Here is a 134,369-nt window from a genome sequence, read left to right as displayed (position 1 = left end):
TTGGCGAAGACTTGGCTGAGGGTAGGAACTGGCACGCGGGTCCCCAAAGGGGCTCGGGGGCTCTCTCGGCCCTTGCGGGACCTGACCTCTCAGCCTTGGCCTCCTGGCTAGCTGCAGCCTCGGGCGGGAAGCGGAAGCGCCCCAGAAAGACCCGTTCCTAATTCAATTAATTTCGAAAAGAGGAGTGGGACGCAGACAGAGGTGGAGAGAAGCCCAGAAAGGTTCGAATAACGGAACAACAGGCATATACTCGGCCGTGGAACCCTGAAGCCTTAGTCAACCCTGGGAGACTGTGCCGGGTTCCAACGCTGGAGCAGGCAGGAGAGCTGGAGGCGCCAGAGCCACACCCAGGCGCGCATCTGGGCAGTGTCTCCACCCAACGCAGTGTCCCAGCTCCCTTGGCACAGCCAACATCTCTGGGGTTCCTTGGCTCTCTCCCCCTCTGAGCACCCCAGCTTCCTGTCCCTGCACTAAGGGGCTGAATTTCCCATCCCCTGGCATCTGCCCACAGGAAACAGTTGCCTTCCTGCTTGTGAGCCCAGACTTGGTCAGGGCCTTCTCAAGCTGGCACTCCAGAGCAGGTGAGGAGCTCCTACCCTAGTGCTGTAGGGTGGAGAAAACTTCAGAGAGCAAAATGACCCTCCCCAGGTGTCTGCACCTTTTCTTACTGTTTCTCAAACAGGAAAACTCAGTCCAGAATTTTAAATGAATGTGGAATAGAAAGGCAGAAGCCACTTTAGGATCTGGAAAAGCAGCAGTGTTTTAGGTTTTTTTTCACACCCCAGGTTGTCACGGGCCTGTGTGGCCAGTGCCTGGGCACCCAGTGCTAAAGAAACAAAAGTGACCGTGTCTTGGGCTGTGAACTGAGAAGCCTGTTGTGATGGCTGAGCCCATTTGCCCCGTCCCACATCTCAGCAAAAGAAAAAGCTTTCTCCTTTGAGCACATAGGGGCAGGAAGACTGGGCTGACCCCTGTTGTCACCAGTGAATCGGAGAGTGGAGGTCAAGACCAACGCTGGTCCGGCCCGGCCTCCATTGTCTCTTTCTTCCCACCTTCCTTGAGAATTAAACTGTGGAATCTAGAACTATCCCTCAGTCCCAATGTTCCCTCGAATCAACAGATTTCTCCAAGGAGCAGGTAACTTCAGGTTAAAGATTCTGGGGAAGAGGAGGAAGCAAAATTGCCCAAGAGGGAATGAAATCTCTGACTTCTGTGGGAGATCCTTGCATCCCCCAGCTTGTGGACTTCCCATGAAAGGGAAGAAGAGAAAAGTAAACACAAGCCAATGGAATCCAGGGAAAGTCAGGACTTCCCTGTCTCTGATGCCAGTGGGGCTCAGTTTCCCTGGACTGTACTCAGTGATTTCTTGAGCTGTCCCTTTGGGTGATAAAACCAGAGCTAGGGGTTCACTAGGAGTTCACTGGGTGGGTGGGGGGGTCAGTGTTCAGATCCTGGGTGAAATAGGGTTTAACAGAGAGGAGACAATCAGCAGTGTTTTCCTCTCTTTTTCCCCTGATATACAAATGACCTGGACACAGAGACACTTCTATTTCCTGGTGGCTTCCAAACTCTGAACTTTGAATGGGGTTGAGAAAACCAAGGGGAGGACACCCTCCAGATTGATCTCAGCTCCAGCCTCTGGGTTGGCTGCCCAGGAGCTGAGCCGAGCCGACTAGTTCCTGCTTGGAGATTCCTTTGCTCAGGTTAAGGCGCGAGGAGGGTGTCCTCTTGGCAACTTTTCCCCTTGCCCTCTCCCTCCCACCGCTCTGGCCCCTTTCACTCCCTGCCCCAGCACACACACCTCCTTCTGTTCCTGGAGCTTCACTGTCTGTGCGCACACAAGCGGGAGAGGAAAAGACCTACGAAGGGGAGTTTGGGGCCGCGTGTCGGCGTGCATCTTCTTCTCCTGCTCACCTCGCCATCTCACCAGGGAAGTTGAGTGTTGGGGAGGGGGGCGATGGGAGGACAAATCGCAGCTAGAGAGCAGAGTGTGGGGGAAGGGTCAGTAATTGGGAAAGGGGCAGCTCGTGTGGACGCTGGATTCGCAGGAAGCGGAGGCACTAGGGATCTCCTCCCCAAAATTGACCCCTCCCCAAAAGTGACCACAGACACAGTGGCCCTAGAGTCATCAGCATCCTTGGAAGTGGGCTGGAATACGGCTTCAAAAACAGAATCAAGCTGCTTGGAGGAGCCAGAAGAGTGAAGCACTCTGGAGTCTGTGGTCTGCCCAGGGGAGCAAAGTAGAGGGATCTTTTGCCTCTTGTCCCTAGCCACTTGAATCCTGCCTGGACTGGGACTTCAGAGCAGGCTCTGGAAAACCAGCTTTGGGAGAGAAACCCAATTAACCTTGTTCTTAGAGCAGGATAAGACTCAGGCCTCGGGATGTGTACTGAGTTCCTTTTCTCTCCCATTTCCTGCCAGGCCAAGCCCCATGCCATGAACAGATCTGACTCCTTCAGATTCGGGTCTGAGATGATCACTTTGGTCCTACTCCATGTAAGAAATGAAGGAGGTTGAAGGTGAACCGATTTCTTTCTCTCCCAAAGTAGGGGTGATTTTGAGGTCTATAAGACACCCACCCTTAGACCACTGACAGGGGTGAATCCTCAGAAAGAAAGGCCCAGTTCTAAATCTCACGCTAGAGAAGCAATCCTATGAGAATTCCAGAGAAGGAGGTGAAATTTTGAAAGGATTCCAGTGAAATTCTCCAAAAACTGCGGGAGAATTCTTTCCAGAATTCCAGCAGACTGGGCATTGGGAAGGGGCCTCACGCTGTGCGGCGCTCCCTGGGGCCAGGGAAGCTCGGCCTCACTCTGGGGCAGGACAGAGAGAGGCTGGACCGGAGTCAGCACCCGGGAGTGGACAGCTCCCGGCCCGGTCCCAGCTCCGCCTCCAGCCTTCTCGGGGTGGAGGAAGGAGGACAAGGTCTCTACTGGGTTGGTCTTTTAGGGGAGCCGAGGAGCTCAAGGTCAGAGAGTATAATCCGATGGACCCTTTCGCGCCTACTGAGTCCTTCAAGCGCCTTCCCTTTCCTCCTTTGTCAGGGTGCTTTTATTTGGGGGGTCTTGGGGCCAACCTTTAAAAGCCTCAGTGTGCCTGAATTCAAGCCCCAAACTCAACACTACAACCTCCATTTCAGCTCTAAAACGAGCAGAAGTGTTTTTGAAAAAATAATTTAAACAAGCAGAGTCAGAAACAGTCCCGTTGTGGCACTCCTAAGTGTGTTCAGGCTTTGGGACTTAGACCCCTCTCCAAATAGTCCAGTGAGCACTGGTGTCTGGATTGGAGTGGGGGATGCTGTTCTTTGCGGAGGAAGTCAGTTCAGAGCAGCCTCTGCTCCTGAGGCTCAGAGAAAGAGAACCCTGAGTTTACCTTGCCTGAGAGGAGGAAATGGCTTGGGCCGTCTGCCTGAGGGCTTCCTTCTACCCGGAGCAGCACCAGGCAGGAAGGGGGTTGTCCCCCTGTGGATCAGAAGGCTTCTCGCTGTCTGGTGAGGGGAAGCTAGTGGCTATGTCAAGCTCCACTCTATCTACCTGGTGGGCTCCTAGACTCAGGCCCCCTCACAGAACTCTGGGGGTGTTCCATTAACTTCATCAACACCTCTACAAATTTCAATATTCTTGAGGCTGAAAATGGCTGATTCCCTTGAGTCCACTGAAGTTTTAAATTTAAGACTGGAAAGACTTCTTCCATTAATATTTCATCCTCATAACCTGATACTTTTTCTATTTAAAAGCATCCCTATCTGGCTCAAATGGTTGTCTCTTGATTTCTACACACTCGTTTTGTTTGTTTGTTTTTGCAATAGTGGGCAAAGGATTGTAAAATGACTGACTGCTCTCATCTTAGTTATTTTCAGTGATGAAAAGATATTTTGTTTTCAAAAGAGGTGCGTGTGCATGTTGGGGAACTGAAGGAGTGTAATGAGATTAGCGCAATGCTTTGTGCTGGGGGCGTGTGTGAGTCTGTGTAAGGTCTGTGAGGGGCAGCAAGTGCAGCTGTTTCGGTGCCCAGTGGGTGGGTGTGAGGGGGTTTGTAGTGTGGGAATCCTACGCAGGAATTTCCAGGGTTCCTTTACCTGGCCACCACACAGTCATTGACTCTTGTTTTTTTCATCACGCTGAATCCCAGCTCAATGCCCGGAATGAAACGAGGCCACCGTGAAAAACCGGTCCGGCTTTGCATCTCATTTACATAAATATTTATTAATCGTCATTAAACTGAACAGAAACACGCAATGCACTTCGGGTGTCCGACGGGAGTTTCATCTTCTCTACAGGAGGAAGGTAAAATTCCGTGTGAGTGTGTGGGTGTTTCGCCTGTGGGTTTGCATTTTTGTATCGTGTGTTTGGATATCTGATCTCCTGCCTCCGGTGGGGAGAGGTTCTCCTTTTGCCCCTTTTATTTTGGGAAACCTCCAGAAGGAGTCCTCAGCCCTCTCCCTGCCCACTTGTCAGCCAGAGCCAAGAGGATGCCTAGGACAAAAACTCCCTCTCCAGCCACCGGAAATCGCCGGGCGCCTGAGGCCCAAAGAGGCACGGTCGGGCAGAGGTGGGGCTGCCTTCAGGTCTGGGTCTCCACCCTTGTCCCGGGAAGGGATGGAGTTGCCTGAGCGGGGCTGGGGGGCGGCGAGCTCTCCTCCCTCTGCCCCCCGACGCCAGCTCTGGGCCTGCGTGTGCGTGCGGTGTGGTGTGCGTGTGTGTCTTTCATGCAAACCCTCCCTCCCCAAACCGACCCCCCAACAATTTGCCATTCCATACAAATTTGGAAACAGATTTTTAAAAAACAGCATGACGCACAACGGGGACGGGGCGGGGGAGGGCAGTGGCACTGGGGCCCCAAATCTCGGAGTCTCTGATTGTAAGAACCTGGGGAGGGGAGGGGGCAGCGCCGGCCCCCACTTCACCAAAGTGCACAGATCCGCGCTTGGGCGGCGCGGCCCGCGGGCCCGGAGGGGCATCCCGGGGCCGGGCCGGGCCGCTAGGCTCAGTCAGAACCTCCTTGCATAGATATTTGTGTCTTTTTATTATTGGTAGTAGTATTTTTTGCCTTTTATTGCTTCTAAAAGTTCTTACTGCGTTTTTTTCTAATCCGGACTCTGCGTTCGGCCTCCGTCGCCTCAGATTTTTTTTTTTTTTTTGTATGTATGTTTAAAAAAGGAAAAAGGGGGGAATGAACTCTAGTTACAAATTATCTTGGCCTCTCTCTTTCCTCTCAATCCACGTTCCCTCCCGCCAAAATTAAAACCACAAAACGCTGAGACTAGGGGTTGGGGATGAGGGCTTCCAGGTCCAGGCTTGGAGCCCAGACTTACGCCCTTTTCAAGAAAGAGGGGGCGCCCGGCTCCTCAGCAGCTCGGTGACTGTTTCAATAATAATAATAATAGGAGGAAAACAGTATACCACAACTCAGCTGCCCCCCTTACCAAAGCCTTTGGGCCTGCAGGGGGAAAGGGGCAGAGGAGACAGTGCAGGAATTGGGAATGGGGGAGGGGTCTCCAGAGAGTGCCCGAAGAGGGTCCCTGTAGAAGTACTCCCTGGGAAAGAGGAGGAGAGAACCCCTTGGGGAGAGAGAAGCCGAGTCCCCTGGGGGAAGCGAGGCCCCTAGGACGGGCACCCACAGATAAGAGGACCGCGCTGCCCAGGAGAGCGGCAGAACCGACTACCCGCTCCCCGCACCCCGCGCTGGGGTAGGTGGGGATGCCCCTGCGCTGGGTGGGTGGAGAGGTTGGGGGCAGGGATGCGGGCAAAGGCAAAAAAAAAAAAAAGGAAGGGGCAGGCGCGAGGTCTCAGTTATGGAAAAACGCATTGAGCTCCTCGTACATGGGGCCCCGGTCGTGGTGAAGGTGCATATCGTATGATAAGAGATTCTCCGAGTGGACGCCCCCGCGCACAGCCGACGAACCAAAGACCAGCCCGTGGCCCGTGGGCCGCGAGCCGGGCAGCGCCGAGTAGTGCATAGAGTAATGGTAGCTCTTCTCGTGGTCGGGCGACGAGTCCTGCTTGAGCGAGAAGTTGCCATTGAGGCAGAGCGGGGGGCTGAGCGGGCCCTCGTACTCGGAGCTGTTGTAGTCCGGGCTCGCGCCGCCGCCGCCCGCCGCCGCGTACAGCGTCTCATAGGCGGCGCAGTAGCCGTGGGTCCGCAGGGCGTGCGCCGCGCCGCTGCCCAGGCCGCCCGCTGCCTGGCACTGTGCGCCCGCCAGGCGCGAGCACGGGTACGGGTAGGGGTGCATGGCGAACGGACCGCCCGAGCCGTGGAAGCGGCCCGTGCCGTCGGCGCCCTGCTCGGTGAGGAAGTTGCGCGAGTTGAGCTGCAGGCAGCCGGCCACCAGGTTGGTGGTGGGCTGCGACAGGCCCTTGCACAGCGTCTGCACGTAGGACACCAGATCGGGCCGCTTGCCCGAGCGCAGGATCTCTGAGAGCGCCCAGATGTAGTTCTTGGCGAGGCGCAGCGTCTCGATCTTGGACAACTTCTGGGTCTTGGAGTAGCAGGGCACCACCTTCCGCAGGTTGTCCAGCGCGGCGTTCAGGTCGTGCATGCGGTTGCGCTCCCGCGCGTTCGCCTTCTGCCGCCGCAGCTTGGAGCGCTCCAGGCGCGCCTTGGTCATCTTGCGCTTCTTGGGCCCGCGCTTCTTGGGCCGCTCGCCCTCAGCCTCGTCCAGCCCTTCCTCTTCCTCCTCTTCCTCCTCCTCCTCGCCCCCCAGCTCGCCTTCCTCCTTGACCTCGGCCAGCGCGGCCTCCGGCACCTCGTCGGAACGGAGAGGGACGGGCTTGGCGGCCCGGGCGGGCCCCGGAGCCCCGGGCCCCGGCTGAGGCGGAGGTGGAGGTGGTGCGTCGCCCTTGTCGCTCCTCGGCTCGTCGTCGTCGCCGTCGCCCCAGCTGGCGAACTTGGGCACGTCCGAGAGGAGACCGGGCTCGCTGAACAGGCGGGTCAGCATGGTGCCTGAGGACGCCCGGCGGGCGGGAAGGGGAGACAGAGAACACAGAGTTAGGGGCGCGCTGGGTTCATGCCGCGCCCCCTCCACCCGCCTCCACCCCCGGGTCCAGTGCGGGTTCCTGCCCGGGGGGCCCTGGATGCCCACTTCCTCCGCCTGCCCCACCCCGAGCCTGCCCAGCCCTTCCCCGGCCCCGCGCCCGGGATCTCGGCCCAGGCCCTTTCCCCAGAGCTGGGCCCCAGCTCCACCCCTCGCCTGAACGAGGGGCCGCTCCCCGCGCCGGGTCATCTCCGGGTGTGGTTGGGGACGGAGCTGAGGCTTTAGGGAGCAGATCTCTTCACCGGGGGAGGCGGCACGATCGCCCGGAAAGCCTGTTCTCTCCCGGCATTGGAGGAAGGCTGGGCGGCCGCCGGTGGGGACAGCTGCCCCGCTCGGCGGCTCCGGCGGCCCGGGCCCCTCCGCCCTGCTCCCTCACCCTCCCGTGGCTCTCACCCCCACGCTCCCTAATCCAATTTGCAACTTGGCCGCGCGCCGCCCTCGGCTCGGCCCCCACCCCCGCAGCCCCAATTCCAGAGGCGGGAGGATCGTTTCCTCTAGCCCGGCGTCCCCAGCTCCCGGAGCCGGCTCGGGGCGGCGAGGACTGAGAAACCCGGGCGCGGGGAGGAGACGGAGAGAAGCGAGCCCCGTCCTTCTCCCCTGCGGTCGGGGACCCCCTTCCCCCCTTTAAACTGCCTCCCTCCCACACGTCTCTTCAGATCTCGTTGTATTTCGGGATTGATAGGAAAAAAAAAATCCAAATTTGTTTGTTTGCTTCTCTCTCTCTCTCTTTTTCTGGTGGTAGGGAAAGGTCGAAGGTTCCTCCGGGACAACCATGGGGGGTTCCCATCTCAGGCTCTTCACGCCCCCCATGACCCTGCTTCCCCCTCCTCCCCAAGCCCAGGGCGGGCAGAGACGCCTCCCTCCGCAGCCCCCTGAGCTGCAGCCCCTTATGCGAGAGGAAACCCGGGGCTCCTCCGATGCCCACCCCATGAAGGGGCATCATCCCAGGAAGGGGGGATTTGGGGACCGTCCTGTCGGCCGAAGAAACTGCCCACCCCCCCAACCAGCGGGTCAGATCTAGCTCCCTTTCGGACAACTTACCTCGGAGAGGAGTCAAGGGGAGAGGGGAGGGGAGGGGGGGGAGGGGGGCAAGAGAGAGAGGGGGGAGAAGAGGAATCTTCTCGCTTATTTCATTGTTCCCCCATCTTCAGGGAGCGGGGGCAGCGGCTCCTCAAGGCGGCAGGCGCCGGCGTCTTCAGAGCGCCATGCGAACCGCGGAGCGAGTGTGGCATCTCTACCAGGCGGGGTACCAGCCTCTATGCCAGGCCATATGGGCTTGGCACGTCACGGGCAGCAGCTATCACATGAGAGACGGTGATTGGCATGCGTCTGCATTGGGGGAGAGCCGGCTCCCCCGGGACCCGCCGCCATCTGTCACTCTCTACTCCAAAAAAAAAAAAAAAATTAAATAAATAAAGGAAATAAATAAATATCTCTGCCGCCCTCCCGTCCCCGCCCAACGCAGGGAAAGCAGGGATTGAGAGGGAGGTAGGAGGAGTTGCCCCCCTTGGGTATAGAGTCCCCCACATGGGAACAATGGGGTGGCAAGGTTGGAAATTGGGGGGTTTTGATGTTCCCAATTCTATGCTCCCTCCAGGGCCCTGCTCTGTCCATTTCTTTCCTTGCGGGCCCCCAAAGGTGGGTCAGGAACCAGAACCTAGGGTCTGGAGAGGGGACCTCTATGCTTGCCCCCACACCCCCCCAGGAGGATCCCCTTGACCACAAAGGGACAGCTGAGGCCTCTTCCCTGGGTGGGCGTGGGGGGCGTCCCTGGCCTAAGCCCCATAGGTAGATGTTGGCACTGTGCCATCCCTCATCCCTGTCTGCCCCTCCCCCACCCACCCTCATGCACACACAACATATGTGGCTGAACGAAATTCAAACCAAGGGAAAGACAGAGAAAAGGAAAGACTTGCCTGGATGTCTGTGCCTCTGCATGGGCGTGTGTGTGTCTGTGGGGACATGTGTGTGTATCTGTGGAGTCAGCCGATGGGAAAGATTTTCTTGGGTGTTTGGGAGCACATGTAGGTTGGGATCTGGATGGAAAGCAGCCCCTGGGATAAGACTATGTACCCACTGTCTGGGGGTGGGGGAGAGGGTTGGGTCTGGATTCCTAACCCAGAAACCTCTCCCTCCTCGCCCCCCAATTCCCAGCCCCACCTACCCTCCCCCTTCGAGACAAGTAGCCTGTCCCACCAGTCTCTCTCTCTCCCGGCCTCTGACTTGGTTGTTTGAGGGAGGAGGGGGCTGGGCTGAGAATCGCCTCAAGTTCCTGGAGGAGATGCAAGCATTCCCCTCCCCCTTCAAAAAATCCTGAAAGTAGAGAAGCCAACTCCAGCAGTCCCCCAGTGACCAGGGGGAGGTAGGTCAGACAGGTGCCTTGGTGAGGAAAGTAGGAAATTCCTGTTTTATCTTACAGCTCACCCTTCAACCCTCTCCCTGGGCCAGACACAGATGCATGGATTGAGGGAGGAAGCTTTACACACACACATACACACATACACACACACACCTGTTCCTCACTCTGTGTACAAAAAATGGATACACACCCCTACTCAGATAGAGTCATGTGTGTAAGCAGGCAGTCACAATCAGGTGTTGAGAGACCCTGTCTACACCTTTATTCAGGCTTTCCTAGTGTGTTTCAGACCCACTTTTCCTATCCCTCCCCATCCTCCAGCTTCCATTTGCTAAGACAACTTCAATTATACTTGACCACACTCACTTTGATGGCAACCACGTGCCAAGCAGGGGTCTTCTTCTCAGTCTGCACAGGAACACTTTTCTCCTTCTAGGACTTCAAGAAGGGGTCTTGAGCTGGGAAGACACTGATTTGGTGTCTGGTAGAATGAATTAGGTTCTAAACAGAGGCGTACAAGGTGGCTAAGGAGGCCTTGGGAGAAGGGGGCTGCCGCTGTGTGAGGCTCAGAGGCACTTGACCAGGTACCAGAAGGCACCTCAAAGCATCCTTCTGTGAAAGTGAAAGTGTTAGTCACTCAGTTGAGTCTGACTCTTTGGATTCCTGGACTGTAGCCTGCCGGGCTCCTCTGTCCATGGGATTTCCCAGGCAAGAATACTGGAGTGGGTTGCAATTCCCTCCTCCAGGCAATCTTCCTGACCCAGGGACTGAACTCAGATCTCCTGCATTGCAGGCGGATTCTTTACTGTCTGAGCCACCAGGGAATCCAAGTGTCCTTATACTGAGGCCCATAATGGGGGACTGGCTTGCCCAGGACCAGGCAGTGGAGCACAGATCTTGATATAGAACCCAGGGACTTGACTCCCAACCCAGTGCTCCTTCCATAGTCCCATAGTCTGCCTCAGGGGGCCCCAAGGATGAGAAGCCAATGTTAAGTCTTCCTCCGTTCATACATCCTGGTCCTGGGAAGGCACATGATCTGGGGGCACTCTGGACATGGCAGAGGGGGCCAAAGGATAGACCTCAGGTGGGGCATAGATTCGGCAGTGCTGGCCAGGCCCCTGTCCACTTCTGGGCACAGCCTCAAAGGCTTTCCTGTCTCTTCACTGAGGCTGGGGGTCTTCAATCCAGACACATGGCCCTTCTTGAGTCCCCTAGTCATATGGTATTTTGATTCCATGCATATGCTTTGGGCTCTGATTCCTGGCCAACCCTACTTACCATCCTTAAAGAATGCTGAATGCCTTGAACAAGTTACATAACAGCTCTCAGTCTTGATTTCCCCATCTGTAAAATGGGGACAATTATGCTATGCTTCATAGGGCTGTTGTTAGCACGAAATAGGATAATGGGTGTATTGAGTTGAGCATGGGGCTAGCAATAGAGTGCACCTTCAGTAAATGCCAGCTCTCCTTTTCCTTAAAGCACTTTGTAAACTGTAATATGCTTTACACTAATAATTTCTTGTACATACCCCCTGATACATACATATTCAGAATGCTTTGTCTACATGGGAACTGAGTTTTTGTTGAATTAATGGGTGAATGAATGGATGAGTGCATGAATTAGTGTTTCCTTGGGGTTGAAAGATACCCCCTGCCCTCTCCTTTGGACACTGAGGCCTGGGTTAAGCCTCACAGGCCCCTACCAGCTCTGCTTTCTACTGCAGTGGAGCCCTTTGGAGGGCTTCCATCCCTCCCCATCTCCTTTCAGGAATGGCCTCAGCCCCCTTCAGGGCCCCCCACCCCAGGAGAATGAGGCCTGAGGGGTTGGGGGACGTGCCTGGGGGTATGGGAAACTTCATGCCGCTCAGTCTGTTTGCTGCCCCTGTCTTTTCTTCCTTCAGAAAAATGGAACAAGTTTTTCTCACTCGACACATTTCAACTTTTTTTTTAGAAGATACAATAAAAAACAGGGGAAAATTGGAACAGAGGGAGGTGTGGGATGGGCCCGCCTTAGACATGAGCTTGAAAGAGGTATAAAACACACGTGTCCACATACACAGGAACAAGCATGAACAGACAGGGACGCCCGTGCTCCTCTCCGTGCACCCAGAGACGCAGAGATGCGGTGATAGAGAGACAGAAAGAGCCAGAAATGGAAGGAAGGAGATGGAAGAAGAAGGACACCCAGAGATGCCATCTGTTCCTCCCCCTGGCATTGGGGGAAGGGAGTTGGTGAGGGGCCTGGTCCCCTCTGGGTCTCTGAGAGGGAAAGCGGAAGGGTAGGCATCTCAGGCAGGCCTGGAAGATTCCCATTTCTGCTACCCACCCCCATCCAGGGAGCCTGGAGCTGAGGGTCTGAGGTTCCCATGGAGACATAGCCCCATCCCAGGGGAGGCCACTGTCTGGGCACCTAAAATGGCTGCCTCAGAGGGGTGGCGGCCATTTTGTGCAGGCGTAGGTCCTGGGTTGGGGGTGGGGGTGGGGCCTTGGGGGTGTAGAGGGGAGAGAGCCGGAGGGGATAGGTCATTCCTGAGCAGTCTAGGGATTCTTGCTCAGAGGACTGGAGAATGTTTTATAAAGCTGCTCTCATTACGCCCCCTGCTACACCAAAAAAAAAAAAACCCACATATAAATCTGTAAACCTCCATTCCATTCAGACAGCCAGAAGGACACCTAGCCAGACACTTGCCACCAACATCACCATGCCCCAAATAAGACTGGTGGGGGCAAGTGTGCTGGGGAAGGGGACTTGATTTCCCACCGAAGGGCCAAACCGTGGGGAGCAAGTAGGTTAGCGTTCAGGTGCCCATTCCCCTCGGCCATTTCACTCCATCTCACTCCATCTCCGGGGGCCTCCCAGGCGGAGGTGGTCTGGCAGGTGAAGAGTGAGGGCCGGAGCCTCACGAGGAGGGGCAGTCTGCTGTTCTCCCCCTGGCTCTGATTTGAGGTGAAGGGCAGGAATGCGGGGATCCTCGGAGGGCCCGTGCTCCTGGCACTGAGTGTGCTGTGGGGAAGGCGGCAGGGGAGGGGGCAGGCTGGCACTGCCCACGCGGTGACTCTCCCCTAGGTCCTGAGGCCCGCAGAGTCTGCCGCCCCCTCCCAGCCCCCTGTCCACCTCCAGTCTGACAGGACGTGGGGGAGGGGAACCTGCCGCTTCTTCCTGGCTCTGGGGTGGGCACCTGCCCCCTCCCCCCGCCCGCCGCAGTGTTCTGGGGAGCGGCGGGCACGCCAGATGGCGTGGCTGAGAATGCGGCGACGTTGCCGGGAGGTGAGGGCTGGCACGGGTGATATGCGGCTGCGTGCCTTGTGGTGCCACCGGAGAGGGGGCGGGGGAGGACCAGTGAGGTGGAGCCCCCATCCTCAGTGCTGACCTCCTGTGCTGACCTCCAGCTCACCACTAGGATTTTCTCTGACTTCCTTTGCCTGCACCCTGGGCTCCCGCACTGGGCCCAGGCCCCACCCAAAGATAGGTGGGCACCTGCCTACAGCCCCAGCCCTGATCTGAAAGTCCTGAGTCGGACCCCTGCTGCACACCTCCCTAATCTGGGACAGAGGGCCATGAGGAGACCCACTAGCCCTCCTGCAAAGCCAGCCCCCGCAGGATTGTTCCCTTGCTCCAAAAGTACAGTGACTTGTGCCCCATAACTTTTGCCTTCTGGCTTTTGGGCCCTGTTTTGTTTTGAAAAGAGCTCCTTCCCTAATGGGCTCTAGTCTCTGAGTCTCTTTTTTCTTTAAATTCATTCTCATTCCTCACCAAGAGCGGTCCTGCTTGGACACCTCCTCCTGGGTGTCTTCCTGGATCTCCTCCTGGCAACTTCAGTACTTACCACCCACTGTTAGGACAAACCATTCACCCATGTCTCCCTGACTTGACTGTGGTGGCTACTTACCTTATATCTCAGTAGTCTGGGGCTTCACACAGGTTGTATAGAGTTGGTGTTCAATAAATGCTCCTTGTATTACTGCCTAACTGACTTAGAGGGTTTGGGGGTACTGAAGCCTTTCTCCAGAGAATCTCCTAAAGCAGTAAGTTCTAAGGTCGCAGGTCAAGCCTGGAGCCCACAGACTCCTCCTCCTGCCTTCTGCACAAATTTCAGTCTGGGGAGGAGGACTTGGGATGGGGGGGTTGGGTCACAGGTTTTCCTTTGAGTGGCTCTCAGAGAGGGGGCTCTGTGTATGGAGGCTGAGTCTGGGGGTGCTGGGCCCCCATTCCCTGGGCATGAAGCTCAGACTCAGGCCACATGAGGTCCCTCACTGCCTCCCCCTCCTGGGGGATTCCTGCCCAGCAGCAGCCCCCCTTCTTGGGCCTCATATCTCTCAGCAGGCTCAGAGGCCCTCTCCTACCCCTTGTCCTACCCCACACCTTCCTCGCATGGGGTAACGGCAACTTGCCACAGGAACGGGAGCTGAGGTCCCAGGACACCACTGAGCTGTCCCACTCCCACTGCCGTTTCGTCTTTGCTGATGCTGCTCCCCAAAGCCACCCCTACTACCTCAACCCTCTTTTGTGGGTCTGGCTCAGCCTCTCCTCCCTGGAAAGTTCTGACTTCCCACAGGCCCTTGCTCCTCTGGCTTCCTCAGGACTGGGGGTGTTCATCCTGCCCATTCTATGGAAAAGTCAAATCTGAAGGTGGTATTCCCCTCATTGGGCACCTTCAGTGGCTCCCATCACCCCTAGGATCAGGCCTTGTTCCTTAGGGACAACTGGATCTGGTTGCTGTGCAGTTCTCTCTGTACATTTGTCCCTGCCTTGAACTCTGCTCCTCAGCCACTCTAAGCTCCTCCAGCTTTCACCAGCCTCTTACCTGTGAGCTTGTTCAGGCTGTCCCCTCTGCCTGGAGCACCCTCCACTTTCTTCACCTTTTAAGCCTAAGCATCACCTCCTCCAGGAAGCCTCTCTGGGTTAGATGACCTCCTCTGACTCCACTAATGCCTTTTGCACACCTCTAGGGAGGCATGGGCTTCCCTGGTGGCTCAGCGGTTAAGAATATGCCTGCCAATGCAGGAGACACAGGTTCGATCCCTGGGTCCGGAAGATCCACTGGAGAAGGAAATGGAAACCCACTCCAGTATTCTTGCCTGGAGAATCCCATGGACAGAGGAGCCTGGTGGGCTACAGTCCTTGGGATGGTAAAGAGTCAGACACAACTCAGCAACTAAATGATGATGACAGGGAGGTGCAGGCCATGACCTTTGCCTCACAGGTCTCTCTCACCTGGTAGGCAGTAACTAGTAAAGGGCCTAACACCCATGAAATCCTCAGTAAGTGTTTGTGGCAACAAAGTCCTGTCCCCTCGTTGCCCAGAAACTGAATGCTGGAGCCAGGGCAGGACACCGGCCCATAGGAAGCTCCTCTCCCTTTCCCCTCAGTCTCCCCCCAACCTCAGCACTGACATAGAACTTCAGCCTTCCCCTCTGTAAAATGGGTGTGATCATTACAATAAGATGCCTGCTGAGCATCAAATGAACAAACAGGTGTGGAAGTGCTGCCTCAGCAACTGCCCCATCCAGGTATGGCTGGTTTGGCCTCAAGCCCCTGATAAACTGTATTTAAGAAAAAAAACACAAAACTTTGTTCCTGAAGTTCTGTTCATCAGCACATCTTTGTTCTGCTTTCCTTGTCACTTTTCCATGTGAGCAGTTGTGATGTCCTGCCCCTGCCCCTGCCCCTCCACGGGTCCGGCCTGCAGAGGAAGGCAGTCAGACGAAGAGGGAGCTCAAGGTAGTCAAAAGAGCACCAGACTTAGCAGGGTCTCAGCCTTGATCAAATCATGTAACCCTCTGCTTCCTCATCTGTAAAATGGGAATCGTGCCACGTGCCCACCTGCTGCCTCTCTCTGCACTGATGGGGGGTGGTTAAGTCCTGACTGACAGCAGATGGAGGGCACCCAATGGGGCAGTGCAGGGCAGTGGGAAGAGCACAGGACAGTGTGCGTCCCAGGCTCTCTTTCCTCCAGGCGGGCTCTGCTATGAACTTGCCCATGACTTGGGCATGTCCTGATTTCCTCCCCTGGACATCAGAACCACCCGGGAGCTGGGTTGGGGACTCCTGGGAGCCGGGCACTGGAAAGTTCTCAGATGCCTGAGCCAAGCGTTGGTGCATGGTGGCACCTGAGGCTGGCAGTGGGCACAGATGACCCACAGCTGCAGTGGTGCTGGTGCTCCCAGAAGGGCAGCCTCAAAAAGCCATGCACGGAGGGTGCACATAGACAGCAGGGCCAGCAGGGCAGGAGGTCATAATTTAACCTCCTGGTTTAGTCCCTGGGAAACTGGAGCCCAGGACAGTGTGAATGCGACTTAGCTGTTACTTCCTTAGTTCAGTACCCTGAAGGGTTAGGGGGCATGGGGAAAGAAGGGAACAGTTGAGGGGTAGGAGCCTCGTGGCCCAATGCCCCACCTTACAGATAAAAAAAACACCACATCCCAGAGAGGGGACGCAACCTGCCTGGTGTCACAGAAGTGGGGACAGAGCTGGGACTAGAAATGAGGACCTGATTACCTCTTGCGGGTCCTCCTGTCCCTCGGGCTTCAGAGCTCTCTGTAATAATGAAATATTTCATAATCCATAATAATGAGATGACAGCGGTAGAGTTATCGGTGCTGGGCCCTGGCTTTACTCACACACAATCTTATTTCATTCTCACCATGACCTCAGATGTGGGATGACAGTTAACTCCACTTGAAGATAAGACGCTGAAGCACAGAGAGGTTAAGGCTGCTGTGCCAAAGTTACATAGCTAGTAAGTGGCAGAGCCCAGATTGGAACCAAGCTCTGTCTGACTGAGTCCGGCCGCTTACTCACTTTTACATACGGTGTTCCTTTCTCTGAAACCCAGATTATCTCTACACTGTGGGACCAGTGGGCTCTCCAGGTGGCACTAGTGGTAAAGAACCTGCCTGCCACTGCAGGAGACATGAGACAAGACCCCCTGGAGGAGGCCACGGAAACCCACTCCAGTATCCTTGCCTGGAGAATCCCATGGACAGAGGAGCCTGGAGGGGTACAGTTCATAGGGTCGCCGCAAAGTCAGGCACGACTGAAGTGACTTAGCACATGGAACCAGTAGACTCTACAGTAGAGAGGGAAAGGAGGGTGCCCTTGGAAGATACAGTGCCAAGGGTGTGCCTCTTATCCAGGCCCCCACATAATGGGAGCCAGTATCCCTGCCTGGGTCTCTGCAGTTCTATTCATGGGTAGGTGGTGGTGGTGGTTGGGGGTGGGGGGGGGCTCCCTCTGAACAGTGAAAGGTGCAGTCACATCAAACATGGGGTTTATCCATCCAGTATCCCTGTGCCTTCAGCTCCTTTAGGAGGTGCCCTCCTCACCTTTGCAGGTTTGGTGAGATGCTTCCTTCACCAGGAAGCCCTCCCTGATGCCCCCTGGGGAAATGTCAGTTCTTTCCTCTGGCCTTAGCTCCAACCTGAGCACTTGGGATGGACAGACCAGCTGGAACCCCAAGTTTACAGCTTGATCACTAGCCACCTGCCAGGTCATTCTGTTTTTCCCTCTGTAAAATGGGAATAAGGAGCCCTGCCGCACAGAATCTTTGTGAGGACTGGAAGCGAAGCGGTGTCTTATGAGGAAGCTCCTGGTACTCCTCCTTGTCCTTCTCACTCCAGCTTTCTCCCGGATCTCTCCTCATCACCCGCTCCGCGTGCCCAGCAGAGGACCTGGAGCGCCCCGGCCGCCGGTTCCCGGCTCGCAGCCTGCCCTACCGCCGCCGGGCTCCCTCGGCACGCGCCCCGAGCCCTGTGGGGCCGCGTCACCTCCTGGGAGGCCCCGGCACGCGCCCTCTCGCCTCGAGCCCGGCTCCGGCCGCCAGTCGTCTCCGGGAAAGGGGTCAGACGGGCAGCTGGGAGGTGGGGTGGGCGGAGGCGGCAGCGGGCGGCTGCGGGAAGAGGACGCTGCCCCTTTAAGGTGCCACCGCCGCGTGGCAGGGAAACAGCTTGTGCCAGCCCCATTCCGCCCGGCTCCGCTCGCAACAAGAAACACAATGCATAACAATCAGGCGCGCGCTTGGAGCCGTGCCACGCGGCGGGGGCGGGGCGGGGCCGCGGGCGGGGCGGGGGGCGCCCAGGTCGCGACCCTCGACCGGCGTCCGGTGGCCGCGGGCGGGCCGGGACCCCGCGCTGCCCCGCGCGGCCGCTCCGCGCCCCGAGAGGTGGCCCAGCGCCCCAGCGTCCCCCCCGCCTCGCCCCGCTCGCCTCCCTCTCCCTCCCCGCCTTCGCGCTCCCTACAAAGTTCATTCCCACTAACTCTTTTCCAGGCCACTTCCCCCTCACATCTGACAATCCGGGGCCCCTCATTCTCCCAGTAATCACTCCACTGCACTAATTGCACATGCAAATATGCAAATGCGTATTAATTAATTACTATACTAATTAGTTCTGTGGTATTTGCGAGTAATAAATCATTGGATGGGAGCGAGGAAGCTGGAGACCTGGCCCATTTTCATTCTGCATAAAATTTTAATGGTCTCTCTGGCTGATCCGGGACGGCAGCGCGCGGAGAGGCTCTTAAAGGGCCAGTGGCGGCGAGAAGCGGCACGGGGCACGGAGCGCGGGGCGACCCCGGCCCTGGGCAGTTCCGCAGGTGCAGCCCTGCGCCCTGCGGAGGCGGTCCCCGGCACCGGGGTGGCTTTTCTCCTCCCCTCCCGGCTAAGGGTACTCCTGGGTGCTTTCTAAGGAGAGAATCCGGGCGAGAAGGAGGAGGAGGAGGAGGCTGAGCTTGGCTGCTTTAAGAAAGGAAAGAGGGCAAGGAGCTGTGAGAGGCCAATGCCAAGGCCTTTGGGGCCCCAGGAAAACAGAAATGAAGACTCCATCTCCAGGATGGCCGAATAAACTAAGGCACCGGGCAGGCCAAGCCAAGCTCTCACCCCAGCGGATCCCCAGGGGGAGAAAGCCTCTAGGTTGTCTTGGGTGCCCTAATCTTGTTTCGTCCTCTGATGGGGGCCACCAAGGCTGGGGGTACCTCCAACTTTTCCTTTCCACACGATCAAGCTGCTGCCCCACCCCCATGGGCACCAGCTGGCACCCTGGCAGAGCAGTCCTAGGCTTGAGTGGGCCCCTGGGACCCTTCTTTTTTTCTGGGAGGTAGTCAGGACCTCAGCACAGGGAGGGGGCTGGCGGCTTCATAGGACCATTGACTCAGGGAGGCAGACGGTTGTGCCTCCTGATTGAGCCCAAGCCAGGGTCTAGGGGGAGGTCAGAGGTGGGAACATTGAGGAAGTGGAGGCTTTGGGCCTGTCCTGAGCCGGGATCCCCAATACCAGAGTCTCTAGTCCAGTTCTACTCACCCTCCAACCTTCTGCATCGGCAAGCCCCTGGTGGGGCAAGGCTAAAAGAATCAGTGCTCTAGTGGGGCCCGTAACAGTGACAGCAGCTCACCATACTGTTAATCTGGGGGCACATTTACTCAGCTGGAGACCTGTTCTGAGAATTCGAGGTGGCCCACAACGCCCCAGTGACGTAGTTTCTACCACACGCCCTTTCATGGATGGAGAAACACAAACGCAGGCACGAGACAGTTAAGCAATCTGCCCAAGGTCACTCAGCTGCGAGGAGTGGAGTGGGGCTTGACAGTCCAGTTCTGACACCCAGGTTCTTTTTGCCACCCTTTGCCACCTCTCTCTCCACCATCATGTCCTCAGCACCTGCAGAGAACCAGGCCCCGTGGTAAGGGTAAGAACTTCATGGGTGGTGTCTCATGCAACCTAAGAGGGAGGGACTGGGATTCTCCCCAGGCTAGAGCTGGGGAACCCAAGGCTCAGAGAGGGTGACTAAGTTGCTCTGGGTGTACAGGGGGGATGTAGTCAGCCAGGCTCACACCGGCCACTAACCGCAGAGGCCAGCAGGTCTCTGGGGGTGGGGCAGGAAAGGGCCTGACAGGTTCTAGAACAAGAGAAGAAATGTAAGGGATTTCAGCTAGACAGACTGTGGGGACAACTTGTTTTTTTTTTTAATATAAATTTATTTTAATTAGAGGCTAATTACTTTACAATATTGTATTGGTTTTGCCATACATCAATATGAATCCGCCACGGGTGTACACGTGTTCCCCATCCTGAACCCCTCTCCCACCTCCCTCCCCATCCCAACCCTCTGGATCATCCCAGTGCACCAGCCCCGAGCATCCTGTATCATGCATCGAAACCGGACTGGCGATTCGTTTCTTTGACAACTTGCTTTTTGAGAGGTGGGGGCTCCAGGAGTAGGGTGGGGTGGAAGCTCTTGCTTCTTTCCCAAGAAGCAGACTGGGGAAAGACCATGGCTACCTGAGTCAGGAGGAGGTGGGGATAGAGGAATGTGAGGGAACAGAAGGGCCCAGAATGAGAGAGCGCAGTCAGAACCATAGAACTCAGAAATTCTGCTTAGTTTTCTTAATTTTGTCCCCAGACTGCCTATCTGCCCCGACCCCTGGAAATCCCCTGAGCACCCCACCCCCAAGATTTGCTATTTGTGGGCAGCTGGGAGATCCAGTCTCTGCTCTCATCTCAGCAGAAGGATGAGAAAGTTAAGCACCTACTATGTGCCAGGAACTTTGTATGCCTCTAATTTTCACAACTGTTGTGTAATTATTATCCCTGTTTTATAAATGGAGACACCGAGGAAGGAAGGAGAAGCTCTTTGCCCAAAGTCACACAGCTAGTAGGTGGGAGACAGGGATTTGAACTCCCAATCTGATGTGCTTTACTACACAATTCCCCATTTCCATCTGAGCTCCTTGTATCTACAGGGGCATGGCTGGATTGACCCTTTTGCCTGGCAGAGTCAGTAGCAGAATACAGTAGCAGCAGACATTTCACCTGGAACTTGCAGATAAAAATAACATGTCTCCTGTCTGCCATTCACAAGATCCCCCACCCCACCCCGTGTGGATTTTCATGGTGCCTTTTATATGCTAGTGGAAATTGGGCAAAGTGTAAATTCTAAAGGCCCAGATCCCTCCCCTCATTATCCTGGGACTGAGTGTGTGTGGGCATCTCCCCAGAACAGGGAGCTCTCCCAGCATTCCTTGCCCCCCACCATTTCCCCCCTTGAGAGAACAGCAGGGTCAGTGAGTCTGTTAGCATCTGTCAGGGAGACCACCCTGATTTGGGAACTGGGATTCCAGTGCACTCAGGGATGAGTCCAGGGTCCCTTCACCTCCCAGGTGCTCAGGGAACTTCTCTAGGGAATAGGGACCTGCATCTTCCCAAGAACTAAGAAACTTTGGACACCTACCCTCTGGAACAGGCAGTCGTGGGCTGGGGGTTAGAGGGTGTTGGAATGGCCTTTGGGCTGCAGAAAAATCTTCCTCCCCTCTCCCCTCCACTGAAGCCCAGAGAAGCTGGGGTTTCATCGGGGTTTTCCCCAAACATGCCCAGTTCCTGGGAGATTGGGGGCAAGTTAGGGAGTTGGGGGAAGGAGGCAGGAGGGGCAGGCTGGCGGCTCTGAGCTTCTCCATGCAGCCCTCGGGGCCGGGTGCCTGGGCAGGAGGGGGGGCAGAGCAGCTGCTGGCGATTTATTAAGCAGTCACGGAAAAATTGGTTTATAAATTAACAGCTGTTTTAACTTTAGGGCCTCTTCTTCAGGGAATGGAAGCAGCCGACTGGACCGGGATTGGAGTGTGTGTGAGGCTGGTGGAGGGGGTGGGAGGCGGCAGGCTCCGGCAGCTGGCGTTCTTTGGGGGCAGCCTCAGCTGGCACCTCGGGGGGCACCAGGCAGTGGCCAGAGCAGGGGGTCTCCAGGTGCCCGGGCCGAGGCTGCCCCCGCTGTGGGCTGTAGGCTTGCTCATTCTTCTCGTCAGCATCCCACCTGGGGGCGCCAGAGGGCATAGATACCGCTGTACTCATATCTGCCACCAGAGGGCAGCCTCCACACATTGATTTTTGCTTCCCACCCAGATCTGTCATATCTGGGCTGAGAGAGAGAGAAACTGGGACCAATGCTGAGCAAGAGAGAAGCCCAATTCAGTGCATGCAAGAATTCTACTCGCCCATCCTGAATGTATTAAAGACAGCAGTTAAGAGTGGGAATTCTGGAGTCAGATGATCTGCCTTTGAACCCAGGCTGTGGGCAGAAGTTCTGAGCCTCATTTCCCTCATCTGTAAAATGGAGTGAATCTACTGAGGATTGAATGAGCTAATGCATATAAAAGGTCTAGCCCAGTGGCCACTACAGAGTAATGCTCTCTATATGCCATGTGTTGCCAATTAATCTATTGATTCATTCCTCAAGCCATTGCCTCTAAAGCATTTAGTGCTACTGTATTCTGGGCATTATAGCAGGAAGGTGATGATGCAAAGACAGATAGTGGGTAGGACATGTCTCAAAATAGTGTGCTAACAATTAAGATACACCCAGTGAGGGGGGAGGGGAGATTGACTTGGATAGGGCAAAAGAGAACATTTGAGGGTGATGAAAATATTCTATATCTGTGTTGGTAGTGGTCATGTGTTGAATAACATTTTCAAAAACTCATAGAAATGTATATTTTAATTTATATTTACTGACACATTTTATAGTATATAAACTGTAATTCAATAGAGTTTTTTAAAAAAGCACTCAATGTGAATTTATTGAATGGGCCAAGGGTTGGATGATGGATGAATAAATGAATGTGTGTCAGTGAATGCTCAGATGATTGCCACCTGTCTTGGTGTTACCAGTGTCCATACTGCGAGTGCCCTTGCTCTCTCCTCTCGGTGTCCAGGGGTTTTCTCAGAGGCGGGTCTTGGAGTCCCCAACATCCTCTTCCCCCTCCCCATTGCCCCCCTCCTCACCACCAGCAGTGGCAGGGAAAGATGCCCCAGTGTGCCCTGCTAACGCTCCCTGGCTTCTCTAAGATTGCTTCTCAGGACTTCGGGGGACCTCCTTTCCAGCTGCACATGTCAACCCAGCCAGCTAAACTCAACTCCGTGGTGCCAAGGTTAGGAGTGTGATGCCCAGCCACCGATCCGCAATGCCAGCAGCTCGGCAGCCCAAACCCTGGTCAACTCTGCCACCTGCTGGCCATTTCCGGAACTGCATCCATAGCGCTCTTGAGAAAGTGTTAGTCGCTCAGTCGTGTCCGACTCTTTGCGACCTCACGGACTGTACCCGGCCAGGCTCCTCTGTCCATGGGGATTCTCCAGGTAAGAATACTGGAGTGGGTAGCCATTCCCTTCTGCAGGGGATCTTCCCGACCCAGGGATTGAACCCGGGTCTCCTGCGTTGCAGGCAGACTCTCTACCATCTGAGCCACCAGAGAAACCCTTTAGACAAGCTGGAACCTTTACTGACCAGGAGCCCTGTATTGGGCTGGGGACTTTATTAATTTTATCTTTTTGAATCGTCACAGGTACCATGTGAGGTGGGTTTGGGGGCAGGAGGAAACAGGCACAGTGAGGCTAAGTCATTTATTGTCTAAAATCACACAGTACCCAGGTCTGTCCAATTCCGCAGTTTATGTTCTGTCCACGAGACTGTATCTTGCCTGGGAGAAGAGAGGGAATATTCACGATTGGCCACTCTCCCTACCTCCCCCAAAGAGAGCAAAGGCTTCAAGCTTCCAGAGAAGGTGAACATAGTGCCTCCTGTATGCCGGGCGCTGTGGCAGGCAGCAGGCAATGATGTGAGAGAAATGGTGTGCTCAAAATGTGTGATCAAACCTGCTCTGTACATTAACAGACACCCTATGACAAACTTTTTGGTTAGTCCAAGCAGAAAGACCCGTTGCTTAATTGGAGTTAAGTCAAGCAAGGTCTTGAATTTGTTCCTTGGACCCAACCGCCAGTGCTTCTAACTCAAGAATAATAACCAAGGAGTGGCACATTATTTTTACATCTCATTTGCATATGATTAATTCTAAGAGAGAATGGAGGTCACCCTGGCCCCTAGCTTCTCAGCTGCTCTGGGATATGCCTGACCCTGGCCACCTCTCCCAGCCCCAGGTGGACTCCCCCATCCTCGCCACACCCTCCCCACTCCTTGCCCCTGCCCACACTTCCCCCAGCCTCCAGAAGTCCCTGTCCCTTCCTCCTCTGTCACCCACGCAGCCCCAGCCACCTGGCCGCCCACCTGAAAAACTTTTCCCCAAGTTCTTGAGAAGTCGCGTAGGATCCAGGAGAGAAAAATCAAAGTAATAAAACCTCATTTAATTCCTAACGGAGGGCAGAGCTGTGAGCTGCAATTATCTTAATGCGGAGCTATTTTTACTCTCTCTCCATCTCTGTCTCCTGCCTCTCTCTGTCGTGAGGCTTCCTCTCTCTCCCTTTGTCTCTCCATCTCTCACATGTGTTTTCTCGCTCTTTCTTTTCCACATTTCCTACCTCCCCCTCCTCTCTCTCTGTCACCTCCTGTCTCTGCCATCCTTCCTTCTCCTTCCTGTCTGTTCCTTGTGCCTGTACCCCTATGAGCCAAGTTCCCCCATCCCACTTGACCCCAGGGTTTAGCAGCCAGAGCTGCAGGTGCCTGGGTAAAGGTTGAAAGAAACAGCAAAGACCCTCCTCTCTATGCCCAAAGACCCCCCTCTTCCAGGGTTACCCAGGAGAGGAGAGTCTCCCTTCTAGCTGCCCCAGTCCGGGTCTAGGGAACTTTTCCTGATTCAGGGCCACCCAGAACTCCAATCCTTTCGGCAGAACCTCTGTGAACAGGCCCTCCGTGGCCAAAGGAGCTTCATCAACTGTGGTCCCAAAGGCCCTCTCAGCTCCAGTAGGTCCTGAGGTTCCCCTGGGAGCGATGACTCTCTCTCCTTGTCCCCTCATTATCTGTCCAGCTGTCTTCTGTCCCCTTCACCCCACGCAGGACCTTCCTACCTGCCTAGCACTGGAAGCCACAGACCTCTCAGCCTCCTCTTGGCCCAGTGGCCACACAGCTTACTGCCTGGGCTGTGCCTTTCCTGTGCCCCTTCTGACCCTTGTGACCTCCTCATTTGCCTCCCAGGGCACTGCCAAATTGGTGTTTGCCACCTCCCACCACAACCCATCTGACAGAGGGGTCTGGGCCAAACCAGGGACTGCCAGAGAGGCCCACACCCCAGGCCCAGGGACCTGGCATCTGGCTGTTTCCCCACAAGCATAAAAGTCAACAAACACAGCGGGGACTTGAGCCAGGCCTGAGGGTGGGGGAGCAGTGCCGTCCAGCGGCCAGGCCTTCCAGCACCCATGGGCAAAGTTCTGTGCTCCTGTGCCCTCTCCTCATGCCCAGAGTAGGCGCTGACTCTGGGGTGCTGCACTGTGCCCCTGACCCCACTTTCACAAGACTCCACTGGCCTTTTGCTTCCTTCTCGCTCTGCCGAGGGCCCAGCATGCTTGGCCTGGGAGGGGAAAAGTTGCTGGCTGGGGGAGGGGGGCTCCTGATTGTTCCAGGCCTGAGCGTGACCAGGAGAGGAGAGAGCCAAGGCAAACAGAGCCCCAGGAAGACACACACACGTACAAGTCTACACACACACACCTGCTCAGAGTGGCATTCAGACCCTCGCCCCCAGGCCCAAAGAGGGAAACACCAGTTCCTGCAAAGGCACCCAGCACCGCATGATAAATAAACAGGGACCCGGCAAACCACAGGGCCATCTCCTCCCCTTTCCCCCCTTCAGAGACACATGCAAACACCTCTGCAGAGAGAGAGAGGCTCACACCTCCGAAGTGAGCACACACACACCTCTCCCCCTTGCTCTATTCCTGCACCAAACTCACACGTGATGACACGTGTACACCCCAACTCCCCCAACTCTATCCCCCTGAGCTGGCTCTGTCTCCCCCACATCATATCTGGGGAGAACAGGCAGGAGACACGTGGATCCAGGGTACCTCACAGCATGGACACATTCCCCCACCCCCACGAGAGCCCTCTCAGGATCACAACCTTACCCCCCTCTACTCTTCAGGCTGGACCTGTGCAGAGGGTACTCCCACCCCGCTGCGAGCTGGCACAGCCTGCCCATCACCTTGACAGCCTCTGACATCCTCCCCCACCCTGCCCCCTCCCCCGTGCACACACGGTCTTCCCACACCCTGCCACTCACACCTGCATCCTTGACACTCTGACACACTTACTCACATAGACTCTCTCACCACACGGACCGCCCCCCCCCCACCCCGCCCCACACACTCCCCAGCTTTAGGCACCACAGGGTCCCTGGCACTCACTTTCACACACTCCCTGCCATGATGACTGACATGTGTCCTCCCACGCACACCCCGCTCCTTCACGCTCACTCGCTTTCTAGGACACCCCCATTCACAGCGTGACACGCTGGTGCTATTCTCTCCACGACCTCACAGCCTCCCCGTGAAACTCCAAGCACCTAGGCCAGGAAGGGGTTAAAGTCAGAGTCCCAGGTCCCCGCGGCCCCTCTCCCCTCGGCCTCCCCCCTTTATCCTCCCTGCTGGACTCCATCAATAATGCAGCTTCAAGTTCTGGGGAGTCGGCAGGGGGCTCCCAGGCCGCTCCCGCGGCCCTGGCTCACACTCCCCGCCCTCCTCCCGGCCCGGGAGAACACGCTCCTCGGCGCTCATTGGCCACTGTCTCCTGAGCCCTCCCACCAAGCGCCCGGGCGCCAGTCCCAGGCCGAGGGGACGGGCTGCGGACCCCAAGGCTGGGGCCGGAGGGCGAGACCCGGAGAGACGGAGCGAAACAGAGACAGAGGGAGACTCGCGGAGAGGGAGCAAGGGAGATAGAGGAAGGTTGGAGAGACACAGAGAGAGCGAGGGAAGGAGGGACAGAGACCAGCCCCGCGAGCCCGAGGTGCGGGCGCCAGGGGACCGCGGCACCCAGGAGCCCCAGAGCCGCGAGCCGGCGGCCGCCCCCCACCCCCGCGCGCCCTCCCCTCGCCGGCGCGGTATTTTTATCTGTGCGTGAACAGCCCTCCAGCTCCTCTCTGCCACACTCAACCCGCTGCCGCCGCGGCGCCCGGAGCAGCGCGGGGGAGCGGAGCCGGGATCGCAGCCCGAGACCCCACGACGCGCGCCCCGCCCGCCATGGACCCCAAAGACCGCAAGAAGATCCAGTTCTCCGTGCCCGCGCCCCCCAGCCAGCTCGACCCCCGCCAGGTGGAGATGGTAAGGGGGCTGCGCCCCACCCCTGGCAGCGCCCCCCTACCCTAACCCCCACTCCCCGACTCCTCTGCGCTCCGGAATCGGAGCCGGCCTGGGAGACGCGGGCGCCCGGCCCGCCTCGGACGCAGCGGGGGCGCGGGGCAGCGCGTGAAGTTCGCCGGAGACTCCTGTAACTTTTTCCCGGGGCCTCTCACCTGATCCCTGGGCGGGAGAATCCCGGGCGGCCCCAGAGTGGGAGGACTGTCCTCTGGACCCTGCAGTGTCCTCCTTCTCTGGGGTCCCCCGGGGACCGCTGGTGTGACAACATGGTCCCCTGACCCGTTACACTGAGCGGGCCTGCGCCCGCCTGCCGCACGCTCTGGCCATCTCTCTAGTCTCACCCTGCATACCTGGGCTGGGGTCACCCGAGCTTTGTCCTAACCGCTAGATAAAGCCACAACATGGGCGGGTGGAGAGGGAAATGATTACCAGTCATCCCAGAAGCCAGAAGTCCTCACACAGACATCTGAGTCCTCTGGACAGCCTTCCTGGGCACTGGGTACCGGAGGCCTCCAAAGGTGGGGATGAGATGTGGGGCGTGATGGCGAAAGAGACATGAGTTTTGTGCAGGCGCCTCCCCCCTCCACTTAGCCATTCACTTGTTGCTGTTGTTGAGAAGCAGCTGGTACCCAACAGAGCAGTGAGAGGGGGGCCAAGGCATTTTGCAGAGAGACGGCATTGTGGGGGGGGGGGTGCCTGGGGGACCGGTTTGATCCCCAGCCCAAGCAGCTTTTGATCTGGAGGGCAGTGTTGGGAGATTGGCAGGGGGAGGTGGCAGTTTCAGCATAATTCACCTGGTTCTCTTTGTGCATTTCCCTGGAGCTCAAAGAGGACCTAATTAACTGACAGTTGATCTGATTGCCAAGCTAGGGGGAAGGGTGGGGGAGTTACTGGGAGTACTCAGTGCCCCCCCCCCCCCACTGTTCAGCTTGGCTCATGTTCCAAGGAGGGCGACTTTGGAGGTTTTATGAGGACTGGGTGAAGAGTTCCACAGCCTGAGTGATACTGCCGAAGGGGCCCAGACCCAGGTCCCAGGCGGTCCAGGGCTCAGGTGCACATCTGAGCCTCAGGTTGAGGCTGGAGGTGCCTGCTGTTCAGGCTCAGCCTCCCTCTGCAGCTGAGTCTGGTTTCTTTGGAGCCCTTGAGCTGACCTTAGGTGGGCAGGGCCACGTGAATGCCACCTTCCACACTCAGCGTCGGGTCCTGAGGTCTGATGTCTTCATAAAGGGGAGAGGGAGGGCCATGGCAGGGGAAGATATGAAGGGAGGTGGTGGTTCTGGAGTAGCCATGGAGAGAGATGGGCATTGGCTGGCAGCCAGTGGTGGGCTTTTCTTGCCCTTCTCTGCCTTGGCATGCTGTGTGGCTTTGAGCTCTTTGCTGAAAGTCTCTGAGCCTTGGGTTTTCACCTCGGTAAAATGAGGGGGTTCGGTGAGCTCTGGAGTCCCTTTCAGCTCTGACAGTCTTTGATTCAAAGGTTCCCTGGGGACTCCAAAGCACAGTTTGTTCCCTGCTGCCTGGGTGGGGGGTGGGGAGTGGGCTGCAAGGGTCTGTCCTGCCCTGCCTTCTCCCCGTCTCTGTCTCCTCAGATCCGGCGCAGGAGACCAACCCCTGCCATGCTGTTCCGGCTCTCAGAGCACTCCTCACCAGGTGGGCCCCTTCCCTGCCCCCTAGTCCTGGCCCCACCCTAACTGTGATGCCTTCTGGGGGCCCCTGCCAAAGTCCCTTGAGTAGGAGACTGAATGGAGAATGGGGGGTTAAGGTCCAGGAGCCCAACTCCACTGGGCTCATTTATTGACCAGGCGCCTCCCAACACCGGGAAGGAAAGGGCCCAGAGACTGACTGAATTTGGGGGGAAAGTACCAATAATTCGGATTCTTTCTCTCTTCTTTTTCCTGGCTCGGTCACCGGTGGCCTCCCCAGAGGAGGAGGCCTCACCCCACCAGGTGAGTTTCCAGGGGCAGCTGGAAGGAGGGATGCCAGGCCCTTGGTGATGGGATGGAGGGGATTACTTCCCAGCTAGCTCAGGGTGCCACCCAGGAGGACATTAGCATATCAATTGGCACCTTGGTGAGAATGCCTGGTGCCAGGATACAGATCCTCCTCTACCCTCGTCTTTGCTCAGACTCAGGCTGGGCCTCCAGAATCCAGGGTCCCCGCCCTGAGCCAGGCCGTGGCTGTGGTGCCCCTCCCAAAGCCAGCAGCTGGCCTCAGCCTGGTGGGAACAGCTCTGGACCTGAGGCCGAGGCGGGACTAGCCAACGCAGCTGCCCTGGGCGGCTGGCAGGGTGGGGGAAGGGAGTGGAGGGAAGGTTACAGGAAGGGGCTCTGTGAGCCCATTTAACCTGGCACTTCCCCGGCAGAGAGCCTCAGGAGAGGGGCACCACCTCAAGTCGAAGAGATCCAATCCTTGTGCCTACACACCCCCCTCGCTGAAAGGTACTCCCCAACCCATGGTCTGCCTGTCCCCTTGGCCCCTGGAAAGGGGCTGACACTGGGTGTGCGGGGCGGGGTGGGGGGAATGTGGCGCTTTCGTTGATGGGGAGGGATTGTCTTGTGCGCCCATCCCAACCCCCACTTAGAGACCAATTCTTTCTTAATGTGGCCTTGGAAAAACAAGGCTCCCCGAGGCTGAAAAGGGTGGTGTGGGTCTGAAAATCAGGTTTCGGGGTTGAAAGAAAAGAGGTACGTAACAGATAGGCCTCGACATAGAGACTCAGCCCTCTGCCGCCTCTGCAAGCATGCGCTGAACCACCTCCACCGCCTCCCCCCTCCCAGGGCACCTTCTTTGGGTCGCACCCCTTGCTCTCCCCTCCCGTTCCCAGGCCTTTTGCACAGGTCTGCACACCAATGCTGCTTCTGTTCCTGCTTTTCCTTTCAATCCCCAAAGGCAGGTCATTCCTATAGCACTCTCTTATGGAGCGCCTCGTGTATGCCAGGCCCCCCGGTAGGGGTGGAATAAGGGTAAGATCTAGCCTCAGCTCTCCTGGGGGCCTTCACCTCAAAGCATCTGGCAGAGCCACAGAGGAGAGGGGATTTGAAGGATGGATAGGAATTCAATAGGCGAGCCAGGCAGAGGGGTATTCCAGGGAGAGGGAGGAGCAGGTGTGAGATCACAGGGGGTCTTCAGGGCTGCCTGGAGACTTGGCTTCCAGCGGGGGAGCTGAGGCAGAGACACCTGGTGGAACAGGTGGGCCAGGTGGGCATGTGGGGAGGGTCCCTTCCTCACTAAGCCTTAGGATACCTTCCCACCCCCAGCTCAGCTCCAGCTCTTCTGGCCTGGCCAGCCCCCTCCTCCCATGGAGGGAGAGATGGAGGCCTGAAGGATGTGCTGAGAGCTCCGTCCTTGGGTTTAGTGAGCTCCCAACCACCGGCCGAGGTCAACAGGTGCAGCTGTCAGCCCGCCTGCCTCAGTTGGGAGCAGAGGGACTGAGGAGACGAGAGGAGAGGGGATGCGGAGACGCCAAGCGGGCGCTGGGTGTAGCTTTTGGAAGGCCTTCCGACCTGTAGGGATGTGGGGGAGGCCAGCCCCTGAAGCAGGCGTGAGGGAGGAGGTGCCATCTTCTGAGGAGAGAACATGAGAAGTCTCTCTCCTCCACACCCTGGGCTGAGTAGGGGGCAAGTGGACATGAGAGGGAAGAACCACCCTTGGACTCTTGGTTGTGAGCAAGGGGCGGGGTGGGGGGGTGTGAAGAGAACAGACCAGGGTGCTTCCCAAGCAGACTGCCTTGGCCAGAAATGTGCACCCCCACGCCCCCGGCCCTTTTGGGCTGCGACCTGGGAGAGTCTGAGTAGGGAGAGGCAGGGCCCCGGGAGGGGGCCAGGAGAGGGGCTGTGCTGGGGACCTTGGAGCTTCCAAAAGGGAGACTTGAGTTGGGGGGAGTTCAGGGTCCCAGAGCTGGAGACAGAGCGAGGAGGCAGTCGGGAGGGAGGGGGGGAAGACCCCAGAGAGCCCTGAGAGGCACGAGGCAGGCGAGGCACGAGGGAGGCTCTCACGGGGCCCTGCACAGGGCTGCACGCACCTATTGTTGTCGCTGCGGCTCACGAACTGAAGAACTGCTCTCTCCTCCCCCGGCTGCTTGAGCTGCCACCTCCTCTCCTCCTTCCTCCTTTCCCCAACCCTCAGAGGACCCTTCTGAACTTCTAGGGCACTGTATGTTGTGGGTTTCGCCCCTTTCTGGGCAAAGGAAAGCCCCTGGCAGGGTTGGGGGATTGGTTGGGGGAGAAGCCTAGAGTCCGCAAGGAAGGGCAGACACCAAGTCTTGGCTTGAAGAGGGCTCTCCAAGGCCGAGCTCTTGCACTTGGCTCAAGGTGAAGCTTTGCTGAGTCCCCAAGGACAAGGCAGGGCAATTTATTGTGCTTTTATTGCCTGGGTAGTTTGCCCAGAGTTAGCAGGAAGCACCGGGTGGAGCTTGGGGCCAGACGGGGCAGCAGGCAGGCACAATACACCCTCTGTGCCTGTCCCCGAGTTGGCAGGAGAGCCAGGCCCTGCTCCCTGTACAGGAGGTTTCCAGCCTGGATCTACCCCCTCGGGCTTTTTGAGGGGAGGGGCTGCCTGCGGATTAGGAAGCAGCTGTAGCAACCCCAGCCCCTAGCCCTTCAGCATCTGGTCTCTGGGCCTCGAGTAACCCGAACGCTCCAAAATCCCACCAGCTCCCGGCCCCCTGCTGCCTCTGCCCTGGCCATGCCTCCCAGGGTCCCCTTCGCCCCTCCCTTTCTCCCAGAGTCCTCCAGCCCTGGCCCTTTTCTCTGAACCCCCTCGTCCTTTCCATCTTTTGGAAACTTCTCTCCAGCTGCCCACACTGTTCCCTTCCTAGGTCCTATCCCAGCAGGCCTTGGTGGTGTTGGGGGGGTGGGTGGTGGTTGCCGCTTTCTAGGTCACTGCACAGGGAGCTGAAGCTTGGGGATGTGGGTCAAGATTGTGGGGGCCGTGTCTGAGCAGGCTGCATCCCCAGGCAAGGACGTCACTGGCTGCAGACTGTTGTGTCCTCAGTCTCAGAGCTGTTCCTGCCTCTTAGAGCCTGGGGCAGGGGTGTGTGGAGTAGCATCTGTGATGGAGCAGTGCCAGGGAGTGGGGACCAAGCCCAGTATGGGGTGGCAGGCAGGATCCGGGTGAGCGGTGAGCAGGCTGGGCACTCCCCTAGAAACTGAAAGGGACAAATGCCCCGGGGCCCGGCCCACCAGTCCAGTACCTTCTCCAGGGGCTGTAGCTGGTAGACAAGCTCCCCCAGCCAAGGAATGTTAAGCTGTTGCTGTGCCCGCCTGGTCTTGTCCAGCTTGGCACCCTATGGCGTGGGGAGATGCCTGGGGCTGGCCTCTGGGGCCCAGCATCTTTGGACAGCTTAAGAGCCAAACAGGATCAAGAGTCTACCCCCTGCTGCTTCTGCCCTGGTTTGGCCCCCAGCAGGCTGACCAGCAGCCTGTATTGTTTGAACTAGACCCCTGCAGGGGTGAGCTCTGCCCCAGGCCCCCAGGAAGGAGGCTGAGGGTTGGGCCACGTTCCTCTCCTGTGCCTTGGGCTGCTTCTCAGGCCTGGCTGACCCGTGCCTTCCTGGTCCCCCTGTGCTAGCCGTCCAGCGCATTGCTGAGTCTCACCTGCAGTCCATCAGCAACCTGGGTGAGAACCAGGCCTCGGAGGAGGAGGATGAGCTGGGGGAGCTGCGGGAACTGGGCTACCCAAGAGAGGAAGAGGAGGAGGAAGAGGAGGAGGATGAAGAGGAGGAGGAGGACAGCCAGGCGGAAGTCCTGAAGGGCAGCAGGGGATCTGGTAAGCGGAAGGGGCTGTGAAGCCTGAGTTTCACCAATCATGGGCTTGGGTGGGGTCCTCCTTGAGTGTACTGGGACACCCCCTCCCACTTTACAATTTCTCCCACATGTAAAGGGCCTTCTCACTCTCTCACCCCACAGGATGCCTCACACTCAGCCTTACCTGACACCTGGGCTGTTCCCATCCTTGACTCCGTTGCTCTCCCTATCAGGTTTTCCCTAATAATTCCTCTCTTCCCTAAAAATTAAGGCAAGGCTACATGAGGTTTGAGGCTAGACCCAAGAAAGGACTTCCCATCCATGGCCGTTGGGAGGTGTAAAGAGATCAGGGATAGAGGACTAAGAGTGTCCAGGGCCCCCATTGCCTGCATTTCTGGATACAGGATGTGGTCTCTACTGGGAGACACAGGACTGGTTGATACCTTCTCTCCAGGAACCTGTGGTTCTCTCCCTCTTTTCTAATTTCCTAGGCTGGAGGTGAGAGGGTGCCCTCTAGTGTCTGGATGGAGAATCTAGGATTCAAGAACCAACCCACTTGTCTGCACCTCCAACCCCAACTGCCTGGGAAGAGAGAGGCCAGTGAGGGGCCTAAGACCGACACAGAAGGCCTCAGAGCTAGAGACCCCAGATCCCAAAATCTACACAGCCGGGTCCCAAGACCCAAAGAATTCCTAGGCAGGAAGATCTCAGCCCCTCCCAGGGCTATTTTTTCCTGGCCACTTCTCACCCTCTGAATGCACATTCAAATGTTTTGGTCCCATTATTTATGGGGATGAAAAATAACCAACCATCCCTCCTTACAGTGTCCACTCTTTGCACCCCGCCTCAAAATAGCGTAGGCCTCTGCTCTGTATTGGCAGTGGGGGCATCAGATGTGGGAGCAAAAGCTTCAGCTGGAAGAGCTGAATTGATTCCCACTGACACCACCGGAACAGGTGAAGAGGAGGTGAGAGGAGACTGTTCTCTCAGGAGAGCGGCAAGGCAGTGGGTCAAACGGCAAGACGACCAAGGAACAAATATCAGTTGCCACCCAGCCTGGAGTGGCTCCTAGGTGCTGGTACTGGGTGTTAACTATTATCTTATTTAAGGCAGTCTACAGAACTTCCCTCCTACCAGCCCCTTCAGAGAGGTAACAATGACTTATCTAAGACATGTGGTTAGTCGCTGGAGGCACTGTCTTAGTCCAGTGCTCACTCCACTCCACTGTGACACCCTCAGAAAGCTTGGTCTCAGCCAGCAGCTGGACTTGGCTCATGTTCTAGGACAGCCAGCTGGATACTCAGAGCTCGTGTTTTTATCCCTTCTTTCCTGTCCCCAGCTGGGCAGAAGACAACTTATGGCCGAGGTCTGGAGGGTCCCTGGGAGCGCCCGCCTCCTCTGGATGGGCCCCAGAGAGACGGAAGCTCTGAGGACCAAGTGGAAGACCCAGCATTGAATGGTGAGACTTGGGAGTGGGGGGCTGAGGAGGCAGGGCTGGGATCTTGGTGGGCATAGCCAGGCCCTAAGTCCCTCTGCTTGCTTTGCAGAACCCGGGGAGGAGCCACAGCGCCCTGCCCACCCTGAGCCTGGCACATAGGCACCCAGCCCTGCATCTCCTGGAAGGAAGTGGGAGGAGGCATTGATGTTCTCCAGAAACCCATTCTGTTCACACCCTATTTTGTACCCTGCTTCTCACTTGCTAGGGCTGCGGCTTCTGACTTTTAGAAGACTAAGGCTGGTCTGTGTTTGCTTGTCTGCCCAACTTCGGCTGATGCCCAGAGTCCCTGGGCACTTGCTGCCTGATGCCTACCCCTGCCAGTCATTCCCCCATACACCCAGCAGGAGGTGGGATGGGAGAGCTTGCATTGGGAAATCCAGTAAATGGGGGACAAAGATTCATCCTTCACAATTCTACTCCCTAGACCCTCTCCCCTGGGCGTAGGAAACCCACAGGGCAGGACCCTAAGATCTGGGGAAAAGGGATACTGAGAACTTGTAAGTGCCCATAGATCTTTCTCCATCCCCTGGGCAATTCCAAGTCATCACCCCTTCACTGCCTTCTACCAGGGCCCAGAATTCAGGCATCTTTTCCACGGCCTCAGCTTTTGGTAAATCTTCCCCTTATCACCTGCTCCCCAGCCTGGGTGCCTGGAAGATGGACTGGCAGAGACTGCTTTGCTGCATTTTATGTGTGCTTTGATGCCAGGAATGCCACCTAGTATAATAAGTCCTTAGGGGGGCACATGGTGGGGGAGCCAAGCTCTCCTTGTCCTCCAGCTGCTCTGTCCCCTTCCCCTCTTCCCTGACTCCCGGCCTGAACCTGTAATAAATCTTTGTAAATAACTGTGCTGAGACTTCTCTTTCAGGGGAAAGGAGAGGGAGGAGGTAACAGGTTTCCCTATGTGGTGGTCATCCAAGAGTCAGGTCCTCGACCCCAGTGTCCAGTCCTCTAACTTGGAGCCTTGACTGCAGACAAGCTCCAAACCCTTTTGGGGAAGACCTTAGGAGTTCTAGATCCCGGTAAGGATGGCTGAAAGTGGGTGGGGGAGAGGAGTCCTTCAAGAGTAATTGAAATCCTACAAAGGACCCGTCCCCACCCCTCTCCCCACAGGCCTCCCCTGGGGAAGACCCTTTTTTCTCCATAGTGCCAGGCTTTCGTGGCCCAACAAGGATGATGTCTCTGGGCTTCTTTCCAATCCCCCCTACCATTAGGAAGCTCTTTTCAAGCCTAACTTCGGCTTCAGTCCCCACTTCCGGACTTCGGGGGGTGGGGCCCGAGGGCTTGGGGGCGGGGCTGAGGGGAAGGGGCGGGGCTGCAGTCCTACGCACGTCCCGGATCGCTCTCGGGGGCGGACTCAGTGGCGGAAGTGGCGTCGGGAGATCTCTTTCCGCTCGGAGGCGCTGCTGGGGCGGTGGAGTCAGATTGCGGTTGCGGGTAGGAAGAGCTGGGGTCGTGGCTGACATGGAGCAGGTGGGTCCGCAAGAGGTCACTGGGACCAGGTGGTGGTACAAGGGCTACGTCTTGCCAGCGGATCCCGTCTCCCTAGCGGGTGTCCGTTCGTGGTTCCGTCCTACCCTTCCCACACCCCCTGCTCCCCACGTTCCGCCCCCTTCCTCAGCTCCGCCCCCTTCCTCAGCTCCACCCCGCGCGAGGTTAAGGGGTCTCCTGCTCTGACAGTCCGCGGCCCCACCCACTCGAAAGAGTCCGGGAAGGGCGTCCCGGATCGCCCTCCATAGCTTTTCTTTTCACTGTGAGGGGGTGGTGTCTGGGTATTAAGAGCAAGAACTGGATATGGGAGGTGTCAGGGTTAAGAAGGCAATGGCACCCCACTCCAGTACTCTTGCCTGGAAAATCCCATGGATGGAGGAGCCTGGTAGGCTGCAGTCCATGGGGTCGCTAAGAGTCGGACACGACTGAGCGACTTCACTTTCACTTTTCACTTTCATGCATTGGAGAAAGAAATGGCAACCCACTCCAGTGTTCTTGCCTGGAGAATCCCAGGGATGGGGGAGCCTGGTGGGCTGCCGTCTATGGGGTCGTACAGAGTCGGACACGACTGAAGTGACTTAGCAGTAGCAGTAGCAGGGTTAAAAATGAGCAGGAAAATATCTGCAAGTTCCTGTAGGTCTCCGTCTCACTGTCATCCGGGCTCCCTCAAGTTCCTTGGGAAATGGCAGTGAATGACTTCTTAATGGACATCAGAAGGGCTCTTTGATATCTTTCTTGAGTTCTTAAAGGTGCATAACACCAGTGACACTAACTCGTAATTGATATAGTGGATATGTGCCCCTTCCCCCCGTTTTGGCTTCCTCCGCGTCAGCATCCCCTTATTTTCTTCCTACTCCTCTGACTGCAGAAGTACTGTTTCACAATCTCTTCTTGCCCAGCCCCTTATTCTGTACACTTAATCTGGATGGTCTCATCTACTCTCATGGTTTCAGCTTTGTGTCCGTTTGTGTTCAGTGGCTCAGTCGTGTGTAACTGTGACCTCTTGGACTGTAGTTCTCCAGGCTCCTCTGTCAATGGGGTTATCCCAGGAAGAATACTGGAGTGGGTTGCCATTTCCTCCTCCAAGGACTGAACCTGAGTGTCCTGCGGCTCCTGTATTGGCAGGTGGATTCTTCTTTACCACTGAGCCACCTGGGAAGCCTGGCTTCAACTTTAGGATACCAGAAAGGCACCCAGATCTCCAGCTTCAGCCAAGCCCCTCCCTGGAGCCTCAGGCTTGGCCATCCAGCTACCAGTTGGATGGCTCTACTTCAGCTGCCACTCAGTCTGTCTGAACTCAAATTTATCTTGTCCCCTGCAGATTCATTTGTTCTCAACTACCCCATCCTAGCCAGAAACCTGAGAATTATCTTATACTTCTCTTTTTTCTCAGTTCTCATATCTAAGAGGTGACCTAGTCCAGTAACTTCCTAACATGCTTCGCACATGGTCCCATGCCTCTGACTCTGTTGTCAGCACCTTGTCGATATGTTTCTCATCAGGATGATTGCGGTGACTGAACTTCCAGTTCACGGCCGCCTGCAACCCAGTGTCCCAACTGTAACTCTTTTGGTCCTTGAAAAAGATGTCTCATAATGTCACTTCCTTGCTTACAACCCTTGAATGGTTTCCCAGTGCCTATGGGAAAGGCTGAATCTTTAGCACAGATTACACGGCTCTCTCTCCTACCCTATGTGTACCCTGAGGTCCAATAATATGACATTGCAGGATGTGCTTGCCCACACCTTGCCATTTTGTGTCTCCATGGCTTTGCATGCACCAGCCCCACTGCCTAGAAAGTCCCTTTTCCTCTTATCTGCTGCCTACCTTCTACTTGACCTTTAGTGCTCTGCTCAGGCAGCATCACCTCTGGATCACCGCCCCTGCCCAAGGCTAAATATTGTCCCATCTGAGTCCCTGCAGCACCCTCTCCATAATAGCCTGATGATGAAGGATACAGACTCATGAACTGGACTTCCTGGGTCCCAGGACTATCTTATGATATTGATGAAGGCAGAGCTTCAGTTTCGTTTGGCAAATGGAGATAGTTCTGTGCCTATTTGGTACAGTTATCGTGGATTAAATGAAATAGTGTATGTTTAGGGCTTAAAACGGTGAGCACAGGCATGCTCAGTAAATCAGTGTTAACTATTATTACTGTTTACATAAGAAGGATAAAGAACAGTGATTCTGATTTTTAATTTTATCAACTTTTTGAGAATAGTTGATGTGGCTTCTCATTCTGTCTCAGAGCTGCAAAGCCTGACTCTTTGTCAGTAAATAAAATGCTGGGGTAGAGAGCATTAGGGGCAGGATCTGGGTGAGGATTCAAAATAGTAGAAGACCTAGATCCCATGTCATTCTGCTCAGAAAATGAGTCTGGAAATGGATAAATGTTAGAGGCCAGGCTGGTGGCTCAGAGGTTAAAGTGTCTGCCTCCAATGCGGGAGACCCGAGTTTGATCCCTGGGTTGGGAAGATCCCCTGGAGAAGGAAATGGCAACCTGCTCCAGTACTCTTGCCTGGAGAATCCCATGGACGGAGGAGCCTGGTAGGCTACAGTCCACAGGGTTGCAAAGAGTCAGACACGACTGAACGACTTCACTTTCACTTTCAAGCATGAGTTCTAGAGAAATGTACACAGAACTCTGGGAACCCAAGGAAGAAAAAGGCCAAGAGTAACTTCCCAAAGAAGCTGACAGTTAGGGGCCCTCGGTGAGAGAATGAGTACCAGCAGGAGGCAGAGACCAGGGTGGGCTCAGAGAAAGGAAAGCTATATCCTCCAGTTGGAGAGCTCCTTCAGGGGAGGGGGCTGAGGTGGGCATGAGGGCAGATTCCTTTCTTCACCTGGCCGCGAAGAAGTATCCCCTCGGGTTAGGAGCCTGCAGAGACCATGCCCTGGGGAGGTCTGGAGGCTTGGTACCCATGTTTGGGGGCAGGGCCCTAGGGGTAAGGTCAGCACGCATGCCTGTGGGCTGGGCCTGTGTTTTAAACCAGATTCTGGGCTTCTGTTCAAGCCCGGAGTGCCCATCTTCCTTGCCTCCGGCTGATAGATGCAGAGGCCTGGGTCAGATGGCTCCTCCTCCCTGTGGCTTTCCTGACCTCCCCCACTCTAGCCTGGGTCAGATGCTCCTTTCTCTGGGAGCCCACAGTCCTTTGTTCACCCCTCCCTGAAAGTGCTGATCGTAGCGTGGCACTGTGCCTTTATCTGTCAGCCTCCCTTCGCAGACGTGGACCCCCTGAGTGAATATCCCCAGGGACCAACACAGTGGCTGGCACGCTGTAGGCTCTCAGTTTACCTGCTGTGGGAAACCGAGCTCTCCGACACTCGGACTTGTTTGGGGGAAAGGGTGTGGGTGAGACCAAAAATTGTGTACATTTGACAGCTCACACTTGTTGCATTCAACGACAGAGGTTGTTGGCCCCGTTTTAACAGACAGAGAAGCTGAGATTTGGGAGGTGAGGTCAGGTTCACTCAGCAGGAACTGTCTTCTGACTCCAGGTCTACAACCATGTCCCAGAAACTGCCCTGGGCTCCCAGTCCCCAAAGGGACAGCTGCCCCATCAGTGGGACGAGGGACAAGGGAGGTATACCATCCTGCCTGTTGTATGTTCCTCTGAGCTTTTTCTGCCTGGGAAGGGGCTGGTCAGGGCCAGTGCTGGGAGGAGTCTGTTCTGAACCACCCCCGCCCCTGCAGGGCCCTTCTGTCACCTAGGCTCATAGGACTGAGATTGCCCTGGAAGATGGACCAGCCCTTTCCAAACTGACCTTGAGAACTCAACCTCATTAGTCCTGTTTTATCCAACAGCACCGATGGGGCCTCACTCACCAGCCCTTGAGTAGGCTGGGGTCATAGAGTCACAGAGCTGGGGACATCTCTGACATTTAATAGGGCCTGGCGTGTGGAGGGAGCTGAAGGGCTGAGTCAATCTCAGTTTGATAGGATTTTCCAGTAAGTGAAAGTGAAAGAAAGAAAATGAAAGTGAAGTCGGTCAGTCGTGTCTGACTCTTTGTGACCCCATGGACTGTAGCCCACCAGGCTCCTCTGTCCATGGGATTTTCCAGGCAAGAGTCCTGGAGTAGGTAGCCTTTCCCTTCTCCAGGGGATCTTCCCAACCCAGGGATCAAACCTAGGTCTCCCGCATTGCAGGTGGATTCTTTACTAACTGAGTCACAAGGAAAGCCTGTAAACTGTACTTCAGAACCTCCTGGGGCTAGGGCAGTGTGGGAGCGTTCCGTGATGAATACAGTTTCTGTTTTGGCTTGACTGGGCCCTGTTCACTTCCTCAGAAGGAAAAGGGAAAGAGCCTGGCTTGGCCTCTGAGATCTTACTTGTCACTGCTGCTGTGTCCTGGGTTCTTTAGGGGCATAGTTCCCTGCTTCTCCAGGGAACTTCCCAAGCCATCTGGGTGGGGCACAGTAGAGACTAGGAAGCCAGCTGTGCTGAGGCTGATGGCATAGGTCACCGATCCCTGAACTACAGGAGAGCCTAATATGTAACATCCTGGGTCAGCTCCCTGAGATCAGGGCCCATCCTACCATCCAGAAGTACTGATGGACCCTCAGTTTGGGCAGAGTGCCGTGCTGCATGTGCCTGGCCCAGGGCCCTGCCTCTAACACTGTTCCCGTGGCCGCTGATAGTAGTCATGCTGCTGCTGCTGCGAAGTCGCTTCAGTCGTGTCCAACTCTGTGCGACCCCACAGACGGCAGCCCAGCAGGCTCCCCCGTCCCTGGGATTCTCCAGGCAAGAACACTGGAGTGGGCTGCCATTTCCTTCTCCAATGCAGGAAAGTGCAAAGTGAGAGTGAAGTCGCTCAGTCGTGTCCGAGTCTTAGTGACCCCATGGACTGCAGCCCACCAGGCTCCTCTGTCCATGGGATTTTCCAGGCAAGAGTACTGGAGTGGGGTGCCATTAATTAAGCACAGGCACATTGCAGCTGTTGTTTCTAATTCTTTCAATAGCTCTGTGATGTGGGCACTCTACCATCCCTGTTTTACAGATGAGAAGACTGAGTTTCAGAGAGACTCAAAGGCCCACGGAGTAATAAAGAATGGCCTTTGGCTTTTGACTCCAGGTTTCCTGACCAACCCCCAAATCTACGCGCTTTCCCTTTTTCCAGGGTGATCCATAGGCCAGTGAACCTACTTGACATGTGCATGACCTGAGCCTCAAGGGCTCGAGGAGAGATGAGTTTGAGGCTCGAGGAGAGATGAGTTTGAGGCTAAAGTCTAGGGGTGTGGGGATTGAAGTGCTGAGCCAGGGTCCCGAGATCTGGGCTTGGGGAAGCCTGAGCTGAGAGTGAGGTTTGTCCAGGAGGCAACTTTTGAACTGGTCTCTAAAGACTTAAGAGTTCCTCCCAAGGGAACTGGAGGTATGAAGGGAGACCCAACTGGCCATGGTGTATCCTGGGAACAGCCAGTGGCTCGAGAGTATTGGGGGAGGCGTGTCAATCCCATCACAAGAGCGGAGTGGTGGGGACCCTCGCTATCCTAGGGATTTAAACCTGCACCCAGGCCTTTCCCTGTGAGTCTGGGTTCAGAGAAGAGGAGGGGAGCAGTCACCCTGCTTAAGGCTGCGTGGGAAACCAGTCCTCCCCCTTGCCTGCTGGTGGAGGAAGGGCCCAGGCTCTGGGTAACACGAGACTCCAATGAGGGTGGAGTCCAGTTTAGCAGAGGCTGGTTTGGTGGGGCTGCTCCTCCAGGATTGGGTGTGAGTGTGTGCAGGAGCACCTGTACATGTGATGCTGCGGTCGTTCAGCACACTTCTTCAATATTTGCTGTGAGACTGGTGCCGGAACCAGATATGCAGCCGTGAGCAGGCAGGGTGTCCCTGATCCGGTGGGAGAAGACAGGCAGGAAGCAGATCAGTAAACATATAATGTCTGCGGTGAAGAAGGAAGCAGGGTGAGGGGATGCAGGCTGGGGCTGAATAGAGGGTTCAGGGAAGGCCTCTCCAGAGAGAGGGAACATTGCAGAGACCAAGGGGAGGAAATCCGGACACGACAGCAGGAGCAGGGGTCCTGGGGTAGGAGCATGCTGGATGTGTCCACAGGGCAGTGTGGCTGGAGCAGAAGGCACCAGGGGAGGAGGAGGCTTGTAGGCCAGGATGGGGACTTTGGCCTTTACTGTGGGGGAGCTGAGGCTGTTGGAAGTTTGGGATGTCGAGGAGGTGCAGCCTGACGTTTACTGTGGTCCCTCTGTCTGCCGTATTGAAACAGACTTGGGACCAGGGCAAGGAGGCAGTCAGGAAGCTGTAGTAAATGTGAGATCGTGGCTCAGGCAGGGTGCTGTTAGTGGTGAGCAGTGGCGGATACTGGCTGGACTTGGAAGGATTTGTTCATGGTTCGGATGTGGAGGGGAAGGTGCTGAGCTCTCTACAGGCTCTGGCTATTAAACTCTTTGGGGTCTTTTGACACCTCGCTCCCCACAGGGCCTGAAGGTGGCCACATTTAGGTTTAGCCCAGCACTAGGGGAAGCCCACGTGCCCCTGGGATCAACTCCGTCCTGTCCAGGCTGTGGGCAGGCCTCTCCAAGCTTCAGTCTTGTCACCTCTACAGCTTCTGGCAACAGATGCCAGGAGTGAAGGAGAGGATGTCTGCAGGGGGCCGGCGGGGCCACTGCCAGCCCGGATTGCTTTCTTCTGGCCCGTCTGGATCATGCACAGGCCTGTTTGGTCTGCTGTCCTCCTTCCCTGAGCCAGCTTCCTCCCAGGCTGGCCAGTGGCAGAACACAACCTGAGGCCAGCCTCTTCTGCACACAGAGCCTCTGTCTGCTGCCCGTCTGTGGATTCTCCATTAACCTGGGCATCAGCAGTCTCAATCCAGAGCAACCCCAGCCCTGGCCTGAAGCCATCCCACAGAGGCTGTCAGAACTCGAGACTGTTTCCACCTAAGATGATACAGGGGTCATGTTAGCTAACCCTTCCACAGCAGTCACTCTTTTTTGGGGACTGTTCTGGGTCCTTATGTGTAAAAAGTTGCCTAAACCTTGTAATACCTCTAAGAAGCAGATACTACCATTACCCCGTTTTATACACAAGAAAATCGAGGCACAGAGAGGTTCAGTGACTAGTAAGGTGGGAATCCGGGCTTCCCCTGTGGCTCAGTGGTAAAGAACCCACCTGCAATGCAGGAGTCACAGGAGACCTAGGTTCAATTCCTCGGTGGGGACGATCCCCTGGAGGAGGATGTGACAACCTACTCCGGTATTCTTGCCTGGAGAATCCCATGGACAGGGGAGCGTGGCATGCTGCAGTCCGCAGGGTCACAAAGAGTTGGACATGACTGAAGCTACAGCACGCTCGTGCATACAAGGTGGGAATCCAGGGTGGGGCACGTGTTTTGAGCCCACGTCTACTGCCCCCTTGGCCTGGGGAGAGGGTTTGGAGATGCCGTACTGCTCTGAGGTGAGAATCGTTTTTGGACATAGATGGGGTGTTTGTCTGCTCGGGGTCACAGAGCCTAGCTGGTGGAGGGAGCTCTATCTGGAACTTGTGTAGGTTGGCCTGACATTCCGTGGGAAGCTGGGCAGAGGAGAAGGGGAGAGGCCCACAGAGGTGGCAGCGGCGGCCATGGCTCCTGTCTGTGCAGCCCTTACTCTGTGACATCAGGGGCTGTTCTCCGTGCTCTCCATGCACAGCTGTCTCCTCTGATCCACCAGGCGCCCCAGGGTCAATACAGGTATCCCCCAGTCCCCGTTTCCAGGTGCAGCCTCGGAGTCTTGCCAAGTGAGTGACAGACATAGGCGCATTGCAGACTTGCTTTGGTCAGGAAATGTCAGCCAGAGACTGGCAGAGAGATGGTTGGAGCCTCCAGCCCAGGGTGTGACTGAGGCCTGGGAAGAGCCCTGTCTGTGCCCCAGCCACCTAAGAACTGGAAATGGAGCCCTGGGGGAGGTTGGGGGGTCAGGCACCAGTGGGAAGAGGTAGCATCAGAGGTCAGTCCGGGCTTCCCCCCAGAGCCTGTGCAGGGAGCCAGGACACCCCCCGCCCACCTCCCCAGGAGCACACGCTTGCCTGGAGCCTCTGTAACTTGGCCCATAGCTCACACAAAGGAGGAAGCCTGGGCTGAAGCCTTGGACAGCTTACTCTGGGTCATCTGGCACGTGAACTGTGGAGCTCAGATTTGAACTCAGGCCTTTGGGGGCAGTTTATTACACATCACTGTTGTGTGTAAGCCCCCACCCCCCCACACCGCACACCTCTCACCTGAATGGCCTTGCCCACCCGCTTGCTCCATCTCCACCCTCACCGGCCAAACACCAGCCATCCTTCCCCTAACACTTCTCTAAATGCCTGTGGGGCAGCAATCATTGGTAGCAATCACAGATGGGAGATGCTGCCTTTTATTGTGGGAAAGCATGCACAGCATAACATTTGCCATTTTAGCCACTTTTAAGTGGACAGTTCTGTGGCACTAAGTATATTATCATTCCCCTTATTTAATGCAACTGAAGAAGCTGATTCTCAGAATGTTCTGTTTGCCCCAGTCGCAAGACTGGTGAGGGTGGACCGAGAGTCAAACCCCGGCCTCAGAGGTACCAGCTGCCTGCTGTCGTCTGCTGAGTGGGGACCCACCCAAAAGCTTCTGCTGCCCCCGGGCTAGCGTTTCCTGGGGCCAGTCAGAGAAGGCCTGGAAGTGGGCGTGAGGGGCCCCCAGAGCTTTCCCTGTGCCCAGAGACCTGCCTGGCCTCCTCCTCCCAACCCCTCTTACCCTTCTGACCCAGGATGAGAAAAACCACCAGTTCCCCCCACCACCACCACCACCCCACTCTCTCCAAGCAGCTGAGCTTCCACAAGCACGTCAGGTGTCACGTCTGCAGTCAGCCCAGGCCGACTTCTTCACGCCACACGTGCTGCTCCCCTCCTGACACCTCTGAAGGTGCTGGGGAGGGGCTGGTGACGGCAGGCGGTGGGCTTGGCAGGGGGACGCTGCTCCCAGGGGGCTGGGTGGCAGCCCTGCTGCCCCCAGCCTCCTGATGCTTGTTCCTGCCTCCCCTGTCGGGAGGGTGGAGGCCAGTCCGCCCTGCCGGCAGCTGCCTCCATCCTCCCGGGCCAGTGTTCTGGGGACTGTTGAGAGCAGTTCTAGGCCAAGGTGGTTTTCATATCTGGAGCTAGCAAGTGGTCTCACGGAACTCAAAACTTTTCAACGTCATCTGAGTTGAGTTTTTCAAACCACACCCATGGAGGTTCCTCAGGGTGACCCTGGATGGAGTTTGAGGGAAGGCTGACTTGTGGGGCTCTCTGTGGCCACATCCTATGGCAGGACCTATACAGTCCTGTTTTTATCCATTGTATTTATCTGCTGTCTGCACTACGAAGCTTGCGGCATCTTAGTTCCCCAGCCAGGGGCTGAACGTGCACCCTTGGCCGTGAAGGTCTTAACCCCTGAACCATCAGGGGATTCCCAGTTTTTATCTGTTTTCTTTTTTTTTTAATTAATTAATTTTTTAATTTAAGGATAATCGCTTTACAGAATTGTGTTGGTTTCTGCCAAACATTGACATTTATGTTTTTTTTTTAATTAAAAAATCATTTTATTTTAAATTGGAGGATAATTACAATATTTTGGTGGTTCCTACTATACATCAGTATGGACCAGATGTATAAACGCGTCCCTTGCCTCTTAAACCTCCCTTCCACCTCCCTCCCCACCCCACCCCTCTGGGATGTCAGGAGCACCAGCCCTCGCTGCATCGCACAGCAAGCTCCCACTGGCTGGCTGTTTTGTATGTGGTCGTGTGTACTACTGCTCTCTTTTAGCACTGCTCTCTCAAGTCATCCCAGCCTCTTCCTCCCCTGCTGTGATTATGAGTCTGTTCTTTATGTTTGCATCTCCTTTGCTGCCCTGCAAATATATCTGTTTTATATATTGAGATCCTAGGTAAGGTTTTTTGGTTGATGTTAAGTTTCTCTTAAAAGGGTTTTTTTTTTTTAACGGACCTTTTTCCTGGAGGTTCAAGAGGGAAGGGACATATGTATACCTATGGCTGATTCATGTTGATGTTTGACAGAAAACAGCATAATTCTGTAAAGCAATTATCCTTCAATTAAAAAATAAATACATTAAAAAAAAAAAAAATGGACCGTTCTCCCAGATAGGGAAATGGAGGCTTGCTAAGAAGGACTTGCCCAAAGTTTTTCAGGTCAGATGGCTGCCCCTGAACTCATTCACCTCTTCCAGCTCTTGCTTATTTGGATGCTGAGTTTCTTTCACGGAGGAGGGTGACGCAGAACCCTGCTCTCTCTGACTGTTGGCCAGAAGCCCTCACCCCTGCTGCAGAGCCCCGTGTGCTTGGCTCCCTCACCTGCCGCACCCCCCGCATTGGCAGCTCTCTCGGGCTCCCCCAGCACCTCTGCTCTCGGCCCCCCTCTGTGTCTCTCACTTCCACATGGTCGTCTGGGTGTGTGAGTGTCAGTGCTGTTGTACGCCAAGTGTGTCTCACACCCAAGCTGCTGCCACCCAGGTCCTGTCCCCAGAAGGGGAGGGAGAAGGCCAGGGGGCAAGACTAGACAGACCCGGGAGCAGACAGGGAGTGGGGAAGCCACAGCACCCTGCAGTGAGACAGGGAAGGGGGAGAAGGTGAAGGCAGGTAGGAAAGGAGAGAGAGACACATAAGAGAAAACCAGAGAGAGAGTAATCTGATGGGGGTGGAGAGACACTCGCAGATGGGAGAGAAGTGGAGAGGAAGACCCAGAGAGGGGGCGGAATAAAGACAGACGTGGGAGGGGGTACAGAGACACTTCCAAAGAATGGTGAAGAGGTAGCTTGTGAGAGAGACAGGAGAGAGGAGAGATGGAGACAGGTCTGGCAGAAGACGAGCGGGCTATTAGAGACAAGGAAATGTCACCCGCCCTGGGGCTGCGGCTGTGTCATAGTGAGGGATGCTGAGCGTAGAGTCTGACACCAGATCTGGCTGATAGATGTTGGGGGGTCCCATTGCCAGCAGCCTCTTCTGGCCCCCTCTTCTGGCCGCCACCTTCCAGAGCTGGTCCAGCTTTCCTCCAGATGAGCTTAGCATGGACACCCTGAAAGAGTAGTAAAGGGTGGTGCTTCTGCTGAGAACAGTCAGTCCTGACTGTTGGGTTGGCACAGAGGTAGAGGGATGGGTGAGCCGGCTTGCTCAGAAACCGTGCTGGCCACAGAATGGGGGCTTGTTTTCGACTTAGTAGCTGAAGCATGGAAGAGACCAGACAGCAAATGTGTAGAGGGGATGGACGGCTATGGTGAGGGGACCAGTTAGATCTTGGCCTTCCCAGAATCAAGCACAAAGACCCAGGGCTCCCCTTCCAGTGGCGCCCAGACCTGCCCTCTGGTTCTGCATGTGAGAAGACTCAGGGAGACTCTTCATGGGCTCCCAGAGACTCAGGCCCCACCATGCTGCTTCAGCTCCCCTCTGCTCAAGCCTAAACCTTGCCTTCCCCCGCCTGGGGGACAGGGCCTCTGAGGGTCCCTGCCAGCAGATTGGTAGAGCAAGGACCATAGGCCTGGGGGCTGCTCAGCAGGGAGGGAGCGCCCCACTGCCCACTTTGTCTCTCGGGTTTATGAGGATTTCATCCTCATGGTCACATGGGCAGATAAGGCATGGATGGTCACATCCATTCACTTCCTGGAGCCTCGGCTGTCTTGTGTGAGGAATAGGAGGAACCATTCTGCCCTGTGTGGACATGGAACACAGTGAGATTACCGGAGAAGGTGAAGCCCGGTAAATTCACTGGGACTGGGGAAGGAGGGTGCGAGGCTGTGAGGAGAGGGCCTTGGAGCTGCCAGTTGAAGGACTGGGGAGATCTGGGTGTAAGGCCCCCAAGGCAGGACCAGGCTGCCATTTAAAGGGACCTAGAAGGCCAGGGTGGCCATCACAGTGAGATGATGGGGCCCCATCTTGCGAGGACCACCATGAGGAGGGTCTATTATCCTCAGACCAGAGGGGAGCCCTTGGAGGGTTGTGAACAGGGAATGGCAGGATCTGATTCATGTTCTGAAAAGCTTTTTCTGGCTGTCTAGAGGTGGTTGCTGTGGGTGGGGGTAGAGAAAACCTGGAGACGCGCCCACCCATTAGGAGCAGGAGAGAGCTGGTTGGGCCTGAGGCGGGGGTGGCGGAGAGAAGGGACCAAGATTTCAACCCACCATCCCTCCGGGGCTGGCCTGCGCAGAGACACTGCTCTAGGAAGTCCCTCCCAGTTGCCATGGATCAGGGGGTGGGAGGGTAGGGCTGGCTGCTGGGAGGGAATGTGGCTTTGTGCTTGGAAAACAAAGAACAGAGCTTGGGGCTGACTTCTTCTGGGGGTGGGACCGACCCAGAGGCTGCTGACAGGCCCAGAGGCTGAACTACAGGGCAGGGCTTGGCAGGAACAGGCTGTGGCCCCAGGGAGGACCCAGGAGGCCCCCAAGGGTGACCATGGGGCTGCAGGATTTTGCCTGGGGTGGGGGGGGTGAAGAAGCAGGACAGAGGGAGAAGGATGCTCAGACCCCTCCAGCCTGGAAGTCAGGCCGCAGAGGAAAATGAGGCAGAGAGGGCCCTGGGCCACAGAGTTAGGCGGAGGGTGGGGGGCAGATGTGTTTGGAAACAAATCGGGGTCCTAGGGCTGCGTTTGAAAGGACGAAGGAGGTTTCCGAGTGTTCCTGGACCCTGACACCAGGACCTGACCAGCCACCCTGCCTCCCTGCAGCCCTGCTGCTGAGGCCCAGCCCAACCTGGCTGGAGGTGGGGGCCCGCCAGGATGAGCAAGCTGTCCGGGGACCTGCTGGCCCGCGACCTGGAGCGCAGCCTGCCGGCCGTGGCCTCCCTGGGCTCGTCGCTATCCCACAGCCAGAGCCTCTCCTCTCACCTCCTCCCACCGCCGCTGTCGGAGAAGCGCCGGGCCATCTCCGACGTCCGCCGCACCTTCTGTCTGTTCGTCACCTTCGACCTGCTCTTCATCTCCCTGCTCTGGATCATTGAGCTGAACGTGAGTGGGGCGAGGCTCGGGGCACAGGTCAGGTTGGGGGAGGGGTATTGCCCGGGCCTCAGAGGGTTGCATCTGGGGGTGTGTTGATTTCCAGGTAAAATGAAGAATGAGACTAGAAGAATAGCTGTTCTCATCTTCCAGAGAGAGAAACACAGAGACGTTAAGCTGCTTATCCAAGGTCTTTCAGCAAGTGTGTGAAGAAGGCAGGGTCTGAACCCAGAACTCACACCTTTGCACCACACTGGCCCCTAGTGGACACTCTTGAGAAAGGAGGCGGGATCCCAGAGGGCTCTGGTGGAGCTATCAGAGCCTTTGTCTTTCTGCTCTACTTTGCTCTCTGGCTTAGTTCATTCATTCATTCAGCAAACATTTCTGAGTCCCGGCTGTGTCCCAGGCGCTGTGCCGAAAGCAGAGGGAACAGTGGGTGGCAATCTGTAAAGACTCCCAGTGACGCCCAGCTTTCCTTCCCCACCTTGGGCATTCTTCCAGTGTCCCCAGTTTTGGCCTCTTGGTTTTGGTGAGATTCCACCTAATGGTTTAGAGACAGAGCTGCCTGTCAGGGTGGAGTCTGCCCACCCCCCACCCCTGCCATGCAGTGCTTGGCCAGCTGGCGGTGGAACCTAATCTCCGGGTGCTAACAGGGCAGAGCAGGACCTGATGCAGAGGCAGGAGCATGGAACCAGGGCGTCCTGGGCTTGGTCCCCTGTCCCAGCTTCTGCTCTATAGCAACTGTGTGAGCTCAGCGAGGGACTCAGCCTCTCTGAGCCTCCCCTTGTCCTCCTTGTGCAAAGTGGGTCAGAGTTCTGGATGGCAGGTGTCCTTCCTCCAGGTCTCAGGCCCAGTCAGTTCAGTCACTCAGTCGTGTTCAACTCTTTGTGACCCCATGGACTGCAGCATGCCAGGCTTCCCTGTCTATCACCAACTCCCGGAGCTTACTCAAACTCATGTCCATAGAGTCCGTGATGCCATCCAATCACCTTATCCTCTGTCGTCCCCTTCTCCTCCTGCCTTCAGTCTTTCCCAGCATCAGGGTCTTTTCCAATCAGTCAGTTCTTCACATCAGATGGCCAAAGTATTGGACTTTCAGCTTCAGCATCAGTCCTTCCAATGACTATTCCGGACTGATTTCCTTTAGGATGGACTGGTTGGATCTCCTTGCAGTCCAAGGGACTCTCAAGAGTCTTCTCCAACACCACAGTTCAAAAGCATCAATTCTTTGGCGCTTAGCTTTCTTTATAGTCCAACTCTCACATCCATACATGACCACTGGAAAAACCATAGCCTTGACTAGATGGACCTTTGTCGACAAAGTAATGTCTCTGCTTCTTAATATGCTGTCTAGGTTGGTCATAGCTTTTCTTCCAAGAAGCAAGCGTCTTTTAATTTCATGGCTGCAGTCACCATCTGCAGTGACTTTGAAGCTCAAAAAAATAAAGTCTCCAACTGTTCCCATTGTTTCCCCATCTATTTGCCATGAAGTGATGGGACCGGATGCCATGATCTTAGTTTTCTGAATGTTGACTTTTAAGCCAACTTTTTCACTCTCCTCTTTCAGTTTCATCAAGAGGCTCTTTGGTTCTTTGCTTTCTGCCATAAGGATGGTATCATCTGCATATCTGAGGTTATTGATATTTCTCCCAGCAATCTTGATTCCAGCTTGTGCTTCATCCAGCCCAGCATTTCTCATGATGTACTCTGCATGTAAGTTAAATAAGCAGGGTGACAATATATAGCCTCGACGTACTCCTTTCCCTATTTGGAACCAGTCTGTTGTTCCATGTCCAATTCTAACTGTTGCTTCTTGACCTGCATACAGATTTCTCAAGAGGTAGGTAAGGTGGTCTGGTATTCCCATCTCTTTAAGAATTTTCCACAGTTTGTTGTGATCTACACAGTCAAAGGCTTTGGCATAGTCAATAAAGCAGATGTTTTTCTGGAGCTCTCTTGCTTTTTCGATGGATGCCAACAGATGTTGGCAATTTAATCTCTGGTTCCTCTGCCTTTTCTAAATCCAGGTTGAGCATCTGAAATTTCACAGTGGAAGCCTGGCTTGGAGAATTTTCAGCATTACTTTGCTAGCATGTGAGATGAGTGCAATTGTGTGGTGGTTTGAGCATTCTTTGGCATTGCCTTTCTTTGGGATTGGAATAAAAACTGACCTTTTCCAGTCCTGTGGCCACTGCTGAGTTTTCCAAATTTGCTGGCATATTGAGTGCAGCACTTTCACAGCATCATCTTTCAGGATTTGAAATAGCTCAACTGGAATCCCATCACCTCCACTAGCTTTGTTCATAGTGATGCTACGTAAGGCCCTTAGGCCTTTGCATGCCAGGATGCCTGTCTCTAGGTGAGTGATCACACCATTGTGATTATCTGGGTCGTGAAGATCTTTTTTATGTAGTTCTGTGTATTCTTGCCACCTCTTCTTAATATCTTCTGCTTCTGTTAGGTCCATACTGTTTCTGTCTTTTACTGTGCCCATCTTTGCATGAAGTATTTCCTTGGTATCTCTAGTTTTCTGGAAGAGATCTCTAGTTTTCTTGAAGAGATCTCTAGTCTTTCCCACTCTTGTTTTCCTCTATTTCTTTGCATTGATCCCTGAGGAGGGCTTTCTTATCTCTCCTTGCTATTCTCTGGAACTCTGCATTCAAATGGGTGTATCTTTCTTTTTCTCCTTTGCCTTTTGTGTCTTTTCTTTTCACAGCTATTTGTAAGACCTCCTCAGACAACCATTTTGCCTTTTTGCATTTCTTTTTCTTGGGGATGGTCTTGATCACTGCCTCCTGTCACAAACCTGTCACAAACCCTCTCAAGCTCAGGGGTCAGGAAAACAATGACTGTTGTTACAAAGGAGGAGCTTAGAGAAGGAGCTGGTTTAGGGGTGAAGTTTGATTCTGGGTATGTTGAGCTGGAAGGCAAGGCAAGGCTTTGAGGGTGATGCTCCTCTGTGCACAGAGGTGAGCTGGCACCTTCAGCGAGAAGGAGCCACAGCCATGGGGGACCTTACAGACCATCTTACTGATGAGACGGCTGAAGCTCAGCAAGGTTTATGGTCATTTGAAGAGTTTCTGAGGTCTTAAACTTTATTCCTTTGGACAATCCCCTTGGGCTTCCCTGGTGGCTCAGGCGGTAAAGGATCTGTCTGCAGTGGAGGAGACCCAGATTTGATCCCTGGGTTGGGAAGATCCCCTGAAGAACAGAATGGCAACACACTCCAGTATTCTTGTTTGGAGAATCCCATGGACACAGGAGCCTAGCAGGATACAGTCCATGGGGTCGCAAAGAATCAGACACGACTGAGCAACTAACACTTTCACTTTCCAGCGTGAAAGCAGGCACTAAAATTCACCCACATCCTTCATTAAATGTATGTATAATATTTTCTTGACAGAAAAGAGCTGAAAAAATGTTTGGCAATTTTACTTTGGAACCTATATGGCTATACTGGCTGTAATAGCTCAACAGTTGTCATGCAGACTTGAAAATGCTCGTGGAGTGAGAAAATCTAATCTCCAAATTATTTTCAGATTTGACAAAAAGTTTCAGAACGCTGAATTTAACAGTTCAGAGAATTAACATCATGTTTCTCTTGGTGGACAATTAAAATTTTATTAATTTTTCAATTTTGCCATTTTCATACTTTGAAACGTATGCATTTTTAGTTTTTTTAAAATATTTATTTACTTAGTTTGACTTATTATTTACTTACTTGGGGAAGAAAATGGCAACCCACTCCAGTATTCTTGCCTGGAGAATTCCATGGACAGAGGAGCCTGGTGGGCTGCGGTCCATGGGGTCACAGAGTCGGACACGACTGAGCACACAGCGCCTATTTGACTGGGTCTTAGTTGTGGCACATGGGATCTAGTTTCTTGACCAGGGATTGAACCTAGGCCCCCTGCATTAGGAGCACAGAGTCTTAGCCACTGGTCCTTAAGGATCACCTTACTGATGAGAGAGCTGAGGATCAGCGAGGTTCAGGGTCATTTAAAGAGTTTCTGAGGTCTTAAACCTTCTTTGGATGATCCCCTTGGGCTTCCCTGGTAGCTTCACCAGGTGGACCACCAGGGAAGTCCCTATTTTTAGTTTTCTAACAGACTGCATGTTGCCCAGTGTATGCAAGGACCCTGACCAGGCTGTAAGACCGGCGCCAAGATCTTGCAGCCAGAGCTGGCAAAACAAGGGCAGGAACTCTACTGTCCTGAGTCCTGATGCAGTGGGCTGGCCGGTGGGTATGCAGGCAAGGGAGAGTTATCTGTAAAGAGGAAAACCATGGAAGAGAGAGCTCTGTGGACAGAGCTGGAGCTCTGCTGGCACCCCACCTGCAGCTCTGACTCTGGAGCCCAAGAGGGCGTAGTCTGAGGAGTAAGAGGAGGATCAGGCTGGGGTGGGTTGTGATGTCAGCAAGGCGTTTGACTCCATGGGGTGCAGAGTGGTCTTGAGGCTGAGGCATTTGATGGGGATGCACCAGGGCTCGAGACTCAGTGAGGGGCTGTCCAGATGGCTGGCTTTTGCCCTGAGCATCAGAATCGCTCAGGAGCTTTACAGCCATTCCAGATGCTCGGCTCACCTCGAGATTCAGACCCAGCGTCTCAACATCTGTATCTTTAACACCTCACTCCCCTCCACAACCCCAATTCAGATCATCTTCCAGAAATCAGAAGCCCTAATCTAGGTAATCGTGAAGGGTCTTCCCCTTCAGGGCTCCCAAACTCCATCCCCCAGAGTCCCCTTGTGCCCCTCTTCTCTGGAGGCTGGCACCCCACCTGCAGAGGCACAAGCCTGCCACCCCATTCCACCTGAGGCATCAGGCTGCAGTCTAGCTTTCAGTGGGCATCCGGACTCCTTACTCCCCAGCCAGGCTCTCAGGGATCCCATTGAAAATGTGGGTGGCTAGGGCAAGGGCAGAGGCAAGGACCAGTCTGCTTACTCTGCATGCCATCCTCTCTAGCAGCTTGATGGATTTTGCCCATTAAGTACAAACTTAATCAATCGATTTGCCACCTGGGGCTCCGTCTGACACCACTGCCCACCCTTGGTCCCCGTCACCCCAGATGGATGCTTGGCTGGAAGATGGAGCACCGCAGTGGTGGGAGGGAGAGGAAATCATGGGAGAGGCTGGCTCCCAGCTCGCTGTCTGCCAGCATAGTGCCTGCATAGGGCCCATCACCTCCCAAGGCCCTCCAGGCTTGCCCCTTCCTAGGCAGTGTGCTCACGAGTGTCAGGAGGCTCAGCTCTGCCTGTCTGGACTGCCTGGATCCTTAGAGGAACAGTCTCAGCGCTGGGGTCTCAGGCCCCTGGCTGAGCTCGCCTGGTGCCTCGGGGCTTCTCAGGTGGTAGCTGAGCATTTACAGCCTCTCCTCCAGGTTCCACCTGCCCCCTCTGGGAGGACGAAGGGCAGCCCTGGGGACTTGGTCCTACCCACCTCTCTCTCTTCCAGACCAACACAGGCATCCAGAAGAACCTGGAGCAGGAGATCATCAACTACAGATTTAAAACTTCCTTCTTTGACATCTTTGTGAGTGGCCTTGGAGATCCTGCGGGCAGAGAGGGAGCAGGGACAGGGTTCTTTGGCTGGATTTTCTTCTTCCTGCAGCATGCATCCTAATCTGATCAGGGAGCCCTCTGTATTCAAGCCTGTTCCCAAATGAGGCCCTGCTTTCAGAGAGCCCCAAGTGGGAGGGGAAGACAAGACCCCCGTCCAAGGAGGTCACATGTAATCCCCAAAGAAGCACTGACCTGGCCTCGGCCATTCCCTGCTGGGGCGTGCACACTGCGTGGGGAGCCTGGGGGAGCAGCCTGGAGGGGCGGCCAGCCTTCGGCCGGGGTGGGGCCCATGGCTGCCTGTGACAGCTCCTCCACTCCCCTGCCAGGTCCTGGCCTTCTTCCGCTTCTCCGGACTGCTTCTGGGCTATGCCGTGCTGCGGCTCCGGCACTGGTGGGTGATTGCGGTAAGATGCCACTTTCCTGGCAGCTCTCGGGCCCTGGCTGGGCTGGCTCATGGGATGGGATGGAGGAGGACTTACTCCCCAGGCTCCGTCTTCGCTCTGTCTGTCTCTCTCTCCCTCCCCTGGACAGGTCACCACGCTGGTGTCCAGTGCATTCCTCATCGTCAAGGTCATCCTCTCTGAGGTCAGTGGCTCGGGGTCTGGCTGGTCTGGTGGGCATCTGGCCTGCGGGATGGGCTCATCCCAAGAAGGGACTGCTTCTCTGACTTTGGGTTTCTGTCCCTGTTGTCAGGGTTGGGTGAGGAGGATTCCTGTCCTTGGCTTTTTCTAAGGGGTCAGCTTCACTGGCTTTGCCCACTTGCCCTGCTGAAATCCTAAGAACAGAAAGTTCCTCCTCCAGGCTGACCTTAGTGTATCATGCTGTAGAATTCATTAAGCCCTCCATCTCAGAGGCATGTGCCACAGGGGGGGCCCAAGCAGCTGGTACCAGGAGTGGGGTGTAGGCCAGAGTCAGCAGCCCCGGGGTGGGGCTCTGGGTCTGGGGTGGCCCCCGGCTGTGGAGCTCAGCCCCCTCCCCTCCGCAGCTGCTCAGCAAAGGGGCCTTCGGCTACTTGCTCCCCATCGTCTCCTTTGTCCTCGCCTGGCTGGAGACCTGGTTCCTTGACTTCAAAGTCCTACCTCAGGAGGCTGAGGAGGAGCGATGTGAGTGCTGGGGGGGTGAGGGGATGCAGCGAGGGTCACCCCCACCCAAGAGAGGAGAGTTTCTGGCATGAGGGCCAGTTCTGAGCTCTCTTGCCAACTCTGCCTCCAAGAGCCTTAAAGAGAGCCTGGGCCGGGGGACCCTAGGCTGCCAAGGCATGATTGTCCTTGGTCTGGGACGATGGCTGCCCACGTCTGCCCCCCAGGGTACCTTGCCGCCCAGGCTGCTGTCGCCCGAGGACCCCTGCTCTTCTCCGGCGCTCTATCTGAGGGCCAGTTCTATTCACCCCCAGAATCCTTTGCAGGTGAGGGTTGGTGGGTGGGGGAACTACCTCCAGGGAGGGGCTTTATGAGGAGCAGGATAGCTGGGTCTGTCCTTTCTCGTCCTCTGTCAGCTCCTTGGAGAAAGCGAGCAGCCCTCTCCCACACACAATCTTATCCCCCCACACACCATTGCACTTGTACCCCAATCCCTCACCCCCACCCCTTCTCCCCACCTCTTCCCGTTGTCCTCCGTGCTTGTTTTTCTGCAGGGTCTGACAATGAATCCGATGACGAAATTGTTGGGAAGAAAAGCTTCTCTGCCCAGGTATTTGGCTGCCTACCCCTACCTGGGGTGGGCACCCCAGAGAGGAGCCAGCACTGGGCTCGGCCAGCTGGGCAGGGGCTTCCCAGAGGAGGGCAGACCTTAGGCAGCCTGAAGGCCTGTCAGTGTCCATCTGAGTGTCTGGCTCACTGTCAGTCAGGCCCAGTGGTCTCCTTCCTGCCTGGGCCCTGGGGTAACAACCGCAGCACCTGGTCCCCGGGAGCTCAGCGGGCGCAGGAGACCAGCCCAAACCCTGCATCTGGACATCCAGCTGAATCAGGCCTTTGAAAGAGATGTGTGGAGTGTCTAGAGAAAGACCCAGAGGGGTGCAGCTGCCAGGCTGACCACTTCCTGCCTCCCCTCCCTGGCCAGGAACGGGAGTACGTCCTTCAGGGGAAGGAGGCCATGGCGGTGGTGGACCAGATCTTGGCCCAAGAGGAGAACTGGAAGTTTGAGAAGAATAACGTAAGAAAGTTTTCTCCCACGGGACCCTGAGAGTTGGCTTGTAGGGAGTTTTCCCTCCCTTTTCTGAGGCCTGAGAAAGAAGCCCAAAGATTGCAAGGGTTGGAACCCTATTTCTGCCCAGGGGAGGGGGCTGGGCCCTGGGGTCAGCCCCTTGGCCTGGATTGGACGTTTCTAGCGCCCCTCCCCTGCTCACCGCCCCCCCCCCCCCCACGACCCCGCCCCTGCCGCTCTGCCGCCTCAGCTCCAGCTTTGAAGGGGAAGCCAGGCTTCTGTGCTGTGTCCGGTGTTTTGTTTCATGACCAAAACAATATTATCTAGAAAGATGGCAGAGAGCTTGGAAAACAGGGGGAAAACATCCCCGTCCCTTTCTCTGGCCAGTTCCCCTGGCAGCCTCGGCGGCCTGGAGAGACAGGCCTTCGTGGTTGCAGCTGCTGCTGTGCTCCTGCCTTTTAACTTGATATCAAAAGCCTTTCTCTCCTCATGGCAGGACGTTTGTCAGAACCATTGTTTTTTAATGGTTGCTCAGATATCCCCCAGATTCCTAAAGTTTTCTCCTCTGAGCTGTTAAAATCTTGCCCTGCCCGTCACCCATTCCTGCCCTCAACCCGGCCCTCTTCTACCCTCCACTCACCTCCCTGGTGCCCTTCTGTCCCTGCCATAGGAATATGGGGACACTGTGTACACCATCGAGATTCCCTTTCACGGCAAGACCTTCATTCTGAAGGTGGGTGATGGAAAGAGTGCTCTGGAGCTTCTTGCTCTGCCTGGGACTCCATCCAGGAAGGGCCTGGTGGTGTGGGGACCCTCCGGCAGGTTTCTCCCACCCAACAGGAAAGGGCTGGTGTGCCCAAGTACATCTGGCACCATCCAGCCCTCTGCCCACCCCGCCCCAGACCTTCCTGCCCTGCCCCGCGGAGCTGGTGTACCAGGAGGTAATCCTACAGCCTGAGAGGATGGTGCTATGGAACAAGACGGTGACCGCCTGCCAGGTGAGCTGAGCCAGCGGTCCAAGCCTGGCACCCCTCAGGGCAGAGCCATCAGGCAGGTGAGGGCGTGATCCAGTGTGAACAGTGAACCCCCTGGGGACCCGGGTCGCATCACTGAACTACTCTGGGCCTCAGCTTCCCCATCTGTAAAATGGGGATGGTGGTAATAGTTTCCTCCAAGAGAGGGTCTGGAAGATGGAAGAACAAAATGCTCAGAGTGCTGGGTCCAGCGCCCATGAATGGAAGTGGCTCCTAATTACGGGGCCTGAGCAGAGAGCCGGCTGACCTGGGGGCTTTCCTGAGATGCTGGGCCCATCCTCGGGGCTTTCCTGGGGTGGCTGCACCTTATGTCTGCCCTGACGCCCGCAGATCCTACAGCGAGTAGAGGACAACACCCTCATCTCCTATGATGTGTCTTCAGGGGCCGCAGGTGGCGTGGTCTCCCCCAGGTGAGCCCCCCTACCCGCCCCCTCAGGCAGGCCTCCTGCCCTTGGGCCTTCTACACACCCCCCTCATCTAATCATCCCCCTCCAGGGATTTTGTGAATGTCCGACGCATCGAGCGGCGCCGAGACCGATACCTGTCCGCGGGCATCGCCACCACGCACTGCGCCAAGCCCCCGACGCACAAATACGTCAGGTGAGCTGAACCTTGCCTGGAGTCATGCGCACTGGCTCCTCCCCTCGTGGCCGTGAGAACAGGGCAGGACTGGTGTGTACAGCTGGGCACTTTCTCCTGCTGAGGTCGCCTTCCTGTCCCCGGTCCCACTGTCCCTACTCCTGCTTATCTGGGACCACCACCAGGCTCAGGGGAGCTCCAGGGTAGACCGAGGGTGGCGATGAATAGGGACCAGTCGGGAAGGGGGCTGGGAGCCATGAGGTGGCTGGTCTAGGGGACCGGCACAGCAGGAGGCTCTGTGTTCTGAAGCATCACCTTCCTGCCTTTCATCCCCTTCTCCCTGTCCCTTGGCCTTGCATTACCCTCATGGTGCTTGGAGGTACCCAAAGGAAGAAGCTTGAGTCCTCTGCTGTCTGTTCCACGGCCTCCTCCAGCCCCCTTGCTCTCTAGTCCTAGCGCTGTGGGTGGCCTCCTCCCAGATACTCGACACTTCCCCTTCTGTCTCGGGGTTCCGCAGAGAGCGCTGTTCTTTGCGTGTCAGCCCGGGGCTCTGGTCTCACCACCACCACAGTGTTTGCTGGGTGATGGGCAAGCTCGTTTCCCCTCCTGACGCCAGCTCCCTTATCTATGGAGGCAGGGGAGCTGATGGGATGGGAATCCTACCGCTCAGGCCTGTGGCCTCCCAAGAAGGCGCCCCCTCGTGGAGCCCCGCGGCTCTGCACTGCTCCCAGAGCTGGGCCCCGTGAGAAGTGCTCACCCCCGCACTACCGGAGTCCCTGGACAGACTAGATGAGAGCTGGAAGGTGGTACACGCCCTGCCCCTGGAGCTGTGCAAACATCGACCGGCTGTTGAAGGAGGATTTGAGCACCCCATGGCAGGTGGGGTGGGGGGCTGTATCCTGTGGCCTCTGGGACACCCGTTCTGGCCCTGCTCAGACCAGCAGCTCCCTTCCCCCTTCCACCCCAGTCCAAGGTGGGTCAGGGCAGAGCGGAAATCAGGGGTTTCGCCTGGCTCCAAGGTCCCCTACCAGTGCATCTCTCCTCAGGGGAGAGAATGGTCCTGGGGGCTTCATCGTGCTCAAGTTGGCCAGTAATCCCCGAGTCTGCACCTTCATCTGGATCCTTAATACAGATCTCAAGGTGGGCATGCTGGGGCTCCGAGGCAGGCTCTGCGGAGTGGAGGGGACTGTGCTGTGTGACCTTGGGCGTCCCTACTCCCGGCTTCCCTGCTCTCTGCCTCCTTTCTTCCTCTGAAACTGGGGGCAGGGTCCAGACGGTCTTCTCGCCCTGAGGCCCTGTGCCTCCCCTCTTTACCTCTGACTCCTGAGGCCTGAGGAAGGGTGGCTGGCTGCCAGCCCACCCCCTCCCGGGTCTATTTGTGTGACTCATGCCAAGACCGGGGTACGGCATGTTCTTCCTGCCAGGGGTGGGGGAGAGGGCGGCCTTGGCTACATGCCAGAGTTGCACCTGCATTTGGGCACCAGTTGTTGAGGGGGAGTCCCTGCTGAGGGCCGGCCTTCCTGGAACTTCTCCTCGCCTCCCCCAGGGCCGCCTGCCCCGGTACCTCATCCACCAGAGCCTCGCAGCCACCATGTTCGAATTTGCCTTCCACCTGCGGCAGCGCATTGGAGAGCTGGGTGCCCGGGCATAAGGGTGCCTCCTCACCACCCTGCGGGCCAGGGTCCTGTTGCCACGGCCTCCAGAGCCAGAGAGGGGCACCGCTTGGGCTTCCCACTGCCCACTGAGGACCTGGCCTCAGCAGTGGGGAGGGGGGAGCTTCCTCCACAGCAGCTCTGTGACCTGAGCTCCCGCCCTACACCGAGCTTCACTGCGCCTGGGGGCGGCCATGGCCGGCTGAGGGCTCAAGCGCTGGGACTCTGCTGCTGCGCCGAATGGGTCTTTCCTGCCAACGGTTCCACGGCCTCCCTGCCTCTGGGAGGAGGAGACCCGCTGTCCCCTACCTGGCCTGGGGCGGGGTCTTTAACCGGAGCCACGGACTCAGCGGGAGAGGACCCTGGCCAGGACCAAAGTTAGGGCAGCTCATCACCAGTGTGAAGGTGTGGGAGCTCCTCTCTCATCATGGTTTTTTAGGATTATTTAAAGGGTCTGGGACCTTTCTCCACTTGCACTTCCACTTGTAGGGGTGTGGATGGCAGGTGGGGATGGTGGGCACTGGCAGGGAGCCTGCCCCTCCCAGGCTGTCTCCAGGTTGCTGCCCTCCACCCCCACCCCCCAGTGCCTCCTTGGGGACCTTTGTAATTTGAGCCAATTAAAAACAGGAACTCAAAAAAAAAAAAGCCCCTGCAGCCTGGCCTCTTGAGAGTGAAAAAAAAAGGGCAGCACGCAGGGCCTAGGGGAAGGAACCCTGCTTCAGCCTACACATGACCCACCCTCCCAGAGCCAGAATAGAGCCAGCTGGGGACCCAGTTCTCGAACCGCCCCCCCGCCCCGTTCAGCTGGTCAGATAAGTGGTCAGAGAAAGATTCCCTGCCTCCCGGCCAGGTCTCCTGCTAAGGAAGGTTAGATTAAGGTCTCCAGCCCAGGATGGGGAGGCGGGAGGTAGGGGAGACCTGGAAAGACCCCGAGTAGGCCTCAGCTGATCCTGGGGTCTGCACGTTTGTCGGGGAGGAGCCTGGAGGCGAGGCCTGGGCTTCTGGGTCACTGAGGCACCTCTGGGCTCTGCTCACCTCCTCTCTCTGCCCATCACACTTGGGACCACTGGGAAATGGCCCTCCTTCCCTCCCTGCAGGCTTCCTGAGGGGCTGACTTGCTTAGACTCAGGGGTGGGGGTGTTGCCTCTTGGGCCCGGCTAGGCATGTGACCCCCGGCAGGTCTGCCTGCCTGAGCCTCCATTTCCTACTTTGCTAAAGCTGTGTAAGATGAAAGGCGCCAAGGATTGGGTGTAGTGCTCAGTAATCAAGAGGGGGCCCACGGGCCTGCCTGCTAGGGTCTCATCACAGCCTCTGTCCCTGGATTTCCTGGTGCCCTTGCTTTGTCCACTCAGTGACACCCCTGCTGCTCCTCCCCCGTGCCTTCCCCGTGTGCCAGCCTCCTGTTGCACGCGCTGCTGCTCTGGGGGCGGGGCTGTCCCTACAAGCCCTTCGACTGGCTTGCTCCCTGGGGACAGAGCCAGGCCCCGCCCGATGGCACCTTGGAGCTGGCAGCCCCCAGAGCTCTTCTGGTAAGGCCACTGTGAACAGAAAGTGAGGAAAATGAGGCCCAGAGGGGGTGGACGCTGCCCCCTACTCAGACAGCCTCATTATGGCTGATTTGGGGGCTGGAGCCAGAACTGGCTGCCACCCACTGGAACTGCTGGAGTCCCGTCTCACCCCAGCTGAGTGAGGGGGTAGAGTCGGGGGGCCGCCTCCCCCCTCTTTCGTGTCCAGGATCCCAGGGGTGGAATTAATTTCCAGTGCCCCTGCTGGGGAGGTGGTTGGGAGCCAGGCCTTTGGGGGCAGACACCTGAGGAATGGCACTGTCCTTTTGGTGGAGGGGCATGGTCGGAGGTGTGACGTGCCCTTGAGCCCAGGCAGAGGAGAGCAGCGGGAACAGGACCTGACGGCCTGGTACAGCGCCCAGAGGAGGCCTTGGTTCCTACTGTTTCCCGCTCTGTTTACAGACAAGCCGCTGTCCTCCCTGGGCGAGGGGAAGGGGTGGGGCAGATGGCAAGTGCCAAGGTGGCACGAGGCTGGGCATGTGCCTGGTCACGGGTAGTATCTGAAGAGTGTCAGACACCTGGAGGTGTCACTCTGGGGACCCCTGCCCCCACTGGAGCATCTTGATCTCTTCAGAAGCTGACCTCTGACCTGGGGGCAGCCAGAATCTGGGTACCACCCCCCCGAGCCCTGCCCTGGGCTCAGAGTCCCCCATCAGTGAGTCTTGGCTCTGCTTATAGCATCTGACGCCAGAGGGGCTGAAAATAGCCCCTGAAAGAGGGGGAGGAGGGGGCTATTTAAAGGGCCTGGAAGGAAGAGAGCCCAGAGGGAGTGAGCAGTCATCATGGCCACTTCAGAGCTGAGCTGCCTGGTGTCAGAGGAGAACTGTGAGCGGCGAGAGGCCTTCTGGGCTGAGTGGAAGGATCTGACGCTGTCCACAAGGCCTGAGGAGGGGTGAGTGCTGGCCAGTCAGGGGTCCCCCATCCTCTCAGAGCACCTTTCCTGAGACTCATGAGACCAGAGCACAAAGCCTGGGAGAGGTTTTGGGGGTGGGGGCCAGGAGAGTGCCTGCTGGGGAAAGTGGAGTTGCCCCTCCAGCAGCCCCAGGGAGCTCTGCTGCCCCGCTGGTGAGTGGCGGGCAGCAGCTCTCGGGTTCAGCGTCCCTTCGCTTCTCCTTCCCAGTTGCTCCCTTCATGAGGAGGATACCCAGCGGCATGAGACCTATCACCGGCAGGGGCAGTGCCAGGCGCTGGTGCAGCGTTCCCCCTGGCTGGTGATGCGGATGGGCATCCTCGGCCGTGGGCTGCAGGAGTACCAGCTGCCCTACCAGCGGGTGCTGCCTCTGCCCATCTTCACCCCCGCCAAGGTGGGCACCAAGGAGGAGCGCGAGGAGACCCCCATCCAGCTGCAGGAGCTGCTGGCACTGGAAACAGCCCTGGGAGGCCAGTGCGTGGACCGCCAGGATGTGGCCGAGATCACCAAGCAGCTGCCTCCCGTGGTGCCTGTCAGCAAGCCCGGCACCCTTCGTCGCTCCCTGTCTCGCTCCATGTCTCAGGAAGCACAGAGAGGCTGAGAGGGACCGTGACTCGGGCTCCACTGTGCCTGCCCTGGGCTGGGCCCTTCCTGGCTAGGACCATGGAGGGGAGCTGCTGGTCACGGATGCTTCGTAGTTTGCCCAGAGTTGGGGGCTAGGGGAGGAGGGAGCCAGAGGCCAGGATGCCTGGATCTCCTGAGTTCCCAGAGGGAGGGGAGCGGACAATGGGCACAAAAGGTGAAGAGCTGGGGGCCAGCACAGCCAAGTACCCCCAGTCCCAGGAGGAAGGGCAGAAGAAGCTGATGAGGGCAAGAGGCCCCTGAGAGGAGTGACCCCAGTCCAGATTTCAGCTTCAGAGAAGGGTGAAGAAAAACTGTAAGAGGATCTGGAGTGCTCTGGGAAGGAGACTGGAGGGAGGGGGACGTGAAGAGGGCAGAGGCAGGGTGGAGCCCCCAGCACCCTCTGTTAGTGCTGCAATAAACGCTCAATCACGTGCCAGAGTTTCGTCTCTTTCCTTGTGGTTGAGGGGCCCGCCCGTTGGTGTCCCCACCAATGCTCACTTCTGGGAACAGGCCCTGCATTTCAGCTAAATATGGCAGAATTGGTGGGTCACCCCACGCTTGAGGGGAGGGGCTGTAGGGACAGAGCTGTAAACAGGGTGGCTATCTGCCTAGTCCCCCTGACTGCCGTGAGCCCTGGCCTCTGCCTCTAGTCCTCTGGCACTGTGCAGTGCCCATGAGGCCAGTTGGCATCCAGGGTTTGTTGAAATGATCTCATGGAGAATAAGGAGGGGGCTGGCACCAGGACTGTCAGCTGTGCCAGGGTGTGGATGGGGTCAGTGACCCCAGGGCTGACCTCTCTCTTGATTCTGAATCCAGACAGAATCAATCCTTGGTTGGGGTCAGGTGTTCCACCCTCCCTGGCCTGGGAGCCCAAGGTGGGTTGTTGGGGGTAGGCTGTGTGTAGGGGGTCAGGTTCCTGTCTGTGACCTCTGCAGCTGTTGCAGTAACTCATGCCCCAACCTGGCTGCCTGGCCTAACTAGAAGACACTTTCTCTTGGACAAGGTGTGGGGGGCGGGTGGCATGGAGGAGGCCTGGGCTCCATCTTGGCAGGGACTGGTAGCCTACCCAGGGTGGAGAGGCACTAGACTTGGTCAGAGGTGGGTCCCACTCCAGGAAGACCATGGAGATGGCCTCCGCAGAATCTACTTCCTATTTGGGGGGATAGGAGGGGAGAACCTGGCATCTTGACAGTCTGGTACCTGGAGTGCCAAGCAGGCCGTGGAGGGCCAAGCAGGCCTGGCCTGGTTCTGCTCCCCCAGATTGGCTTGGAGTGTGGGCTGTGAGATGAGAGGGGTCAGACTCCAGACCAGTCGACACACCTAATCCCTTGGTGTCCGAGGCTGGGCTCGTGTCCCCTGGGAGCCCTGGCAGCCTGGAGAATGCACCCTGCGCCCTTCCGTCCTCACCTGGGCCCCTCGCCCTAGACGTGACGGGAACATCCTGAGCCTTCCGCGAGATACGCGGCTGGAAGCCCGCAGGGCCTGCAGGGGAGGCCGGGCTGTTCCCTCCGCGGCACGCATTAGCCCCACTCGCCTCGCCTATCGTCACTGCCATCTGACGGGCGGGGTTGGAGTTCTGCTGTGCAGCTCCAGGGCTACCGAGACCGTGGGGGAGGCCAGAACGGACTGTCCTTTCTGGAGTCAGGGCGGGGAGCGGGGCGGGGGGGTGGGGCTGTGGGATGGGAATGCTAGAGAACGCTGGGACTGAAGAGAGGCCTGGAGGAGGGGAGCTGGGGGGGGCTTACTAAGAAATGGGGTGGATGTTGGACAGGGTGTCCTGGAGATAGGGAGCCTGGCGGGGGACCGGGCCCTTGGTGGAGAGCGCTGGGAGCTGGGAACTGTGGAGAGGGCTAACTTGAACTCTGGCAAAAGAGAAGGGAAGGGATGCCAGGCAAAAGGGGTGAATGCGGGACTGGAGAGGGGCGACGTGGAGGTGCTGGGACTGGTGGCTGCGGGGGTCTATGGAGTCTGGGGGTAGGAAGCTGAGGGGCAGGGCGCAGGAGCTGGTCTTGGAGGGCAGATGAGGCAGAGTGGAGGGCAGCCGGGAGCAATGGTGGAGCAGGGGCGGGGACGGATGCTCCCCCCCATACCACCCCCGTGTGTCTGCTGTTGGGACATTAAAGGAGATGGATGGCATAGGGAAGACGCAGCGCGTGGCCCCAGGCAGCTCATCGCTCAGCCGCCGCCCCCGCACCGGAGGGGCCAGGGCTGGCGGGCGGGGGTCGCGCCGCAGATAAAGGCGAGCGGGCGCAAGGGTGGCGGCGGCAGCAGCATGAGCGGGACAGACCGGAGTCAGGCGGCGGGCGCGGTGCCCGACTCAGACCCGGGCCTGGCGGCGGTCTCCTCGGCCTACCAGCGCTTTGAGCCCCGCGCCTACCTCCGCAACAACTACGCGCCCCCGAGGGGGGACCTGAGCTGCCCCGACGGCGTCGGGCCTTGGAAGCTGCGCTGCTTGGCTCAGACCTTCGCCACCGGTGAGCGCGGGGGGAAACGTGACAAAAACTCATCAGGGAACGAGAGGGGCAGCACTCGAGAGCCCAAGGTCAAATTAAGAGGTGAAATAGAAGAGGAAGAGGAGCAGGAACCCTCACGTGAGAGGAGAGAGATGAGGAGAGGGGTTCCGAGTGGAGAACACTCAGAACTGAGAGGAGAGGTGGGGAAGGCAGAACGCTGGGAACAGGCAGAGGAGAGGGGCTGCCAGGCATCTGAGTTTCCCCAACTTAATCCTCACTGGTAGGCATAGTTAATGGTTGTGGAACCTGAGTCTCAGAAAGGTTAAGTTCATTTCCCAAGGTAAGTCAGCCGATGCTGGAGCCAGGACTCAGCTCCTGGTCCGTCTAACTCCAGAGCTAATGGTTTTTCCAGATAGAGACTCACTCAACACCAGGAGAAGGAACAGAGAGAAGCAGGGAAGAATCAGGAAAGGGAGGCAGTGACTGAGGCTGGGGGCTGCAGGCCTAGCACCAGGGCCCACTTCCTCTGCCCATCCAGGTGAGGTGTCTGGCCGCACCCTCATTGACATCGGTTCAGGACCCACTATATACCAGCTGCTCAGCGCCTGTGCCCACTTTGAGGACATCACCATGACAGATTTCCTGGAGGTGAACCGCCAGGAGCTGAGGCTCTGGCTGCGAGAAGAGCCTGGGGCTTTTGACTGGAGCGTGTACAGCCAGCATGTCTGCCTCATCGAGGGCAAGGGGTAAGGGCTGGGGGGTTGAGGGTTGGGTAGGGGGTTTCCCGGAAGTGGCTGGTGGGATCCAACAGAGAACTGAGTGTGGGGGGCCAGAACCCTGGTCCTGACCCTGCCTTCTGCCCCCAAACAGGGAATCCTGGCAGGAGAAGGAGTGCCAGCTGAGAGCCAGGGTGAAGAGGATCCTGCCCATCGATGTGCACCGGCCCCAGCCCCTGGGTGCTGGAGGCCTGGCACCCCTGCCTGCCGACGCCCTGGTCTCTGCCTTCTGCCTGGAGGCTGTGAGTCCAGACCTGGCCAGCTTCCAGCGGGCCCTGGACCACATCACCACACTGCTGAGGCCTGGGGGGCACCTCCTCCTCATCGGAGCCCTGGAGGAGTCATGGTACCTGGCTGGGGAGGCCAGGCTGGCGGTGGTGCCCGTGCGCGAGGAGGAGGTGAGGGAGGCCCTGGTGCGGAGCGGCTATGAGGTGCGGGATCTGCGCACCTACACCATGCCTGCCCACCTTCAGACAGGTGTAGACGATGTCAAGGGCATCTTCTTCACCTGGGCCCAGAAGAAGGTGGGGGTGTGAGGCCCCCGTGCACGCAGGGCCAATGGCCCTCACCCGCCTAGACTCCCTGTTGTCTGAGGTGGCCTCTAATAAAGAAATAAGTCCGTCAGTTGGTGTAAGTGCCGTCTGTGGCTCTCCAGGGAAGGGTTCTGACTTGTGTTGTGGGGGTATGGGAGGCATCGGCCCTGGCCTTTTCCCCCCAGAAGCTTCCAGAAAGGTCAGTTTCTGTACACTCATTCTTCCCAAACTAAGGAAGGCCAGGGTCACAGGGAGGTCCTTCAGCATCTGCTGTGTGCCCCGCACCTGCTAGGTCCCTTCCATCCCCACGCTCAGCAGTACCCTACTTGCAGGGGAAGCTCAGAAAGGTTAAGAACCAATAAATAGAAGTGGAGCTTAGTGGAACCCAGAAGGGGAAGGAGATGTAAGTGGAACTTGTGGCCAGTGGAGCTACCATCCAGTCACAAAGACCCAGAGATGGCAGGGGAGAAAAACAGGCACCAACTCCCTCCAGCCCCCACGATAAGTGGGACAGGAGCTCCATCCATATCTGCTGTTGCCCTGAATCTAGTTCCTGCCATCCCCACTCCCACGTTCCTAGCTAGAGACCCCTCTGCCCCTCTGCTGCCTCCAGCCAGCTCTGTCTTCTTCCCTCCAGTCCATCCTACTCACACAAATGAGATCGAAAACAGTAGGTGAGGCTGAGAATTGGTTTATTAAGAATGTCCCTTGCCACCCTCCTCACCTTAAAATAGTTCTTAGTATCAAAAGAAGTTAACACGGGCCACCCAAGTCCCTGAGGTTGGAGTCCTAGCTCAGCGCCCTTACCCCTAGGGAGGGGAAGAGGAGCAGACTCCCTGCTCCAATCAGAGACAGCCGTGGGATGGAAAGTTTCTGGAGCTCCACGTGTTCTATCCGTGTGGAGCAGGAATGTGCTATGGCTGCTGGCAACTGGCAGGGGTCACCTTTACCACAGCGTAGGCACAGCACTGCCCCTGCCTCCTTCTGGGAAGACCAGAGACTAGACCCAGCCAAGGTCTTCTCCCCTCTTCCCCCAGATTGCTCCTTATCCCCCCGCCCTGGGTCAGGAAGTGGCAAAGGGGCTTAGCAGGCAGAGCACTGGGGTAGGGGATGGCAAACCATGTCTAGGCAAGGAGGATCCCCATTTTCCTTCCTCCCTCTGCCTCCCAAGGGGCTGATTCTGGGGGTGATCTTGAGTTGTGTGGGAGCTCTATGAGGTTTGTAGAGAGGGGAGTGCAAAAGAAAGGAACACGTAAACACACATGCAACCTGGACACTCTTACCCCTGCCAGATCTTGAGGACATCCTGGCTCTCTGCCTGGCCTGGGCTGTGTACAGAGCTGGTGTTCAGTCAGTGGTTGTCCACATGATTTGATCCCCTCCCAACTCATACTCCCTTGCACTCACGTTCAGTCTCTGCACATTCCCCTAACCCACACTAACCTGCCTGTCCCCCAACAACACACTTCAAAACCACTCACACACATCAGCACTGCAACAAGGCCAATGCTCACCACCCCACCCGGCATCCCACACACCCCAGATCTGCACCCACCACCCCATCAACCTACACACTTGGTCTCCCTCACACACTCATGTGTGGGCTCCCAATCAGAACAGCAGCTCAGGGGCCAGAGGGATTCCTGTCCTACGCTCTCTGGGGTCCTGGCTCCAAAGAGGGAGTGAGGTGAGGCCTCCCGGGGGTCTGACTGGAGTAAGTCTTAGTGAGACTGCTCCCCAATCCCAACAGCTTACTTCCTCTAGATCCCATGAGAAGATCTGCTGGGAAACGGGCAGCCCAAGAGCAAGCATCTAGTGCCACCTAGCGGTGCCCCGAGGAGGGCACAGGGGTAACAGAAGGGACCTCACTGTATCCCCAAAGGCTGTGCTACCTGGTCTCCCAGCTAGACAGAGGGTTCTGGGAACCACCCCGGCAGTGAGGGGATGTGAGGAGGAGGCTGACAGGAAGGGAGAGACAGCCTCCTCTCAGTGGAGCTAAGAACACAGTTCCAGTCCATTTCAGCTCCAGGGACCAAAGAGGTTGCCCATTTTCTAGCCCCTGATGTTACGAGGCCAGGTCTGCCAAGACCTGTGGGGGTCATGTGGGGGTGAGCAAGGGTGGGCAGGTTACATGATTCTGGGCCCACACCCTTCATGTCCAAGTTCAAGATGCTGAAAGGAAAACAAATCATCTCAAGGACTTCGGGGGAGAAGGGGAGCCAGCAGGGACAGACAGGATTCTCAAGAGGGCAGATCTGCTTCCAGTGCCTTCAGTCCAGCTTGACCTTGGCCTCTGACTCCTTCAGCAGGTAGAGACTGTCATCTTCCAGAAAGCTGTGGGCGGAGAGGGGAGCCCACTGAGGCAAGGCACAGCTCTGAGAGCGTCCCCTGGGGGCGGGGGCGGGTGGTGCAGGCAAGCTGGCCAGGTGGGTGGGTGGCAGGTGCACAGAGGCTTCTGAGAAGCCGGCACAGAGGTGAGTGCTGGGCAGGGAGAGGCACCCACCTGAAGAAGAGGACGTGAACGGGGATGGTGCTGATGTGCCAGATGGCATGCGCATCCAGGACCCAGAAGAGAGGCGGGAAGTCCAGCAGCTCGAGCAGGGACAGCCCCTGCAGCAGCAGGACCACCGCCACGCACTTGTGCACATGCGGCAGCCGCTGGTTCCACAGGCACCAGGCCAGCCACCATGCCGCGTTCAGCAGGCCTGGGCGCGGGCGGGGGTGGGAAGAGGCTCACTCCCTGGACTCCTTCTCTCCTCCCCAAGTCTCCCCTCTGTGACCCCAGAGCCACCCTCAGGAGCCTCCCCCCAACCGCCCCTCTCTCCTACCCCCAAATTCTTTCACCCTAAGGGTCTCTCTAGAACCTCCTTCTCTGGGGACAGCACGAACGCCCACCTCCACCCCGAGCCGGCAGTTCCGCAGACGGCCCCGTCCTCCCAGAGCCCGTCCCGCCTCACCGATCGCCACGTTGGCGGCCATGTTGTAGCCGTAGTCGAAGTGGATGAGACTCAGGTAGGAGACATGCGCCGTCAGCAAGAGCAGCAGGAGGGCCCGGAAGGCACTGGCCATGGCCGGGTGCTGCAGCCCCACGGTCCTGCCCCGCCACCCAGAGCTGCTCAGACTGAGAGTGACCGGTCCCCACGGCAGCATGCCCTGAAGTACCCCCCTCACCCCAGCAGCCATGCAGGGGAGCCAGGCCAGCAGGGCAGGCTTACAGTCCCAGAGGGGCAGCCTGTGACCGTGTGCTACAGAGCTCCTTGGAAAGAGCCAGGGCCCCCCATCCCATCACGGAGTCCCCTCCAGATCCGTCTGGATGCTATGTGCATGCGTGATGAAAGCCCTGGAACAGCAACCCCAGGCAGGGAGATTGGTGACCACTTTCCGCCCCCAGGACGCGATTTTGCCCCCATAGCAGCCAAGACGGGCTCACCTGACACAGCACAGATAGATTGAGTGCAGGATGACAGTGGAGGCACAGAAGTAGTCCATTTTCTGAGGGCAAGGAGAGCTGGATGAGGGACCAGTGTGAGGGGACTAGGCCGTGGACAAGGCTTCACAGAAGGTAGGGCCCGGAGAAGACCCAACAGGGATGGGGGTGGCGAGAGCCAGAGTCTAATGTGGGAGTCCCAGGCCTATGGCCAGTGGGGATGTCTCATGTTCCTTTCCTCTATCGCTGTTCTATGTCTGAGTTCAATAGACTGACCCTTGTATTCACATTATACAATTTAACAAAAAAATGTACTCAGCAGCAAGGGTTTAGAGGTGTGCCGGCCAAGACTCCAGAATGGAAGAGCATGCGCAGACTTCAGAGTGCAGTCTGGGTTCAACAGCTGAGGGCTCGAGTCTGGATTGCCCCCCTTCACTGGCTGAGGGATCCTAGGCAAGTGATCTCACCTGTCAAATGCTCAGCTGCCGCACCAGTTAAGAAGAGCCAGTAATCACACCTGCCTCACAAGGGTCAAGTGAGGCTCAAGTGCACTAACAGGCTGAAAAGGCTCTGCACAAAGCAAGTGTCCTGTGAACCCAGTCAGCAGGAGAAGTAAGAGCCAGGGCTGCCCCACCGCTGTCCCTGTCCTCCGGGACTGTCCCCAGCAGAAGATGGAGTGGGAGGGCGCTCACCTCTGTGAGGTCGGTGTCCCTGGTGTGGAAGACTGTGGACCAGAACCAAGCATTGAGGGAGACCTGAGGAGAGAGGCGGCTGGTGAGCCTGGCGCCCAGAGGCGGGGAAGCCCCCGCAGAGGGTCCACCTCCATCTCACTTTGGGGAAGGGGAGCTGAGAAACATGCTTCCCTGGGTCCTGAACAAACCCATGCCCCTCCACCCAACCCAGTCTGGGTCCCTCACACTCAAGCTTCCCACCCCTGAACCCCCCCAAGGCTGCGACGCTGCAGCCTCCACAGGTTCCCGCCTGGCCTGGGAACCAGTTCCGGCAGTCAAGTTCCCTGGTTACTCAATGGCTAAGACAACAGCCCCCGGGGAACCTCACCTCCTCCCCCAACTAGCAGGTGATGACAGCCCCACCCGGGCCAGGGGAGCCAGTGACCTCAGCCTCTGGGGGCGGGAATGAAGTGGGTGGGGTGGAGGGGCTTGAGCCAGCTTGGGGTGTGTCTGGAGCAAGCAAGCAAGGGAGGGAGATCAAGCAGATCCCACTGGGGCCAAGTCTCTGAGGAGGAAGCCCAGCCTTCCCCTGGCTGGGCCGGCCCAACCCGCCAGGCCAGTGGCTGCTGCTTGGATCTGGGAGGAGCAAAGGAGCAGAGCTGGAGGGGCTGTGGTGGGCAAGGGCCCAAGGGACTGCTGGAGGCTTTTCTCCTGGAAATTAACTGCAAGGAGAGAGTACAAATCATCTTGCAAATAAGCCCTCACTCTCATGGGAGTCGGTGGTGGCATTTTTTTTCAGGGACTGCTGAAACCCAACTTACTGAAAGAAGGGTGGGCTGGGTGGGAGGGCCGGGAAACCAGTCAAGGAAGAAGCGGCCAAGGTCTGGCCTGGAAGGCCCTGGGGGTGGGGAGGGGTGCACTAGGGTGGTACAAGCCTGCCAGAGATGGGTGAAGGCCAGGAGCTGCTCACTTGGTCCAGTGTACCAGGAAAACTGACCAGGCAGGGGCAGAGGGAGCAGGGTAAAAAACCACTCTCCCCCTGGTATGCAGCAGGAAGGTCAGGTGGTAGGATGAGTTCCCTAACACAGGCTCGAGGGGGCTTGTGAGGAATTGGGGAGAGCAATGGGGTGGAGGCCTAAGCTCTGCTGCAAAGCTGCTCAAGCCTGGAAGTCTTTGGAGGCTCAGGGAGCCTGGTGAGGCCGTCTGGCCTGGGTTCAGGGCTGACTCTTGCTGCTTCTGCTCCTCATGACCTGGGCACAGGCCCTGCCCTTCTGGGCCCAAGCTCCCCCCTGGGACAAATCAGGGGGTGCCCAAAGTGATCCTTTGTCCCCTTGCCAGCCCTGATGTCAGGTGGTTAATCCAGGTCTTTGGAGGACAGCCATCCTGTCCCATCCCTGGAGACTGGACCCCTTCCCCAGAGACGGTAATGGGCGCTGGTCTGTAGGCTGGAAAATGGAACAGGACGAAGACCTTCCTCAGACTCTGCTTCTGTGAAGTCTGTGATGCTCGGGTCAGAGTAGGGAGAGAAGCAGGCTCAGTGCTGGAGACGGGACCCAGGTAATCACGTGGGCCAGGTCTCCTGGGCAGGCCAGGCACAGGGACATCCTTGGGGAGGGAAGTGGCCCTGAAAGCCAATGTGACGGGGAGGCAGAGGGGAAGGCAGCAGGCAATGGCAGCCAGCCAGGTCTCCTTGTCACCCATGGCAGGAATGGGGAGGTAACAGGCAGACGAAGTGGCAGCTGGAGGCTTGTGGGGGAATGCACAGGGCTAGGGCTTCGCTCTATGGGACAGGGACTGGGGTTGTTTGGTCCCCCGTCCAACTGCCTCCCCGGGGTGCCTTCCACTTACAGAGACCCACCTGAAGCCTGGACTCTGCACCCTGAAAAGTCCCCTTTCCCCTGGGGAGTGTCTCATTATGGGGGGCTCCTCTTCTGACCCCCTCCTCAGACTTGGGAGATAGTGTCATTAAGAGTGCAGGCCCTAGGGCCAGACTGCCAGGGTTCAAATCCTGCCTCTGCATTTCCTGTGTGTCCTTGGGCAAGTTAGTTAGCCTTGTTGGGCCTCAGTTTTCTCATCTGTAAAATGGGAATAATCATAGTATTGATAAGGATTTAACCAACAAAACAAGTACAGTGTACAGCACAGTGCTCAGGACAGGGTTCAACATTAGCACTTACTTCTCCCTACCTTGCTGACCAGCGTAGGATCCTCACACCCCTTTACAGAACCAGGGCCAAAGAGCCCAAGTCCGTCTCCCACTCTCCTTGGAGGCCAGGGAAGTCTAGTCTGAGAAAGGGTGGTCTCTCCAAATCTGCCTTGGCCCAGCCACAGTTCCAGGCTGGGGGGAGGATGTCTGGAGCCTCCATCATGAGATGGACTCTGGGTTCAAGTTCTGTCTCAACCCCTAAACAGCTGTGTGATCTTGAGCAAATAATGGCTTCTCTGAGCCTTAGTTGCCTCACATACAAAACAGGGTTCAGAACAGCACCCACTGCACAAGAGGGTCCTCAGGACGATGTCTGCAAGATACCAGGCACAACGAAACCACTCAGTAAGTGGTGGCTATTCCTGGGCCTGCACACAGTAGGTAGCCCAGAAATATCTGTTTCCTTCTTCATGTCCAGGAACTGACCCCCACCACTGCCGTTCCTCAAAGGTCACAATGTTCCAGGGAAAACCACGGAGCCCCAGGGTCTCTTGGTCCCAGAACACAGATGCCACAGCTGTAGGAAGAGCCCCCTCTGAGCCCCTTCCTTCCTGCTCCTGAGCGACCCAACCAGGATGCACCAAAAAGAGGTTACTTCTCTTCACTCAGAGTTTGTCATTAAGGCTCAAGTTTAGGAACAGAAGGATGTGAAGGACAGGAGGACCCAAGTGTATGGCTGCTCCCAGGCTCCTCGGCCAAGCCTGAGTAGAATGGGGGAGCCGGGGGTGGGGGGTGGTAACTGGCCAATCAGACAGGCCAGGAGGGCCACGGGCGCCAAGAACTTTGCATGAACACTGAAGGAAGGGGAAGGCCAGGGGCAGGGTGCCAAGGAGGGTGGAACTGGAGGGGGACACGGTGGTCTGAGTGGAGGAGAGCAGGAGGCTGTTTCAGTCTGTTGGAAAATAAGAAAATTGAGACAAAAATATCACAGCCGTGAAACTGGTTGGATGCCAAGTGAGCCAGATCTGTCAAGAATTCGACCCCAGTGCTAAGCCCCAGTGCTCGGGGCTGTCATTGACACCGCCGCGGTGGGGACAAGTGGGTCTTTAAATAGCTCGCTGTCTCAGAAGTGGGGGAGGCAGAATGTTAAATATGATGCCTGCTGCCATCCTGCCCCCCTCTCCCAGAGGCCTCAGGCAGGGCAAGCCAGCCCCAGTTCACTCCTGAGAGAGAAGTGGGCAAGAAGTGGATGGAGACGGGAGGAGGGGGACTTTTTCCACCATCAAAAAGGATTCCTTGATTTCCTGCCATTGCCTGTTCCACTGGCGCTTGTCTGACCGTAGGGACGTCCTTCCGGAAGTCTAGCCACCATTCTGCTGTATCTTCTCCCAGTTTCCTCAGCACAGGTCGGGTACAGTTAGTCCCCACCACTATAAACCATCCTGAAGAGACAGTCTGGCCTTTCCTGGCACCCCATCCTCACTCTACCCAAAGGACCTTTCCTTGTTGGATGAAGGGACAGAGAACCAGTTTAGCCTCATAGCTTTGGCAGAGAGCAGGGGCCTCCGGTTCCATGAAGCCAAAGGTCTGTGGTGGGCTCCTCCAAAGCCTGGCCGCTGCCCAGCCCAAGTTCAGGTCTAAATGTCAAGGCAGGGGTTGACTTCTTATGCCAAAGCTTCGTCAGCACTGCTAAGTGCTGGAGAAAAAGCTGCAGAGGCCCCTTCCCCTCCCCAAGACCTCACCTGGAGCAGGTGGGGGGGCCTCCCCACCCCAACTCACTAAAAATCAGGAGCCCCAGTCGCTCCAGAAAACCCAGCCTACAACAAAATCCACAGTCACAACCTCCACACAGCTTGGGATTTTTCCGTCTTGCAAATACACAAGATCGAGTGTAAAAGCCACACTGGATCATCAGAGAGTGTGGGCACTGAGGCTCTGTCCCTCGAGGGCCTCCTGGTGGCACGAAGAGGGGGCCCCATGTCCTCAGGGTGTCCTAAGACACAGGCCGCAGGTATCTGTCCTCTCCCAACCTGGCATCACTGGCTGTGTCCCTAAGGGCCCTGTCATGGTGGACGGCAGGACACACCTGGGAGGTATGATCCTCGCCAAGACAGAAGCTGAGTGGCAGATGCCAGTGAGACGAAAGACCCCAGAATCAGGCGGGATCAAAGTGAAAGCTGTGAAGCGACCACCAGCCTCTGGCACGTGTTATGAAGATGAAGGCAGGAACTCTCTGAGGTGCCCTCAGACCAGCGTGTCTACCCAAGGAGGCTCTGAGTTCGGTTCAGATAGTTCAGGCAGGACTGTCCTGTGATAACAGGGGCAGGGACGAGGGGCAGTAAGGGCAGGCATCAGTGTCCCTGGAAGAATGCCAAGGGAAAGGGGACAAGAGAACTCTCCTCAGTTTCCCCACCTTTCCTGCTTGCATTCAGTTCAGTTCAGCCGCTCAGTCGTGTCTGACTCTTTGCGACCCCATGAAGTGTGGCATGCCAGGCCTCCCTGTCCATCACCAACTTCTGGAGTCCACTCAAACCCACGTCCATTGAGTCGGTGATGCCATCCAACCATCTCATCCTCTGTCGTCCCCTTCTCCTCCTGCCCTCAATCTTTCCCAGCATCAGGGTCTTTTCAAATGAGTCAGCTCTTTGCATCAGGTATTGGAGTTTCAGCTTCAACATCATTCCTTCCAATGAACACCCCAGGCTGATCTCCTTTAGGATGGACTGGTTGGATCTCCTTGAAGTCCAAGGGACTCTCAAGAGTCTTCTCCAACACCACAGTTCAAAAGTGTCAATTCTTCGGTGCTCAGCTTTCTTTATAGTCCAACTCTCACATCCATACATGACCACTAGAAAAACCATAGCCTTGACTAGACGGACCTTTGTTGACAAAGTAAGGTCTCTGCTTTTGAATATACTATCTAGGTTGGTCATAACTTTCCTTCCAAGGAGTCAGCGTCTAGCCAGGACCAAATTCACTTCTCTGCATGAGGGCAAAAACAGGGAGTGGTGGCTCTGTCCCACCAGTGACAGGCTGGAATGATGCCAGGCCCCAGTCTACACAATTCTGGCCCCTCAGTCCGGCACTCAGAGCCCTCTCTGCTCCCTCTTAACTCCCTCGTCTGCCCTTCAGCCAGTCACAGCAGTCAGGCTGACCTTCCCAAGGATGCTGGCCCAGGCCCCACACTGACCAGCTTCTGCACCTTCGCTCCTGCTGGGCCCCCAGCTCAGGAGGTGGGAATCCAACGTCCTCTCCCCTCTGGGCACATGTCTAAGCCTGACGAGGCCTACGGATCCCGTAGAAGGAGATGCAGGCTCCCCTCCTTCCCGTGCTTCCCTGAGAGACTCCTCCACCCAGACGATGTGGTCTCCACCTCATAGCTCGCCAGGCTCGCTCCCTGAGCCCTCTTTGCCTCAGCCTCTATCCTGCCTCCCAGACTGGCCAGATCTGCACCTCGCACTCAGCTTAGCTCCTTGGGATGGGGGCTTCAGCCACCACAAGCATGAACCCGTCTCTACCCACAGCAGATACCCACAAACAGGCAGCAGCACACGTGGAGACAGCCCAGAGGGGGCTAGGTGCTCAGGCCCTGGAGTCAGACAGCCCTGGGGGCCACGCTGTCTCCACTAGTCACCACCTTGTGAGCTGATAACTTTGGGTATGTTTCCCCGCTCTGAGCCTTCCACAGGGCTTGCAGGGATATCATGAGGATTAAACAAGAAAATGTATGTATAGAACTTAGGACCATGCCCATCCTGTGATCTGAGTTCTATAACTGATAAAGATTATGAATATTATTGAATGGAAAGTATTAGGGAGGAGCACCATTTCCCAGAGGTTCCACAGCCTCCTTCTGGCCCTCCTTCCAGTCCCCATCTCTGAAGTCCAAGGTTTGGCCTAGACTTCCGGCTCTTGACACGATCAGCTTCCCCAAGGTCCGCAGAGACCTTCAGTCTCATCCTATTTGACTGAAGTAGAATTCAGGAGAATGGCCGACTCCTTCTTATCCTTGTCCCAGGGCTCCCCCGACCACACGATGGCCCTGTGGTTTTCCATCTGCCCCTCTGGCCACTCCTTCTGTCTGCATTGCTGGCTCCTCCTCCCCTATTCAGCCGTTAAGTTTTGGGGTTTCCCGGGCCTCTATCCCAGATCCCTTCTCTTCTCACCAAGCTCCCCGCTGGTGATGACATCCACACTCACAGTTTCTATCACTGTCTTCTAAGCAGAAGCACAGGGCTTGTCCTTGATTTCTCACTTCTCATCTTAGGTCGCCTCACAGCCAAGATGGGGTAAGAGTGTAAACTCTGGAGCCAGATGCCAGGCCAAACCCTGGCTCCTGGGGCAGGTAACTTAAACTTTCCAGTCCTTGGTTTCCTTGATGTAAACTGAGGACAATACTACTACCTACCTCATAAGCTTTTTACGGGATTAACAAGGTTAATATTTATAAAATGCTTAGAATGATACCTGGCACAGAGTAAGAGCTGTGCATGGGTTTGTTAAAGAAACGCATTAAAAATTTTTAATGTTACCTCCAAAACACAGCTCAAACACACTTCTCTTTAATGCCCCTCCTTCCCCAGACCTGTGCCACCTCTCCAGCCTAGCTACTGTGCCCTACACGAAAATTACCAAATAGGCTCTGCATCCACTCCTGCCTCCTCCAACCTGGCCTCTACACAGAGGCCAGAACGGCAAATGTATTCACGAAGCCCCTTCTCTGAAACCCTCATTGCTTCCTGAGGTTTTGGGAGTCAAGATCTAAAGTGTTACTATGAGGTTTTGGGAGTCAAGATCTAAAGTGTTACTATGAGGTTTTGAGAGTCAAGATCTAAAGTGTTACTATGCCTGCAGGCTCTCCACCTCTATCCATCTCCAGGCTCCACCTGCTGCCCACCCGCTCACCTGCTGCACACCCCCTCCCAGCTTCCTGCCTGGTTGGCTTCCTGGCGTTCATGTCCTCATATAACCTACACTCTGTCCTGCCAGTGCACATTCACCCATCATTCTGGTTTGACCTCAATACCCCTTCCTCACGGAAGCCTTCTTGGATTGCCCCGTGCGGGTCTAGACCCCACCACACCCCACAGCACTGATCTAGCCTTCACTGCACTGGTTCATAGCTGACCTTTTACATTCAGTTGTGTACTTATGTGACTGGCACCAGAGGGTGGGGACCCATGTGTTTTTATATGCTTTTGGATCTCTCGCACATAGTAGGCACTCAACACCTGAACAAATGGCTGCTTTGATGGAAGCAAGGTGAGTGAGTGGGGGCTGTTTCCCTAAGGTTTACCGTGGTAGTTCTGATCCAGAGACATCCATTGCAACCTCTCATGCCCTCCCCAAGGTGCTTGTGGTTTGTATCTGTACCACAGTCCCTGTTGCTCACACAGCTCCAGGCCCCAGATGCTGGCTCTTCTGACCAGCCACTCTGTGAAGCTCAGAGACCTCTCTGGATACTCAGATGGAACACACTTCAGCTTCTCTAGGGATGGTCTAAGCTCTAGACAGAGTACTGTCGCTGCCACTGCCTCTAGGGCTTGGCTGGGGTTGACAGGGCTTTGAAGCCTCCACAGGGGTCCTGGGAAAGACCTGTGGTCCCAGCATGCTCCTACCACCCGTCTCCCTTCTGTGTCTGTAAACTGTTCTACTGGTGTTTGAGCAGCTTCCTGCTTCGGGACGAGATCAAGGTCTCTTTCCTCTCTCCCTCCCTCTCAGATAGCCGGACCCAGGATCTTCTAGAAGGCAAAGGCCTGATTCAGCACCTTCCCTGCTCTCCCCAGGCTGGACCACCCCACAGCTGCAGGTTTAACCCTGGAAAATTGAGGGGAAGCTAGGTGGGTGAGAATGGAGATCTAAGGCTTCCTCGTTCTCAGATGAGGGTGTAGAACAGGAATCCTACCAGGTTACCTACCCAAGCGAAGGCCACGCAGGTGGGGTACATAGGGGAGGAGGCTGGTACAGAGGTGCGGTAGCGACAGAGCATCACCAGGCTGGCTAGGCCATTGAGGAAAGAGGCCACAGCAGAAGCTGGCTCTTGGAAGCACAGGAACCGGGAGAAGGGCCACTGAAAAAGGAGCACATGGAGGGGGCCTGAGGGGCAGGCGATGCCCAGCTGGCCCCACCTACCTCTGCTTGACCTGCTGCATCCCCAGGTCCCCAGCCAGCTCCTCAGCTCTGGACCTTGGCCAAAGCCTCAGATGCAGTCCCTCTTCAGGTCAACAAGCTCCCCTGCGCTCCCTGGCTGAGAGTCATCCCTCTATCCTGGCCAGCATTCACAGCACTGGGAAGACAAGGCAGGCCAGTGCTGATGGCTCAGTATGGTTGGTGGAAGCAGCACAGACCTGTCATCTAGAAGACACAAGAACTAATCCATCTTCTACCACTGACCACAGCCCTCTGAGCCTCACCTTACTCTGTGACAAGCTGGGGAGAATAATTCTTACCAGCCGCAACAGCCTAGAATAAGATCTTATTGGATCAAAGGGTATCAGCAAGCTGAGCCTCTGTGCCTCACTGGGCAATCTGAGGGGGTATTTTTATTTTAAATCCAGACTCCTACTGAAGAAGCAACAGAGAGCATACCAAGGGGACACTCTGGGAATTTGTCCTTGTAGCAAGGTGGGCATCTCAACCACTCTAAGCAGCCCAGCACCACTCCCTGAGGAGACCCCAAAACCTCCCAGATCTTGTTACCTCAAATCCAGAGGCAAGACACATTGTTCCCATCTGATGATACGAAAAGCAGCATGTTTTGAGGACAGGAAACACACACTCATCACCCCACACTTTGGCTTGCTTCAACAGCGCGATCCAACTAGAGGCATCTTACTCCCACCATATACTTAACCTGACCCTCCAGCTCACCTTGCCGTGGAACTGAGGCACTTTTTGACCTTCCTGGAGGTAGAGGCCAACGGTGACCCACATACACTCATACTTACAGTCGTCCCGACAGGTCCAACCTGAAACAGATAAATATGGCCTGGTGGATTCCCCAGCACAGGGAGGCACAGAGATAGCCCCAAAGGGGCTCCAACCCAAACACAAGCCAAGAGGGCCTGCAGGTTGGAGAAAACCAGAAGAAATCTGAAAATCCTAACTTTCTGCTTGGATGGATGAGTGATGGTGCAACATACACACGAGGGAAAGGTGCGTGCGTGTGTGTGTGTGTGTGTGTGTTAGAGTGTACAGTGAGCAAATAGAGATGTCTCTTCTCCTTTCACCCAAGACGGAGATTTCCGCATCTGATGGACCCATCTGTGGACATCTGGGTTCACGTTTGCTCTTCCTGAATACAGGATTTTCTCTCACTCCCCAGGAAGAAATCCTTGTCATCTTAACCCCCGTCTATGAAAATGAAGCTCAGGTTCTTCACTCTGACTTTGGAGGCCCCACCCTGCCTTTTAAACTTTATTTCCCATGACTCCTTTTCAGGCACCCTGCTCCCTGAGTAAACCAAGCTGCAGGATGTGTCCATATCTACCCAGGGCCTCCACTCTCTGTTCTTTCTGTGTGGTAAACAAAAGACAGTAAAGAGAACAAACTGGTAGTCAAAACAGGCCAGAACTGAAAACTCTACTAGTTACTGGCTGTGTGACTTTGAACAGGACACCTAACCTCTCTGAGTCTCCTCATTTGTAAAAATCAGGTTAAGAGAATCAACCTCTAAGGGTTGTTGTGAAAAATAACTATTTTGACACCTGTCACACTGTAAGTGCCCACTATGGCCACAGGCCTAAATTTAATGCATCTATCGGGAAGACCTTCCTTTCAGGAATGTCCAAGCTAATCAGTGCCCCTAGCTCTTCAAAGTCAGAAACGATTCCTTCCTCCCCTACATGCTACTTAATCTAAGAATCCTTGGGGGCTCGAAATACCATCTCATTGCATTATGAGCCCCCAGTGGCAGGACCCTGGGGGCTGATTTCAGTGTCATTCCAGTACTTTGTACCCAGGCGGTAGTAAATGCCCATTTGACTGAATAAATAAAAAGTAAACGAAGCTCCTGGCTGACAGGCTATCATCACTCTGGGGCTCCACTCACTCACACCCATAATGGACCCGAGGGAGGAACTAAGGTACATCTTTACAGAGTGGTATTAGGGGGCGGGGCGAAGATCATTGGGCGGGGCCTACCGCGGGGTGTGGCTTACCTGCTAAACTCATGTAGATTGGCTGGCGGGAGCGGAAGTGCTTCAGTGCACCCCCCGAGCAGTTCCTCTCTTCGCACCGGAGCACGCAGTCGCGGTACACTGGCTCGCGGTCGCCCTGGGAGCCGCTTGCTAGCGCGGCTGCTCCTGCCAGCAATACCAGCCGCGCAGTCCGCCCGGCCATCCTTCCACCCTGGCTCTCCGCCTGCGGAGGAACTTAGGAGCTTTCACTTCCGGAGTAAGCGGAAGTGCCTTGTGTTCTTTCATCTGCTCTCCGCTGACGTCCGCCCCAGTTTAAATACAAGTTCCCGGGTTTTTGCCGGCGCCTGCCCCGCCCCTCGCCTAAATGTTATCTGCTTATAACAAGGCGACAGGGTTAGGGTAAGGGAGACACCGGGTAGGTTAAGAAGCAAAATAAAGTGGTATTTTATCAACATCTGTCTTCTTTCTTCTCCAGGGCCTCTTTGTTTGAGCTAGGGCTATTTTTCTGTTCCCAGTTTAATCGGATTTCCTCACCCTAATGTACCTGGAAGTGTCCATTTATCTTCCAACTCCACTGGCACCACCACTCTAGTTAAAGAAATCATCATCTGTCATCCAGGCATCCAAAGTATCCTCTTAACACATCCCCCTACTTCTACTTACACCCCTCCAGCCCATGCTCCATTTCCAAATATTGAAATTTGACCATATCATTCTCCTTAAAATTCCTTACTGGCTCCTACTTGCCTCAAGATAAAATCATAATTCCACAAGCCCTGCATAATCTGACTCCTGCCTACTGATCTCCCTCACTTCTCTGCTCCGGACTTCCCTCAAGAGGCCATGGCCCTTGGCTTTCCCTCGTCCCCTCGTCCATATCATTCTTACTCCTGCTGATTCTTTTAGTCTCAACTGAAACACTGCTTCTAGGAGTAATAACACGTGGAGGGAATATAACATATGGTGGTCTCTGTTCCCAGGCAAGATTGTGGAGGGACTTTGCTGTCTTGTTTACTACTCTACTGCCAGCACTAGTACAGAATTTGCCTCAGGGTAAGCCTAACAGGAACTCACATCTATCATCAACAAACTGCTAAAAAAAGAAAAATGACATTTGAATGGAAAGAAGCCATACTAAGACTTGAAGTTGACTTTCAGTAGAAATAAAATTCAGAAGACAATAGAGCCACATATTTAAAACACAGAAGGAAAATTAACTGTTAAAACCTAGGATTTGATATATAAAAATATATATGGCTCCAAAATGAAGACTATTTATGTTTTCTGACAGAAACAAAGAGAATTTGTCACTGCAGACCTTCAGTGAAAGGGATACTAAAAGATATTTTTCAAATAGAAGGAACACGTCCCCAATGGGAAGCATACAAAGGAAGGACGTGATAGAGTCAAGGTAGATATATGCATAATCTAGATGACTATGGACCACACAAAGTGATAATGAGAAAACTTTTGGGGTCATTTCTTTTGAATTTTATTAAAACTGGTTTATGGCTTCCCAGGTGGCTCAGTGGTAAAGAATTGGCCTGCCAATGCAGGAGACAGGGGTTTGATCCCTGGATCGGGACGACCCCCTGGAGAAGGGAATGCAACCCACTCCAGCATTCGTGCCTGGAAAATTCCATAGACAGAGAAGCCTGGTGGATTACAGTCCATGTGGTTGCAAAGAGTTGGACATGACTGAGTACACACACACACACACACACACACACACACACACACACAAAGGCACTTGCTAAGACCGAAGATGGAGTTTTTTGATGTTTTTGTTTGTTTAAGTGAATGAACAATGTAATTTATCATAAGAATTTGGGTGCCAAAGCTGGGCTATCAAATCACCAGCATGATTCAAACTACGCTGAAATAAGAGAGATATCCTATTTCAAGAAAAATTAAGAGGAGGATCTTTGGGAATAGAAAGTGAAAGTGTTAGTTGCTCAGTCCTGTCTGACTCTTTCCAACCCCATGGATTGTATAGCCCACTAGTCTCCTCTGTTCATGGAACTGTCCATGCAAGAACACTGTAGTGGGTAGCCATTCCCTTCTCCAGGGGATCTTTCCAACCCAGGGATTGAAGCATAATTAGTGTGTGTGTGTGTGTGTGTGTGTGTGTGTGTGTGTGATGATTGTCTTTTCCTCCACTCCACTCTCTGGATTCTATCTATTCTTTTTTTTTAATTAATTAATTTATTTGACTGAACCAGGTCTTAGTTTTGGCATGTGGGATCTAGTGCCCTGACCAGGGATTGAACCCATGGCCCCTGCACCGGGAGCTCGGAGTCTTAGCCACGGACCACCAGGGAAGTCCCTGGATTCTACTCTTTCACTCTGTCAGCAAACATTTCCTGAGCCCCTAGCCCCAGCACCAAGGTAAGGCCCAGCTCCAGGAAGCACCATTCATATTTTATGTTCTGTGAATGGTGCTCAGGGGTGCCCCATTCACATTATATTTTCTGCAAATGGTACCTTTTTCAGTTCAATATGACATGAATAGTGTCCCCTGGAGTTGGGCACCCAGTTTGATACTGATTGGGAAACTGAAATGAACAAAACAACCACTCAGCCCTCCAGGAGCTGACTGAAAATAATCGAGTACTAATACTATTTTGCATCTGATGGGTCAGTTCTTTCTTTTTTCTCGCTCTCTTTAAAAGTTAAAAATAGCTGAAGTATGTGTGATAGACTAGTTCTTTTATAATGCAATATGTTATTTTGTTCTTACTAGAATGCTTGGATGAATATTTTTACTAAGATTCCTACTTAAAAATGAGGAAATTTAGGATTAAAGAAGATGAAATACTGACAGAGTACGGATTCTCCTTTTGAGAAACAGCACTCTTAAAACTTTCAAGGTTCCAATTTAGGAAGCCTCATCCTATATTATATCAAACATCCTAAAATGTGGCAGCATGCACATTAAATAAAATTTATAAATAACTATATGTAAATTGAATTGAGTTTAAGTAAATAGTTGACATAATGCTATATTTTGTACATCTTTAATAAAATATTAATTGTTTTTATGCAGTTTTCTTATCATATTTTGGAGCTAGCATTGAAAATTTTTTCATGCCTCAAACATTTTTTAGGTCCTTGAAAATTCATGGCTATCCAATGGAGAAAACAATCCTAGATTAAAGGTGGAGAGGTCTGTCATGTTGTCCCGATGGGAGATGAGGTGTTGTTTCTTTGGGACATCTCTTGAGAACTTTTCCTGCCAGAAGAAACAATTACCAGGCTTCTCCATTTCCCCACTTTTCAGCCCAGAGATCCTCCTTTCCTTGCTCAAGAGCTCCCTCATCTTAATCTGTTTCCTAACTTGGATTTGGTTTTTTATGTGAGTCACAGCCTGCAAAGTCATTGATTCATTCCTTCAACTCAGCCTTATTGAGCCCTATTGGGTGTTAGCAATTGCACTAGGAAAAAAATAGATGAATCAGAAATCCTTCCAAGTCTAGGGAGGAGAAAGACAAAAGCACACAGTACAGTGTGCTGAGGGCTCATAGGCAAACTGGCCATATTCTTAGAATAAAAAATTGAAGGATAGTCTACAGTGAGGATTCCTCCTAATTTATCAAATAGGTATTGCAGTTTACCATGTGCAAGTCTCTGGGGACAGAGCAATGACCAAGGTGCCATCTTTCTCATGGTCAGAGGAGGAAGACAGGCAATAAATGAATACTAAACAAAAGACTGCTAATACCAAGAGCACATTGGTATGATCGCTATGTAGGACTGTTTCAGTTCAGTTCAGTTCAGTTCAGTCACTCAGTCGTGTCCGACTCTTTGCGACCCCATGAATTGCAGCACGCCAGGCCTCCCTGTCCATCACCATCTCCTGGAGTTCACTCAAACTCACGTCCATTGAGTCGGTGATGCCATCCAACCATCTCACCTTCTGTTGTCCCCTTTTCCTCCTGCCCCCAATCCCTCCCAGCATAAGAGTCTTTTCCAATGAGTCAACTCTTCGGATGAGGTGGCCAAAGTACTGGAGTTTCAGCTTTAGCATCATTCCTTCCAAAGTACACCCAGGGCTGATCTCCTTCAGAATGGACTGGTTGGCTCTCCTTGTAGGACTGTTTAGCACTGTGTAAAATATACATACCTTTTAATCCAATAATTTCCATAGACTCTCTAACCAGCAATTTCTCTCATAGGTATATCTACATCTACACAGTCTCTAGGTATACCTGCACAAGTGCAAAATGGGGTAAAGTACAAAGCTAGTCAAGGCAGCATTATTCATTATTTTCAATAGCAGAAAAAAAAAGAGAAAAAACGAAATGTCCAGCTATAGGGAATGAATTACATAAATGGAGGGAGATCCAGATAATTATCATAGAATACAAAATAGAAATTAATAAGAACGGGGCAGATTTATAATATCTTGACGTGGACAAACCGTCATGATATTTTTGGTAAGTATAAAAAAGCAAGATACAGAACAATATGTGTGTGTCTACACATTACCTCGTGTGAGGAAAAACAAGAGTATATATATTATGTTTGTTATTTTTAGAGACTATACTTAGAAAGTGGAAATAGTTGTTGCCTCTGGGGAGAGGTGGAACTGTGTATCTGGGTGACAAGGAAGTGAGAGATGTTTTTTATTCTTGTACTTTGAAAACTTTGTGCCATTTGTATGTCATCAGTTAGAAAACAGGTATAACGTAAAAACTCAGTTTCACATAGTCACAAGCACTGAGTAATATAATTGGAAAACAACCTGAATGAGGGAAGGAGGCAAAGGAGGGAGGAGGAGAAGGCCACTTTGGATTAGGTGGTCAGAGACCTTTCTGAGAAAGTGACATTTGAGCTGAAACCTGCTTGACCAGAAGAAACCAGCCATGCTAACACCTGGGGGCAGATTGTTCTAGGCTGAGGGAACAGCCAGTGCAAAGGCCCTAAGGCAGAAACAAGCTTGGCATCTTTGAAAAACAGAAAAGAAAGCTGCATGACTGGAAGGCTCTGAGACCGAAGTGAAGGCCAGAGACTAGGTTCTGGCAGGTCTCAGGTCAAGGTGAAGAGTTTAGGCAACAGGAAGCCATTAGGAGGTGTTTCAGCACTGGAGCTAATGAAATGATCTGATTTATGTCGAAAACATTTACTTTGGTATTGTGTGGGAGAAAGGAAGGATTGAAAGCGGGCAAGATCCAAGATCAAAGACCTATGCTTTTGCCTATGGAACTGATGGAAGCTTAGACCAGCTGGTGCTGGCATTGGGAAAAAGATTAGATGAACTGGAAGAGGAATTGATGGATTTAAAAAAATGATTGTATGGGAAGTGCAAGGAAAGAGAGGCATGGGTTCAGTCAATGAAATCATCTGGAACTGGAGTTATCCCCTCCATATCAAGACTTCATGATTGCCATAGCTTTATGCTTCTGAAAGCTTCCTAGTTTCTTCTTCCCCAAACCGAAAGCCAGAGGCAAGAATGTCCTCATTCACACCCAAGTCGTCTGTATCTACAGCAGCAAGTGGAATGAGCATGGGGTCCTCAAGGCTTGAACAGAGCAGCAAGACCCAGTGCTTGTGAAACAAGGAATCTGGAATCTGCCAAAAAGATGACTCAATGGTGCTTTCAAGGGACAAGTGTAGGGGTTGAAAGGGTCACTACTCCCACACCAAACCCTAAAACACTGTGACCAGGAAACATTCAGTGCAACTCTCATATTTCAGATGGCAAAGTGAAGCCTTATTCAAGGCCACACAGCCCAGTTACCACGTGAGGACAGCCGACAGCCCCTCAGATGCACTTAAGGCACATACTAAGCAGTCAGCACAAACACACCGACAGCACAGGACATGGGATCACAAACCGTGACAGCTGTGCGTGCCCAGGCCAAGATGGAAGCCATGGTTGCTCCATGCACCTGCATCAAAGCCAGATGAGAGCCCAGGCAGCCTAGAGAGGGAGGGAGGCCAACTCCCCAGGCCTTAGCCTGCATTCCTGAGAGGGGCTGAGGGGCTGAGGGGCTGAGGGAGGCGATCAGCACACCCAGGGTCTCACGTGTCTGGTGTGTCCCTTTAGGCTCCGCTCCTTTGCTAACCTGGGGACTGGGGTTAACAGACTGGCCTCCCAGAGGTTAGGTTGCAAGTTAAGAATACGTTTTCTGACCAGAAACTTCCAAATTACTCTCCTGTGGCCCCAGAGAGGCCTTGTGCCTACTTTTGGGGGACTCCTTCCGACCAACCAATTCATACAGACACTTCCCGAGCAAACCTTGCCCCAGACTAGAGGCCTTGTGGGGCAGGCCCCAGTTTGTGACCTGGACCTCGGACTGTGGCCTGCGTCTCCTCCCTTTTTCTGTTTATTTTCAGTCCTCTGACCCCTGGCTGGCTGTTGAGGTAGCCAGAGAGGAGGAGCCTCTGGTGCCAACACACGCACACACACACGCACACACACGCGCACACACACACACAAGGCCTCCTGTGCCCCCAGTGTCAGCGGCTGGTCAATGATTGACTGGTATTTCACAGGCTGCTGGTTCCAGCCCCCAGCCTGTTGACCCTTCGAGGTCACCTCCCTGAGCCAGAGCCCCTTCCTGCCTCTTCAGTGCTGGTGGTCATCTCCACTGCACGTGGACCTAGTATCTGCAGCCAAAGACCCGCTCAGGCAGATCTGACGCGCTGCCCTCTGTCCTTCAGTCACCCTCTTCCTCTGCAATTCTCACTCCCCAGGCCCCTCACCAGACCCTTCTGGCAAACTCTCAGGTTCCTCCAGCAACCCCAGCAGTCCCCAGCCCCCCTGCTCCCCCTGAGGCCCCCCCTCTGTCTTTGTCCCTCAGACATCCCCTTTCCTTGGCTGTCCTGCCAGGCCCTGCTGGAGGGGCAGTTGAGGGGAGAAGCGAATCAGCAGCGCCCACCCCTGCCCCCCTTCCTCTCCTCTTGTCAAACACCAGACAAGGTTTTCTCCCCTTCCTTCCTGGCTCTGAATGGGCTCTTTCTCCTTGGGAAACTCAGCCTCTCTGGAGCCTCCTCCGGGGCGTGAAGTTCTGACCCCCGCTCCTCCCCCCGTCCCCACTCTGGCTCCCCCCACCCCCCCCACCCCCGGTGGCTCCACCCTCCCCCAGCAGCCCTCCAGGACCCGGCATTGTCTCCAGCCCAAGTTTCCCCCTGAGATCTGAGATGCAGAGAGGGTGGGCTTGTGCAGAGAGGCCAGAGCAGGAGCAGGGAGTGGGGAGGCGAATTTTTGTGGAGGAAGGGACCAGTTGTTCCCCGGATTTCTTGGAGGATCCTCCTTTGACTCCTTTGTGGGGACCCGCAGGGAGAGTGGGTTCAAGCACCCTTGATTCCAGGCTCTGGACCTGAATGGATAAAGCCAAAGTCTCAGGGCTCCTCTTCTGCAAAATGGGGAAGGACATCCCCGCTCCTGGTGCCCGAGGACTCAGAGAGACGAGGAGTGTGGCTCTGAGACAGAGGGTGGCACACAATGGGGATCGCTTGAAGGTGGCACCACAGCAATTTTGCTGGCAGGACGAACCCTCCCCCGTGGCAGGGTGCACGGGGCCCGGGGGTCAGGGGGCGTCTTCAACCCTGACTCTAACACCCTGATGCTCTTGAAGCCACAAGCTTGGGTGCCTGGCGCAGATGCAAGCCCTCCTGCGTGTGGCCAGCAAATGACTCTTGGAGCCAGAGCAGCACCTCCTCTCTCTGAAGGGCTGAGAGGCTGCAGGTCTGAGAAGCTCCTTGACTAGGGCCTGGGCTGGGTGACGGGTGAGAATGAGGGGCTGGTTGTGCTGGCTGTTCCACTTTTCCCTTGTTAGCCCTGACAATGTCTTGGGCAAATTTGTTAACGTTTTTGAGCCACCGTTTCCTCACCCCTAGAGAAAATAGGGATATTATTGATGCCCATTCTGAAGGGTCACCGTGTCCCCCCACACAGAAGTATTTCTTGAACATATATGACTGTATTCCAAAGAATAAATCCATTGTACCTCATCACCCAGGACACACATGACTTACCCCACTTACCTGTAGTGAACCTTTTCGATTGCATTCTATTTCTCAACAACAAAAAAGTTTTGTCCTGATTACTGAAATTAGTTTCACAACCAACCCAGTGTTTACTGATCTGCAGTTTGAACATTACTGGTTAGGGCCGGAGGTGGACTTACCATGGTCTTAAAGAGGAGTAAGGGGATTTTCCTGGTGGTCCAGTGGGCTAAAAGTCCTCAAGTCCACTGCAGGGAGCATGGGTTCCATCCCTGTTTGCTACAGGGAACGGCCAAAAAATAAATAAAATAAAGTGGGGTAAGTTTCAGGCTCCTCATTTGCATGTATGTGTCTGATTTTGTACTCATAACTTTGTTTTCCTTTTCTTAAAGAGCTGCTGCTGCTGCTAAGTCGCTTCAGTCGTGTCCGACTCTGTGTGACCCCACAGACGGCAGCCCACTAGGCCCTTCTGTCCCTGGGATTCTCCAGGCAAGAGAGTTCCTCAAATTTTATAACTTCAGGCCCCACAGAACCTAGATGTGCCCAATATAACTAAAGCTGAGACCACTTATTGGGCAGTTTTGTTGTTGTTCAGTCACTAAGTCGTGTCTGACTCTTTGCCACCCCATGAACTGCAGCATGCCAGGTTTGCCTGTTCTTCATGATCTCCTGGAGTTTGCTCAAACTCATGTCCATTGAGTCCGTGATGCCATCCAACCACCTCATCTTCTGTCACCCTCTTCTCCTCCTGCCCTCAGTCTTTCCCTATATCACAGTCTTTCCCAATGAGTTGACTCTTTGCATCAAGTGGCCAAAGTATTGGAACTTCAGCATCAGTCCTTCCAGTGAATATTTAGGGTTGATTTCCTTTTACTACGTGCTAGATACTGTGCTGAAACTTCAGGAGTATTATCTCTTTTAACCCCTAGTAAAGGCAATGGCACTCATCTCACATGCTAGTAAAGTAATGTTAAAAATTCTCCAAGCCAGGCTTCAGCAATACGTGAACCGTAAACTTCCGGACGTTCAAGCTGGTTTTAGAAAAGGCAGAGGAACCAGAGATCAAATTGCCAACATCCGCTGGATCATGGAAAAAGCAAGAGTTCCAGAAAAACATCTATTTCTGCTTTATTGACTATGCCAAAGCCTTTGACTGTGTGGATCACAATAAACTGTGGAAAATTCTGAAGGACATGGGAATACCACACCACCTGATCTGCCTCTTGAGAAATCTGTATGCAGGTCAGGAAGCAACAGTTAGAACTGGACATGGAACAACAAACAGACTGGTTCCAAATAGGAAAAGGAGTACGTCAAGGCTGTATATTGTCACCCTGCTTATTTAACTTATATGCAGAGTACATCATGAGAAACGCTGGACTGGAAGAAACACAAACTGGAATCAAGATTGCCGGGAGAAATATCAATAACCTCAGATATGCAGATGACACCACCCTTATGGCAGAAAGTGAAGAGGAACTCAAAAGCCTCTTGATGAAAGTGAAAGTGGAGAGTGAAAAAGTTGGCTTAAAGCGCAACATTCAGAAAACGAAGATCATGGCATCCGGTCCCATCACTTCATGGGAAATAGATGGGAAAACAGTGGAAACAGTGTCAGACTTTATTTTTTGGGGCTCCAAAATCACTACAGATGGTGACCGCAGCCATGAAATTAAAAGACGCTTACTCCTTGGAAGGAAAATTATGACCAACCTAGATAGCATATTCAAAAGCAGAGACATTACTTTGCCAACAAAGGTCCGTCTAGTCAAGGCTATGGTTTTCCCTGTGGTCATGTATGGCTGTGAGAGTTGGACTGTGAAGAAGGCTGAGCGCTGAAGAATTCATGCTTTTGAACTGTGGTGTTGGAGAAGACTCTTGAGAGTCCCTTGGACTGCAAGGAGATCCAACCAGTCCATTCTGAAGGAGATCAGCCCTGGGATTTCTTTGGAGGGAATGATGCTAAAGCTGAAACTCCAGTACTTTGGCCACCTCATGGGAAGAGCTGACTCATTGGAAAAGACTCTGATGCTGGGAGGGATTGGCGGCAGGAGGAGAAGGGGACGACAGAGGATAAGATGGCTGGATGGCATCACTGACTCGATGGACGTGAGTCTGAGTGAACTCCAGGAGTTGGTGATGGACAGGGAGGCCTGGTGTGCTGCAATTCATGGGGTCGCAAAGAGTCGGACACGACTGAGTGACTGAACTGAACTGAACTGAACTGAAAGGCAATGGCAACCCACTCCAGTACTCTTGCCTGGAAAATTCCACGGACAGAGGAGCCTGGTAGGCTGCAGTCTATGGAGTCACTAAGAGTCAGGCACGACTAAGCGACTTCACTTTCACTTTTCACTTTCATGCATTAGAGAAGGAAATGGCAACCCACTCCAGTATTCTTGCCTGGAGAATCCCAGGGACAGAGGAGCCTAGTCGGCTGCCGTCTATGGAGTTGCACAGAGTTGGACATGACTGAAGTGACTTAGCAGCAGCAGCAGCAGCAGCAGTCTGTCAGATACTATTTTACAAGTGAGCCAGCTGAGACACAGAGAGGTTCAGTCACTTGCCCAAGGTCACACAGCTAACACATGGTGGAGTTGAGATTTGAACTGAGGTCATCCTGATCCCAGACTGCCCTGTTCTCTGGACCTTACCATGAAAGTGCTGGCCTAGAACCATGCTAGGAATAAGGAAGCAGTTTAAGAGATGCTAATGTCCTTCTTTCTCCACCCCCAGTAGGTGCCTCTGATCCCCTCTGAGCAGCACAGTCCTGTTCTAGGCTGGAATGCTGGAATTCCAGCATTCCAACTAGAGTTGCCAGTTTTAGCAAATAAAAATAAGAATGCCCAGTTAAATTTGAATTTCAGATAAACAACAAGTCATTTGTTAGGGCAGGTATATCTCATGCAATATTTTGTTGGCATTCCCAACAAAAACCTATCTTTCCTTCCATCCCCACCCCCACTCCACCCCCCACCAGATCTTAGCAACTGAGTCAGGGGCTCCAGGTGGAATGCCGGGTGGGGAGGTCGAATGGAGGAGCAGGCTAATAAAAGACAAAGGACAGAGAAGGAATCTTAGATAAATTGGGTGCTGAGTGCCCCATAAAGTAACAAGGATGCTCTTTGAAGGATTGAGATGTAGGTTTCTCCAATTTGACTCTTTCTCCAAACTTGTGGTGCTGCTGTTGCTAATTGCTTCAGTGGTGTCCGCCTCTGTGTGACCCCATAGACAGCAGCCCACCAGGCTCCCCCATTGCCCTCTCCGTCTCCAAACTTGTAGACTCCCTTAAAACCATGCTTTTCAAACTGGAAAAGATACCTAAAAGATTCCAGAAAGGTATGCCAGTGAGTCCTGGATGCCACAGATTAAAGGCAAAACATCCCCCTCCTTGACTAACATTTTCACTTGAGGATGTGCTGGGAAAACGATTATTTGGTATTAAAACAAATAGGCATCTGATGGAGTAGGATGCAAACGGCCAGGAATGTTTTAAGTTAAACCTACGATTTAAAAGAAAGTTCAGGATGGCAAGCTAAAATGTTTGCCCCAGACCCTAGGGGAAGGGAGGCGCGATCACCCTCCTCTCCTTTGGGGGGGGTTCTTCCTGGGGGGTTGGGGGGGGTTGCTCCATGGAAACGGGCGAAAATTGCTGCCGGCGTCCGGGAGCTGGGAGCGACGCACCCAGGCCTGCGCGGAGAGAGGGAGAAAGTGAAGCTGGGAGTTGCCACTCCCAGGGACTTGCTGGAATGCGGTTGGAGGGGGTGGGGGTTGGGGGGGGCGAGCTGAGAGCGCGCTTGCTCCCAATCACAGGAGGAGGAGGAGGAGGAGGAGGAGGAGGAGGAGGAGGAGGGCTGCCTTGAGGAAGTACAAGAATGAAGTTGTGGAGCTGAGATTCCCCTCCGTCGTGCCCACGGAGCCGAGACGAGCCCCTGAGGCCGCCGACCGCTCTAGCGCCCGGTGCCCTTTCCGGCGCTAGCACCCGGCCCCCTCCCCTCGCCCGCCCGGCGCCCTCCCCGCCCGGTCCAGCCGGAGCCATGGGGCCGGAGCGGCAGTGAGCACCATGGAGCTGGCGGCCTGGTGCCGCTGGGGGCTCCTCCTCGCCCTCCTGCCCCCCGGAGCCGCGGGCACCCAAGGTGGGTCTGGGATGGGGAGGGCAGGGAGCGGCGACCAGACCCTGCCGCCTGGGACCCCTGCCGATGTCCCCAGGCAGGCGCGGGCAGCGGGGGGCATCGAAGCTCCCTGATCCCAGGTTTCAGATAGTCGGGGCGCTCGGAGCCGCAGGCCCTCGGCTCGGAGGGGCCAGAGAAAGTGGGGTAAGAGGGCGATTACGCCGGAGCGGCTCTAGATGGGACCGGCGCTTTGCAGGCTCCGCGAACTTGTCATAAAAGTTCTCTGAAGTTATTCAGAAAGTTTCCCTCAAAGGGTGAATTGCATGGTGTGTGTGTTTTCCCCTTTCTTGAGCCCCTCAAGCTCCTCTCTCAAAGCCTTTCCAGTTGGCAACCTCCGCCTCCAGACTGGACTGGGCTGGATTCCTGGGGGTCCCTTCTGCCCGGCCCCCTCCCCGCCCCCTTTCGGCCAAGTGGGTTGAGTTACTCCGGCTTCGGTCAGGATCGGGGTGCGGAATGGGGAGGTGGGGAAAGCAACCTGTCCAGTCGGAGCCGGGGAGCCAAGGGTGGCCAGTACGACTGCAGCGTTGCCTCACCGGAGCCGGGGGTGGGGGAAGGGGGAGAAGTTTGTTTTGAACAAGTTTCCTTAGGGCCGACTTAGGGACTGTGTGCTTTGTCACTTGGAAAGCGTGGGCCACGGCGGGGGTGGCCGTGTGTTTTCTGGTCTGGGGCATTAAAGCGGGAGGGTTCTGAGGGACGGACTCCTGGGCAGTGGGAGGGAGAGGGGGTAGCTAAGGAACAGGGAGAGTCGCAGGTGTGCTGGGCGCCAGGCTCCTCTGCTTTTCCTTTATGCTGTGTGTGGGGAAGAGGGGGGGGACTATGTGTCTTCCCCATCTGTCCATCTAGATGCATAATGATTAAAGCTAACACGTATGGGAAATGCACCCTCTGTTAGGTGCTGTGCATGTTTGCCTGGGTTCCCTCCTTTTAGCCTCAGAACAACCCTATAAGAGAAGTCCTACCAGTGTTCCCATTTTCCAGGCAAAGACCTGGGCTTCAAGAGGTGAAGTGGCAGCGTGTAATTGGTGGGTCCTGGATTGGATTCCAGCTTCCCCACCAGCTCAGCGGTAAAGAATCTACCTGCCAATGCAGGAGATGCAGGTTCGATCCCTGGGACAGGAAGATTGGCAACCCACTCCAGTATTCTTGCCTGGAAAATCCATGGACAGAGGAGCCTGGTGGGCTACAGTCCATAGGGTCACAAAAGAGTCAGACATGACTTAGTGACTAAACAACAACCACAGATGGGATCCAGGCAGTTCGACCCCCAGCCACACCTTGGAAAGCACTGTATTCATCTACCGTGAGCACCGGGGGACGCTGGGCCCTGCATCGCCGGGGTTGTGGGGAAGCCAGAATGAGAATGTTCTAGTCGTGGTGGCTGGTCTCTACGGATCAGGGAGTTTGGGGAAGGGGCGGGTGTTGGCCTGTTTGTGCGTGCCCGAGGGCCCCTCTGTCAGGGCTTTGCTGTGTTGTCTGAGGGGCTGCTGTGTCAGGGTGTTCTTGAGTTGTGTGGTCTCTGTGTTTGTGTGTCTGGGCTTTGTGTGGCCTCACGGCGGTCACCCTGCTGAACTCTGCCCTCTCAAGGAACTCCCTCTGGAGCTGCTGTAAACAGCGGGAGGTGGCCCCACGCCGCCTTCTCTCTGAGCAAGGAGCCTCTGCATCCCTTCCCTGTTTGCCAGGCGGGCCTTTGGCTGAGAAGAGTGAGGCAAGTCTGGGCTGCCAGGCTGAGCCGCTGCCCTCCTCACCTGGGCCTGGGAGTTGAGCAGGTGAAGCGCAGCTAGGTTGCTGCAGTATTGGGTACTGGGGGCTCCTCGAGGCTTCCTAACACCTCGGCCCACAGTGCTGGGTGCTGTGAGAGGCATACTGGGCAGGGGAATGGCTAAAATGGCAGAGACCCACCCAGCTGCCTCTAGCACTCCCAGTATATGCCAGGGCTGAGGGGGAAAGGGAGATGGGGGGAAAGCCCAGGGGGTTGGGATTTTCTTTTCTTACAGTCAAGGTTTTGTAAAGTGCAGTAAACACATCTTGGACAGACCATAGTTTAATTCCTGAAGGATTCTCCCCCACAGTCTCCTTCCTTGTTTTTGCTATGCTTAGAGAAAGTAACCTCATTCTACTATTCAATAAAAAATAATAATTGAAAGCTAGGCTCAAATGCCAAAAGAGAAAATACATTGTATTACAAAGTCAAATACAAAGGGCTTTTCATTTTCTCTTGGTTTGAAATTACCCAGACTCCTGCTTTATGGACTTAACTTTAGAAAAGTGCGGCACGCTTTCTATTTGCTAAGTTCTCATCCATTACAGTTTCATTGCTTCTCTGCAACAATCCTGTGAAGCAGGAGCACAGATGAGAAACTTCTCTGAAGTTCAGAGAAACAAAGTGACTTAGCCAAGGCTTCTCAGCAACCCAGTAATGTCCAGGGCATTTTTGGACTCCGATGAGGAGTCATCAAGAGTTGATCAGAGGGACTTCTCTGGTATTTCAGTGGTTAAGAATCTGCCTTCCAATACTGGGAACACACCTCAGATCTCTGGTTGGGAAACTAAGATTCCCACATGTCTCAGGGCAACTAGGGAGCCCAAGAGCCCCTGCACTCTGGAGCCCGAGCACGCCACAACTGGATAGAAGCCCGCACACCACAAGGAAAGATTCCGCATGCTGCAACTAAGACCAGACAGAGCAAAAAAAAAAAAAACAACAAAAAAAAACACACCACAAGGAAAGATCCCGCATGCTGCAACTAAGGCCAGACAGAGCCAAAAAAAAAAAAAAAAAATTGTTGATCAAAGTGTTACGCAAAGCCTCAGGGGCAGTCAGGTGGCCAGACTAGGGCAGAGGTGCTGTTTGTTATTGTGGTGAAAATAAGGGTGAGCTGCGCCCCCAGCCCCAGTTTCCCTCTTGACTTTGGGGTTCTTCCCTTCCATGTCCAGGCCCTGTCTGCCCTCCTCTTGTGCCCTCTAGGCTTGGCAGGGGATGGAAGGCCGGAGTCGGGCAGAGGCCCAGTGGAACCAACAGGGCTGCAGGCGAGGGCGGGACCAGTGTGGGGCTGGCGCTGGGGCTGGTGTAGGGCCAGGCTGGGTGTTCCTGCCCCTGGTGCTAGCATGATCGGCAAAGAGATCCCCCCGTCTGTACTGTGGGAAGCCCCTCCATGTTGACACCTCCATCTTTCAGTAGGCCACCTTTTCTCCCCACCCCTGGGATGAGAGGCGAGGTAGGGAGAGGGGTGTGTGCTCTCTTAAGGAGTGGGAGAATTATAGCCAATGGTTGTGTTGCCCCAGCTCTGTTGACAAAGGCTTGTCATGTTTGCACACTGTTTCTTGATTCATTATCTCATTTAATTTTCATGTAATTTCTCTGCAGAGAGTAAGAGTTGTTATTGTTTATCATCCGCACCTTACAGCCAGTCAGGTCAGCAAATATTCACTGAGCGCCTGCTATGTCACGGGTACTGCTAGGCATACAGGTGGATCTGATTTGACCTCTGCCCTGGAAATCCAGGGACTTGATCAGGGTTACACTGGGAGCAGCCCCTCCAGGGTTCTGGCCTAACGAGCTGAGCCCAGGCCCCGGTCTGACCCACCAGGTGTGTGTGCTAGGTGAACCTTGGTGTCACTGGAATGGGCTCTGGCCCCGTGGGTCTGAGGCAGGTGACCTTCGGGGACGCAGGCAGTGTTCATGGAAAAAAAGAAGTGTTGGCTTTTGTGCGGGTGAGCAAGAGAGGCAGGTGAGGCTGAAGGCTGGTGAAAAGGAGAGAACCCACTTGAGAGCCCCCTAGAGCTGGGACCTGACCACTGACATTCAGTTAGAGAAACTTGGGGACTGTGACCAGCCTCTGGGCAGAGGGCTGGGCACAGTGACCTCAGCTGGTCCCTGTTGGTTTGGAGACTCTTTTTTTAAAAAAAACTGATTAATTAATTTTTGGCTGTGCCGGGTCTTGGTTGTCGCGTGTAGGCTTTCTCTAGTTGCGGCGAGCAGTGGGTTACTCTCTAGTTGCAGAGCTCAGGCTTCTCATTGCAGTCGCGTCTCATTGTGGAGCACGGGCTCTAGAGTACATGGACTTCAGTAGTTGTGGCTCACAGGCTCTAGCCTGCGGACTCAGTAGTTGTGGCACAGGGGCTTAGTTGCCCCGTGGCATGTGGGATCGTCCTGGAGCAGGGATTGAACCTGTGTCCCCAGCATTGACAGGTGGATTCTTAACCACCAGACCACCAGGAAAGCACTGGTTTGGAGACTCTTGCTTGGAGTTCATTCATTCTGCCATTCCACAAACACTTATCCAGGGCTCATTGTGTCCTTGGCTCTGGTCTGGTCCTGCCTCACGCTGTCTTTGCTCCAGAGATCTGGCTCCTGAAGGGCAGGTGCTCTGGAGACAAAGCTTTCCTGTGTGGGACAGGACCTCCTACTCTGGAGGAAATCACTGAGGGAGAGTGGATATGGGGACCACGGTGAGGACTGAGGAGAGGGATATGAGTGAGAAGATGGGGGTGTAGAAGTGCTTCTTGGTTTCATATCAGGTTGGGGGTTAGTCCCCAGGCCTCCAGGGAGTAGGTCTCAGAGTCCCAACTTTACCACCTGTTGCAAACAATTAGTCTTTATTTTTTGACCACATGTGGGATCTTCATTCCCCAACCAGGGATCGAACCTGCACCCACTGTATTGGAAGCTCAGTCTTATCACTAGACCTCCAGGGAAGTTCCCACAAGCACTTAGTCTTAATCAGATTCTAAACGGCCACAAACAAACCCGTGGGGCGGGGCTCCCTCTCTTTCTGGTCCTCCCGCCCAGCTCAGCCACTCAGGCCTGGAGCCTGTTGTAATCAGTGGCATCAACAGAGCTGGTGTGTATTTACCTTTGCACAGGGTGTGGGGTGGGGCGTGTGTGCAGTTAGGCCTAGTGGAAGGAATGTGGGATCTAAAGTCGGGCAGACTCCAATTCAAATTGTGCCTCTATTGCTCACAGCTTTATGATCGTGGAAGCATAACTCCTGGCAGCCTCAGTTTCCTTCTTTGCAAAATCGGGGCTGTAGATCCCAGCCTCTGGGGGCTGAGGCTCCACCCAGAGTGCCTGCTCCGCACACGGTAGACGCTCAGTGGCCCCTGTTGCCCCCAGGGTTCCTGTTGTTGTTTTCCCATTGCCCGGCTACCGCAGCTGGTGTGTCCCTTCCAGGCGGCAGAGGCCGCAGTGGGTGGAGACGGCCCCTGCCCCAGCTCGCCGGTCCCTGTCCCTGGCCTGGGCTAGGGCCTTGGGGTCCAGACCTGGAGACAGCTGTGCCTACAAAGCAGCTGAAGCTGCCGAGGCCGGGGGAGGTCCTGGCAGCGGGCGTTATTTTGGGCCTGGCCTGCCACCCCCGGATCCTGTTTCTCTTGGGAGTCTGGGGGGAGGGACCCTTGAGTTCTATTTCTGGGCCCTCCCCTTCCTCCCTCTTTGCTTTCTTCCCTCCCTGGCCAGAGGGGTGGGAAGAGAGACCACTCTGGGTGTTCCTGCTGCCCGCTTGTGGCTGTTGACCCAGGCTGGACCCCTGGGGCTTGTTCCCCCAGCCTTTCCTCCGATTTCTGGGGGCAGAGGGTGTCTCTTATTACCTCTCAGGATTTGACCTTAGGCTCCAAGTTGTGGGGAAAGCAGAAGCCCTGGTGTCAGACCCCATAGTCAGCCATTGTGCTGTCTCCCTGAATCTGCACGTAGTCCATGGGAGGTGGAGTGGAGACCAACAGGAATTCCAGACAGCTCAGGCACCTGTGGATCTGTGGATCTGGGGGTGCCCTCCACCCACCTCCCCCGGCACACCCTCCTGGGCAAGACGCGCCAGGTGATTCATCTTCTCACCAGAGCAGAAAAACGAGTTCCACTGGGCCCTTTAATCTCCCCCCTGCTGGTAGGCATGGTGCCAGCTTCTGCCAGAGCGCCCCCTTACCAGGGGTAGTTCACCCTTTCTAGTGTCCCTGGACTTAGTGGGTACTTCTGGCCTCAGGGACACTGGACTGGGGTCCAGGTGGGCTGGGTAGCAGTTCATCTTGATGCCACTTGGCTGGTGGTTGACAGTGGGCAGGTACACAGGGCTGACGTAGTGCCCTTGTGGCAGGAGTTTCGTGGCACAGATTCTGCCAGCTGGTTCTGGAGTCTTGCCCTGAAGAGGTGGCAAGGGTGAGGTACCAGCAGAGGAGGCTTTGGAGCAGGCAGCACTCTGGCTCAGTGTCTGCAGCTTGGGTCCAGACACCCAGAGTTGGGATCTGACGCTCCTTTTCTCTGCTGGGGAAATCCCAGAAGTCCCTGCAGTGACCAGGCCACTGGTGGTCCCCAGGCCCCAGCTATGACTCGAGCTGACCCTCCTTCCCCACTTTCTGGGTGGCATTGCGGGGGTGGGTATGCCTTGCCAGGAGGTTGGCATGTGGGTGGCACTGTTTGCTCAGGAAAGGGGAAGGGGGTATCCAGAGGATTCATGATTCATCATCGCCTCTCTTGGGGGATTTTTACCCATTGGCTCTGAGTCGTGCCTTTGGGACAAAAGAAGGCTTTCTTTGCCAGCCAACACCCTGGATTGAATGGGCAAGCTCCCTAAGGCTGGCCCAGTGGGACCCCCTCTGGATGCTCAGGACGGGCCAAGTTGGTGGGAGGGAACCTCTTCCCTGATTTCCCCCCCTTTTCCCAGATTTGCACACTTTGTTTTGCTGTTGCACGTGGCCGGTTGGAGAAGCTCACTGCGCAGGCCCTTTGACCATCTTCTCTGTTCCGCAGTGTGCACCGGCACAGACATGAAGCTGCGGCTGCCGGCCAGTCCCGAGACCCACCTGGACATGCTGCGCCACCTCTACCAAGGCTGTCAGGTGGTGCAGGGTAACCTGGAGCTCACCTATCTGCCTGCTGATGCCAGCCTCTCCTTCCTGCAGGTGAGGCCCATGGGCAAGACCCAGCCAGGCCCTGCTTCCTGCTGGGCTGAGCCCTCTGCCTGCAGATGGGTGGTAGAAGGTTCCCGCCTTACATTTTCTCTTTCGTTGTGGCTCCTGAACCAGGAAGTCACTTCTGATGTCTCACCCCATCCATCCTACACTAAGACCAGTTGACTCTCTGTCTACAGTGTGGCTGACTGTGGACATCTCTGGGTGGGATGCATCTATTCCTGGGCTATATTTTTTGCTCTCTCACCAGAATGATCACCTTCTGGTGATCATTCTGTCCAACTGTCCCAGCCACTGTCCCCTTCCTACCTGGTGTAATGAAAGGCTTGGCAAGTTCTGAGTCCAGTTTTGCCACTGAAAAGCCCTGTGAATGTGGTCTAGGCCCTGGTTTCACTGGATCTCAGTTTCCCTATCTGTATATTGGGAGCCGTGAGTGCTTCTCTGGTGGCTCAGATGGTAAAGAATCCACCCGCAATACAGGAAACCCAGATACAATCTCTGGGTCAGAAAAATCCCCTCGAGAAGGAATTGGCTACCCACTCCAGTATTCCTGCCTGGAGAATCCTAAGGACAGAGGAGCCTGGTGGGCTACAGTCCATGGGGTCGCAAAGTACTGGACACGACTGAGTGACTAACACTACATTGGTAGCCATAGGCATACTTGGACTCCTCCTGGGGAGCCCATTTAGATATCATGTGGGAAATATATGTGAAAAGGTCAGGAACAGGAGAGCTAGTGGAAGCCAGCCTCTGGGTTGTGTCCCAGAGCGGGGCCAGGTGTGCGACGCTTAGTCCGTTGAATCCCAGACATCATCTCATCCAGGCATTTCCTTTATAGATGGAGGAGCTGAGGTGTAGAGAGGGTGGGGTGCCTGCTCACAATTGACAGAGTGCTGCCCCCACCCCCTCATTTTCTTTCTTAATCATACTAGAATTTGGTCCTAGAACCTGGTTTGGGGAGGTGGTAGGCAGACTGCTTGGCAGCTGGGCCCTTGCCCAAGATCCCCAAGCACAGGGGACCTTGAGGAGGTCTTGGGGGTTGGGTAGTAGTGGTCCAGGGCCCGACCTGCCTCAGCCCTCTCCTCCTCTGTCCCTTCCCAGGAAATCCAGGAGGTGCAGGGCTATGTGCTCATCGCTCACAATCAAGTGAGTCAGGTCCCACTGCAGAGACTGCGAATCGTGCGAGGCACCCAGCTTTTTGAGGAACACTACGCCCTGGCCGTGCTGGACAATGGAGACTTTCTGGAAAGTGCTGCCCCTGCTGCAGGCACAGCCCCAGGAGGGCTGCAGGAGCTGCAGCTGCGAAGCCTCACAGGTGGCCATCTTTATCATGGAAACTCTCTGCTGGTTGTTGAGAGCTGGCCAGGGGTCCCTACTAGCCAAGGGGTGACTGTGTGAGTCAGAACTGGGGTCCCTTCCGGATGGATGCAGGTGGAGCTAGGAAAGGCGCCCTTGTGAAGATTCAGAAAGATTTCCCCTCTTCCCAGGAAGTCACAGCTTGCACCAGCCCGCATAGTTTGATGATTAGGATGCAGGCTGGATTTTTGCCCGCTTCTTGGCTGAGTGCACATGTACAGTGAACAGCCCGTGTAACTGTACGTGGCAGCCCTGAAGCAGACAGAGTTTCAGACTCTGAGTGCCCCGTGCTTTGCATGCATAATCCCATCAGTCCTGCCATAATCCTGCAAGGGAAACATCAATGTTCTCGTTTTACAAATGAGAAAACAGGTTTATGGAGGATAAGTCGCACAGCTAGTTAGTGGTGGTGAGGCTGGGTTTCACACTCTTTTAATTGCTAAGCCATGTGCACACAGCAGAGGTGGAGGAGAGGAGGCGGTGGCATGGACAAGTCACTCCTCCCTGGATCTTAGTTTGTGGGTGGTATTGATAAGGCTCAAAGATGCTGAAGGGGTGTTCTCTGCTCCCCGAGGAACCCGGGGTGTGTTTCAGAGGCCTGCTCTACTTTTAGAAGGCAGGCAGGCCCCAGGGGAGATAAGAAGATGCCAGATGGGGGAAGAAGCCCCTGATTATTGCCCACCCCACAGAGATCCTCAAGGGAGGGGTCTTGATCCAGCGGAACCCCCAGCTCTGCCACCAGGACACGATTTTGTGGGAGGATATCTTCCACAAGAACAACCAGCTGCCCCTCAAGCAGATAGACACCAACCGCTCACGGGCCTGTAAGCCTCGTTCCCCGCTGCCTGCAGCCGCCACCCTTTCTCATGCAGCCCAGCGACCCCAAACTCCTGGCTTACTCCTTGCCCCACTCTGCTGCAGCACTAACAGCACCCATCTCCCCTTTCTCTGCGTCTCTTCATCTCCGTGGTTCTCTGTCCTGTTTTTCTCTGCTTCTAGATCGTGTCCCTGGCTTTGAAGTCCTCTTTTCCTGCCTGGGTCTGTCCCTCACTGTGCATTGCACGTCCTGGTCTTGGTCTCTCTCACTACCTCTCTGTTTCTTCCTCCAGGCGCACCCTGTTCTCCAGCTTGTAAAGCTCCCAACTGCTGGGGAGAAAGTTCTCAGGACTGTCAGAGCTGTGAGTTACAGGTGGCACAGGGTCTGGAGGGCAGGGGCTGAGTGACACGGGAGGGGCTGTGCCAGCCCTCGGCCTCTTCCCTGGGGCAGGAAGTCTCCCTAGAAGGTGGGGCTGGTGCCTAGACTGCCGCCCAGCCCTCATCCTGCCTCCACTTGACAGTGACGCGGACCGTCTGTGCCAGTGGCTGTGCCCGCTGTAAGGGCCCACAGCCCACCGACTGCTGCCATGAGCAGTGCGCTGCTGGCTGTACTGGCCCCAAGCACTCTGACTGCCTGGTATGTGCCCTCTGGGCCCCAGCCCTCAGGCTGCAAGGGGAGGGGCATCCCATCCAGTGTTGTCCTATGGCTCTTGGCACGCCAGGGCCAAACAGCCCAGTGCCCACCCACTGCCTGTCCCCCAGGCCTGCCTCCACTTCAACCACAGTGGCATCTGCGAGCTGCACTGCCCAGCTCTGGTCACCTACAACACAGACACCTTCGAGTCCATGCCCAACCCCGAGGGGCGTTATACCTTCGGTGCCAGCTGTGTGACGGCCTGTCCTTGTAAGTGCTGGGGAGAAACACAGTCTTAGTAATTTTGCTGGGGAGTTTGGTTTATATAAATGGGAGCATGTTGTGAGTATTGTCTGCCACTGGCTTTGGAGAGCTCATCATGGCAGTTTGTGTCAAGCTGCCCAGTTCTTTAAACAGCAGCGGAGCAGGCGGTGGCAAATAGTAGCAGCTAAGAGCCCATGCTCAGGAGGCTTGTGTTCAAGACCTGGCTCTAAAAAAAAAAAAAAAAAAAAAGGCCTGGCTTTGCCACTTACTAGTCATGTGAGCTTCTTGCTGCACCTCGGTATCCTCATCTGTTAAATGCGGGCAAAAATAGTCCTGCTCTCCTAAGGTGGTTATAAAGTTTAAATGAATTAATATTTGTGAAACTCTTACAACTGTGCCCAGCCAGTACTCAGCACTCCTAAATGTTAACTTTTACTCTATGGTCAGATGGATCTGAGTTTGATTTATTAGCTCCCCTGTTTACTGATAAGCATTCAGAGACTGGCCTTGGATCTGGGGACTTCTTTCCTCCTCTTGTGGGAGATAGCAGTGGGCTCTTGGGTGCTGGTCATACGTTCCCTATGGTGGGCTCGAGTACAAACTGTAGGGTCAGGCCATTTGGGTTCACATCCTGGCTCCTCCACTTTCTAGCACGATGACCTTGAGTAATTTACAGAAAACTCTGTGCTTTGATTTCCCTTTTGGCAAAATGGTAATCTAACTGTACCTATCACATAAGGCTTTCATGAGGAAAGGACGAGTGTCCAGGGCTCAGGCATGTTGTAAGGGCATTTCAGTCTCAGTTGATATAATTCTTATTGTACTGCCTGGGCATGGTGACACGGCTCATGGTGGGTGTGGGGGTGAAAGGCCAGGATACATGGACACACGATCTTGACCTCCTCAGACAACTATCTGTCTACGGATGTGGGATCCTGCACCCTGGTTTGTCCCCTGAACAACCAAGAGGTGACAGCTGAGGATGGAACCCAGAGGTGTGAGAAATGCAGCAAGCCCTGTGCCCCAGGTACCCAGTGGTTGCCCCCTGAAACAGCCAGCCTGGCCTAGCCCACTGCGCCACCCTTCCTCAGACTGTCCTGGGACCCAGTCCTTTTCTCCCACTGACTCTGCCCCTGGCCCACAAGTTCCCCTGTGTCTCCTGTCAATGTGGGGAGGGGGCGTGTGGACCCAGGAGGGGACTGTGGACAGGATCCAGGAGGTTGAGTTCCTGGTGTTCCATGTGGAGGCTGAATATCCCTGCCCCCTCCCCACAGTGTGCTATGGTCTGGGCATGGAACACCTGCGGGAGGTGAGGGCGGTCACCAGTGCCAACATCCAGGAGTTTGCCGGCTGCAAGAAGATTTTTGGGAGCCTGGCGTTTCTGCCAGAGAGCTTTGCAGGGTAAGGATACTCGAAGTTAAGGGTGGACACACAGCCTGAGACAGCATTAGGGCAGTCACTGAATCCTGAGGTGGCAGTGTTTCTAGGGGGTGGTGGGAGACAGAAGAGGGAGACCCAGGATACAAAGGAAGCTGGTGGAAGACCAGCTTGGCTGGGGTGGGGTGGCCGTGGAGGGAAGCGGGGGTGGGTGGGGGCGGGGGAAGGTTTTTCTCGTTGTTTTTGGTTGTTTGTTGTTTTTGGCCACATCATGTGACTGGCTGGATCTTAGTTCCCAGACCAGGGATTGAATCTGGGCCCTTGGCAATGAAAGGGAGAAGTCCTAACTGGACCACCGGGAAATTCCTGGAATTTTTCTCATAAATGACATGTTATCTATAAACATGCACTTACTTGTATGGAGGTCACGCCATCCAGATAAAGTAAAATTCTCTGTGAGTTCACAGTAGCTTTATTCATAATGGCCGCAAACTGAAAATAATGCAAATGTCTATCAATAGCTGGACTTCCCTGGTGGCTCAGTGGTAAAGAATCCACTTGCCAATGCAGGAGATGCCAGTTTGATCCCTGGGTTGGGAAGATCCCCTGGAGGAGGAAATGGCAACCCACTCCAGTATTCTTGCTCGGGAAATCCTATGGACAGAGGAGCCTAGAGGCTACAGTTTACGGTGTAGCAAAAGAGTTGGACGTAACTTAGTGACTAAACAACAACATCAGTAGCTGAATGAATAAACCCAGCTTACCCTTGGGCCTCATGGGTTTGAACTGCTTGTGTGTGTGCTAAGTCACTTCAGTCATGTCTGCCTCTGCGACACTATGGACTATAGCCCGCCAGGCTCCTCTGTCCGTTAGATTCTCCAGGCAAGAATACTGGAGTGGGTTGCCATGCCCTCCTCCAGGGGATCTTCCCAACCCTGGGATCGAACCCATGTATCTTATGCCTCCTGCATTGGCAGGTGTGTTCTTTACCACTAGCACCACCTGGGAAGGCCTTTGAACTGCTCGGGTCCATTTAAATATGAACTTTCCCCAGTAAATCCATAGTGCAGTACTGCACAATCTGGGGTTGCTTGAATCTGAAACTGTGGACGCAGAGGGCTGACTACATAGTTATACTGGGGTTTTCAACTTCATAGAGGGGTTGGGTGCCCCTAACCCAGGCATTGTTCAAGGGTTAACTGTAAAAAACGGTATATCCATACAGTGAAATTCTCAGCAATGAAAGAAACAGGCTATGGATACACAGAACAACATTATGCTGGGACTTTCCTGGTGGTCCAGTGGTTAAGACTTCGCTTTCCAATGCAGGGGGTGCGGGTTCCATCTTTGGGGAGCTAAGATTCCCCCATGACTTTTGGCCAAAAAAAAAAAATGGAACATAAACAACAATAAACACTGTTGTAACAAATTCCATAAAGACTTTAAAAGTGGTCCACATCAAAAAAATCTTAAAAATATTATGAAAAGTGAAGTAAGTCAGATGAGAGGTCCATGCTGTGTGACTGCCTTTATTCCAGCATAGGCAAAACCACTGTGTGGTAACACAAGTCAGAACAGCGATTGTGCCGGGGTGAGGGCCTGGAAAGGAATGCAAAGGACATTTCTAGGGTGACGGACTTGTTCTGTGTATCCCTGGTGGAGGTGGATATGTGAATGGATGCATTTGACAAAACTCATCAAACTGCACACTAAAAATCTGTGTGGTTTCTTGTATGTGAATTATACTTCAGTAAAAGTGTGTATTACAAAAAGGAGAACATTCTCTTCACTTCCTCCACCTCTACTCCCCTTTCCAGAGGAGACCACTGGTAATGGTGTGTGTTCGTCTAGACCATTCATACGTATATAGACCTACATGCACAGAGAAATGTAGTTCTAATAATTTGGGGGGGAAGGTTGATTTAAAATGTGAGCCTGCTGTGAATATTGTCTGCCCGTGGCTTTGGAGAGCTGGGTATGACAGTTAGTTCATGTTCAGCTGCCTTGTTCTTTCAACAGCAATGAAGCAGGTGGCAGCGAACAGTAGCAGCTAAGAGCCCAGGCTGCCAGGGTTTGAGACCTGGCTTCTACCACTTATTAGTCATGTGGTCTTTCTTGCTGTGTCTCAGCTTCCTCATCTGTTAAATGGGGGCAGAAATAGTCCGCCCTCATAAGGTTGTTATAAAGTTTAAATGAGTTAATATTTGCAAAGCTCTTATAACTGTGCCCAGAAAATACTATTTGTTTGGCTAAAAAGTTCATTCAAGTTTTTTCCATAACATCATATGGAAAATCTCAAACAAACTTGCTGGCTAATCCAATACATGCTCCTAAATGTTGTTTTTCATCAATAGTCTGAATAGATCAGGGTTACATTTAACAGCTCCTCATTTACTGATGGAATATTTAGGTATTTAATTTAAAATATTAAAAAATTTTTAATTTCCTTAGGTGTTTTATTTTCCCTCTAACAAACAGTTCTCCCTTGTACATGCCTCTGGAAACAGGGGCCAGTGTCTTTCCAGGGCACATTCCTAGAAGTAGAATTTCTAGATCAAAGGATATACATATTATTTTGATAGATCCTGCCAAACTAGGGCCTGGGCTTGAAGCTCAGGATGAGAACAGCCAGCCTTGATGGGCAAAGGGTTTAAGTGGAGGGGACGTGGGGGAGGGTGACAGGGCCAGCTTGTGGAGCAGATTGTACCCACCCCCTTCCTGGCCCTGCTGCTGCTGCTGCTGCTAAGTTGCTTCAGTCGTGTCCAACTCTGTGCGACCACATAGACGGCAGCCCACCAGGCTCCCCTGTCCCTGGGATTCTCCAGGCAAGAACACTGGAGTGGGTTGCCATTTCCTTCTCCAATGCATGAAAGTGAAAAGTGAAAGTGAAGTCGCTCAGTCGTGTTCAACTCTCATCAACCCCATGGACTGCAGCCTACCAGGCTCCTCTGTCCATGGGATTTTCCAGGCAAGAGTACTGGAGTGGGGTGCCATTGCCTTCTCTGCCTGGCCCTGCTGACTCCTCCCCTAATCCTTCTTCTAGGGACCCAGACTCTAACATCGCCCCGCTGCAGGCTGAGCAGCTCAAAGTGTTTGAGTCTCTGGAGGAGATCACAGGTGGGCCCTGTCTCTCTGAAGCCTGCTCTCATGGGGCTGGGGGTTCTCATCCTGGCCCCATACCCTAGCCTCACCCTGTGCCTGCAGGTTACCTGTACATCTCAGCGTGGCCAGACAGCCTGCCTGACCTCAGCGTCTTCCAGAACCTGCGAGTAATCCGGGGACGAGTTCTGCATGAGTGAGCACCAGGGGAGGGGTTCCCTGCGGAGAGGAGCTGCCCAGGGAGGTCTGGGAGAAGTTTTGGGTGTATGTATAGTGAAGAGAAGGGGGTTCCTGTTCTCCGGGGACTCCAGCAGGAACCCTTCCATGGGAGTTTGCAGCGTGTGCTGGGGACAGGAGGAAGGCGAGGGCAGCTCTGGCTGATGGGGTTGGTCAGCGGTGCGCTGCCCCCCTGCATTTATGCACCCCCTCGACTCCCCCACAGTGGTGCCTACTCGCTGACCCTGCAAGGGCTGGGCATCAGCTGGCTGGGGCTGCGCTCGCTGCGGGAACTGGGCAGCGGGCTGGCCCTCATTCACCGCAACGCCCGCCTCTGCTTCGTACACACGGTGCCCTGGGACCAGCTCTTCCAGAACCCCCACCAGGCTCTGCTCCACAGCGCCAACAGGCCAGAGGATGAGTGCGGTAAGACAGAGAGCCCGGCGCTGCATGCTCCGCGTCTGCCAGCGCGCTGGCGCGCCCAGGGGCCTCTGGCGGCAGCCATCGACTTCCCTGTGCATGCGCACTGCCAGTCCCAGGCGCACCATCGCTGACCCAGCTCTGGCTGGCCTGGCCTCTTGGCGTGGCTTCTAGCTGGGTCCAGCCACGCTGCCTTGGCATCCCTCCCTTCCCTTTCCTCTGTTCTTGGAACCTCATAACTTTCTCCCTGCTGTGCTCGGCAGCTATCCCGCCTCTCTAGCCCAGAGCCACGCCCACAAACTCAGCCCCGTTTCCCCCCCCCCCCACCTCCGCCCCCGCCTCCATGAGACCTGGAACCTCCCATAAGAGTCCCCTCTGACCCCTTCCTCCTCACTGCAGTGGGCGAGGGCCTGGCCTGCTATCCACTGTGCGCCCAAGGGCACTGCTGGGGTCCCGGGCCCACCCAGTGCGTCAACTGCAGCCAGTTCCTTCGGGGCCAGGAATGCGTGGAGGAATGCCGAGTACTGCAGGGGTACGCGCCGGGCGGAGGAGGGGGCGGCCAGGAGGTGGAGGGAGGTGCACAGGGGCTCCTTCCAGACCCCTTCACTGGCTGTGCTCCCCTCAGGCTCCCCCGGGAGTACGTGAAGGACAGGTACTGTCTGCCGTGCCACCCCGAGTGTCATCCCCAGAATGGCTCAGTGACCTGCTTTGGCTCGGTGAGGTGCTTGTGGGCTCAGAGCTGAGTGGTGGGAAGCTGGGCGGGGTTGGTGGGGGGAGCTGCCAGGGACCTGGCCAAGTCCAGTAAAATATCCCTGAGGAGGGCTCCAAGCCCTGAACAGTAGGAGAGTGGAAGGAGGCTGGGATGCTTCGAACGGCAAGAACTGTGGACCCTGAGACCCTTCCGACCATGCAGAAGGCCCAGGGAAGCCTGTGTGCTTGGCTGTGGCAGTGTCAAGGCGGTTAGACCTGGGCGCTCAGGCATCAGATTACCTGGTTTCAAATCCAGGTGTCACTTCCAATCTAAGTTGGCTCACTTGTGAAATCAATGTTATGCTAGTACCCACCCCATTGGGATACAGTAAGAATTAACTTAAAATAGGGTTTGGCACTGTGCCTGAGCACTGGGGAGCTGGGTGCAGAACAGGGGTAGCAGACATAGCAGGTCTGGAGCTGTTCTAAAAGCAGGGTGAAAAGTGCTGCCGAGTGGCCATGGGAAGCACCAAGGGGACCCAGGGGCCTGGTCTTGCTGCCCCAGGGGTATCGGTGCCAGCCCCCCACAAATCCTTTCTTCCCTCCCAGGAGGCTGACCAATGTGTGGCTTGTGCCCACTACAAGGATCCTCCCTTCTGCGTGGCTCGCTGCCCCAGTGGTGTGAAGCCTGACCTCTCCTTCATGCCCATCTGGAAGTTTCCAGATGAGGAGGGCATATGCCAGCCATGCCCCATCAACTGCACGCACTCGTGAGTCTGAGGGCCTTCCCCATATAAAGAAGGGCTTGTTCCAGGAGCCTCTCTGAGGCTCTTATTGTAAAAAGTGGGACATCTCTGCCTTTGCTTACCCCAAGGCCCTTAACTTTTTTTTCTTTTTTTTCTTGATCACAAAAGTAATACATATTGTTAAAATTTTTTTAATTAAAGCATGAAGAATAAATTAATAGTATTAACAGTTCTATTCCACTGTTAATAACTTGCCATATTCTCCCTCCAGTTTATATGTGCATATGCTAACATATGTATTATTATATAATATATAAAATATGTTTATATATTATTTTTATTCTCTAATTCTTATCTGTGCACATTCTGGTCTATATTTCTTTTTACAAAAATAGGAGCATAGACCATACCTATTGTTTGCAAATTGCTTTTTCTCACGTAACACTGCAGTTCTTGCAATGCTTTTTCATGTCCTAATACAATGATCCGCCCTGTTCTTTTTATTTTTTTACTTGGTTGTTTTTGATAACACGTGGAACACGTGCATACATTCTTGTAAGACACATTTTCAGCAGTATCAAAGTAAACAGTGTAAAGCAGAAGTGCCCTTTCTCCCACTGCCCCACCCACCCAGCCCCTCCCCTCCCTGGGGAGAACTACCAGGTCACTCTGGTATGTGCATTCCTCCAGGCTTTTTTGCACATGTTTACATAAATGCATTTTACGTATATGTTAGGTTGAGTCATATAAGATTGCTGTTTTTGGAAATCAAAAATGATCAAGAAACAACAGTTTCATATAAGCTCATCTATTTCTCAGCAATTTCATTTGACTCATATACACTTTGCTTCCCTGCACCTTCCCCCCTTTATGTATCTTGGAGGCCCTTTCCTGTCAATGCATATCAATCTACCTCCTTTTTTTTAAACTACTCAGTCTGCAATATGGAGTTATTTAGTTGTGTCCCTGCCTGAGAGTATGACTGAACTTGTTTCCTTTTTTTTCTTTTTGGCAGTTTATTGCACTTGAGCTCCATGTACAAGTGAGCATCTTGTACATGCCCCCTAGTGTACAGGTGTTGGCATTTTTAGGGTTTATCCCCAGAGGTGGAACCGCTAGGAGGACAGCAGGAGTTTGCCCAACCACAGTAGTAGTTTACACTGGCATCCTCTACAGAGGAGATGGCCAAGCTCTTGGACTCGATGCTCCTTTGGGTGCCGCCACTTCCTACCCACCACAGGGAGGTACAAAGGATATGGGTTTTCAGACTGGAGGACTCCCCCGTGGGATGGTGGAAAGAGCCCTGGTGACCTCGAACCCAGTTTCTGCCTTTGTCAAGTGGGGATCATAACCCAGTCACACCCACCTCCTGGGCTCCTGTGAGGCTGGAGTGAGTGTAGGAGGTGGTTCCCAGCCTTGTTGACGGGACTCTCTCTCTCCTGCAGCTGTGTGGACTTGGATGACAAGGGCTGCCCCGCCGAGCAGAGAGCCAGGTCAGCCTGGTCCCCGGAATGCATCCCACATTGCCCCCAGTCCCCCACTGACCCCTGGGTGGTCACTGCTGCTAGGTGTCATGTCCTGACATGACACGTGTCCTCCCCAGCCCACTCTTCCACTGTGGATGCTCCTTTCAATTAGCTTCAACTAGTGGATGGAGGGGCTTCCCAAGTGGTGCAGGGGTCAAGAACTGGCCTGCTAGTGCAGGAGACACAAGAGACCAGGGTTCAATCCCTGGGTCGGGAATATCCCCTGGAGTAAGAAATGGCAACCTACTCCAGTATTCTTGCCTGGGAAATCCCATGGACAGAGAAGCCTGGCTGGCTACAATCAATGGGGTGGCAAAGAGTTGGACACGATTGAGTCACTGAGCACGTATGTGCACACACATGCAGGGGATGGAAGGCCTGCTCAGCTTGCTTGGGGGTCAGGGAATAGGAAGACACCCAGCACCTCCCCACCCTGTATAGCTAGGTGTCTCATAAGGGACACAGGCAGCCTTCAACTCCCTGGGACTCAAGGCACGTTGAGAAGAGAGCATAGCTGCAGCACTGAGGGAAGGACAGTGAATACATCCCTGGGATCAGTGGGAGGCTTCAGGCACATGAGCTAGGTTTTGAAAGAGGGGCGGAAATGTCACTTGTATTAGGAGGAAAGCAACCAGGCAGCATGGTGAGGGGTGTCCAGAAAGTCTAGGATGTGTTTGCTGAAGATTCTGCTGTGGTGGGTAACTGACTAAGCACAGAGGAAGGAGTAGGGGGTGAAGTCTGAGTCAGGGCCGGATCTGGAGGGCATAGGCTCTCCCCTACCACGAGGCCACAGGCCCTGTGATGTCTATCACTGCCATCGTTGGACTTGATTTCTAGGCAGAGGGGTGTTTTGGGAAGGGTTTTAGGGAAAAAAGATGGGAGTGTATCCTAAGTAAGCATTTGTCCATGAAATAAGGGTCCATTTGAGGTCTGTGATAAGCCAGCCCTTGGCTAAGCAAGGGAGGGGAACAAGGGTGACGAGGATGTAGGGTCAGTGCCCAGGAGGGCCTTCTATCCCAGGATAAGCAGAGTCTTGAAAGATGACCTCATGCAGAAATGGTGATCCAAGCAGAAGTGTTATAACAAAGGCTGGGAGATGTGGAAATCGTGACCTATGGGTGAAAATTTTGGCTAGAGCATCAGAATCTCTGTGGGCACATTCCTGGGCCCCACCTCATACCACAGTCAAAATCTCTGGAGGGTGGGGCTCCATACTCTCACAGGTTGACCAGCTCCCTGGTGAGTTTTGTCAGGAAGTTTGAGAATCCTGGGCTAGAGCCATGGGCAAGAGCATAGGCAACTTGCAGACGTAGGTGTAGAGGGTTTTGAATCCTAGCAAGGAGTCTGGACTTTATTTCCCAGAGGGTAAGGAGCCAAGGTAGGTTTTAGAGTAGGTCAGACAGGACGGGAGCCTGTGGGTCACCCTTCTGACTTCCCTTTCCAAATGCCAGTGACAGTCAGCCCCCTCTCCCTCCTCCCCCACCACCGCGCCCCGCCGTGGGACCCCTTCATCCCCCCTGCCCCAGACTGTTCCCCAATCCATGATCCTGGCTCGTGCCCCCAGCCCTGTGACATCCATCATTGCCGCTGTGGTGGGCGTTCTGCTGGTTGTCCTTGTGGGGCTGGTGTTCGGCATCCTCATTAAGCGAAGGCGCCAGAAGATCCGGAAGTACACGATGCGGAGGCTGCTGCAGGAGACGGAGGTGAGGCGGCCTGAGGGCCTCTCGCGCGGCCTGGGGTCTGCGGCCCAACCCGCAGCACTGACCCACTACCCCCTCACCCCAGCTGGTGGAGCCCCTGACGCCCAGCGGAGCGATGCCCAATCAGGCTCAGATGCGGATCTTAAAAGAGACAGAGCTGAGGAAGGTGAAGGTGCTAGGATCTGGAGCTTTTGGCACCGTCTACAAGGTCAGGGGTGGGGCCAAAGTCCCCGGGTGGGCGGTCCTAGAGGATGCTGCAGGGTGTGGCGGAGGGTGTGTTGGGACCAGGAGCCGGGGGTGGCGCAGTTGAGTAGGGCAGTTAAGGATAAGGGATTGGGAGTGGCCAGTGGGTCTAAATGGTGAGGTTGTTGCTAAATAATGGGGCTGGCCCAAGGGTGGGGGAGGGAATTGGGAGCCCAAGTAGTGGCCCCAAGAAGGACGGCTGCAGGTTGGATCTGGCCGGTCCTTCTCCTGCTCACATCCTCCTCTCTGCCCAGGGCATCTGGATCCCCGATGGGGAAAATGTGAAAATCCCCGTGGCCATCAAGGTGTTGAGGGAAAACACATCTCCCAAAGCCAACAAGGAAATCTTGGACGTAAGCCCTTCCACCCTCTCCAGCTGGGGGCACGGGGGACTGGGCTCTCTCTCTCTTCCCTGGGGTTTTGGGGGACACCCTGTGATTCCCCCAAATCTCTACTCTTAGCCTCCCTAGTCTGTGGGCCATGGTTCTGGTTTGTGATGAATGGGATTGGATTGGCTGAGGGTCCTGTTACCATGGCTCAGCCCATGGGAGGGGTGTGTGGTGTGTGGTGGTTGGGGGTTAGTGGTTTCCCATACCCTCTCAGTGCGTGCCCTTGTTTCCAGGAAGCATATGTGATGGCTGGTGTAGGCTCCCCATATGTGTCCCGCCTCCTGGGCATCTGCCTGACATCCACAGTGCAGCTGGTGACACAGCTGATGCCCTATGGCTGCCTCTTAGACCACGTTCGAGAACACCGTGGGCGCCTGGGCTCCCAGGACCTGCTGAACTGGTGTGTGCAGATTGCCAAGGTATGCACTTTGGGGGCCAGGGCTCTGCAGGTGCCCTTGGGGAGCAAGCCTCTGGATAGGGAGGTTTCCTGGGAGAGTTTTGGCAGAGCGAGGTCCACACTGGTGCCTCTGACCCCAGGGGATGAGCTACTTGGAGGATGTGCGGCTCGTGCACAGGGACCTGGCCGCCCGGAACGTGCTGGTCAAGAGTCCCAACCATGTGAAGATTACAGACTTCGGGCTGGCTCGGCTGTTAGACATTGACGAGACAGAGTACCACGCGGATGGGGGCAAGGTTAGACGAGCGAACCGAGTGAGACAAGGGGGAGTGGGGTCTGGCCCCTGAGAGAACTCAGACCTGGTTGGAGGACTTACTTCTCTGCTCTACCAGGTGCCCATCAAGTGGATGGCATTGGAGTCCATTCTCCGGCGGCGGTTTACCCACCAGAGTGACGTGTGGAGCTATGGTGTGTGATGGGGTGGGTAGGGAGGGTGGACAAGGAGCCATGGCCCTGGGGAGAATGTGGGTGGAAGGATGGGGTGAAATAATGGACACCTTTAGTATGAATATGAGAAGGAAGGAAGAGGCTGCCAGTGCCTCAAGCTGCCAGAGTCTGTGCACTTCCCAGGGATTGGGGGAAGACCGAGTTATCTCCTGCCCTTTGGCACTGCATCATTCCTCCTTCCCCCATGGTGCCAGGCTCTTGGGCAGAGCCTCTGAGGCTCCGTACACTAAAGCTGCCTGTGGTCCTCCCACCGCTTTACCCCATCTCTGCCCCAGGTGTGACTGTGTGGGAGCTGATGACTTTTGGGGCCAAACCTTATGATGGGATCCCAGCCCGGGAGATTCCTGACCTGCTGGAGAAGGGAGAACGGCTGCCCCAGCCCCCCATCTGCACCATTGATGTCTACATGATCATGGTCAAATGTGCGTTCTTGAGCTGTGTTGGCTGCTTGGAGGAGGGGTGGGTGGTTCTGGGCGGATGGGCCTACAAGGGGCATGGGGGGGGCCAAGAGCATGGTGATATGGTTAATGGAGTCTCAGAAGGCTCTCCCTGCCCTTTTACAGTACCAGTCCAGAGGAGCTAGCGAGGGCCAGCTAGGAAAAAAGACTGATGCAAAATAAAAAGGGGAAACTAGTAGATTCTCTATCATCAGAGGGCTTTGGACTCTAGTGTTGTCTAGACTGGGGGTGAGGGTGAGGGGTGCTGCATGCAGGCTGCAGCCAGAACTGAGATGCTGGGCTCTTGCCCACCCCCAGGTTGGATGATTGACTCTGAATGTCGGCCGAGGTTCCGGGAGTTAGTGGCTGAATTCTCCCGCATGGCCAGGGACCCCCAGCGCTTTGTGGTCATCCAGGTACTGAACCTTTCACCCCATCCCGGCCTATGGCTAAGAGCACTCTCCCTTAGAAGGGAGGAAAGGGAGAATGATTCCTGGGTCCCAGGCCTCTAAGCTCCTGCCTGACTCATCAGACTTCTAGCCCTCCCTGAGCCACCCTCAGGAGGCTGTGTACTGGGCTGGGGAGAGGCTGCCACGCTGTCTCCCTCCTCCCCAGAATGAAGACATGGGGCCTGCTAGCCCCCTGGATAGCACCTTCTACCGCTCGCTGCTGGAGGATGACGACATGGGCGACCTGGTGGATGCGGAGGAGTACCTGGTACCCCAGCAGGGCTTCTTCTGCCCAGACCCTGCCCCGGGTGCTGCAGGCACGGCCCATCGCAGGCACCGCAGCACATCCACCAGGGTCAGTGCTCCCATCCCATGGTGGTGGGTGTCGTTGGATACCTCCCCTGACTCCAGTGGACTAGGGTTCCTTCCTCCGATGTCCTCCAGCCATTACCTTTCATGAAGGAGGCCCCATTTTCCCTAAGAAGGATTCTTACTGCTTTCCAACTGTGATCCCATTCTTTCTACCATGCCTCTGTCATACATCAGAGATGATTTACCTCCTGGGACCCTGTCACTTCCCATGGAGCCTCCATCTCAGATCCATGAATGACCTCCATTTTGACCTTCTCTTGTCCTCAGAGTGGCGGTGGTGAGCTGACACTGGGGCTGGAGCCCTCTGAGGAGGAGCCTCCCAGATCTCCGCTGGCACCTTCCGAAGGGGCAGGCTCTGATGTGTTTGATGGTGACTTGGGAATGGGGGCGGCCAAGGGACTGCAGCCCCTCCCCCAACATGACTCTAGTCCTCTGCAGCGGTACAGCGAGGACCCCACAGTACCCCTTTCTCCCGAGGCTGATGGCTACGTTGCCCCCTTGACCTGCAGCCCCCAGCCGGGTATGAAGTCAGGCTTGAGCTGAGAGATTGGGAGGTGGGGGTTGGGGGTGCTCTGCCCAGGGCCTGCTGCAGGGCAGTTGTAGCAGCTGGGACACACAGATTCCACCCCCTCACAAGATTCCTTCTCTTGTCCTTTCAGAATATGTGAACCAGCCAGAGGTTCACCCACAGCCCCCCTCACCCCTAGAGGGTCCTCTGCCGCCTCCTCGACCTGCTGGTTCCACTCTGGAAAGGCCCAAGACGCTATCCCCTGGGAAGAATGGGGTTGTCAAAGACGTTTTTGCCTTTGGGGCTGCCGTGGAGAACCCTGAGTACTTGGCACCCCGGGGCAGGGCTGCCCCTCAGTCCCACCCTTCTCCAGCCTTCAGCCCAGCCTTTGACAACCTCTATTATTGGGACCAGGACCCATCAGAGCGGGGCACTCCACCCAGCACCTTTGAAGGGACCCCTACGGCAGAGAACCCTGAGTACTTGGGTCTGGACATGCCAGTATGAGCCAAAAGCCCAGGGCCACTGAGGCCCTACTGAACCCTCAGGGCGTGTGGAAGGCCTGACTTCTGGCCCACATCGGCACCAGGCAGGGAGCAGGCCCTTGGATCATGTCCAGGGGAGCCTGCCATGCCAGGAATCTCCTTTCCTACTTCAACTCCTAGATGGCTGAGAATGGCCCAGCCTGACTTCTTCCAGATCCTTGGCACTGAACGACTTAGGGAGGCTGGGCCGAGTGCAAAGAAGGCCCCAAGGGGGTGTCTAGGAACTACGGCAACCCATTCAGAGACTGTCCCTGAGACCCAGCTCTGTCCCTGGGAAGAAGGGAGCAGCAGCAGCACCCAGATCCAGTCCTTGTACAGACTGCTTTTTTGGTTTTGTTTTTACTTATGTTTTTTTATTTGTTTTTTTTTAAATGAAATAAGGACTCGGTGGAGAGTGGGTAATGGCGGCGGCGGGGGGGCAGTCCCTGGGATTGGGGGAGGGATGTCCTCCACACTCACTTTCTCCATTTGCAAATATATTTTGGAAAACAGCTGGACACCAGCCTATGTCTAGGGGTGGCTTGGAGCCGTCCCTTTACTGCTTACCTCCTAACTTACATTCAGTTCATCTTTCCTGGAGGGACTGGCTAGGAATCTTGGGAAAGCTTGAATTAGGAGCCTACTTCCCGTTTTCTGGCTCTTGGGTTGAGGGGAAACTGGGAGTTGGGATTCTGATCTGAGAGCCCTTTGAAAAGATCATTCTTAGGGGAAAAAAAAGAACTCTTAAGGCCACCCACCCACCTGAATGGGGTAATTTTCTCTCTCTAGGTAGGAGGAGTCGGGGAAGGACAGAGGAAACAAGAGGCACTGTCTACTGTGTGACTCATTTTTCTTGCCTTGGCAAGGAAATCACTGAATTAAGAGTAGCTAGGGACAGGGATGAAGAAGGCAATGGCACCCCACTCCAGTTCTCTTGCCTGGAAAATCCCATGGACAGAGGAGCCTGGTAGGCTGCAGACCATGGGGTCGAGAAGAGTCGGACACAACTGAGCGACTTCCCTTTCACTTTTCCCTTTTATGCATTGGAGAAGGAAATGGCAACCCACTCCAGTGTTCTTGCCTGGAGAATCCCAGGGATGGGGGAGCCTGCTGGGCCGCCGTCTATGGGGTCGCACAGAGTCGGACACGACTGAAGCGACTTAGCAGCAGCAGGGACAGGGAATCCTGCAGTCCATGGGGTCGCAAAGAGTCAGACATGACTTAGTGATGAACAACAAATCCAGGAAAAACCCACCCAGCCAGCACAGTCACAGTGGAACAAAGTTGGGCTGGCCTCTGTCCCGCTTTCCTACCTCCCCACAGCCCCAAACGACATAAACACACACTAGTGGGCACAGGTGTTTGCAGTGCCACTTTATTGCCAATAGCTCACACTGCCTGGGGCTAGTGGAAAATAAATTAGAACTATGGTAACATCTGACAGGTATGGCTAAGCTGGAGAGGGTAGCAGGTTTTTGTGGGCACTGAGCGACTGAACTGAACTGATCTTAGGGAAGGGGTGTAAGGTGGCTGTGGAAATGTCCATGGAGAGCATCTCTCTTCCACCCCTAAGACCACAGAACCATCTACTCCCTCCTGGTGCCCACCAAAGGGGCAAAGTGGAGGCCAGGGTCTCTTAGCTGCCAGGAGCTAAGTGAGGTGAGACAGGCAGTGGGCAGCCCTCAGCAGGATCAAAGCGGGGCAACCAAGGCTTGGATCCCAGAAGAGAGCAGGAACCGAGAATCACATCCAGTCACAGGATGACACAAGGAGGGCGGCTGTTGGTGATCTTTTCGAGGGGTTCTCCATTACTGGCTCTTCGGATGGCCTCAATGAGCTAGAGGGCAGAGATATGGAATGGGATGCTGTGTCCCCTGGAAGGGCAAGCTGAACTGGGGTTATTCCCGGTATTGCAAGTACTCACATCTTTCTCATAAGGAAAGCCCCCATTCTCCAGCTTGGAGAACACCAGCTGTCCATTGATTTCAATCTCAAAGGCCCCTAGTATTAAATAAACATGAATGAACTGTATGCTGAGCACAGGCAAAAGGCGGGAAGTTCTATAAAAGGGGGCCTTCCACACTCCTTAGACTTCACACAAGCTCCCTCATCAGCCACATTAGAGATTCTTCAAGCCATTTCCTAGCCCTGGGTCAAGCCAAGGAAACAAGGGAGGCATCACCCATGTGCCCTTCCTTTGAACTCCTGGTAACTCAGTGAAAGCTTCCCTTCCCTCCAACACTTCGGTTTCACCCGTTTCTCCCAGTAGGCTTCAAATGTGACTCCCCTCACCTATGGAAGGGGACTCAAGCTGGCTGGACATTTTACTATGTGCCAGGTACTGCTGGACACGATAAAGCAGCCAATGCCAGAGCTAGAAAGTGATGGAGCTGGGATTTAGAACACTGACTCAGCAGGTGTTCTGCAGCCTCACCTGTGCCCCCCAGGCGCGACTCGATCTCGATGCCTGGATACTGCTCCTTCACGGCACTCGCCAGCTCCAGGTAGGTCGCCTCGAAGCCGCAGGGTTCGCTAGGGAGAAGATACCGGAGGTCCGGTTGGGTTTCGGAAAAGGTACCTCCGGTGGACCCACCCTCGTCCGGCCCGGATCCCCGTCACTGGCAGGGGCCGCTCACCAGTACTCAACCACAATGCGGACCCCATGGCCCGGTTCGGTCTCCCCGGGAGGGGGCGCTACGGACGTCGTCCCTGTATCCCCGCTCATTGCTGCCAACTCCCTACAGCCGCTGCTTCCGGGTATGACGCGACGCCGCGGGCACGTGATGGGGCGGGGCCGCGCGTGACGTCGGGTCGCCCCCTGCAGGCGGCTGCTACTGCGTTAAGACCGTGTTACCAGCTGGAGGGCTTGGGCTGGGCGGATCGGCCTAGACCACCTTTCCTGGCCCGAGTTCTCGGAGCGCCGGTCTTGCCCCACATCTAGTGTCCGCTGGACTTCACGGTCTTATTTAATCTAATGACATATCTTAGACTGCAGAGGGCCTGGGGTTGACTGATGGTATGGAATAGTTGCCGTTTCTCCTGTCTTGCTGATGGCATTATAAACCATTCCACAGTTACACACTCAGGTACTTCTTACTCTTAAGCTCTAAACTGCAGGCACAGTCTGGGTAGTTTACGCCTGTCTCATGCCTTCGGAAACCTTAGGCTTTAAGGCTTCTGTTCCGCAGGCTCTGTGCTGCCATCACGTGCACCCAGATCCTCCACCTCCCCGTCTCATCCTACCCTGCTACCGAGCTGGCTTCTTTATTCCCGTTTTGCAGCTCTAGAAATGGAGACTGTCTCCTTGCCTCTTCTTTCCCTGGAGCCCCACCAAAGGATACTCTCAGGTTACCCACTCTAGCATCCCTTTAAAACATTCATTTTAAAACAATTCAGTGACTTACGGAGTTGTGCAGCCATCTCCACACATTTCCATCGACTTAAAAAAAGTCCCACCTGAGTATTTTCAATCTTTCCAGCTATCGGCTCCAGCCCTAAGCAACCACTGATCTGCTTTCTATCATTTTGCCTTTCCTGGATATTTCATATAAATGAAATACTATGCAGTCTTTTGCTTCTGACTTCTTGCACTCCTTTTAAAGTTTTTGAGGTTCATCCATGTTATAGCATGTACTAGTGGTTCCTTTTTGTTGCTGAGAAATATCCCAGTGTATGGATGAAATGTTTTGTTTATTCAATACCAGTTGATGGATATTTGAGTTTCCAGTTTGGGGGTATTTTGAATAATGCTGCTATGAATGTTTGTGTGTCTTTGTATGTACATGTGTTTTTACTTCTTGTGGGTAGGTTCCTACTGGTAGAATTGCGAGGTTGTGTGGAAAGTTTATGTTTAACTTAAGAAATGGCCAAACTGTTTTTCAGAGTGGCTGTAGCATTTTACATTCCTACTAGCAATATATGATGATTTGTTTCCCTATATCCTTCTCAACACTTGTCTGTCTCTTTCATTATAGCCATCCTAATGGGAGTGAGGAGGTTTTAATTTGCATTTCTCTAATGGTCTTGAGCACCTCTTCATGTGCTTATGAGCCATTCATATATCTTAATTTGGAAAAACATTTATTCAAATCTTTTGCCCACTTTTAATTGGGTTGTTTGTCTCTTTAGTGCTGATTTGTAGGAGTTCCTTATATACAATTGACTCTTACAACACAGGTTTGAACTGCGTGGGTCTACTTACATGTGGATTTTTCCAGTAAATACATAGTGCTACCCACCAGGCTCCCCCGTCCCTGGGATTCTCCAGGCAAGAACACTGGAGTGGGCTGCCATTGCCTTCTCCAATGCATGGAAGTGGAAAGTGAAAGTGAAGTCGCTCAGTCGTGTCCGACTCTTCACGACCCCATGGACTGCAGCCTACCAGGCTCCTCCATCCATGGGATTTTCCAGGCAAGAGTACTGGAGTGGGGTGCCATTGCCTTCTCCAACACAAGTTTTGTGTCAATCTGAAGATGAAAACCAGATGGGGGGGCTGACTGTAAAGTTATATTCAGATTTTCAACTACTCTGGGTTATTGGTACCTCTAAGCTCTGCATTGTTCAAGGATCAACTGTATTCTGTATACAAAGTTCCTAATATATGACTTTAATTATTTTTCTCCAGTCTTCCACAAGTATTTTTTAAAATTTAATTTTCAAAGTGCAAAATTTTAAAATTTTGGCGAAGTATAGTTTATCAACTTTTTATTTTGTCATTTATGCTTTGCTGTCTCATTTGTATCTGAGATCTCTGCCTAACCCAAGGTAGAAAGATTTTCTCTCATAATTTCTTCTAGAAGATTTATAGTTTTAGCTCTTACTTTTAAATCCATGATCTATTTTGAGTTAATATTTGTAAATTGTGTAAGGGAGGATCTAAATTCATCTTTTGCCATGTGGCTATTCAATTTGTCCCAGAACCATTTATCAAAAAGACTGTTCTTTCCCTCACTGAATTGTCTTGGCACCTTTGTCAAAAATCAATTAACCAGTAGGTCCAGTGGTTAAGACTTTGCCTTCCAGCGTAGAGGGTGCGGGTTCGATCCCTGGTTGGGGAGCTAAGATCCCACATGTCTCACAAACAAAAAACCAAAACAGAAGCAATATTGCAACAAATTCAATAAAGACTTTAAAAATGATCCACATCAGAAAAAAAAAAATGTTTAAAAAAAATCAGTTGACCAGAAATGTAAGGATTTTTACTTAGACTCTTGAAACTGTCCTATTGATTTATAAATCTATTCTTTTTCATTGTCGTTTCTTTTTTTATTTAAGAAATTTAGATATAACTTATACACAGTAATACACATCCTCTGGAGTGTACCTTTCTGTCAGTCCTGACACACACCGTTGTACATCTTACCACCAGGACCAAGATACACAACAACTCCATTACCTCCTCACAAGCTTCTCTGCTGTCAACCCCTCTCCCTCCTCCTCAACTCCAGATCTGTTTTCTGTCCTTAGCATTCTGCCCCCTCTAGAAAGTCATATAAATGGAATCCTATAGCACTGAGCCCTCTGAGTCTGGTTTCTCTTTCCAACTTATCCTATCCTTCAACATCCAGAGTGATTTTTTCAAAATATAAATCTGCCCGCTCCTTTGGGCCTCTACTTAAGCTCAGATGGACCCTGTAGGGTCTGGCCTCTGCCCATAGTTCCTGCTGGTCTGGACAGACAGGATGGATGGCTCTTAAACCTGGTTTACAGAACAACCACCTGAGGGCTTGTCAATACCATACATTCCTGGGTCTTGTCCCCAGAGACCAAGTTTCAGTAGTTGGGGAGGGGCCCAGGGATCTGTTTCTTTGTTGTTGTTGTTTGCTTGGTTTTTTAAAGTTGTATTTTATTTATTTATGTTTGGTTGTGCTGGGTCTTTGGTTGTGCTTGGGCTTTTCTCCACTTGCGAGTCCCAGGCTTCTCATCGCCATGGCTTCTCCTGCTGTGGATCATGGGCTCTACGCACGCTGGCTCAGTAGTTGTGCCACATGGGCTTAGTTGCCCAATGGCATGTAGAATTTTCCTGGACCAGGGATCGAAGCTGTGTCCCCTGCATTGGCAGGAGGAGTCTTACCCACTGGACCACCAGGGAAACCCAGGGATGTGTGTTTTTACACAAGCCCAGGCAGATTTGGAGGCCACACTTTGAGGGACACAGTTGAGTACAAAGCCTTTCCCCACACCTTTCACACGTGCTCAGCCACACCTGTGTGGGCTCCTCTCCTTCCTTCTCCATCCTGCTCTGCCTCTGCGCGCTCTGTCCCCTTTTGTCAAGGGTCTTGGCACTTGTTTCATCATCATGAAAGGTGCTCCCCTTCCCATCCACCAATCCAAATCCTCCAATCCAGACAACTTCCCCTCTGCTCAACTGTCACTTCTATGGAGAAGTCTTCCCTAACTCCCTGTGTGTTTTCCCAGTATGGTTGTCTCCTGTCATCTCTTACTGTTTGTGTGATTCTTTGATTCCTTTTTATTTTGGCTGCCACTGGGCCTTCGTGGCTTTGCTTGGGCTTTTCTCTAGTGGCAGCAAGTTGGGGCTACTCTGCAGTTGTGGGAGCTTCTCGTTGTGGAGCACCGGCTCCAGGCACGAGGGCTTCGGTAGTTGTGGTGCACGGGCTTAGTTGCTCAGTGTCACGTGGGATCTTCCCAGACCAGGGATTGAATTGGTGTCCCCTGCATTGTAAGATGGATTCTTAATGACTGGACCACCAGGGAAGCCCTGGTTCTTTGATTAACATCAGTCTCCCTGATTGGGCTGCATGAAGATAACGGTGGGATCTGTTTTGTTGCTCACTGTATCCCCAGTGCCAAGCATGAGATTGGCATATAGTAGGTACTTAACAAATATTAGTTGAGTGAATGAAGGATTGATGGAGTGAATTGTCTACCATGTTTTTCACAAGATATCCAGTGGCCCAGTTGACCTTGCCTCTTTCCCCACTTCTTCACTTAGTCCACTTTGGTTTTTTCAAGGAAAACTGAGTTTGGAGAAAGTTGAGCATCCAGTCACTCCTCCAGGTCCCCCAGGGCAGATCTCTTATCACCCCTATGAATTATTTGTTTACTGAACTGTCACCCACTTGGGCTGGGCTGGAAGGCGGCTGCTGCCTTTGATCTCAGTCTCCCAGGCCCTCTCTCCAACCTTGTGTTTGCCTACTGCTGAAGGCCAGTGCTAAGGGGAGTCCCCTGGCACCTGACCAGAGCTTTCCCCAAACCACTTCTGCCACTGGGAGACCTTGCCTAACCCCTTCGATTTCAGAAGGAAAACCTGAGACCATGGACTTTGCTTAGAAGGGAGGATATATGCTGGGTGCCCCTGAGGGGCCAGGGTGCAGCCTGGGTGGTCAGACTGTGGCTGGAGGTCAAGGGGCAGGCCGTGTTGCTGGACATCCTTCTGGCTGGCTTCCCTCTTTCATAGAGTGCCCTTTGCCCCAAGGGGTAAGACCCTAAGCAGCAGACAGGCCCCCTAAATTGGCCAATGAACAGACCAGGTTTGGAAAGGGGCGTGGGGAAGAGTGGGCGAGTCCCTTTTCTCTGATCTTCCAGGTCCCTGCTCCTCCATCCCAGGTCATGAGGACTCTAGATCTTCGCTTTCGGTGCTGTACAGTTGGACTGTTTCTCCCCTGGCACCTGCTACAGAAGAACAAAAACAATCCCAGCCAGGTTAGAGTGTCAGGGAGTCCCCGCCCCTCCTCTGGTGCTTCCTCCTCCCATGCCCCTCCCTCAGGCCCCGCCCCCACCTGCCCAAGATAATTTGTTTCCTTGGGTCAGAAGCCTGGACAACAGAGCTCAACCTCCCCCGACTCCTACTTCAAAGTTGGGACACTCTCCTACCACCTGTAGAGAAGAGGGAGGGGGTTTCAGATCAAGCCCAGGTACCTGAGGTTCCTAGACAGCGCCGGACTTCGGACCCTGTGTCCTGCTACTCCAGCTGGGGCTCCTCTAGGTAAGGCGACCAAGATCGGTCGCAGACGACAATCTGCTCCCACTCCCAGCCGCACCAGGGCCCCAGGCTGTGCCAGTCTCAGGGCCAGGAGCTGACTGGATGGCTGCCCAGGTGGGCAGGACAGGAGGCTGCCCGGCTCCCCCTCCTTCCCCCCTTCAGTGATGTCAGGCCAAGGGCGGGGACGGGGGGGTGGGGGTGGGGGGACAGGTAGTTAAGAGCTTGGCATCTCCCTTCCTAAATCGGTGGCCCCAGCCAGGTGTGCCAACACCCAGGGTCCAGGTAAGGACCAGAGCGCGGCACTTAGTCTTGGGGGTGGGGAGCACCAGTAGATCCGGGAGAAAGATGTGGAGATCTTTGGAGAATATGGAGAAAGATGTGGCCTCCTGCTGTGTTTCTCTGGAAGCCTCACTTTCTCTTTTCCTCCAGCCTCCCATCCTGCCCCCTCCTCACTATCTGCCCTCGGTCTTTCCCTGTTTTCATTCCCTGTTCTCCCCATTCCTTCGTCCCTCTCCACCCCGCCCCCAACAGCCCCAAACACACACTCCAACCTGCTGATGGGGTCAGGGAAGCAGGAATCCAGTTTCTCTCCTCCCCAAGAGGCGGCGGATTTCCCGCTGAAACTAGCCCCTCCCCACATCCCCAGAAAGAGAGCTGGGAGGGGTGTCTCAATGCCGAGGGGGCAGCCCTAAGTGTCTCCCAGGCTCCGTCTGCTTTGACCCCAGTTTGAGTTCCCCCAAGTCTTTATTAAAGACAGATGTCTCTGTCAGGGCAGCGGGGCACCCTCCAACTTGGAGGGCAGTAAAGGAGACAGATTCTCTGAATTGCTAGAGCTTCATCTCTCTGGATTGCATCCTCTCAGCAATACAGGCTTCCCTGGTAGATCAGCTGGTAAAGAATCTGTCTGCAATGCAGGAGACCCCAGTTCAATTCCATTCCTGGGTTGGGAAGATCCTCTGGAGGAGGGCATGGCAATCCACTCCAGTATTCTTGCCTGGAGGATCCCCATGGACAGAGGAGCTTGGCGAGCTACATACAGTCCTTGGGGTCGCAGAGTCGGACACAACTGAGCAACTGAACTAAACTGAACTGAGCGACTCAGCACAGCCCTCCGGTGGGAAGGTGGGGGTGGGACAGGCCCCGGGGAGGGGGGTGGTCCCTTCTGGCTTCAGAAAGAAGTGGTCTAGGTAGGCTGAAGGGCTAGATGCTGGGGGTCTGCAGTGCAGTAGGGCCTGGGGAGAGTGGGTGCGCAGTGCGGGAGGGGGTCAGATTGCCTTGTCCGTCTGAATAGTCCTGGGGAAGACTTGGATCCCAGTCGGGGTCTCCCTGGCACGCTGGGGATGGAGAACGCACCTGCCTGCCCTTGCCAGGCCTTCCAACCCCACTGCGCCTCGAGAATGCCCCCTCTTGGTCCGCCTGTCCTGGACTCTGCTCTCCCCTCTCCACCCGCCCCCCCCTCCCCGCTATCCTGCTGGGGGGGGCCCCCGTGAAGGCAAGCAGCCTGTAATGATTAACTCCACAGACACTCTAGCATTCTTCCCGAATTAAACTTTAAAAGAGCTGCCCCCCTCATTCCCATTGGATGTTTTTCCCCCAGTGCGGGAGGGGGCGGGGCCGCAGGGTCTGGGGGCCCTGCCCCCAACTCCAGGTCAGCTAGGGGTTTCCCGCCTCTTCACCTGAGCCCTCACCCTAAGCGCTCCCCCACAGGTAAAGCCTTCCTCCTAACTAAATCCCGATGCGGGCAGGGCGTGGGGTTCCTGGGCCTGGCGGGGGCCTTCCCGCCACCTCCAGGCCCCAGCTCCAGCCCCTCCCCACCCCACCCCGCCCGGTACCGAAGGTGGCCTTGTTTTCTACCGGCCCTCTGCCCTGAGCCCTGCCACCCGCCCTCGGGGCCAGCCAGGTGGGGCAAGATTCAGGAAGTAAACAAGGAGGCTGGAGGCGGGAGGGCGGGAAGGAGGGTGGGGCCCGAGCCACGGGGGCGGGGAAGTCGCAGAAGGGAGTCGCAATACTAAGGGGACAGATTGATGTGGGGGTCGATTTCTTCAATATAACCTTCCCAGGGCCTCAGGTTGAAAGTTTTAGGTCTCTCGGGGTGGTGGAGGGGGCTGCCCAGGGGAGACAGCGAGGACCGGTTTCTCCCACCTCTCCTCTCTTTGGTCCTGACTCCCCAGTCCTGTCCTGCCTTAGAAGGTTCTGGAGAGCTGGGTGATGGGATCTGAAGGCTAAACCCATCCAGAGTCAGCCTTCCCGCCCCCCACAGAGGCCAGACTCTAGTCTGATTCAAATCTACCCTCTTCCCTTCCAAACGCTGCCCAGATTCCCCTTCCCTCTGGGATGGGAGAGGATCTAGTCCTCCTGGTCTCAGACCACACCACTGTTGGTCTCTGGCTTCCTGGAGTGGGTGATTCCTGCAGCCCTTCCCCTAGTCCTTCCTGGAATGAAGTGAGCAGGGCGGTTTGTCAGAGGTTAGGGGGTGGGAGTGGGGGCCTTGTGTTTTGGTGTTGATGTGCTGGTGTCTCTTGGTGTCCTACCGTGGGTGGATCTTTTCCTTCCTGGCAGGACCCCCAGCCCCATCGCTGGCTCACTCTCCTGGCCTTCCCCTGTCTGCCTGTCTGTGTCTGTCTTCCTGTGTGTCTTGACTTTCCACTCCTGCTCCGGAGTACGCCTTTGATCAGAATGCCCAGGAGAGTATATGAATTAAAAGGACCCTCATCTCCCAGGGATGATGAGGATGAGACCCTCCCGGGCCAGCTGAGTCCTGGGTGCTAAGGGTGGGCAGCAGCAGCAGAGTGGAAGTCTGGGGGGCCCGGACAGGAGAAGGAGCACTGCACGTTTCTTTGGGTTACTTTAGGTACCCCAGGGGCACCCCTGTGAGGTCAGCTCCACTCCAGATGGGCTTCTGAATCCCGGTCAGGCTTTTCTTCTCTCCCTCCTGGGTGAGGGGGCTCCTGGGCTGGGTGGTGGCTACCGGGGGCCCTTTGCAGGTTGCACCTGGACCTGGTCTGGAGGTAGGCCAAAGGTGGGGAGGAGGAGATGATGTCAGAGGAGCCTCAGCCTCCCCCCACCCCACCCACATCTTCCTCCTCCCCAATCCTGTTGTGGGGGGAGCTGGGGGAGTGGAGGGGATGGGTAGAGGCAGGGTTGTTTGTGTTTCTCCTAAGCCAGGAAGTAGTGGAGATGAGTCAAGGATGAATGGAGAGCTTCAGGCAGTGTGTCCCGCCCCACCCTGACTCACCTGTCCCCCAAATCTCCTTATGTCCTCACTTAAAGTTTGGGGACCTGCCTCATCCTGGGTGCGGGGACGGGGGGCAGATCCTGGGCACCTTAGGCAAGCTAACAGCCCTGGCCCAGTATCTGGAGCACAGGCAGGGGACAGAACGGCAGGTCCTCCCAGGTCCCTCCCAGGTCTCAGCCCAGCCTAAAGGGTCTTGGTTCCTGGGGAGGAGGGGCTAGCGATGCCTCCACCTGCTGGTGGCCATCCCCATCTCCTGGATGCCGTGTAGTGCCTATGGGCAATAAAACGTGGGTAAGACCCTGGCCTTGCCTGGGATGGCTGGGCATCTTCAGACCACTGGGTGGATAAGACAGGTGCACAGTCATTGGTGCGGAGGCCCCAGCACAGGGCTGAGAGGGAGCCCTTCAGTCTGAATGTGGAAAATCCAGGAAGGTTTCTCAAAGGAGGTGGCTCTGGCGTTGAGGCCTCAAGAAAGTTGGGGAGGGGGAGGGGTCTAAGGAAGGCACACAAGGCCCCAGCGGCCCCCAGGCTCGCCTTCTCCCTCCCACTGCAGCTGAGCCCGCCTCCTGCCCTCCTGGTTCCTGTCCTTCCCCACCTCCTTCTCTCCTTCTGTGCATCACTCAGCACTTGAGCAGGCGTTGCCACAACAGGCTCTGGCAACAAAGCCCTGGGAAAACCTGGGGCAGAGCCCAGAGGAGTGAGTGCCCCACGCTGGGAAGTGCAAGGGTGACACTGAACCGGGCTGTGTGGGGGTCAGGGAGTCGGTCGCTGCTGCCTGGCCTGTGGTGAGGGGACCCTCCCAGCTCTTCCCCTGGGCAACCTGGGGTCAGGAAGAGCACTGGACTGGGAGTCCAAACGCTGATCTGCTCCCTGTCTCACCTGTGATGAGGCAGGAATGCTTCTTTCTCAGGACTCAGAGTCCCTTTTTGTAACAGGGGCTCACTCTGCCCTTCGCCAGAGGCTCCAGGGAACCCCAGTTAGGGGGAGATCAAGGAGGGGCCCGATAAACTCTGAGGGGCACCCGACTGAAGGGTGAAGGAGGTCTGGGTCCCCTTGGCCCCTATCCCCAGGACCAGGGCACAAGAGCAGCTGTTTCTCTTCTCCCTTAGAGGTCATGGAGCTGGGTCTGTCTCCGCTCCATCTCAGCAGCTCCCCAGAAGACCTGTACCTGGCCTCTGGGACCCCTCCTGGGACTCCCCCGCCTCTCGATGCCCCTCTGTCTGGGGAGGTGAAGAGGTCCCAGCCTCTGCCCATTCCAACCAGCAGGTAAAATGGGGTGTCGGCCGATGGAGGGAGGCTGGGGGGAGCGAGCGGTCAGCACTGGAGTAATGCACAGAAGCTTACCGTCAACTCCTCCCCTCCATCTCCCGCCCCAGGAAACTTCTTCTAGAGGAGGAGCTGCAGTCAACCTCTCTGCCCTCCATCCCCAACCCCTTCCCCGAGCTCTGCAGTCCTTCTTCACAGAGCCCCATTCTTGGGGGGTCCTCCAGTGCAAGGGGGCTGCTCCCTCGAGACACGAGCTGCCCCCATGTGAGTTGCCCTGGGAAACAGAAGGCAGGGAGCATGGGGTGCTAGGGGATGGGGCAGATACAGTGCCGCCTTGGCTGGGTGGAGGGGATTTGGTCAAGGATCCCAGAGGGTAGAGCAGAGGGGGATGGGAGAGAACCACCCTTTGCCCTTCCCTGCGTCACCTGCCATTCCTGGGGTGCAGGTCATAAAGGTGTACAGTGAAGATGGGACCTGCCGCTCTGTGGAGGTGGCGACAGGTGCCACGGCTCGCTATGTGTGCGAGATGCTGGTGCAGCGATCTCACGCCCTGAGTGACGAGAACTGGGGGCTGGTGGAGTGCCACCCCTACCTAGCACTGGGTAAGTTGGGGCGCAGGGGGCTGCCTGGCCTGGGAGGCAGTGCTTCACACTTGACTGGCCTCCACTGACCCCTGCTTTTTGCCCTTGACCCCAGAGCGGGCCTTGGAGGACCATGAGTCAGTGGCAGAAGTGCAGGCTGCCTGGCCTATTGGTGGAGACAGCCGCATCGTCTTCCGGAAGAACTTTGCCAAATACGAGCTGTTCAAGAGCACTCCAGTGAGTGTGTGTAAGAGGGGGGTCTGGGCCCAGAAACCTCAACCTCTACCCGGATCCTCAGTCCCTGACTCCTGGCTCCTTTTGCCCCCAGCACTCCCTGTTCCCAGAAAAGATGGTCTCTAGCTGTCTGGATGCACACACAGGCATGTCCCATGAGGACGTCATCCAGGTGAGGGCCCACTCCCATTTCATGGCCGTGACTCCCCAGGATCGCCCGGGGCTTCTTGGCCGGGAAGCTCGTGCCATCCCTCTATGGGGTGGAAAGCCCAGCACCGCCCTAAGCATCAGTTTCTTCCTCTGTTACATGACAGTAAATGTAAACCCCTGCCACCAAGGCAGGTGCTAGGAAGGCGTGTGTGTGTGTGTGTGTGTGTGTGTGGCCACCTCTAGGCTCTCACCCTGCTCTCCTGTCCTCAGAACTTCCTGAATGCAGGCAGCTTCCCAGAGATCCAGGGCTTCCTGCAGCTCCGGGGGTCAGGGCGCAAGCTTTGGAAACGGTTTTTTTGCTTCCTGCGCCGCTCTGGCCTGTATTACTCCACCAAGGGCACTTCCAAGGTGAGGTCTTAAAGGTGACAGCCCCGGCCCCTGGGAGACCCCATCCCTGGTGCTTCTAGGAGCTGCCCCTTCTCTGTGGGAACTCCTAGACCTTTCACCCTCTAGGCCCTGAGACCCTCAGCTACCCCTCTTCCCCTCCCAGCTCACCTGCCCCAGAAGGTAGCAGTGGGAGAGGCAGGCGAACTGAGTTCAAGTCCTGGCTCTGCTTCTATGTGCTGTGTGACCTGGGGCACTTCTCTGCTCCTCTCTGGGCCTGGACTCTCCCCAGCTGGTTGAGGGGGGATGGTGAGAGGAGCATAGGGTCTGCCTGTACGAAGTCTTGCTCACTCGTGCTGCGCAGGATCCGAGGCACCTGCAGTACGTAGCAGATGTGAACGAGTCCAATGTGTACGTGGTGACCCAGGGCCGCAAGCTCTATGGGATGCCCACAGACTTCGGCTTCTGTATCAAGGTGAGGATCCTACCTGGGGCTTCTGAGCTGCTTCTGGGACCCCCCAGCCTCCTCTCCTTGCACCCTGCCCTGCCCCACGGAGACGGGAGACGGCATCTGGTTCTAAAGGCAGATGTGGCACCAGGCAGTTTCCTCTCCCCGCAGCCAAACAAACTTCGAAATGGCCATAAGGGGCTTCGCCTCTTCTGCACTGAGGATGAGCGGAGCCGCTCCTGCTGGTTAGCCGCCTTCCGCCTCTTCAAGGTGAGGTCCTGGCACTGGCTGGGGGGCTGACCCAGCTCTCGGGATCCCTGGCGTGAGGGAGGAGTCATAGTTCTGTCCCCAGGAAGTCTCTGGAATGAGAGGGCATCATCATAGCCGTGCTCTCTCAGAATCCTTCGTCCAAGACTGGAGTTGCAGCTCTGGCTTCAGGAAGCCCCTCAGCCAGGGGCAGGGATGTTGCCCGATTCTTGGGGAGTCCTGGTCTGGGCGGGGCACCACAGCGGAGCCCCCAGCATGTGTGTGACCTCTGGCCTCTTTCTCTCTCCACCTCGCAGTTTGGGGTACAGCTGTATAAGAATTACCAGCAGACACTGTGCCGCCACCTGTGCCCACCCTGTGGGGGTTCCCCACCTTCGGTGAGTGTTCATAGGGTGTTGTGGGAGGGGGAGGGGAGGCACCCAGGCCCCATGCCAGGGATACTGAGGTCCCATCTGACCCCTCTCCCGTCCTGTCCAACCTGCAGAGGAGTGTCTCAGACAACACCCTGGTGGCCATGGACTTCTCCGGCCATGCCGGGCGTGTCATTGAGAACCCCCGGGAAGCTCTGAGCGCCGCCCTGGAGGAGGCCCAGGCCTGGCGGGTGAGGGGGCTACACTCAGCTGCTTGTCTGTACTGCTCTCCATCTGGGCTTCCATGGAGTGGGGAGAGGAGAGCGAGGGGCGAGGGGAGGCACCCAGCTGCAGAAAGAGGCTCTATATTCTTGAGGGGCTAGTAATGCTCCAGCCGTGCCCTGATCCCCCGTGTCCCCCACTGTTCTGCAGAAGAAAACGAACCACCGTCTCAGCCTGCCCACCCCCAGCTCGGGCACGAGCCTCAGTGCAGGTGGGTGAGGGCCCGCTGTCCTCAGGGGCAGGGGCTGGTATGGCTTCTCTGAGCATTCCTGTTGTGGGTGGTGAGAAGGAGGGTCCCCGCCCCGGAGTGACCACCCATCTGCCTCCTCTCACCCCAGCCATCCACCGCACACAACCCTGGTTCCATGGACGCATTTCTCGCGAGGAGAGCCAGCGGCTCATCAGGCAGCAGGGCCTGGTTGATGGGTAAGGGACTGGGCTGGGCAGGGCAGCAGACCAGGGAGGAAACAGACCTGGGTCCGGGTGGTGGCCTCGTGTCCTCCGGTCACGTTGCCTTGTCTCCTGGCAGCCTGTTCCTGGTCCGAGAGAGTCAGCGGAACCCACAGGGCTTTGTGCTTTCTCTGTGCCACGTGCAGAAAGTCAAACATTACCTTATCCTGCCGGTGAGTATCCCTGCTTCCTGCCGCAGAAACGCCCAGCAGCCCGTCCTCCCTACCCCGCCCCCAGGGTGCCTGGGGTCTCCCCTCTTTCCTTGCTGCTGCACAAGCAATGGGGACCTCAGCCTTGGCCCAGGAGGGCACTCCTCCAGGCCCTCACCCCTCCCTGACTTCCCACCCACTGTGGCCACACCCCAGAGCGAGGAGGAGGGGCGCCTGTACTTCAGCATGGACGATGGCCAGACTCGCTTCACCGACCTGCTGCAGCTCGTGGAGTTCCACCAGCTGAACCGCGGCATCCTGCCCTGCCTGCTGCGCTACTGCTGCACCCGCGTGGCCCTCTGACCACTGCACGGGCCGGTCACATCTCGGCCCACCCCAGGCTGCCCCCCCTCCTCTGGAGCTGCCTGCCCTGGAGCGGACTCAGAGTGGGTAGAAGGTGAGGCCAGGATCATCATGAATGGCTGGGAGCTCCCCCACTCCAGTTTTCTCCTCTGCTCCTTGCCTCCCTCAAGCAGAAGGTGCTCCCCACCTAGTCCACCCTCAACTTCTCCTTCAGGGAAGGCACTTGTGTGGCCCTCTCCCCTTCACGGAGCTCCAGGGTGCTGCTCTGGGACAGGACACTATGGGAGAAATGGGGGCAGCCCAGGTGGTCTTTACACCCACATTTTGTACAGACTGAGAGGCCAGTTGATCTCTGTTTTATACTAGTGACAATAAAGATTATTTTTTGGTACACCTGTGAGTTCTGTCTGGCAAGGCCCAGCTAGCTGGGGCTGGGGGTGATCAGGAGAGGTGAAAGTGGAAGTTGCTAGTCGTGTTTGACTCTTTGCGACCCCATGGACTCTACAGTGCATGGAATTCTCCAGCCCAGAATACTGGAGTTGGTAGCCTTTCCCTTGTCCAGGGGATCTTCCCAACCCAGGGATCGAACCCAGCTCTCCCGCTTTGCAGGAGGATTCTTTACCAGCTGAGCCAGAAGGGAAGCCCAAGAATAAGCCTATTGCTTCTCCAGTGGATCTTCCTGACCCAGGGACTGAACTGGGGTCTCCTGCTTTGCAGGCGGATGCTTTACCAACTGAAGTTATCAGGGAAGCCCACCAAGAGAGATGGGCACCAGTCAAACTCTTGAAAATGTGTCAGATGGATCCAGGCCGTGTGAAGCCAAACCTGGATGTTTCTTTCTTTCTTTAATAGTTATTTGGCTGCACCAGGTCTTAGTTGTGGCATGTGACCTCTTTAGTTGTAATATGTGGATCTAGTTCCCTGACCAGGGATCGAACCTGGGTCCCCTACATTAGCCCCTGGACCACTAGGGAAGTCCCCAAGCCTGATGTTTCTTGAGGAGCTCTTGGTCATCAGAGAGTCTCGGTACTCAGTAGAGTCTTGGTACCACCTACTGGCTCATAGTAGGTGCCCAAGGATGGCTTGTTAAATGAATGAACAAACAGGGGACTGTCATCCAGGTGAGGCTTCCTGACGGGACCTAAAGCCCGGAGGTCACTCTAACAGGGCCTGGGAGCCGGAGATGGGTCAGACAGCATCCATGTCCTCGGCAAGTCCTGGGCTACCTGGTAGGGTAATGAGTCCTGACAAACACACAGTCCATCATCACCAAGTCACACAATGGCTCCATTGCCTTACCTCCAGTGGGTCCCTGTGTTCAACTCCTCCCTCCCCAACTGAAGATCTGCTTTCTGTCCTTACAGTTGGTTCCACTGTTTTCTGTACTGTTTGTTGTTCTGTTTTCTCCAGAAAGCCATGGTGGAATCCCACAGCACTCAGCCCCCTGAGTCTGGCTTCCTCTCCAATCTGTCCTTCAACATCCAGAGTGGTATTTCCAAAATAGCACTCTGCTTGCTCCCTGCCCCTCCCTGCACCATGCCTCCACTTCAGCCCAGATAGACCCTGCAGGGTCTGGCCTCTGCCCATGCCAGTCTATCTTTTTGTCTAAGAGCTTTATAGTTTCAGCTCCTACATGATGGGAAAACTTTATAAGAAAGATATCAGATTGGCAACCCCTGAAATGCTGCTCAATCTTCAGATCACAAAGAGAGAGAACCTCCCTCCAGACACATGAAACTCACCGAGGCATTATTTTTGCCAAGAAATCAAGCTCCCTGCATCCAATGACGAGTTTTATAAAAAATCAGAGGAACATGTGAAATGACATGCGGGGATACGATGACCAAAATCCAGACTGGGAAACTACAGAACAGATAACCCGGTTTCTTCAACAACAAAAAATTACAAGAAAAGAAAAGATGGGAAATCTCTAGGTTTCAAGAAATTTAGACACTTATCAAGCAGATGTAATGTGTTGACCTATTTGATTCAAATCCAAACTAGTGAACTATAAGAAGCATTTATGAGCAATTGGGGAAACTTTGAACTCTGATGAGATATTTGATAATATTAAGGAATTATGGTTAACTTTTTAAAGAGTGATAGTGGTATTGTGGTTATGGGTTTTTTTTTTAAGTCTTCACGTTTAAGAGATTCATTCTGAAGTACTTATGAGTGAAACGATGTCTCAGCTTTTTTAAAAAGAGTTTTAAAAAATGTCTTATTTATTTTTAGTTTTGGCTGCACTG

General features: G+C 55.0%; 9 protein-coding genes across 28 annotated transcripts; 6 read left to right on the top strand and 3 right to left on the bottom strand.

Moving 5' to 3' along the window:
- Positions 1 to 4,184: 4,184 nt before the first annotated feature.
- Positions 4,185 to 8,407, bottom strand: NEUROD2 (neuronal differentiation 2). The gene is made up of 2 exons (XM_086357890.1): positions 8,075 to 8,407; positions 4,185 to 6,942 (listed from the first exon to the last, which is right to left on the bottom strand). The coding sequence occupies exon 2, from the start codon at positions 6,935 to 6,937 to the stop codon at positions 5,789 to 5,791; it is 1,149 nt and encodes a 382-aa protein (XP_086214016.1). The 5' UTR covers positions 6,938 to 6,942; positions 8,075 to 8,407; the 3' UTR covers positions 4,185 to 5,788.
- Positions 8,408 to 25,980: 17,573 nt separating this feature from the next.
- On the top strand, positions 25,981 to 34,539 carry PPP1R1B (protein phosphatase 1 regulatory inhibitor subunit 1B). 2 transcript variants are annotated; one of them, XM_086357888.1, is made up of 7 exons: positions 25,981 to 26,418; positions 28,041 to 28,101; positions 28,375 to 28,397; positions 28,814 to 28,889; positions 32,020 to 32,217; positions 33,535 to 33,654; positions 33,743 to 34,539. In XM_086357888.1, exons 1-7 carry the CDS (start codon positions 26,338 to 26,340, stop codon positions 33,790 to 33,792), a joined length of 609 nt encoding a protein of 202 aa, XP_086214014.1. In that variant the 5' UTR covers positions 25,981 to 26,337; the 3' UTR covers positions 33,793 to 34,539. The 2 variants fall into 2 exon arrangements, with proteins under 2 accessions (XP_086214014.1, XP_086214015.1); XM_086357889.1 differs by lacking the exons at positions 25,981 to 26,418; positions 28,041 to 28,101; positions 28,375 to 28,397; positions 28,814 to 28,889 and adding an exon at positions 30,064 to 30,112.
- A 507-nt stretch (positions 34,540 to 35,046) lies between these two features.
- STARD3 (StAR related lipid transfer domain containing 3) lies at positions 35,047 to 59,729 on the top strand. 9 transcript variants are annotated; one of them, XR_015147632.1, is made up of 16 exons: positions 35,047 to 35,166; positions 47,852 to 48,130; positions 53,571 to 53,648; positions 54,004 to 54,068; positions 54,209 to 54,262; positions 54,663 to 54,780; positions 54,984 to 55,082; positions 55,311 to 55,366; positions 55,736 to 55,828; positions 56,490 to 56,552; positions 56,722 to 56,817; positions 57,184 to 57,263; positions 57,349 to 57,453; positions 58,066 to 58,311; positions 58,479 to 58,572; positions 58,979 to 59,729. XR_015147632.1 is itself a non-coding variant. In XM_086357874.1 (15 exons), the coding sequence occupies exons 2-15, from the start codon at positions 47,903 to 47,905 to the stop codon at positions 59,081 to 59,083; spliced, it is 1,347 nt and encodes a 448-aa protein (XP_086214000.1). In that variant the 5' UTR covers positions 35,047 to 35,166; positions 47,852 to 47,902; the 3' UTR covers positions 59,084 to 59,729. The 9 variants fall into 9 exon arrangements, 4 of the variants coding, with proteins under 4 accessions (XP_086214000.1, XP_086213999.1, XP_086214003.1 ...); XR_015147629.1 differs by having other exon boundaries at positions 54,004 to 54,081; positions 58,070 to 58,311; XR_015147631.1 differs by having other exon boundaries at positions 54,004 to 54,081.
- Positions 59,730 to 61,411: 1,682 nt separating this feature from the next.
- On the top strand, positions 61,412 to 62,621 carry TCAP (titin-cap). Its single transcript, XM_086357887.1, has 2 exons — positions 61,412 to 61,541; positions 61,770 to 62,621. The coding sequence occupies exons 1-2, from the start codon at positions 61,432 to 61,434 to the stop codon at positions 62,158 to 62,160; spliced, it is 501 nt and encodes a 166-aa protein (XP_086214013.1). The 5' UTR covers positions 61,412 to 61,431; the 3' UTR covers positions 62,161 to 62,621.
- Positions 62,622 to 63,783: 1,162 nt separating this feature from the next.
- Positions 63,784 to 66,036, top strand: PNMT (phenylethanolamine N-methyltransferase). Of its 3 annotated transcripts, none has more exons than XM_086357878.1 (3): positions 63,784 to 64,657; positions 65,175 to 65,382; positions 65,507 to 66,036. In XM_086357878.1, exons 1-3 carry the CDS (start codon positions 64,204 to 64,206, stop codon positions 65,946 to 65,948), a joined length of 1,104 nt encoding a protein of 367 aa, XP_086214004.1. In that variant the 5' UTR covers positions 63,784 to 64,203; the 3' UTR covers positions 65,949 to 66,036. The 3 variants fall into 3 exon arrangements, with proteins under 3 accessions (XP_086214004.1, XP_086214006.1, XP_086214005.1); XM_086357880.1 differs by lacking the exon at positions 63,784 to 64,657 and adding an exon at positions 64,741 to 64,836; XM_086357879.1 differs by lacking the exon at positions 63,784 to 64,657 and adding an exon at positions 64,821 to 64,976.
- A 584-nt stretch (positions 66,037 to 66,620) lies between these two features.
- Positions 66,621 to 80,560, bottom strand: PGAP3 (post-GPI attachment to proteins phospholipase 3). Of its 5 annotated transcripts, XM_086357881.1 has the most exons (8): positions 80,349 to 80,560; positions 79,060 to 79,157; positions 78,107 to 78,259; positions 70,065 to 70,127; positions 69,376 to 69,437; positions 68,903 to 69,039; positions 68,449 to 68,650; positions 66,621 to 68,279 (listed from the first exon to the last, which is right to left on the bottom strand). In XM_086357881.1, exons 1-8 carry the CDS (start codon positions 80,527 to 80,529, stop codon positions 68,216 to 68,218), a joined length of 960 nt encoding a protein of 319 aa, XP_086214007.1. In that variant the 5' UTR covers positions 80,530 to 80,560; the 3' UTR covers positions 66,621 to 68,215. The 5 variants fall into 5 exon arrangements, with proteins under 5 accessions (XP_086214007.1, XP_086214008.1, XP_086214010.1 ...); XM_086357882.1 differs by lacking the exon at positions 78,107 to 78,259; XM_086357884.1 differs by lacking the exons at positions 78,107 to 78,259; positions 79,060 to 79,157; positions 80,349 to 80,560 and adding exons at positions 71,902 to 72,118; positions 72,231 to 72,519.
- An 11,576-nt stretch (positions 80,561 to 92,136) lies between these two features.
- ERBB2 (erb-b2 receptor tyrosine kinase 2) lies at positions 92,137 to 116,531 on the top strand. The gene is made up of 27 exons (XM_086357830.1): positions 92,137 to 92,416; positions 99,189 to 99,340; positions 100,451 to 100,664; positions 101,395 to 101,529; positions 101,815 to 101,883; positions 102,043 to 102,158; positions 102,284 to 102,425; positions 103,327 to 103,446; positions 103,694 to 103,820; positions 106,840 to 106,913; positions 107,001 to 107,091; positions 107,338 to 107,537; positions 107,931 to 108,063; positions 108,157 to 108,247; positions 108,831 to 108,991; positions 110,413 to 110,460; positions 112,058 to 112,196; positions 112,279 to 112,401; positions 112,691 to 112,789; positions 113,059 to 113,244; positions 113,363 to 113,518; positions 113,615 to 113,690; positions 114,005 to 114,151; positions 114,485 to 114,582; positions 114,782 to 114,970; positions 115,255 to 115,507; positions 115,647 to 116,531. The coding sequence occupies exons 1-27, from the start codon at positions 92,344 to 92,346 to the stop codon at positions 116,000 to 116,002; spliced, it is 3,768 nt and encodes a 1,255-aa protein (XP_086213956.1). The 5' UTR covers positions 92,137 to 92,343; the 3' UTR covers positions 116,003 to 116,531.
- Positions 116,532 to 117,378: 847 nt separating this feature from the next.
- Positions 117,379 to 118,780, bottom strand: MIEN1 (migration and invasion enhancer 1). Its single transcript, XM_086357870.1, has 4 exons — positions 118,656 to 118,780; positions 118,454 to 118,551; positions 117,944 to 118,020; positions 117,379 to 117,856 (listed from the first exon to the last, which is right to left on the bottom strand). The coding sequence occupies exons 1-4, from the start codon at positions 118,742 to 118,744 to the stop codon at positions 117,773 to 117,775; spliced, it is 348 nt and encodes a 115-aa protein (XP_086213996.1). The 5' UTR covers positions 118,745 to 118,780; the 3' UTR covers positions 117,379 to 117,772.
- A 52-nt stretch (positions 118,781 to 118,832) lies between these two features.
- On the top strand, positions 118,833 to 132,511 carry GRB7 (growth factor receptor bound protein 7). Of its 5 annotated transcripts, XM_086357831.1 has the most exons (16): positions 118,833 to 119,105; positions 123,565 to 123,681; positions 128,306 to 128,462; positions 128,573 to 128,726; positions 128,908 to 129,064; positions 129,159 to 129,280; positions 129,372 to 129,449; positions 129,698 to 129,835; positions 130,176 to 130,286; positions 130,431 to 130,529; positions 130,823 to 130,903; positions 131,011 to 131,127; positions 131,309 to 131,369; positions 131,497 to 131,584; positions 131,688 to 131,781; positions 131,974 to 132,511. In XM_086357831.1, the coding sequence occupies exons 1-16, from the start codon at positions 119,033 to 119,035 to the stop codon at positions 132,118 to 132,120; spliced, it is 1,794 nt and encodes a 597-aa protein (XP_086213957.1). In that variant the 5' UTR covers positions 118,833 to 119,032; the 3' UTR covers positions 132,121 to 132,511. The 5 variants fall into 5 exon arrangements, with proteins under 5 accessions (XP_086213957.1, XP_086213958.1, XP_086213959.1 ...); XM_086357832.1 differs by lacking the exon at positions 131,011 to 131,127; XM_086357833.1 differs by lacking the exons at positions 118,833 to 119,105; positions 123,565 to 123,681 and adding an exon at positions 123,796 to 123,964.
- The last annotated feature ends 1,858 nt before the right edge of the window (positions 132,512 to 134,369 follow it).

This window comes from Bos grunniens, chromosome 19 (genome assembly GCF_055505025.1).
Source record: "Bos grunniens cultivar Pamir isolate PY7600 chromosome 19, Bosgru_T2T1.0, whole genome shotgun sequence".
Lineage (NCBI taxonomy): Eukaryota > Metazoa > Chordata > Mammalia > Artiodactyla > Bovidae > Bos > Bos grunniens.
Note: the sequence above shows the minus strand (reverse complement) of the source record. Positions and strands in the feature narration are given on the sequence as shown.

Coding starts and splice junctions, on each gene's coding strand:
- NEUROD2 (XM_086357890.1), bottom strand. CDS start 6,937: ATGCTGACCCGCCTGTTCAGCGAGCCCGGTCTCCTCTCGGACGTGCCC.
- PPP1R1B (XM_086357888.1), top strand. CDS start 26,338: ATGGACCCCAAAGACCGCAAGAAGATCCAGTTCTCCGTGCCCGCGCCC. Junction 26,419..28,040: donor ACCCCCGCCAGGTGGAGATG/GTAAGGGGGCTG, acceptor CTGTCTCCTCAG/ATCCGGCGCAGGAGACCAAC. Junction 28,398..28,813: donor AGGAGGCCTCACCCCACCAG/GTGAGTTTCCAG, acceptor CTTCCCCGGCAG/AGAGCCTCAGGAGAGGGGCA.
- STARD3 (XM_086357873.1), top strand. CDS start 47,903: ATGAGCAAGCTGTCCGGGGACCTGCTGGCCCGCGACCTGGAGCGCAGC. Junction 55,083..55,310: donor ACCCCCAGAATCCTTTGCAG/GTGAGGGTTGGT, acceptor GTTTTTCTGCAG/GGTCTGACAATGAATCCGAT. Junction 55,829..56,489: donor GGAAGTTTGAGAAGAATAAC/GTAAGAAAGTTT, acceptor TCCCTGCCATAG/GAATATGGGGACACTGTGTA.
- TCAP (XM_086357887.1), top strand. CDS start 61,432: ATGGCCACTTCAGAGCTGAGCTGCCTGGTGTCAGAGGAGAACTGTGAG. Junction 61,542..61,769: donor TCCACAAGGCCTGAGGAGGG/GTGAGTGCTGGC, acceptor TCTCCTTCCCAG/TTGCTCCCTTCATGAGGAGG.
- PNMT (XM_086357878.1), top strand. CDS start 64,204: ATGAGGCAGAGTGGAGGGCAGCCGGGAGCAATGGTGGAGCAGGGGCGG. Junction 64,658..65,174: donor GGCTCAGACCTTCGCCACCG/GTGAGCGCGGGG, acceptor CTGCCCATCCAG/GTGAGGTGTCTGGCCGCACC. Junction 65,383..65,506: donor TGCCTCATCGAGGGCAAGGG/GTAAGGGCTGGG, acceptor GCCCCCAAACAG/GGAATCCTGGCAGGAGAAGG.
- PGAP3 (XM_086357881.1), bottom strand. CDS start 80,529: ATGGCCGGGCGGACTGCGCGGCTGGTATTGCTGGCAGGAGCAGCCGCG. Junction 78,260..79,059: donor TGCCTCAGTTCCACGGCAAG/GTGAGCTGGAGG, acceptor CTCCTTTTTCAG/TGGCCCTTCTCCCGGTTCCT. Junction 68,280..68,448: donor GTTCACGTCCTCTTCTTCAG/GTGGGTGCCTCT, acceptor CTCCGCCCACAG/CTTTCTGGAAGATGACAGTC.
- ERBB2 (XM_086357830.1), top strand. CDS start 92,344: ATGGAGCTGGCGGCCTGGTGCCGCTGGGGGCTCCTCCTCGCCCTCCTG. Junction 107,538..107,930: donor CAGGCCAGAGGATGAGTGCG/GTAAGACAGAGA, acceptor TCCTCACTGCAG/TGGGCGAGGGCCTGGCCTGC. Junction 110,461..112,057: donor CCCGCCGAGCAGAGAGCCAG/GTCAGCCTGGTC, acceptor TCGTGCCCCCAG/CCCTGTGACATCCATCATTG.
- MIEN1 (XM_086357870.1), bottom strand. CDS start 118,744: ATGAGCGGGGATACAGGGACGACGTCCGTAGCGCCCCCTCCCGGGGAG. Junction 118,021..118,453: donor GTCGCGCCTGGGGGGCACAG/GTGAGGCTGCAG, acceptor ATTTAATACTAG/GGGCCTTTGAGATTGAAATC. Junction 117,857..117,943: donor GCTTTCCTTATGAGAAAGAT/GTGAGTACTTGC, acceptor TCTGCCCTCTAG/CTCATTGAGGCCATCCGAAG.
- GRB7 (XM_086357831.1), top strand. CDS start 119,033: ATGGTATGGAATAGTTGCCGTTTCTCCTGTCTTGCTGATGGCATTATA. Junction 128,463..128,572: donor CTGCCCATTCCAACCAGCAG/GTAAAATGGGGT, acceptor CTCCCGCCCCAG/GAAACTTCTTCTAGAGGAGG. Junction 129,281..129,371: donor AGCTGTTCAAGAGCACTCCA/GTGAGTGTGTGT, acceptor TTTTGCCCCCAG/CACTCCCTGTTCCCAGAAAA.